Raw genomic sequence first — 143,747 nt, forward strand, 5'->3', positions numbered from 1 at the left:
ATTGTCACACACAGTGCCCTTCCAAGAGGCAGGCACAGCCCACCTTTGTGAAGATGGACTGGGCACTTCAGACTGGGGCCCTCCTTTGCCTTTTTAATAGCCTTCCATCTGAGGCCCTGTTCTTGCACGGGAAGGATGTGGGCTGTGCCCTGACCCTGCAGGGCTGGCTCCCCAAATACGAGCTGGGCCCTGGAGGAGCCACCTCTCCTCCCACTGGGCTGGTGCTCTCGCCTTCTGCTGGGGGGACTCCAGACCCACTCCTCTTCTGCCCCCAGCAGGCCCTTGTTCTGCGTTTCTCCAGGCTGCTCCTCCAGGAGCTCTTGAGACCCAGGCCCAGCCCCCGCCCCACCTGTCTGCTGCTGGGTCAGACTGGGGGCTGCAGATGAGGACACGTGGCTCCCACTGGCTTTGCAGAAAGGAGAACTCCCAGACACCTCAGGGGCTGGAGAAGACAGGCTGGGGGGTGGGGACAAGGGCTTGGAATCAGCATTGCCAAGACCGCAGGGACTTTCTCTGCATCAACTCTCTGGCTCTCTCTGAGGGTCAGCTGGGTTCTCTTAGACCTGAGAGAACCGTGAACTTGGCAGTTCCCACACATCCCCCTTCCGGCTCTATCATCAGAAAGGACTGGGGGCTGGGGGACACTCTGGAAAGAAAAATCCCAAGGATGGACCCCAGTTGCCCTAGCTGGCGTCAAGGACCCACACTGAGCCAACTGACTGTGGCCAGAGTCCAGGCGGCTTGTGTTAGGCACCCCCTCCCCATGAGGACCACTTGCACTTGGTTGGCTGGGAGCAGGACTCACCCTCCCAAAGGGAGCTGGGCAGAAAGTGCTGCGTGGGAATGGGACACCATTCCCCTGGCTCCTAGGGGTTGGAGCTTGAATCCAGTCCCAAGGCAATGCCCACGGTGGCCCAGGTTCCCTCTGTGGTCGGCTCTCCCTTGTGCTGTGGCTGACATAACCCATCTGGGCTCTGCACATGGCTGCGCTGCCCCTTCCTGGACAGGTAGGGGCGCTAGAGAACAGGGATGCCTCCTGTTCAGAGCTCCCCACCCCTGACCAGAGCAGAGTGCCCCTCCCCCTGCAGGTGCTGGCAGGGTGGACTCTCCTCTTGGAGGACAGGGCTCCTGGAGGGCCTCAGGTGGCCAAAAGGTGAAACCGTCTCCCATCCCTACCCCTTCCTCACCGGAGGCCACAGACACCTTCCCACCTCTGCTGAGACTGGGGAGGTGAGGGAACCCCTGCTCTGGCTGATGCCAGGAGGTGGGCCTCCTGCCCATGAGGGCTGGGCCCTGACTGGAGGCATCTCTGGGCCTGCCGGTGACTAGTTCACAAAGGTGCATGCACCTGCTGGGGGCCCTGCCCAGGCTGCACGCAGCCCCAGACTGACACCCTATTCTGAGTCTCAGCCCCCAGCTTTCTCTCTCGGATGCTTGGTGGTTCCGGCCTCCTCCCCAGACAGAAGTGGTCGTGAAGGTGGAGCACTGTGCATCTTTGCCAAGCAGCCCAGCCCACAAGGCCCAGCCCGCAACCCAGCCCAAGACCTCCCCATGCACATGGTTCTTGCCCATAGATACTTTGCTGGGCCCCAGTGACCCACAAGCCAACCCCCCAGCTCACTGGAGAGCAGATCGAGAGGCAGGCACTGGCCTTGCCCACTACCCACAGCCCCCCAGTGGCTCCCGGAAAACCCCCGCTCTCCCTTTGAGCCCAGGCTGGGCCACGACTAGGTCTGGCCCTGCCTGCACGCTGGGCCCTGGACAGCTACACGGGCTGCTTGGAAGAACTCTGGCCTCTGGAAGCTGAGGAGCGGCCACACTAAGTGCAATTAATCACGGGCCCTCCCCAAGATCTGGGTCCCAAATGCAACTGACTGTTTTTGGAGATGGGTGGAGTGGCTGTAGACAGCTCCAGACTCTCCCATCGTTTCCAGATTTTCTCAGCAGCCCAACCATGTATGGGAGGCAGAATAACGATCTCCCAAAGAGGTCCACATCCTAATCCTGGAACCTGTGAATGTGTCACCTTACATAGCAAAAGAGACTTTGCAGGTGTAGTCACACCTCAAGGGGCCAGACCTTGAGATGGGGAAATGACCCTGGATTATCTGGTGGGCCCAATGTGATCACAGGGGTCCTTAAAAGGGGAGGAGGGAGGCAGATGAGTCCGTCGGGGGAGAGGTGGCTATGAAGGAAGGCACAGAGATGCAGTGTTGCTGGCTTTGAAGATGGAAGAAGCGGCCGTGGGAGGAAAAGTGGGTGGACTCCAGAAGCTGGAAAAGTCAAGGACACAGATTTTCCCCAAGAACCTCCAGAAAGGAACACAGCCCTGCCAACACCTTGATTCGAGCCCAGTGTGACCCAGGCTGGACTTCTAACCTGCCGAACCGTAAGATAAATGTGTGTGGTTTTAAGCCACTAAGTGTTGGTAACTTGTTACAGCAGCCGTAGGAATTGAATATGCTGTGACAGCCTGGAAAGTTTCTGAGCTGCCACAGAATTTAAAAACTTTTTCTAACAGTTTTACTGGGTTATCATACAATTCACCATTTAAAGTATACAAATCACTGTAAATTTTAAGGATGGGTTTACAACCTCTGGAAATGGTCTCCATTTAACCTCTTTTTAACCTCTGAAACATTCTTCATTAACAAACTCCAAATACATTTCCAGAGGCTTCTATAAAGTATGATTGCATCTTATCAGTGGTTATTAAATAAACGGCTGAAATCAAACAGCTCACCCTTGTCCAGTCGCGCGTCCTGAGGCCGAGGGTCAAGTCGAGCGAGAGGAAGCGAACTTGTTCTCAGCTTAACAGCCGGCAGCAGACACCATCTGGGGAGAGGAGCTGTCTTTCTATAGGAAAGCACCTGGACCAGTCGGGGGAGATTGAGAACATGGAAGCTGACGGGCATCCGGTCAGCAGAGCTGGCTGAGTGGTTCTGTCTGAGACAAGGAGGGGACTTGCTTTGCTCCAGAGATGGGGAGAGAGTGAGGACAGAGGGGACAGAAGCTGAGGGGAGGAGACGGCAGGATGGCCAGAGCCGGAGGATCACCTGGGCCAGCAAAGGAGGAGGTGGGACATCAACACAAAGGGGCAGCTCAGGGTCAGTTTGAAGCCGTGCTTGCTGAGACGTCAATCCTCCTCCCTTGTGGGTGGGCTCTTTGGAGGGAGGGGGACTCAGGGGAGGCCTGAGCCTTCCACTTTGACCCCTGCTTGCAGCGCAGCGTCCACACTCAGGAGTGACCTGGGGAAAGCAGGCCCACTGGATGCTGTGGGAACCTGCTGCAAGACTCCTTGGAAACTCCTCAGGGCATGAAATGGGCCCCGGGCTGAGCTTTTATTAAGTCCAAGGGGCCAAGAGACACGCCCACCCGACAGACAGACACACACATAAACACACACACACACACCCCCGAAGCTTACATGTACTTGTATACAGGTGGGAAAAGGTCTATAACATTCTAGGTGTGTCACACAGGTTTTTGCCATACTTGAGCCAATAATTAATGTCCACTTCAAAAAAATACAGTGTTTTAAATCACCAAGTAACCAGTGTCCTCGCTGCTCCCTTCCATGTCCCGGTTCAGCGGACAGATGTGGGGTCCCCGCCCCCGACCATGGACTCCCCCATGTGATCTCTGAGACTCTCAGGGCTGGGCCATGGTTGGGGTTGAGCACCGCTGCCTGGGGAAGGTTCCACTTGGATGGAATCCCGGAACAGGCGAAACTCACCTACAGTGACGGACAGCAGATTAGCGGTTCCCTGAGTCAGACCTGGTGCTGGGAGGAGGGGATTCGGGGAAAGGTCGACCATAAAGGGGCAGAAGGAACCTTCTGGCGAGATGGAAAATTCTACATTTTGACTGGGTTGATGGTTACAAGAGTGTATACATTTACTAAAACTCATCTAATTATACACTTAAAATGCATTAATTATATTGTATGTAAATTATACTTCAATTAAAAAATCTGATAAAGCAAGTCTCCTCCTTATTTCATTGCTGTTTCCAAAAATTGCTTTTCTATACTTATATAACTACTCTTCCAGGTGAATTTTAGAATATCCTTATAAAATGTTAAAAAATTTTGTTGGGCTCTTGATAGGAATTGTGTTAAATTTATTTATTAATTTGCGGTAGAACTGACACTTTCATATCATTAAGACTTTTCATCCACAAAGAGGATGTATCTCTTTATTTATTTAAGCCTTCTCTGGTAAATTTTTATCATTTTGGTAAAAGTTTGTCATGCACAGGATATGTGTGCCATATACATTTCTTATGAAGTTATCTTAGGATGTATTTTATATATGGTTGCTATTGTTAAAGGATTCTTTTAAAAATTGTATTTCCTAACTCATTTCAGATATATGAAAAAGCTCTTGATTTTTGTTTATTTGCCTTGTATCTGGCCATATTACATAAGTTTCTTAGTGTTTAGAGTTAGTACTCTATTAAGCTGATTTTATTTTTTAGGCGGATAATCATATTATCTGGACATCGTCATGGTTTGTCTTTTATTTTCCAATTTATACCTTGACTTCCTTTTTCTTATCTGATTTCATCATCTGAAACATCTAGAGCTTTTGAATAGTTGCAATGATAGTGGGCCTTTCTGTTTTGTTCTCAGGTTAATGAGGTTGCCTCTGTTTTTCCTTTGTGAAGTACAATGTTTGCTGTTGGTTTCTGATAAATATTTTTAACCACGCTAACGAATTACCCTCCTGTTTTTAGGGTTTTTAGCTTTTTGGTCAGAAATGGATGTTGAATTACATCCGATGTCTTTTTAGCATCTACCTTGGTCTGTGGCTCTCAATACCGGCTTCACATTAGAATCACCCAAAATCTTTAAAAAATACTGTTGCTTGTGTACCCTGTCACCTGGCTTCTGATTTAACGGGTCCAGAGTGGCGCCTAGGCATCACCACTTTTGGATGCTCTCCTGGTCACTTTACCATCCACCCAGGGTAAGAACCATTGAGCTAGAGCTTCCCTTCTAGACTTCAAGGTGCCTGTGAATCACCTGGGGATCCTGCTAACATGCAGCTTGTGATTCAGGAGGTCTGGGGCTTGAGAGTCTGCATTTCTTGTTACTACAAGTGGGGTCCTTAGGCCATCAGCATTGGCAGCACCCAAGAGCTTGTTAGAAATGCACACACTCAGCCCCAGCCCAGACGTACTGTCAGAATCTGCATTTTCACAGGAGCCCCAGATGATTCTTGTATGCATGAAAGTTTGGAAGCACTGAAGATAATTACGTATAAGGTTTTTTGACTTTTATCCTATTAATGTGATAAATTACAAGACCAAATTTCCCAAATTTTCAACAACTCTTGCACTCCAATAATAAGACGGAGGCTACATATACTCATGAATCACATTCGCTAATATTGTCTTTAGGATTTTTACGTCAATATTCAGAAGTAAGGAAGATTGATCCACATTGTCTTTTCGTGCAGATCTGTCAGGTTTTGGTATCAGGGGTGATTTCTCTATCTTCAGACCTAATTATGTGTACTTTTTCTTTGTAAAACTTGCCAGAAAGTTTCATCATTTGTTGATGTTTTCAAGGAATGACCTCTATTTTTCCTCTTTATTCTATGTTGACTCCCTATGTATCCCTGAAAAAACTAATGCGTTAGAACTGTCTCTTTTTTGACCATTTCACACTGTTTTAATTATTATAGCTCTGTGAAGCATTTTAATATCTCTTACCCAGAGATTTTGGTAAATCCATTGAGTCTCTAAAACTTCCCTTTTCTCTCTGACTTCCTTGCTCCCTCCAGGCTCCTGGTAGAACGTCAGGAGATAATGACATCACTTCGGAAAGGTTTCACTCAGTGCCATCACTTAGTGGCTGGCAGCTGCTTGCTGTGTAGGTATGTGGGCCTCCAATCTGTCAGGCCTGAAATGCATTTACCTTAATAAATGTCTTTACCACATGCTGAGAAATCCTGAAAAGGAGCCTGGGACTCTGGGACCGACCCAGCCAAGAACACTCTGTTCCATCTTCCATCTTAATAATGAAATGCTGACTGCCTGCTAAAAGATGCACAATTTATTTTAAATATATGAATAGGATGATTGTTTAAAAAGAGCTCCAGCTGGTTAAATTTAGGTTCCTGCTATAAAACTCTCCTCCGGCACATTCTCTGGCTTTGGGCCCCGGAGGGCTGCAGGTTCTCCCGACGGAAGGGAGGCTGTGGCTGGCGTCTTCAGCTTTTCCGGTGGTGGTTTTGATGTCCTGAGTCAGGGCGTCAGGAACTGCACTGGCCTCAAGAGGATTCCTCCACGGTTTGAGCGGTCCACGTCTAGACAGCTCTTGCCAGTTAGGAGAAGTTTTATTCGGTAAAATATTTTCAGTGAACCACTGGCCAAAAAAATGGGTGGCTAGTTTCCTCTGTCGTGATCAGGCAGGTCCTCTCTCCCTCTCTCCTTTGAATGCGTTGACTTCTTGATGTCCACCTGCCAGGAGCAAAAGGGCCTTCAAGTGCTCTAGGCCACCAGCAGGTGTCCCGTCAGGGCTTTACCAGGCCTCCTTCGCAGGCTCTCAGGTTCAGTGAGCAAACTGGGCCTGACATCCAGGTCAGCCTTCTCAAAGCCCCGAGGCTGCCTGGCCTCTTCCCTTTGTCTCTCTTGCCCCTTTGAGGGCTTTTCCTCAGCTTCCATCATCCCCTCCGCTGTGCCTGGAGTCACCCAGGTCCTGTTAACATAAGGATGGGCCAGGGAGAGTGCCCAGAGGTGGCTGGGGGATGACGCAGGGCAGCTAGGCCTGCACGTCAGAGGGATCTGTTAGGAGCAGGTAGGGCTGTGCCAGACACTTATTCTAACACAGAAGGATGGAGGGGCAGGGCCCCAGGGTGAGGGGGAGTGTGAGAGTGAGGAAGCATCGCTGGGCCTCTGCTCTCTCTGACAGTCTGTCTTCAGACAAAGGAGGGATGAGTGGAACTGGGTTGGTTGTCTTCAAGATGTTTGGGGCTCAATTAGGTGAAGTAGAGGGGATGGGGTAGGAACACACATATGGTTTAAGTGTGGCTAGAATGGAAGGTAGGTAAAGAGAGGAAGAGGGAGATGATATTGGAGAACTGGTTGCCGTTCAGGTGAGAAGAGCCTTCACTGCAGGGCCAAGGAGAGTGGACTTAGTCCTCCAGGCCCTGGGGAACAGGAGGGATTTAAGAAGTCTCTCCAGGCAGCAGCTTGCGGGATGTCTGGAGCCACAGGCTCTGCAGTTCACACTGTGCTCATCCTTTGAGTTTGAGCACATTGTGTTCAGTAGGTTCCTGCTGAGTCGTGCTGGGTAACAAACGCTCAGAAATCTCAGTGGCTTAGAGCAGCAATCACCTATTTCACATTCACAGGACTGCAGGCCGTCCGGAGCAGCCCTACTGCAGGCTCTGGGTTGCATTCCGTTCTTTTCCACGTCTCTCATTCTGGCACCAGTGGCCACCTGGGGCACGTTCTTCCTATGGTGAGTAGCAGAAAGTGCAAGGGGGGCGGGTAGCAATACAGATGCTCTTTGGAACTGGTACACTGTCACTTCTGCCCATATTCCAGTGGTCAAAGCAAGTCACACAGCAAACCCAACATCCACAGAGCTGAGAATTACACTCTGCCTGCTCTGCTGGGAGGCAAGTCAGCATCTCACCAAAAAGGGTGTGGATATAAGACTGGAAACAAAGATTTGATTACCGCCGTCACCAACCTACCTTCTTCAACAGCTTTAGCTCCTGGCTCATGAGTGGCCATGTGGTATAACAAAAGGAGTGCTGAAGAAGATCTGGAGTCCTGGGTTCTGACTCCAAGTCTGCGAGTCATTTCATCTTCAAGACCCTCAATTTCCCTCTTCCTCCACATAAGACGGTTGTTTTGGCTGGTTCCCAAGGGCTCCTCCAGCTCTAGCCATCACAAGTCTTCATGTCTGATGGCTTTGGAAGGGATAGCGACCAGAGGCAGGAGACCGGTGAGATGAGCATACAGGAGAGCAGGCAGGGAATGGAAAGAGGGAAGTGAGTTTGCAAAGAATAAAGCTGGGTGGTGAGGAGATTCTGGTGTTAAGCAGAGGTTATATATTTGATTCCTTTTCCATGGGCCACTTTGCCATATTCTGCCTGACAGATCTGGTGATTCCTTATTGGGATTATGGGTCACGTGGAAGGTTTTTAGGGAGACAGCAGGCCTAAGTGATCCCTTTTAAGCATTCTAATCAGACGAACAAGAATCAGAATACAAACACAAGTTCTGTGACCTTGTCATTCTTCTTCAGCCTTCCATCTGGGTTCCAACTCGTGGGTCAGGAGCTGTTTTGAAACAAGTAGTGGTCTTCATACCCTTTAATCTGTCAGAGCTGTGCAACTAAACAGCTCTCAGTGGAATTCAACAAATGACTGTCAGTCAGAGGTCTCTGGTTGCAAGCAAGAGAGTCTGTGACTCTGGCAGCTGGAAATATAGGAAGGCTATTGGGTAACTCAGTAGGCTCATCAGAAGGTGGAAGAAATGAGCTCAGAACCAGGGCAAGGACCAGGCTGCTGCTGCAACTTCAGTGAGCCAACATTCACCCTTTTCTTCTCTGTCCTGTGTTTCTCTACTTGCCCTGGTATCTCAGAATCCCAGGGGAGTCTGATGGAGCATTGGTTCTGTGCCCCCAGGACTCATGGGCAGTCTGAGTTCTGTGATGGGCTCTGAAGACCTGTTTGGTTTCTTCAGCAACGAGGTTAGGAATTTCCTGATCTGCTGCTCCCCAGTGACTGCAGCCAGTGGGATAGGGGCAAATCCCCCAAAAGAGATCAGAGGATGTTCAAAAGGGCAATGAACATCTGATGGCCATAAAACAAGAGCCCAAGACAAATGAGGGGAAGATCACTGAACTCTGTAATTGCAGTGGTGGAAGATGACAGTTTACAGAATCACTCTGAGCCATGATGTTCAGAGAGGACTAAGACCCACAGGGAGATGCCAGGGGGATGTTTGCATGTCCCAGACCAGGCAGCCTCATGGCATTCCTTTCTGGGCCTTTCTCTGGAATGGCCCAAATGGCTAAGGCTGTTATCCAACAAAACATCAAGCAACTCCTTTCTTGTCTTCTACTTCACAATAAAAACAGCTGGTATTTATTAAGCAGTTACTATGTGCCAGGCACTGTGCCAATAATTAACATAAATCATCTCATTTAATCCTCACAAGGATCCTATGAGGTTATTACTGTACTAATTTCCATTTTACAGATGAGAACACCAAGGCATAGGCCCGAGCTCACAGCTAGTGAGAAGTAGAATGGGGATTCAAACCCGGACCGTCTTGGATGGAATCATCTAGCCCTTCCATGAACAGTCCTTCTTCAAAGAGGGTGCCATGGTTACAGGGCTCGCTGTAGGAACTTAGGACAAATAATCAGGGCTCTTAATCAGGGGAAACTGGGACTGTTTCGCAGATGTCTGGAACAGGAAGTAACCACGACACCGAAGGAGGAAAAAGAGATTGGGAGAAGGCAGTTTTTAAAATTCATAAAATAAAACAAAAAGGTGGGAAGCTTTAAAACCCTTGCAGATTTCTCTAAGTGTTGACCTTTGGAGAGCTGAAAGGGCTGCTAATCTCATTGCATTCCTGCTGCAGCTCCTACCTGGCCAGGGACTTGCGTTTCCTGTGGGTTCCCGGGATGGTTTCTATTCCATTCCTGACTCGTCTCTCACGCGGACTGGCCCGTGTGTGGAGCCAGGTGTGAGACTGAGCACAGCTGGCTCTAATTTGAGATGACCATTTTAAGATGACCTCACCCCATTCCCTTGACTTTTTAAATATGCAATTCACGCCACTTTTCTAAAATTTAGGTAATGATTTATTGGCTTTTTTTCCTTGCATTATCCTGCAGTGTGAGGTTTTTTGTTTCTTTAGGGGCTTGATAACTCTTCCTGGTAGAGGGTTTGTAAATGTATCTACTAAAGGAGTGATCAAAAAATAACACTTTTGCACAACCAGAAGGACCTACAACTAGAATATACAACTATGTTCTCCCCAAATATAAGATTGGGGAGAAGAGAAAACAAAAGAAGATTGGCAACAGATGTTAATTCAGGTGCCGATCTTTAAAAAATATATATAAATAAAAAAATAACACTTTATTTACACCATTCTGGCCATATTTTAGTCTTGGCCAAAGGACTTCCCACCCTCCTGTGTCTCCCACATCTACCTTTGGTAGGCCGGTGCAGAATAAGGGGCTGAGGGTTAAGCGGCTTTGGCATGAGCAGACCTGGGTTTGAAACTTGCCTCCAACACTTAACAGGGGATGGGACCACATGGTCAGTCCCAGGAGCAGAGGGAGCCCCATTCTCAGGGGAGTCCCACTCCCTTGGTCCTTTCTGAATGAGGCAGTTCCTAGTCAGGGTGGCCATGTTCTGGACTACCCTGGCCACAGCTGGTTGGTCAGGGTGGGCATCTGACCTAAGTGTGCCTGGCATGAAAGGAGAGTGGAAGTTAACTAGGCCAATCGAATTCCCTTTCAGAACTCTGAACTGGGAAAATTAAGGAGCAAATCACACAGTTGAAGAGGGGTGGGCTGGGGAGGCACTGGGGAGAAGCTGGGTCTCAGTAGACAGCGATGAAGCCTGGTGGAGAAGCCCCGGGTTGTCTTATGAACAGACCACAGAATACCTGGTCCTGGTGCCGCCTTGAATCCACAACAGCTCATCTCCACGGGGCAGGCACACTGTGGTACTTGTGCTTGGACTGCTGCAGGACCCCTCTCCGTCCTGTCATAAAAGCAAACAGGTGACTTTGGCCACGTTTGCCTGGGGTTGGGGAGGGGAATGAAGGAGGCTGCCCAATTCCTATCAGTGGGGAAGGAAATCTTTACACAGCTCTCCTCCCATTGTGGGGGCCTGTGGGGCAGGGAAAAGGAAAAGCAGGAAGGGTAATGCTCTCTGGCAGTCCTTCAGCGCTTCCGAATGGTGGGATGAGAGCCTTCTGTGAAGCAGAGAATATGATTGGGGTTGGGGGTGCCCAGGGAGGCCCAGCACCCAGTGTGGAGGGGAGTTAAACTGCTCGGCGTAATGAGGAGCTGAGTTTGAAGGAGGCAAAGGGAGGACCCCCAAATGGAATCAGGGCATGTTGGGGGTTGGTGGGGGGGCGCCCTCCTGATGGTCAAGAGAGGTAGGTATAGGGGAAGTTCCTGGTGGTGGAGACCCAGAGGATTTTTAAGACTTTAAAAATATTCACAATGAAACAATTTGCGTCACTGTGAGGTACAAACAACTTCTTCTTCTTCCCAGGACTTCATTTCCCAGCCTCCTTTGCAGCTGGGTAAGGCCATAAGACTGAATTCCAGTCAATAGAACGTGGGCAGAAGTGACATGTGCCACTTCCAGCCCTGGCCCATGAAAAAAGCTCCTGTGTGTCATCCTCAAGCTCTTTGCCCCTCGGTCAGCTTGATGTGGATGAGCATGGTGACCCTAGAAGTGACATGCTAAAGGTAGCAGAGCTGTAAGATGGCAAGATACTGGGTCCAAGATCCAGTGCTTACAAGAAAGCCAGCCTGCAAGCGCAACACCCACTTTGGACTTTCCATCGTGATTGAGCCCTATATATTTGACTTTATTTGTTACAGCAGCTAGCATTACCTTAAGTAAAGCCAGTTGGAAGATATATTTGACCATTAGAGAAAATGTCATTCTGTTCCAAAACTTCTAAACTTAGATGTGTTTGTGGTAAATATCTGTTTCCTTTCTTAAAGCTTCCCAAATGAAACTGATTTTGCAAAATGCTGAAAATTAATATATGCTGCTAAGTGCATGGAGAGGAATAGCATGACCAGCTTCACCAGCTTAGCATACAAAGGGAGTCACATCTCTTTGAATTTCTAATTACATCTCCAGACGCTTCTATTAGCAGGAAGTTCAGTGTTTCCATTTGAGGCCTCCCTGACGCACACCCCATACCAGGCAAAGAGAATCAGCTGCCATCTTTGCCTCTGATGCTGCCACCCAGTGTCACTGCTGAAAATGGGTCCTAAAGTCTGCCAGAGGCTGTGGACCACTTCAGGGATGTCCTGACCCCAGGTACCCCTCTTTTGGGCTCCAAGGCCTCAGTTTCCTTGGGTCATCTTCACGAGCTTTGGTTTCTCCCCAAACCTCCATGCCAGCTGGGGGACTGAGCCTGGGGACTCCCAGCCTCAGGCCACATTTGCCAGGAGCAGCACAGCCCTTTCAGCCAGGACACCTTGTCCAGAGCCCACTAGATGACCCCACAGGCCTCCCTAACTTCAGATCTCAGGGAGAAGGGGCTGGGGTCTCGGTTCTCACCTCCTAGGAGGCTTGTGCCAGAACTCTGCACCCCAGAGAGGTCGGCGCCTGCTAAGCCTGCTCTTCACTGACCCCCACCTGGAAAATGGGAGCCCACTCTCCTTCCAGTGTACAACAAAGGGGCCACAAGTGACTCTCAGCAGACCCAGATCTACTCCAAGATGTCCTTCAGTCTTGGCTTGTTCAAAAAAGCAGCTGGGAGCTTTCTCTTCTCTGTTAAAAAAATTGTTCCATATTACATTGAGTTGAGAGGAATAGAGGATGAGCCCCTGAGAAGATATTAATTTCCATTTTGTTACAAAAACATACCAGCAGACTGCTGAGAATCTGATCCCCTCATTTTGCTTGTAAAACATGTTTTCATTCTTTTTCCCAGAGTATATTAATTTGCATTTGCTCCTTTTTAGAATTTGGCTAATGGCTTATTAATTATTTTAAGACTGACTGTAAGGGAACTTTCCCTTCAAATAAACATAATGTTAAATCCTCTAAAAAGTCAGCCCAGGGGCTGGCCCTGTGGCCAAGTGGTTAAGTTCTCATGCTCTGCTCCAGCGGCCCGAGGTTTGCTGGTTTGGATTCTGGGCGTGGACCTAGTGCTGCTGATCTGGCCATGCTGTGGCAGCATCCCACAGAGAAGAACTAGAATGACCTACAACTAGCACATACAACTATGTACTGGGGCTTTGCAGAGAAAAAAAGGAAGATTGGCAAGAAATGTTAGCTCAGGGCCAATCTTCCTCATCAAAAAGCATACCAAAAAATAAAGGAAAAAAAAAGTCAGCCCAAAAGGAACTTGTGAGCCCAGCATAGCCAGTCTGCCCTCCCTGTGCCCACACTGGTCACCTGTGGCCCCACGACACCCAGCCTGAGGTGTCTGATCTCCAGATGCTCTGGCCCAAGGGCAGGCAAAACCAAGGACTTGACCTTTTCTCCATCAGGGTGAAATGTAAAAAATAATGTTCTTTTGTATTAAAAACAAACAAGACAGAGGGAAAGGAGGATGCTATAAGCAGTGTAGGACCAGATGGATTTACACAGTACAGGTGTGGGCCCCAGGAGAGGGTGCGTTCACTGCTTGCCTTAAGCTTTGCACCCTCCTCTCCATGGATTTGGGGTCTGCTGGGTGCTTCCTGATTTGGAGCATTCTCTATCCCATCCCAAGTACTTCCTGGGTTCTGGTTTTGGCAAGAACTCCAGTCAGGAGTCCATGGCCAGTAGGTGACCATGGGTCCCAAGCCCACTTGCCTCAAGGTACCTGATGGGAAGGAAGAGCCTGGCTGTTTGGCAGGACCTGGGCCCCTTCCTCCATCCTGTCCCTCTTTGCCCTGCTCTGCAGAAGGGCCATTTCTTCCCACGAGCTATTGATTAAGTTTATCAATTCTCTTTCTTCTTCCTCCATTTTCTTTAAATTTATTACTTCCTTTTTCTCCTTTCTCTTGGTTTGTAACTTAAAGGGAACAAAGTTCGTCAGGTACTGACTTGATTTATTGTTTCTCTCTTTTTTCCTCCCTAATATAAGCGCTGGGAGCAATAAATCTCCTCTAAGTACTGCATTGGCAGCATCCCAGAAATCGAGATATGTTACTTTCATGTTTTTGTCCTTTAAATATTCTGTGGAGTCCTAAATGTCTTCCGTAACAAAAGGCTTATTTAAGAAAGGATCTGCTCTGCCAAACGCAATAAAAAACAGCTGAAAAAGAGATTCAACTAGAGGAAGGAAAAGGAAGGAGATAAAATTATCACTTGTCGATAATGTGATTTTATTCCTAAGATAATTAAATGAAAAATTTTTAGGGCTAATGAGAGTTTAGTTAAAGTGAATGGATACAAAGTCAACATTCACAAATCACTTCCTTTCCTCTATACCAAGAATTAGAAAATAAAAGGATGGAGGAAGACCCCCATAGCAACTGTGAAAATAAAGTATCCTAGAAATTAGTTTAACAGTAAATATGCAGAAACTATACGAAAACTGAGTTACAAAAGAAAACAGGAAAGTAAAGACACATGTCATGCTCATGGTAAGACTCAAGGTTGTAACGATGTCACTTCTTTTCAAATCAATGTATACTTTTAAAGTGATGTCAATCAGAATCTTAACGGAAATTTTTGGGAACTGTGCCCAAATGATTCTGAAGCACAGGAAAAATAAAGAGACAAAGAGACATAATTTTGCTGGGGAGGTGGAGGTCTGGGCTGGATGAGGGGGCATAGATGGCGGGGGACAGTGGGCTGGCCACCACCGGGGCCTTGTGGTCCCTGAGCTTTTGAAGTAATCCCAGGGCAACTCCCAAACAAGACTTCTGGCATTTCCCACCGAGGACGATGTGAGTTCATTTCAGTCGTTCAACAAATAGTCACTAAGCATCAGGCAGGATTGTAGGAATCAGGGATGGAGCACTGGACAAGACAAAGTCCCTGCCCCAGGGAACTGATGTTAGGGAGGCAGACAATAGACAAGGAAACCTGTTATCACAGCAAGGTGCTGGGAGGACTGACGCAGAGCAGGCTTTCAGCCAGAGCCAGGAGGCAGGGGAGCCCTCGCAGGAGACGTGATGGTTGCTGTGCGATCCTGCGGGGTGAGGGCATGCATCTCCAGAACTAGATCCCCGGGAAGAAGGGGGAGGTGCCAGGCAGGGAGAGGCCGAGCTGAACCCCAGATGCCATCACTTCCTCGCGCCTGCACTCCCTTTTTTGGTGAAGCCTTCCTGCTCCAGAGGGTGTAGCTCCGCGTGGCCCCGCCTGGTTAGCGAGAGACACTTGAGACAGTCGGGAAGTTTCTCTCTCCAGGAGTTTGAAATCCGGACACACAGCAGAGTTCTTGAGTAAAGGGGCACTGAGCGGTGGGGGCGGGAGGGCCAAGGAATGAGGCTGGGGGGTCACTGGGCAGGTTGAACCCACCTGCCAACTGGACTGGAGAGTTGAGTGCAGGAGCCCAGTTACAGAGAGGAGCCGGGGCAAGAGGGGAGAGAGAGGCAGGGATTTGACTGTCCCCGGGGGGCAGAGACACAGAGAGACAGAGACAGAGAAGGATAGAGACAGAGAGACAGGGGGACAGAGAGACACAGAGAAGGGCAGAGACACAGATAGAGACAAAGACAGACAGAGATGGAGTCTGACACAGAGAGACAAGAGAGAGAAACTGCCCACGACTTTCCAGGCCCCTGACACCCAGCTGTGGTTCTCACAATAGATTCCATGAGAATCCATTATCTTTTATCTTTTGGTCCCCAAAAGGCCAATTCAACAAACTTAGCTACTACACTGATTTTCCAAGCACCATTTTAGGGAATATGCTTTTTAAATATTTAATATTCTTCTAAAATATCTTACCAGCATTTTACTAGAAGGTCAATTTAGCCTTTTTAACTGCACTCTTTATATGATGACATTCCCAATTTACATTTCATATAAGAATTCTCAGTTTATACTGATTTTTCTTGAATTCTTTTAAAAGTCATTTTCTGTTTTGCCAACATTTAGCATTTTTAGGATTCTTTTACCAGTTTCTCTGAATGACCAATCTGATGAATTTAGCAAATGTACAAATGTACCAGACTCATTGCTTCTCACTGTTTATAAACTGACACAAGCAATCTGTATTTTCTGGAATGGTTTTAAAAGAATTCGAAAGCAGTTTAGATCTCGTTTTCAGATGGCGTTTTTAGGAATATTCAGTTTGCCTCTGTCTCGGAGCTACAGAGAGAAGCGGAGAAAACAGAAAGGAGAATCGGCACCCAGCACAGCCCAATTCCAAGAAGGGAGGCTGGGGAAGGAGCCGGGGAGAAGAGCAGTTAGCAAGGAAGAAAGGGGCGATGGATATTAGGTGCTACGTGAAGGCTGTCAGGAGCCAGCGGAGGTTAGAGCAGATACACAAAGCAAGCGGAGCGGCCGTCAGGGAGACCTGCAGGAAGCCCAGGGAGGAAGGGCAGAGGCTGGGTCTGGGCCCGCTTCCTGTCCCAGGCTTCGGTCCCCTTGCAACAAACTCCACGTGAGTCTTTCTTCCTTGCAATTGGGAAAACCAAAGTAGGGCACCAGTAAATGAAGTATTTACCTAACGCCCCACACATGTATAATTAGGTTGTTTTTGCTTTTTTTCCTAGTATAATCATACTATATTAAATATAATTGGGCTTTTACCATGTTTAGAATTATCTTCCTAGGATAGAATGCCTAGAACTAGTGGGTCAGAAAGGTAAAACACCAAGGTTCCTGCCGAAGGACTTCCCCATGTGGGGGAGAGGGATTTTACGAGTTTATAGCAGCAAGGTCTGAGAGAGCCTGTTGGCCTCTACCGTCAGTGCCCAGTGAGTCTTCGCTCTTTAAAATAGCCTATGGTTTAATGATCTACAGCTGCAAACCATGGGAGACTAGTTTCAATTTTGCTCTTGAAACATATATCAAGGCCTAGTGCCAACGCATAGCCCTTCCTGTCACTCAGTCACTGATTCTAAATGAGTGAAGGAGCTGTCTTCCAGCAGCACTGCTGCTGCAAATTCTGAACCTGGAGATCTGCATCCAAAAAAAGGCAGTGACTGTGGTAACTGTGTGCCATCAACATTCTCAAGCAGCAGACTGACCGGAAGAGGACCTCCTATCGTGGAGGGAGAAGATGTAGTGGGAGAACCCCACAGTATATTTTCAAAACTGGAAAGTCTGGGCGGGGAACAAAATCCTTATGAACATTTATTTTGAAAGTGAACAGAGTGGATGGAAGACCTTCAGGTTAGCTTTCCTCTGTTGATTCTACTGTTCTCTTTTCTGTGCTGAAGAGGAGCAGGTCTGTGCAGGTGGTGGTGGCCTGAGTAGGGTTGACAGGTGGGCTGGGCGGGCGCCTCCGTGTGGACTCTGATGTCTTAGTACGAATGAAGCAAATGATGGACAAGTTCAGAAGCCATGTTAACTCAATTTAAAAGTTGACAGTTTTCTGCTTTGAAATACTCTTAATTTAGTGATCCTATATAAAGATGTAAATTCTTTCAGAAAACAGTTTTTGTCTGAAGCAAGTACTAAAATTGTAGGTTTTTAATGGTTGCTAGGAGAATTGCTACCTCCAAATCCTGGATTTCACACTCACCACCCCCTCTCAGTAGTTGAAGAAAATGCTCGAGGAAAAGCTTTTGACTTCATGCTGGCCCAAAGTGAGAAACCGTTGTCAACATCTGGGCAGAGAATCCCAATATCCCGCAGGTCCAAACCCCTGGTCCCAAGGTCCCTGTTGGGATCCTTGGGCTGAATGACACGGGCTTTGTTCCTGGGTCTGGGCAGACTGCCCACACACTGACAGTCGACTGTTTAGAAATCCCTAGGCATCAGGGCAGACTCTGTGTGAAAGTAAGGGGCTTCGGAGGACGAGATTCCCAGAGGGGGCAACAAGGTCTCTCTGCTGGGCCCAGACCTGAGCCCCCAGGGTTCTACCAGGGCCCCCAAACCTCTGGAGAGGCCTTGTCCACCAACCCAGGCTCGCCCTCCCAGAGGCTCTGTCCCTCCTGGTCCCACCTGTCCTCTGAGACAGCAGAGTCCTGGAGGAAAGACCAGGAACAGGAGGTGAGGAGGCCAGAGCTCGGAGGCTGGGGGATCACAGTGCCCTAGGGAGGAGCTGGCACTTTGTTCCTTGAACCCTGACAGGGAATTTTTGCTCTGCAGAAGGAAGGGATTCACTCATTCACTCAGTCATTCATTCATGCAGCACGTACTACGCGTCAGAAGCTCTGTTAGGTTGTCGTATAGGGTAAATACGAATCTAACTTAAAAATTAATTTTAGATTTCCCTGATGCCAAAGGCAAAGAGAACTTCCCTCCTCTTTTGCATTCACTTTAGAAAACGTGAAATTGGAATACTTTTTCTGTCTTTTGAGATGCATGTAAATCTTTTTAAAAGCCAGATGAGCCTCTAGCTAGTTTTGCAGTCCCAGGAATTCCTTTTTGGGGGCCCTGAAGCCATCTCTTTGAGATGTGAACATCGAGAATGGTGGCCCCTTCTCTCTGTCTCTGTGGGAGTCGTAGCCTAGGTGTGCGGCTCCAGATGTGACTTCCTGCTTGTGTAAGAGACTCAGGGTGTTTCATCCTCCCTCTGGATACAGATGGTGAACATGTATGTAATGGGTTGCATCTGCCTGGCCACACAGACGGGTGAGATTTCTGCCTGTCTTTGCAGTCTCTTTGGCGGATTGCCTGTAATGTGCACGACAGCCTGGTTCAATGTTCATTCAGTAATAAAACTGTTTTCTTTCTCTTGTACCTTTGTGGAGAGGTTTTCTGGGTTGCAAGATGTCTTGTTATATCGGGCTGCTATAACAAAATACCACAGACGGGGGGCTTAAACCACAGAAACTTATTTCTTACAGTTCTCGGGGCTGGAAGTCCGAGATCAGGGGCAGCAGGGCGGGCTCTAGGGAGGGCCCTCTTCCAGTTTGCAGACTTCTCACTGTGTCTTCACCTGGTAGAAGGGTCGAGCTAGCGCTCCCGGGTCTCTTTTGTGAGGGCTCTGCCCTCGTGACATAATCACCGCCTAAAACCGTCACCTTGGGGGTTAGGTTTCAACGTATGAATTTTGGGAGGTCACAAACACTCAGACCATAGCAGCAGGAGAGTTTATTTTTAATTACTTCTCCAACAATTGGGCTGTAGCAGTGAACGAGGCAAAAATGGTCCATGCGCTTAGAAGGGTACAATCTGTCAGTTAGAGGCAAGATGCAGGCAATGACTAACACAAAGTGAATATAGAGTCAGGGATGGGGATAACCCTGAACAGTAGGGGGTTCTCTCTCTCCAGGCGATCTGGGCCCCTTTTCCTAGGGGAGAAGGACAGGGAGGCCTGTTCCGCCCGAGGCTTCTCCTGGGTTATTAGCAGATCGGCATTGGAAGTGTTACCCAGAACACAGGTAGACTGGAGGCAGAAAGACCCAAAGAAAACTTAATTGACTGTAAACCCTGCTAACAGAAGGAATATACCAAGAAGCACAGGAAGAAATCACAAAGGAAAACATGAACAGATGTGATTATACAGGAATTTACAAGTTCTACAGGTTTTTCTTTTACCCTACCACAATAATAAGGCTTATCCAAGTATGGAAAATATTCACATTAATGTTCTATAAAGGGTTCCTAAATGTTGATAAAAACACTAAGGCCTTAAAGATAAATGGGCAAGGGGTAAAAATGGGCCCTTCTCAGAGAAAACACAATTATAGGGAATATAGTCCACTTAGAAATAAAAGCATCTGCAACTTAAACCAACAATGAGGGACCATTGCTTGCCTCTTATCAAATTGAGCACCTACGAAGGGCAGTGGGTAGAGGTAATACAGAGTCTCTAGGAGCCTAGAATCCAGAGCGGGGTGAACAAGGGCTCCAAGAAGTGCTGTCTAACATTTTAGGTAAGTGAGAGGCCCCTGGAATGGGAGTAGGGGTGAGGTAGGGAAGGAGAGAGGCATTGGGTGGAGGTTAGGTTCTGAGGAGAAGTCTCATGGAGCACTTGGCTTTGAAGGAAGGTGAGCCTGGACAGGGAAGTCTGGCAGCAGGAGGGAGAACCAGAGGACAGGAGAATATTCACTTGAGCTAAAGTGTTGTGAGAGATGCTGCTGGGGGCAGGGGTGCTGGGGGGAGGGAGTTGGCCATACTGCAGGGCACACATTTACACTGGGGGTGGGACAGAGGGTAAGAGGGGTCAAGCTCACACCCTGGCCCCAGTTCCCAATGAAACAACCCTGCCCTGTTACACAAAGGTGCTTCAGACCTCAGACATGCCACATGCCACTCCCCAAAAGTAAGTCCTGCCCTATGTAGGCCTCCACTTGGTAGCCTGAACACCAGCACCCCCCCCCCCCCCCCAGGAGACAGTTGAACAGAAGAATCATTGTTTTAGAAACATATTATTTCTAAAGGAATTTAGCTAAGAAAGGAGTGCATTCTTGGTGAAAGTTAGGCTAGTTTGTTTTTGTAGCAGTGTTTGATTCTCCTGTTTGTATTGGAGGGCCATACATCTTATAAGAACCATGAAAAGAAAGCTTGACTGCCAGATGATAAACTTTTGTTGTGTCATTAGGTGACAAAGATAAGGAAGTTTTTCCATGACAGTGTTACAGTATAAGTGGGGTATAATATACGCACATAAATTATGGCTGAGGCCAGGTTAATTTTTTTCTAGGGTTATGTATGGATGAGAAAAAGGGTGTTAGCACTTTTATGAGGTCACAAAATGTCAGGGCTGACTCATGTCTCTGAATAAGTATCTCATGCATGGAACTGAATCCTCTCCCAGTTGCCTCTTAAAGGAAAGCCCAGCTGGGTGGACAGCCACCCATAGTCTGCCATTCTTGTGTTAGAATACTTTTGGAAAAGTTTACTTTCCAATGTGGAGGCCCTTGGACTCACTCCTCATGGCACAGAATGACTGATAATCACCCTCCTGTCCCTGTGAGATGCTTGACCAAATAGTCAGAAGTGCACACACTTGTGAGCACATCCACTGATTTTGTAGGATTATACAGCCATGTGCTGTATAATGGCATTTTGGTCAATGACAGACCACATATACAACAGTGGTCCCATAAGATTAGTACCATAGAGCCCAGGTGTGTAGTAGGCTGTACCATCTAGGTTTGTCTAAGTACCCTCTGTGATGTTGGCACAACAATGAAATGGCCCAATGACACATCTCCCAGAACGTACCACTATTATTAAATGATACATGACTTTAGGCACATTTCAGGTCCCATACCCAGAGGCCCTGCTATAGTCCTAGATTAGTTATAGATTAGTGTTTTATGGCACTCCTTGGGGCTTACAATAAGGCTTTTCCCAACTACCCAAGAATGTGGAAGATGGGGGAAAAAAGATTGCCCTCCAAGAGTTATCAAAAAGAGCCTGGAGAGGAGTGATGTCAGCATGAGGGCAGAGTGAGCTCCCCCCTCAAACTCTCCCCTCTAAGATACAAAAAAAAAAAAAAATTCATATACCAATAGAAGACATCCACACAACAAAACAGATGTCTGAGAGACCCATGCAGCCATACGTCTGAAGGTAGAGGTGCTGGAACCACCAGAAGAAGTGGAAGGAGGTAAGGAAATCTCCTCTACATCCCAAGTGGCAGCGACCCTGGGACTGTGTGCAGCTTGAAGAGGAAATGGGGGAGGGGCAGCCCTCCATGGGAACACCATCCCTCTCTGAGGTCCCTCACAGCCAGAGGGGAAGCCCCAATCAGAGGTGACTACCTATCATGGGGGTGTCTTCAGCAAGCTTGCACCCCAGATAGAGAGCAGATAGCAAGGGCAGAGTGAGAAGCCCCCAGCATCATGCAGGTGAAAGAAAGTGCCCCTCCCCCTGCCTGGCATCCAAGTTCAGCCAATCCAGAAAAGCCATGGCTGTGAGCTGAGCTGCGGATCATGGAGAGAGAAGAATACACAACTCTTGACCCCCACCCAGTGGTGGTAGGTGGAAGCTGTGACCACATATTACCACTATGTGGAGACACAAATGCATGCTGTAAAGCAATATGAAAAAATATATTAAATCTCCAGACCAGAAGGAAAATGACAAGTACCCAGAAATCAATCCTGAAGGCACAGAAATCTATCATCTAAATGATGGAGAATTCAAAATAGCTAACATTAAAAAATGGAACAAGTTACAAGAAAATACAGATAGACAGTTCAATGAAATCAGAAACTTCTTCACAAAAGAGATTGAAACTATAAAGAACAACCAATCAGAAATATTGGAGATGAAAAACACAATAGATGAGATTAAGAAAAATATGGATTCCCTGAACAATAGAGCTGATATTATGGAGGAATGCATCAGCAATCTTGAGGACAGAAATATAGAAATGTTTCAGATGGAGGAGGAGAGAGAACTAAGAATAAAAAGAAATGAAGAAATTCTCTGAGAAATATCCAACTTAATTAGGAAACACAACATAAGGATTATAGGTATTCCAGAGGGAGAAGAGGAGAATGGAACAGAAACCTTGTTCAAAGAAATAACAGCTGAGAACTTCCCAAAACCTGGGGATGGAGCTGGAAATACAAGTGACAGAAGCCAATAGATCTCCTAACTATATCAATGTAAAAAGACCTCAAAGGCATATAGTAGTAAAGCTGGCAAAAGTCAATGACAAAGAAAAAGTATTAAGGGCAAGAAGAAGGCAAAAGAAAATAACTTACAAAGGAACCCTTATCAGGTTTTCAGCGGATTTCTCAGCAGAAACCTTACAGGATAGGAGAGAGTGGAATGATACATTCAAAATCCTGAAAGACAAAAACTTACAGTCAAGATATATGCTATCCAGTGAAAATATCCTTCATATATGATGGAGATATAAAAACTTTCCCAGGTAAACAAAAGCTAAGGGAGTTCATTGCCACAAGACCCCCTCACCCAAGAAATCCTCAAGCAGGCCCTCATATCTCAAAAAGAAAGAAAGAAAGAAAGGGGTTACAAAGTCCTGTAAAGGAGATAAATAAGTAGACAAAATCAGAAAATTGCAGCTCTCCATCAGAACAGGTTAGCAAACACTTTATTATAACATTAAAGATAAAGGGAAGGAAAACACCAAAAATAAATATAATCTTGTCATTTTAACCACAAACTCACAACACATGATGGAATAAGATGTGACACTAACAACTTAGAAGGGGTAGAGGAAAGGGATGGAGTTGGCTTAGTCTAAGGAAATAAGAGGCTATCAGAAAATGGACTATCTCATCTACGAGATTTTTTTATACAAACCTTATGGTAACCACTAAACAAATTATTAGAACAGAGACACAAATGATAAATAAGAAGACTAAGAAAACTATCATAGAAAACTACCTAACTGAATTGGTTGTTTGAAATACACAGGACGAGAAACAAAGGAAATGCAGAAGAACCAGAAAACAAGTGATAAAATGGCAGCATTAAGCCCTCATATATCAATAATCACTCTAAATGTAAATAGATTGATTCTCCAATCAAAAGATACAAAGTGGTGGGATGGATTACAATACAAGATCCAACAATATGCTGCCTCCAGGAAACACATCTCAGCTCCAAAGAAAAATGCAGGCTCAGAGTGAAGGGATGGAAGATGGTACTCGAAGCTAATGGCAAACAAAAGAAAGCAGGTGTTGCTATACTTATAGCAAAAAAAGTAGAATTCAAGATAAAACAGGTAAAGAGAGACAAAGAAGGGCAGTATATAATGATAAAAGGGACACTGCACCAAGAAGACATAACACTTATAAATATTTATGAACTCAACACAGGAGCACCAAAGTACATAAAGTAACCATTAATTGACCTAAAAGGAGGTATTAACAACAACACAATAATAGTAGGGGACCTCAACACCCCACTTACATCAATGGATAGATCATCCAGACAGAAAGTTGACAAGAAAATAGTGGAATTAAACAAAAAACTAGACCAGGTGGACTTAATAGATATATTAAGATATATGTATATATATATTAAGATATATATAGAACACTGCATCCAAAAACAGCAGAATACAAATCCTTCTCAAGAATGCATGGAATATCCTCAAGGATAGACTATATATTGGGAAACAAGGCAAGCCTCAATAAATTCAAGAAGATTGAAATAATATCAAGCATCTTTTCTGACCATAATGCAATGACACCAGAAATCAACTACAAGAAAAAAGCTAGGAAAGGGACAAAGAAGTGGAGACTAAACAATACGCTACTGAACAACCAATGGATCATTGAAGAAATTAAAGGAGAAATCAAAAAATATTTGGAGACAAATGAAAATGAAAACACACCATACCAACTCATACGGGATGCAGCAAAAGTAGTCCTAAGAAGGAAATTCATTGTAATATAGGCTCACCTTAACAAACAAGAGAAAGTTCAAATAAGCAATCTCAAAGTACACCTAACAGAATTAGAAAAAGAACAAACAAGGCCCAAAGTCAGCAGAAGGAGGGAAATAATAAAAATTAGAGCAGAAATAGATGAAATTGAAACAACAAAAAACAGTAGAAAGGATCAATGAAACAAAGAGCTGGTTCTTTGAGAAGATAAATAAAATTGACAAACCCTTTGCCAGACTCACTAAGAAAAAAAAGAGAAAAAGCTCAAATAAATAAAATTAGAAATGAAAGAGGAGAAATTACAACAGATACCACAGATATACAAAAGATTATAAGAGAATACTATGAAAAACCACATGGCAACAAATTGGACAATCTAGAGAAACGGGTAAATCATTAGACTCTTACAACCTCCTAGAAATGAATCAAGAAGAAATAGAGAATCTGAATAGAGCAATCACAAATAAAGAGATTGAAACAGTAATCAAAAACCTCCCCCCAAATAAAAGACCAGGAGCAGATGGCTTCTCTTGAGAATTGTACCAAACATTCATAGAATACTTATTACCTATCCTTCTCAAACTATTCCAAAAAATTGAGGAAGACAGAACACTTCCTAACACGTATTCTATGAGGCCAACATCACCCTGATATGAAAGCCAGACAAGGACAACACAAAGAAGGAAAATTACAGGCCAATATCACTGATGAGCATAGATGCAAAGATACTCAACAAAATATTGGCAAACCGAATACAGCAATACATTAAAAAGATCATACACCATGATCAAGTGGGATTCATACCAGGGACATAGGGAGGGTTCAACATCCACAAATCAATCAATGTGATATACCACATTAACAAAATGAAGACTAAAAACCACATGATCATCTCGATAGATGCAGAGAAAGCATTTGACAAGATCCAACATCCATTTGTGATAGAATCTCTCAAAACGGGTATAGAAGGAAAGTACCTCAACATAATAAAGGGCCATATATGACAAATCCACAGCCAACAATTATACTCAGTGAGAACAGGAACAAGACAAGGGTGCCCACTCTCACCACTCTTATTCAACATAGCACTGGAAGTTTCTGCCAGAGCAATTAGGCTAGAAAAAGAAATAAAAGGAATCCAAATAGGCAATGAAGAAGTGAAACTCTTGCTGTTTGCAGATGACATGATCTTACATACAGAAAACCCTAAAGAGTTCATCAGAAAACTATTAGAAATAATCAACAACTACAGCAAAGTTGCAGGGTACAAAATCAACTTTCAAAAATCAGTTGCATTTCTATACTCTAATAATGAACTAACAGAAAGAGAACTGAAGAATACATCCCATTTACAATTGCAACAAAAAGAATAAAATATCTAAGAATAATTTTAACCAAGGAGGTGAAAGACCTATACAATGAAAACTATAAGACATTACTGAAAGAAATCAAAGATGGCATAAAGAAATTGAAACATATTCCATGCACATGGATTGGAAGAATAAACATAGTTAAAATGTCCATGCTACCTAAAGCAATCTACAGATTCAATGCAATCCCAATCAGAATCCCAATAACTTTCTTCACGGAAATAGAACAAAGAATCCTAAAATTCATGCAGGGTAGCAAAAGATCTCAAATAGCTAAAGCAATACTGAGAATAAAGAACAAAGCTGGAGGCATCACAATCCCTGAATTCAAAATGTACTACAAAGCTATGGTAATCAAAGCAGCATGGTACAAGTACAAAAACAGACACAAAGATCAACGGACCAGAATTGAAAGCCCAAAAATAAAACCACACATCTACAGATGGCTAATCTTTGGCAAAGGTGTTAAGAACATATAGTGGAGAAAGGAAAGTCTCTCCAATAAATGGTGTTGGGAAAACTGGACAGCCACATGCGAAAGAATGAAAGTAGACCATTGTCTTTCCCCATACACAAAAATAAACTCAAAATGGATCAAAGACTTGAAGGTAATACCTGAAACCATAAAACTTCTAGAAGAACATATAGGCAGTATACTCTTTGACATCAGTCTTAAAAGGATCTTTTTGAATACCATGTCTACTGGGACAAGGGAAACAAAAGAAAAAATAAACAAGTGCGACTTCATCAGACTAAAGAGCTTCAGAAAGGCAAAGGAAACCAGGATCAAAACAAGAAGAAAACCCACCAATTGGGAGAAAATGTTTGCAAATCATATATCTGACAAGGGGTTAATCTCCATAATATAAAAGAACTCATACAACTGAATAACAAAAAACCAAACAACTCGATCAAAAAATGGGCAGAGGATATGAACAGACAGTTTTCCAAAGAAGATATACAGATGGCCAATAAGCACATGAAAAGATGTTCAACATCACTAATCATCAGGGCAATACAAATCAAAACTATACTAAGGTACCACCTTACACCAGTCAAAATGGCTATAATCACTAGGACAAAAAACAACAAATGTTGGAGAAGTTGTGGAGAAAAGGGAACACTCATATGCTGCTGGTGGGAATGCAAACTGGTGCAGCCACTATGGAAAACAGTATAGAGATTTCTAAAAAAAAATTAAAAATAGAAATACTATATGACCCAGCTCTCCCACTACTGAATATTTATCCAAAGAACTTGAAAGCAACAATACAAAGAGACTTAGCACCCCTGTGTTTATTGCAGCATTATTTACAATAGCCAAGACATGGAAGCAACCCAAGTGCCATCAACTGATAATTGGATAAAGATGTAGGATACACATACAATGGAATACTACTCAGTCATAAAAAAGACAAAATCATCCCATTCACAACCCTATGGATGGACTTTGAGGGTATTATGTTAAGCGAAATAAGCCAGACAGAGAAAGATAAACACCATATGATTTCATTCACATGTGGAAGATAAACAAACACACAGACAAAGAGAACAGTTCAGTGGTTACCAGATGGAAGGAGGTTGGGGAGTGGGCACAAAGGGTGAAGGGGAGCACTTACATGGTGACGGACAAATAATAATGTACAACTGAAATTCACAATTTTGTAAACTATTATGACCTCAACAAAAAAAAAAGAGCCTGGAAAGGATACGGCAGAGCTATTCAAGCCCATCTGAAAGATCTAGAATGGCTTTCTGGCCTCTAAGACTCTGCTAGGAGCTTCCCGGATGGATGAACATATCTCAAAAGAGACCATGTCCTCCAGAAGGACACAGACCACACAAAAGGAGCCACAGTGGGGTCTGTCCCACCAAAGTCTTGATGGGTAGTGGCTCTGCCTATGGCCTCTAGAGTTCTTGACCCATGAACAACACCGCCTATTCAAGAGATGGATGTGTCTGGCTACGACGCCATTAGTTGTTGACTTCATCAAGTTTCCCTGTCCTGATTCCATCTTCCCAAAACAATCTTCTGTTTGTGGTTTGCTTTTCCAAATGTGGGTCAGCAAGAGAGAAAGCAGTTTATGGATTGTAGGACCAAGAGTTTTCCAATTCCTTTGGCAGTAACATTTCTCAAAAAAAATGAACTAAATTGGAATTCTTGGATTGACACATCTCATAAGTTTGACTAATGTGAGTCTGTCCTAGAGAGCAGATGGCCTGGTGTATGGACCCAATCAGGACTCTGCCTGACCCTGAGTGACCACCACCATCCTCAACAGAAATAATGACTAATGTTTGTGTACAGGTTTCTGTGTGGACATAGCTTTTCCATTCTCTTGGGTATATACCCAGGAGTGGAATTGCTGGGTCAACTGATGGTTATATTTAACTTTTTGAATGCCCGACTATTTTCCAGTGGCTGCACCAATTTGTATTACCACCAGCAGTGTATGAGGGTTCAACTTTCTCCACATTCTTATCGTTATTTTTTTTTTACTGATAATTGTTTTTTTATTGAGCTATAATTGACATATATATAAACTGTCTTTTTGATTATAGCCACTCTAGTGGGTGTAGTGTGGTATCTCATTGTGGTTTTGATTTGACTTTCCCTGATAAAAGATGTGAGCATATTTTCATGTGCTTATTGACCATTTGTAGATCTTCTCTCAAGAAATGTTAATTCAGACCCTTTGCCCATTTTTAAATTGGTGAGAGGTTTTTCCTCCTAACATCAAATACATGGTGTCTTTTCCAACCTCACTTCTCCAACTCCCCAACACCAACTGGGTGTCATAAAATTCAGTCCTATTCTGACAGTAAGCACCTGGAGTTAGCATCAGACTCCACAGCTTTAAGGGCTCAGTCCCGCAAGACTGTCCTCACTTCAAATGCCAGCCACAAGTATCAGGGCCCCAGTTTACCTATATTTCTCTTCAAGTTGGCTACAAAGTTGGGTGTTCCCACCCCCCACCACCAGTTTCAATAATTTGCTAAAATGACTCAAAGAACTCAGAAAAATGACTAAAGAGTCACGAGCACAAAAGCCTCTGTTCTTGTGGGGTTGGGGTGTGCCACCCTCCTGGCACATGGATGTGTTCCCCAATTCAGAAGCTCTCTGATCCCTGTCATTGAGGGGTTTTTTGGATTTTTATGGATGTATGGTTTTATGTATGCATGATTGTGCCATTGGTAATTAATTCAATCTCTAGCCCATCTCCCCTGCCTGGAGGTTTAGGGGGTGGGGCTGAAAATGTCAAGCTTCTAATTAAGGCTTCGAGGAACCAGCCCCCATTCCAAAGCTACCTAGAGGCGCACCAAGGGTCACTTCTCAGAATAAAAGACGCTCCTATCACCTTTCCACTCAAGAAATTCCAAGGGTTTTAGGAATTCTGTGCCAGGAATTGAAGACGAGGACCAAATATCTTTCTTATTATACCACTGTTGGCTTGTCTTTTTATTATCAAGTTGTAAGAGTTCTTTATATATTCTAGATACCAGTCCCTTATCAGATATATAATTTGTAAACCTTTTCTCCCATTTAGTGGGTTGTCTTTTAACTTTCTTGTTGGTGTCTTTTGAAGGACAAGTTTTCAGTTTTGAAGAAGTTCAATTTACCTATTTTTTTCTTGGTTTCTTGTGTTTTTTGGGTCATATCTAAGAAGCCATTACTAAACCCAAGATGTCAAAGATTTATTCCTGTTTTTTTCTAAGAATTTTATAGTTTTAGCTCTTATATTTAGATCTATGATTCATTTGGGGTTAATTTTGTATCTGGTATGAGATAGGTATACAATTTGAAATTTTTTGCTTGTGGATATCCAGTTGCCTCGGCATCATTTGTTGAAAACACTATTCTTTCCCTCATTGATTGTCTTGGAACCTGTGTCAAAGTCAATTAACTGCAAACGTGAGGTTTATTTATGGATCTGAATTCTACTCCAGTGATCTATATGTCTATCCTTATGCCACCACCACTGTCTTAATTACTGTGGCTTTTTAGTAAGTTTTGAAATCGGGAAGTCTTCCAACTTTATTCTTTTTCAAGACTGTTTTGGCTGTTCCAGGCCTCTTCAGTTTCCATATGAATTTTAGGATCAATTTGTCAGTTTTTGCAAAGAAGCCAGTAAGAATTCTGAGAAGGATTACATTGAGTCTGCAGATCAGTTTCGGGACTATTACCATTTTAATAATATTAAGTCTTTTGATCCATGAACATAACATATCTTTCCATTTATTTGGAATTTTTAAATTTCCTTAAAAAATATTTTGTAGTTTTAAGAGTATAAGTCTTATAACTTCTGTTGTCAAATTTATTCCTAAGCATTTAATTCTTTTTGATGTTATTGCGAATGAAACTGTTTACTTAATTTCATTTTCAGATTGTTCATTGCAAGTTTATAGAAATACAATTGATTTTTGTATATTGATCTTGTATCCTGCAACCTTGCTGAACCTGTATATTACAGTAGTCCCCCCTTATCCATGGTTTTGCTTTCTTCAGTTTCAGTTATCCGTGGTCAACTGTGGTCTGAAAATACTAAATAGAAAATTCCAGAAGTAAACAATTCATAAGTTTTAAAGTGCACACCATTCTGAGCAGCATGATGAAATCTCCCACCGTTCTGCTCCATCCCACCTGGGACCTGACTCCTTCCTTTGTCCATCGTATCCAGGCTGTATACACTGCCCGCCGGTTAGTCACTTAGTAGCCATCTCTGTTATTAGATCAACTGTTAGGGTATCACAGTGCTTGTGTTCAAGTAACCCTTATTTTCCTTAATAATGGCCCCAAAGCACAAGAAGAGTGATGGGGCAATTTGAATGTGCGAAAGGGAGCCATAAACTGCTTCAGATGAAAAGGTGAAAGCTCTCGACTTAATAAGGAAAGAAAAAAAAATCATATGCTGAGGTTGCTAAGATCTACTCTAAGAATGAATCTTCTATCTGTGAAATTGTGAAGAAGGAAAAAGAAATTTGTGCTAGTTTTGCTGTTGCACCTCAAATATGTATGTATAGGAAAAAACACAGGATATATAGGGTTCTATCTGCGGTTTCAGGCATCCACTGAGGGTTTTGGAACATATCCCCCAGGGATAAGGGGGTGACTATGTAGTTCCAATAGTTTGCCATATATTTTTCTTTACACTAGATGAAAACAACAGGAGAAGTTAGGAAAGTTTTCTCAACTCCCTTCATTCTGAAAGTTCAAGGGAACTAGTGTTGCATGTAAGTATCAAAATTGAACTAAAGTATCAATGTCAAATCCCATTCAAAGTGTCTGTAAGAAAAAAAAGAGAATGAGAAGCAGAATAACATCCACACAGACAACGAGCAAAACTATACCAACTATTCCAGCCAAGAAAAAGATATTAGAAACGTCAGGATTAGAAAAATTCAGAAATAAGATGACAGCCCTTAGGACAGATTTAGAAATAAAAGAAAAGGGGCTGACCCGTGGCCAAGTGGTTATGTTCCCACGCTCCGCTTCAGCAGCCGGGGATTTCACTGGTTCAGATCCTGGGCACAGACATGGCACCGCTCATCAAGCCATGCTGAGGTGGCGTCCCATGTGCCACAACCAGAAGGACCCACAACTATAATATACAACTATGTACTGTGGGGCTTTGGGGAGAAGAGGAAAAAGAAGAGGGAGGGAGAAGACGAAGAAGAGGAAGAAGAAGAAGAAGAAGAAAGACTGGCAACAGATGTTAGCTCAGGTGCCAATCTTTAAAAAAACAAAAAAAAAAAGAAAAGAAAAAATAATTTCAGGTACAAAGATTAAACTGGAAGAAACAAGAGCAAGTGAGATGATGCCTCATGAAAAATAGAATGTGAAAAGCAGGAAAAATTTTAAATCAAAAAGAAAAGAATGCATTAAAAGGGTTCAAGAGAAAATGACAAGTATTGGAAATAGACAAAGTCTCTGAAAATGAAATTTGTAGCAAGGGAACAGAACAAATACTAAAACTAAAATTTGAGGAAGTTTTCCTGAAATTAAAAAAAGGAAAAAAAAAGATTTGATACATTGCACTAGTCAGGATCCATTTAGAAGGGAGAAACCACAAAGTAATTTGAAGAGTGAACGTTTCACATAAAGAATTACTAACCACAACGTGGGGTTTGGGTAATGGGTGGGAGGAACGCCCAGTAAGGAGTAAAAGGAACTCTAAAGAACACAGTAAGGCAGAAGCCTCCACACCTACCGCTGAGACAGAGGAACCAAGAAAAGGACCCCCACCCCCAGGGCTGAGATGAAGATGTTGTCAGAGAGGCCACAGCTGTGACTCACTGGAAAGTGGAGAAGTTTGCTGATGCTGTGGGGCCACCTAAGGTGGGCACAAGGGACACTCTCCAAGGGGAAGGGCCCTGTGCTGCTGACCACCAGGTGCTGCTGGAACGAAGCACTGCAGAGGCCGCATGCACGGCATGAGCCTGGTGCGTGAGGCCCGCTGGAATCAAGAAGGGAAACTCCCTCCTCCTCCGGCGCCCCTACAGCGCCCTCTATAGACAACAGCGTTGCCTTGTGCCAGAAGAAAGCGCTGTGACCTATTGAAAGGGGCAAAAGGGTGAGCCAAGGATTTTACATCCAGGAAAACTGACGTCAAGTATAAAAGGTACAAACTGTTATCAGTGTACAAGAACTCAGGGAATATTGTTCTCATGAGCACTTCCTGAAGAATTTACTAGAAAACAAGCCTCAGACTGCTAAAATCTCTAGACATCAGCATAAGAACTAGCAGAGAGCCTTAAATACACAGTTCCTTGTAGAACCAAAACTATATGAGGCTTAAAAGGAGGAGAACATGGTGTCGGAGGGCTATACGCTCTATCGATGTAGATATAGAACAGCTATAAAAGGTGGGGTGAGAACTTCTCAACTATCTGAGTTATCATGCTGGTGGCAGCAGCATTAGCACTGTGATTCCCTGTTGTGTGTGTAATGTTGCCTGAAATAAATGAGTAATTATGGGATATATTAACTATCATCCCCTGTGTCCTAAAAAATCAGGATTCTCAGTGTGGAAGAAAGGAGGTACAGCTGTAATTTTTTTAAAGATTAAATAAAAAATCTGTAGCCCTGATATTTAATTGGAAATAACAGTATGAACTTATGAGGTATTTATCTATCCTTCTACCTATATCTATTAACTCTTTCCACTGAAAAGGCTCATAAAAAATGACCAACCCAGTAAGAGCGAACATCTCTGGAGTCCACATTGTGGTCACGAGATGCCATTTCCCACTAAAAGTCAGGGCTGTGTCGAGAGATGACTGAGAGCAGGTCTGAGGAGGAAAAGTACAAAAGGAGTCTGGAACGTCTTGACATAAACGACAGCATGGACTCCATCACTGATAGGCTATGCGTAGGTGGGATAGTGTCAAAAGAACACACGAGCCAACCCACAGAGGTTGCCAGTGGGCAAAGACAGCACAATTTGAGCTTTGATCCTAGTCAGAATTGCAACAAATTGAAACTCACCAAATTTATGTAAATCCACAAATTCATAATATATTGTAAAAATGAATTGGTCACTTCCAGAGGATAATAAAAAACTAGTTTGTTATTTTGCAAACTGGTACATATAGGGGAGGAAGGACACATTTATCCTGCCTCTCCCATATGAGCTATATCACTGGGTAGCTTCGTGGTAGATGAAAGGAAGCATCTGTTTATAGAGAATTCCAGCAAGTAAATGAAAAAGAAATGATGGAATTAAAATATCATTTTGTAGCGGTGGCAGCTGTGGTTCTTTTCATTATCTTATGTAAAACACTGGAACAGTCTCATCAATGTTGCCATCATCTGTTTAACACTCTCAGTATATTTTCTCAAAGCCTATTTACTTATAAATTGTGTGGAATGACAAAATTAATAAGCAATAAAATTTGAATCACAGCACAATGAAAACAATATATGTCACCATTTTGGACCCCCAGTGAGTTAACGGATCTAGGGACCGAGCATCCATGGCTATGAACACCACAGAAGGAGAGGCAGCCCAACATTATGTGGCCCCTGATGAAGGAAAACATCACCACCATGAGTCCTGTGTAAAGAGACAGAAGCTGAGTCTGATCAAGCTTCTAGATCCAGCTGACCATGAGCAGCGGAGCCCATCAAACTGTCCCATGAGTGGGCAGCAAGCAAACTCCAGACTGTGGGAAACCCACAGTCAAAGAGCCTGGATTCTTCAACACATGAAATGAAAAAAAAGGGATGAAGTGAGAAGCTATAGATTAAAAGAGAGGTAAAAGATACAGTTTTAAGGTGGGCAAGACTGAGCTGTAGTTTCTAGGGATGCACACTTGGATGATAAACTATAAAGAAATGCCAGGACGTGATTACTGTAGAAGCCAGGTAGTGGTTACTCTTGCGGGGGGTGAGGGGGGGGATGCGATTGGGACAGGGAACAGGAAGGAGCTGCTGGGGTGGCTGCAACATCCTATCTCTTGGGTTACAAGAGCTTTTGGGTGTTTGCCTTACACTACTTCATTAAATTCTGTTTGTTTTGTGTATTTTTCTGTATCTCTATTTTATTTTACTGTAAAAAAGATTTTTTAAAAAGGAATGCTTAAAAACTGATGCAGGGGCCGGCCCTGTGGCTGAGTGGTTAAGTTTGCGTGCTCCACTTTGGCGGCCCAGGGTTTCGCCAGTTCGGATCCTGGGCGCAGACATGGCACCACTCATCAAGCCGTGCTGAGGCGGCATCCCACATGCCACAACTAGAAGGACCCACAACTAAAAATATACAACTATATACCAGGGGGCTTTGGGGAAAAAAAGGAAAAACAAAATCTTTGAAAAAAAATGATGCATATCTATTAAAATAAGTCACATACTGCATATTCATATTCATATTCATATAGCACGTGTGTGCTATTCATATGTGACTAGCATATATTCATATTGACTAGCATATATTCATATAGCACATATGAATAGCACACTTTGGGAAACATTGACCTTTGCCATAAACCTGAGTATCACTGGGAACCAGAAGCCACCTTGCCCCAGGAAAGTCTCTCTCTAAAGCCCTCTGTGCCCACTTGGAGTGGATGGACTTCAAGGTCGGGGGTGGGGAGGAGTACAGCAGGAAACTAGTGTCTGTATTGGACAGCTTGAGGATACAAGAGACAGCCAGTGGGCATGGTGTGGGTGGAGGAGCTCCTATCTAAATACATCCCAAGTCCTACCCAACATATGCGGCTGAAACCCGGGACCCTGTTTCAACCATAGCATCTCCTCGGCAGCCCACTTTGGCCCCTGCAGAACTGCGCGAGGCCAGTGGGGATGGCCAGAGATGCCACAGCTAGATTAACTTCCTGAGGTACACAGAAACCTGCAGCAGAAGTGTCTTGGAGGCAAGAGCCATGACTGTGGTAGAGACCTCGGGGGGTACCTGTCCAGCTGTCACCTCTCCACATCAAGAACTGTACCCACAACCCAGTAGACATGCCTGTACTATGTGATCCTGTCCTCCTGGTCCTAGCTGATTTGACCAGGGAGGGACACAAAACCCCTGCTGGAGATAGTGGACACCTGTGCTTTACTGCCCAGCATCTATTTCCCCTCCCTCTGCTAAGAGCACCTCAAATTTCTTTTCAGACACCTCCCTTCTCCCATGTGGTCAGGGTGGGATAACCCCATCTGCAGTTTGAGACTGGATTAAGCCAACAAATTAAGCCTATTGCCAGGTGTTCATGGAGGGGTTAGGAGTCCAGGCACGTGCCACTGTATCTTGTTCCCTTGGCCCGTGATTGGTTGAGGGATGAGCACTTGACTCAGGCTGGTCCAATCAGAATGAACCTTACAACTCCTATAGGGAATGAGACACTCCATTCCCCTGCCCCGCCCCCCCCCCCAACTCCCTATCTTCTGCATGGTGTGGGGTGAAGATGAAAGGTCCGGAACTACCACAGCCACTATTGGGAACTTGAGGGAAGGTGCCCTGAGAATAAAGCTGGAACTCAGAGGTGTGCAGAGCGATGGACATTGCAGAGAAATGGAGCAAGTTCTCTGAAGACATTCTGAACCTCTGGGGCCAGTTTAGTCATTCCTTTGGGTTTCATTACATGAACCAATATTCCTCCTCTTCCTTTTTTTTTCTTTTAATTGAACCAGTTTGCATCAAGTTTTCTGCACCTTGCAACTGGACATGTTAGGAACCATGTGGCTGCAGGTAACAGAAATCTCTACTAACAATGACTTAATCAAATATAGGTATACTTTTTACACAAAATATGAAGTTGGAAAGGTGATGGTCCAGAACTGCTCACGTAGCTCAGTGGTGTCACGCACACACATGAATGCATGTATGAACGAATGTCATGGCATCCAAATAAGGCCTGGATTGTACCAATGTCAATTTCCTGGTTAAGATACTGTACTAAAGTTACAGGAGATGTTACCATTGGGGAAAACTAGGTAAAAAGTACACGGGGCCTATTATTTTTGCAACAATTTCTGAATCTATAATTATTTCAAAATTAAACATTTTAAAAAAGAAGATATGTAAATGCATAGACAATTCTGCACATGATTTCAGGGACTTCACAACTTCCTGGGGCTCATCTAGCTTGCTAGGATGAAAGGAGGCCAGGGCAGTATTCACAGGTCCTCCCACACACAACCCCACACCCCACCATCACCACCCAGGCCCTCCCTATTAAGCTGCTTCAATTTCCCAGTGAGACTGAGAACAAGGCAGCTCAAAGAGAGAGGTGAGCATACGTGAAAGCTTTTCAGCTACTTTTCTTGAGGGCGGGGTGGGCATTTGCACATGCACACACACCCACCCCCGTACTCTGCAACAACCTGAGACTCATGCAGTGCCACAATACGAAAAGTGCCCTCCATCTAAGGGCTCCCAGAGGTCTCCTATCAGAATTCAGTTACCACTCTGGGACCTACACTCTCGACCTTTCAAAGTCATCTTCTTGTTCCTAGCCCACACATAGACTTTCAGACAAATAACTCAGTTGGGAGAGGAAATTATGCACCTTCTCGGCTCTAAGTTCCCCTGAGTCCACTGGTGCCAACGCCCCAGGGCCCCGGCTCTGCTTTCGTCCAAAACGTCTTGTTGAGATTCAGGTTCCAGCACAGCCCCTCAGCACCCTGATGCTCTGCTGCCCTCTGCTGCTGGCTTCTCAGCAGTACTTGGAAACCCGAAGAAAAAAGCCGGAGCCCCAGTGGAAAAATGAGTACAGGACAAGAACAAGAAAGACAGAAAAGAAGAAATGCAATGGGATAATAAGCTCATGAAAAAGATTTACTCTCACCGCTAATTAAAGACGTGCACACTATAACAGCAAGGAGGTACTAGCCCCCCTCAATCAGATTCATGATAAGGGAAAAGAATGACGTCTCGGGCTGGGGACTTGGCTTGTCACAACAAGGCATGCACAGAAAGTGATCACCTCAGCCGGGCACCCCCTGTAACACACCCGGGCTCTGGCGCCCCGGCACCCCATTGGGATTGCACAGCTGGAGTGAGGGTAAGTCGGCAAGGTCTTTTGGGGGAGCAGTTTGGTTCCATGTACCAATGACCTTAAAAATTCCAACCACTCTGAATCTCAAACATTCCACTTCTAGGAATTTTTCCTAAAGAAGTTATTAGACAATTGAGTGAAGAAGTTATAAGCAGAAGAGCCAATCTTCATACTGCCACGTTCTCAGACGAGATGCCCCCATCCTTCTCCCAGAAGCCAACCAAGCAGCCATTTCAAAATTTAGAACCAGGCTGGTGGTTCCTTTGAAGCTGACCGCCAAGAGGCCCTTTGTTACCCGAAACCTTTCCCCCACCCCCCTCCACACTCACAGTAATGGGGCCAGTCTCCACCTGTTTTACTCTTTCCTTTATTGTCTATCTCCTCACTAGAACAAAAGCTGAATGAAGGCAGAGATGCCGTCCAGGAGTTCCAAGGGGTGGCCAGCAGCGGGGGAGTAAACAGGAGCGTGAGTAGCCCAATGAGCACTGAGGAGCTGCAGTTTAGAACTGGCCCAGGTGGATGTGGGACAATAGCCTGCCCTCCCAAACATGCTGGAGGAAGGTGACAACCTTCAAAAACAGGAGGCTGACATCTGTGTTACATCTGTGTAAACCTCTACATCAACATGGATATTTTTCACAGGGTTACTTACGATAAGAGAAAACATTGGATGACCAGCTGTAGGAGAATGGCTATACAAATTGATACATCCACATGATGGAACTCAAAGGGAGGGAGTGGCACTATTCCTACTGACATCTGTTCCAGTCTGCTAAAGCTCAGTAACAAGCCACTCCCAACCTTAGAGCTTAAATAAGAGCACCATTGATTTTCCTCACCAATCTGCAGTCTGGGAGGGCTGGCAGACAGAGCTTGTCTCTGCTCCATTTGGCACCTTGAAGGCCAGCCGCTGGAATCTCCTGAAGGCTCACTCACTCCCAGGTGGCACCTGGACTGTGAAGACTCCTTGGGCATCCCTCTCTCTCCCTTCTTCCCTCCCTTGTCCTGCCCCTGCCCCTCCACGTGATCTCTCCAGCAGGGCAGCTTCAGCCAAGCTGAGGGATCCCATGGCATGCATGCCAAGAAAGACAGAGCTGGGTGGAGGCTGTATTGCCTTCTCTGATCTAGACTCAGAGGTCATTCAGCATCACTTCTGCCACGTTCTCTTCAATAGAAGTGTGTCACTTAGACCAGCTCATATTCAAGGGGAGGGGATTCAGGCTCTGTCTTTTGTGAGAGGAGTGTCAAAGAATTTGTAGACATAGAGTAAAACCACCACGTAGAAAGATGTTCACAATATATTAAGAGAAAAAAGCAAATTACAGAACAGTATGAACAGGCTGGCCAAGCTAGCAGCCCCTTTGCTATCCACCCACCCCCAGTACTGGGACCGGAAGGAACCTGGCCACCCCAGCCTCCCAGCGGTACAGCCATGCCTAATCTCCAGGCGTAGGCTGAGTCACATCCGGATATAATCTCTGTTCCCCCAGACAGTAACTCAGAGTTGTTCCCTTAGTAGTAAAACCACAGTTCTAATAGTACCCACCTTAGAGCTGTTGTGAGGATCCAGTGAGCTACCCAAGTGTTAACCCAGCACCTGGTACACAGTAAGCGCTCAGCTGCTAGCGGCTCCACCTGGACAAGCCTAGACTGGCACAGGCCTACACACTGGGAGCTAAGACCCCGGTGAATGTTTTTGGCAGTGACTGGATGCTGTTCCACTAGTGTGAGTCCCACCACAGTGGAGTGTGACTCCAAATTCTGGAGCTCCGGGTAACCACAGCAGCCACCCTCTACCACACCTGGACCAGACTGTGCCTCTGCCAATTCCCACAGGACAGGCCTCCTGGGCTGGGCAAGGCCTTCCACATGCTGAGCGCCATGCAAGGCGCTGCAGACATGAGGAGAGGAGAGGACAGCCTCTGCTCTCAGGAACTCACACGCTAGTGGGAGGATAGAAGAATTAACAAGGACTGTAATGCAGGGAACAGGCAGGAACACAGAAAAAGGTGTGGGGTACCAAACAGTGCAGAGCGGGGGATTATCCCTCAGTGGGAGATCAGAAAAGGGTTTCATGGATGAGCGTTTGCCAGGTGGACAAGGGGGAGGGAAGGGAGGAAACGCAGGCAGAGCAAACAGCAGTCAAAGGCAGAGGTCAGCTGGCGCAGATGGGCATAGCACTTTCTGAAGCACAGCAGTTCAGGGAGACTGAAGTGAATGGGTGAGGAGGGGCACATGCGACAAGGTCTGGGTCCAGCATGAGGGGCTTCTCAAGCCCTGACAGACTTGGACTTTATGGAGGGGACACTGCTGGAGAGTCTGCAGTGGAGACTAATACTTAAAAGATAACACAGGCGGCAGTGGGAGGTTACACTGATGGCGGGAGAGGCTGCTGCCATAGAGCAGGGAAGGCTGGAGGGCTGCAGTGAAGCGACGAGGGCACAGGGGGAGGAACAAGCAGCATGGGGACAGAACACTGGGGTGTGGCAGATTTGGGCTTGCAGAGCTGTCAGCCTAATTCCTGGGGCCCACCTTGCTGACTCCACTCTATCCTGAAATGATCAAGCTAGAGGGTTCTGAAACAAAGTGTGCTGTGATCCTGACCACCAGTGGAATCCAAACATCTACAACAAAAATATGAACACCAGTAACAATTGCTGCAACTTATGCTCACAGCGAGTCTGGCTTTGCCTCCTGTAATCCTCACAACCCCTCTGGGAAGAGGGTGTTACTATTCTGCTCTCTTTCCAGAAGTGGAAGAGGCAAGAGGGGCGGGTCGCACTCCCTGCTGCAGGCCTCTCGCCCCTAACCATCAGGCAATACTGCCTCTCACTGGCCCTGCCTCACCCAAGACCCCAGCTGTTCAAGAAACTTGTCCATGGCTGGAGGTGCTCTCCTTGCCAGAACCATCAGTCCCTGCTCAAATTTACAACTCATTCTGAAAGGTCAGCAGCATAGCAAGATAAGTGCAATAAAAGCAAGACAAAAGATCAAGGAGTTCTTTAGTGGGAATACCTTGGTGTTTTTACTGAAATGTCAATGTGGTCACTGCATTTAAATACATATGACACTTCATCATGTTAAGGGAGCATCCTTTTCTTAGCTTCCTAAAAGATTTTATTAGGATTGTATGTCTAATTTTATAGAATTCTTTTCATCTACATTCATAAACAAGGTTACTTTAAAAGGGAAAAAAAATCTTTGTTGCATTTTAGTAATAGGGCTCAACCAGAAACATTTTTTAAAACTGAGTTTTCCATTCCTTTTCTAAAACCTGGTCAGCTTATGATGAAAGGGAATCACTGAATCTTTTAATAACAAGAATCTACCAGGCGAACAAGATGAGAGAGCCTTTTTAGAGGTACACCTTCAGTAGCTTCCAAACTTCATTTCTTGATTTTTAGCCATTTCCATCATTTTATTTCTAATGAGTAAATTATGGTCATTCATATTTTTCCTGAAAATTGTCTATATCATTAACAGTTTCAAATTGATAGTAGGTAACACCTTATATTTTTAAAATCATTAACTATTCTCTGTTATCTTTTATTAATTAGATTGCTAGGTATATTTTTTTCATTATTTAAAAAAAAACCCTCTTAGACTTATGATTTTGATTTTGCCAGTTAATTTCTGCATTTATCTTTACCATTTCCTTCTATATACTTTTTTTTTCCTTTTTCTTTTTCCTAGGGAGATTAGCCCTGAGCTAACATCTGCCAATCCTCCTCTTTTTGCTGAGGAGGACTGGCCCTGAGCTAACATCCATGCCCATCTTCCTCTACTTTATATGTAGGATGCCTACCACAGCATGGCTTGCCACACTGTCCCATGCCCGCACCTGGGACCCGAACTGGCGAACCCCAGGTCGCCGAAGCAGAACGTGCGCACTTAACCGCTGCGCCACTGGACCAGCCCCCTCTATCTACTTTTCTCAATCTTGTATTTTTTAACCTTCTTTGGCTGCATTCCAGCATATAATGGGTATCCAAAGCGTGTACTGGATGAATGAATGAATCCTGAAATGCTTGAAGTGGCTGAGGAAAGAAAAAGGATGAGTTCAAAAATAACAGAAGTAGAAGAGTCAGGATGTGCTGAATCAGATGCGGGGGAGGGAAGAGTTAAGGATGAACCCCAGCTTCTGGCTCAGGTAATTAAGTTTTATGGACTGAATTATGTCCTCCTAAAATTCCTATGTTGAAGCCCTAACCCCAGTGTGACTGTATTTGGGGATAGGGTCTTTCAAGAGGTGATTAAGGTTAAATGAAGTCATAAAGGCGGGGCCCTAATCCAATATGACTACTGTCCTTATAAGAAGAGGAAGAGGGGGCCGGCCCCATGGCTGACTGGTTAAGTTCACGCGCTCTGCTCCAGTGGCCCAGGGTTTCACCGGTTCGCATCCTGGGTGAGGACCTGGCACTGTTCATCAAGCCATGCTGAGGCAGTGTCCCACGTAGCACAACCAGAAGGGCCTACAACTAGAATACACCACTATGTACTGAGGGGCTTTAGGGAGAAGGAAAAAAAAAAAAAAGAGGAAGAGACACCAGGAATGCACACGCAGAGAAAAGGCCATGTGAGGACACAGCAAGAAGGTGGGTATCTGTAAGCCAAGGAGAGGGCTTAGGAGATACCAAATCTGTGAACACCTTCATCTTGGACTCTCGATCCCCAGAATTCTGAGGAAATACATTTCTGTGTTTAAGCCTCCTAGTCTGTGGTACTTTGTTATGGCAGCCCTACAAAATAATACACTAGGTGAATGGTGGGCACCATTTACTGACTAGATGAGTAGATCTGGGAGATGGTAAGCAGAGATGCCCAATTGGCTGTTGACTCTACATATTGGCAGAATGAACCAGAGATCGAGATTTGGGTGTTATAAATGGAAGTGGAACCATGGGAGTGAATCATATACCTATGGAGAATACATAGACATAAAATAAAAAGCTCACAATGGAACCCGAGCAAACACCTCCAACTGGACTTTAAAGGAAGAGATGCCCCTGAAGAAATTTTAGGAGAGGCAGGGAAACACAAGGTAAATTGACAGATTGGGACCATGAGAACTAAGAGAACAACACTTGAAGTGGACTCAACAGTGCCAGTTGTAACATAAAGATCGAGCCAGATAAAGACTGAAAAGGTTAGCACGTTGGAGATCAATGGTCTCCTTGACAGGAAAACCATCAGATGGCTGGCAGTAGAAGCTGTGTGGCAAAGAATTTAGGTGCGAACAGGGAGAAAGTAGGGTGGATAACTCAAGAAGCTTGTTTGTTGAAGAAAAAAAGGTGGTGGCTGGAGAGACACCGGTTTCAGGGAGAGTCTCCTTAATGTGTGAAATTCATCTCATACAGCCATTAGAGGAGGCTAAAGATGCAGAAGTGAAAACTCCTGGGAGAGAAGCTGAGGTGGATGGATACCACACAGGTGGACAAATTACACTCACATGGAAGGAGGGATGCCTTTTCCACCCTGATAAGAAGAAAGGAGGTAAGGATGGATGTAGATGACTCTGTAGGTGGAAAACAAGAAACTGAGGGTTTTCCCATCTAATGTTCTCTATTTTCACTATGAAGTAGGAAAATACAGTCATCCACTGAGAGTGAGAGGGGTGTGATGGGGTAAACTATTCTAAGAGAATGATGAAGTTCTCTAAGAGCTGTAGGGGATGAGTGAAAACTAAGGACATGTGACAGATGGCCCAACAACTCCGAGGACCCAGTTAAGGTTAGTGACAACAAGTATGTAGTAGCACCACCATGTAGGAGCTGTATGAGGAGGAAAGGTAAGTAATGAGATGAATGCCCCCTAGTGGGGTTTTTGCTAGGGAAAAGCAATGTAAGAATGGGCATAAATGAGTTGAGCTGCCTCCCATCTTTGCTTTCCCCTTCACTTACTTCCTTGTGTGATTCACCCTTAACCAAGGACAACAGTTCTCATCCTTAATAGTCCCAACATTCCCTTTTTATAACGGACACTTTGTTAACACCACCTTTACTGTCCTGAGGTCCAGTCATATATAACCTACCCAGAAGACGTAAGTTTAAAAAATCTATATAATGCCCTCAGGGTAATGCAAAGGAGATGTAAAGTGAAATTTATAATAAAATATGTGTTTCAATATGTAAATCTCAAGCATAACTACAAGGAAAGATTTAACGAAGCAGTCAGATGCTCATGTCTTACAAAGAATCCCCAGGAAGACTTGGGGACAGTCACAGACTGGCCAAAGTGTGCTACGCTTGAAACTCAATTACATGAGTAGTGTGACAGTGTTCCAGTAAAAGTTGACCAATTGCTGCATTTTTAAAAAATTGTTTGAAGTCTCAGGCTGTTAGCATAATGACTCCATTTACAAGAATGGGGATGTGATTTGGTTTCAGGAAACCCAGCCTATCAGAGAGAGAGAAAACAGCAAATATGTAAAATATCACGAGCAGTTGATCATATTAGCTTCTTTGCTCACTACCCCATTTTCTAAGACTCAAAAGTTTGGGGGGTAATCCTACTCTTTATGGTGGTCACCCCAGATTTGGAACACAAGAATGGCCTGTCCTGGGGACTTCTGACTATCTCCCTAATGTCACCCAAGTAGAAACCATAATGCTTCCATCTGGACAGACAGTAAAGACCAAAGAGGACCTCAGGAGGCAGACAGCTCAGAGTTCACGAAGGTGGCAGAGCCAGCCCACAGGCACTAGTACCAAGCTAAGTCTGTTTAATCCTGCAGCGTCTCCTTCCTGACCTAAGATGTTTCACTGTTGATGAGGACTCCTCTTCTGAATGTTCTATTTATATGCAAAATATCTACATACATTTAAAATCCGAGCCTAGTCACAGCACACCAGATGGGAAACTGCAGACCTCAGAGGCCAGGTCTCCTACCAGAGTCCCAACAGAGCAGTGAACATTCCAGCTATTCCCGCAATTCCTGGGGTCCCACCCCCATACTCTCTGCTTCCTTATAAAGTAGCTGGGTGGGTTTGAGAAGCAGAGGCTGGGGTGTATTTGGTATCAGTTTTAAAAGCAAGAGGAGCCCTCAGAGGAACAAGCAGGTAGAGTGATATCAAGGGTCAGTTTGGAGAGCAGACTCTAAATGAGAATGTAACACAGATAAGATGGCAGGACACACAAGTCAGGAGATTCAGGAGTCTTCCTTTTGCCACTTACCACGGGGTCCTTTGAATCTCCAAGTTTCCATTTTCTCATATGCACAGTGAGAATGACTGTAAATAACACTTACCCTCACCGACCTCAGCGGACTGTTTGGGTGGAAGGGATTCAATGACTCACCATACGTGAAGACTTTGCAGAGCACTTTACAAATGCGTCACTATTGTCATTCCAATTTTAGGGAAACAGCAGAACCACTGAGAAGGTGACCCTAGAGATCCTGAGGGCTGTGGGCAAACAAGTGGTCACACAGGGTAGGTCAGGCCAGCTTCCTGGTCTACTCACCAGTGGGAAGGATAAGGATGAAGGATCACTTGCTGAGAGTGAGTGCCTGCCTTGGGTCTGGAAAGAATAGGTGGAAAACACCTATAAGGCTGGGAGGTGTTTTTGAGAAAGACAATGTTTCCAAAAATTTCCCCCAAATGTGTTCCACTAGATATTACCAAAAAGAATTTGATAGTGACATTCATGTGGGAACAGGCTTCCTCACCCAGGCCTTCTCTGAGACCATAATAATGAATTTCCAATGAGAATATGGGATGCAGGATGTGCCAAATTTATTTAACAACAGAACCCCTTTTCCACAGAGCATCTGTCAATGAGACTCTCCAGTTGGGCATAATATTATATGGGCATATGGACCAGCTGCAAAGGGAAATGAGAATACTTTGTTAACACTTGATCGACGGTAGGCAGCTACTGGACAATTTGGAAGAAGGAGAAATCCACTTTTTAACTACGGAAGTGAAACAGCATCACATTTCCCTGAACCGCCCTAATCCCAGCCCCTCAAGATCCCCCAGCTAGGCAACCCCGCACTCCAAAGTCAGATACAGTAAATCTACACTTTTATTTTTTGTTCTAAAATGTGCTTTTTCCCTCAACGAACTTTAATATCAGTCCAGGACCTCCACCTCCCCTTTAAAAAGACATAACACACACACACATACACACACGCCACCCTCCAACCAGGATAAAAATCCCCGGCGATTAGTCTATAACAAATATTGACACAAAGGGGAAAAAAAGCATGTTGAAATGTATTAATCAGAACCTGTACAAAAAAAAAATTAAAATATAACCTGAAACTGTTCAAGTTCAGAAAGGCTAGTCAAGTCCTTTTCTCTTGCCAGGAGAATGCCATCATCAGAGGGCTCTGGGTCATCAGCCAGGAAGGGGTGGAAAGAGACAGAAGCAGCAACAGGTCCTTCACCAGATAGGGGGGCCTTGGCACCACCATCCCCACCACGAATGCAGCCAGGAGGAATTAAAGATCTTGGGAGAGCAAACGTTGGCAGACAGCCCCAGTGTGCAGCTGGGGACTTCACACTGAAAACCAGTCTGAGTAGTCAGTCAGAGGCAGCAGGAAGCATGGCCAGCAGAGAAGACCAAGCTGGAAGAAACTTCTGCCACCAGGCAGACCCACAGCACCCTTCACTGGTGCCAGGATACCAGATGTTAGCCAACCCAGTGCTCCCAACTGAGAGATCAGAGCTGGGCTTAAGAGGCTGAAAACCCGCAGGTTTAGTAAACATAGCCCAGCATCACATCCCTCCATGGCCTGATCGGAGCTGCCAACAAGGAACAAGGCAGGAGAGGGACAAGCATTTGATACCTGGCTAGAGATCGCCTGCACCCTTGTGGGTACTGTGGTACACGGGGCTGGAGGAGGAATACCCCCTCCTCATCAGAGAGGGGCCTCCTTCGCAGTCATCCCGGTGGGCCGGTTAAAGATGCCTCCGGCTTATGACCAGCCTGACACAATGACATGGAGCAAAAGAAAACTGGGAAGGAGACAAGCCCTTAAACAGAGACGAGATCCTCCTGGAGGGAAGCTGGGCAGTGTCTGACCCTGTTGGGATGGCATCAGTGGAGCCCCTGAGTCTGAAGGGAACAACAGGGAAGGAGGGAGTGGGCGAGGGAAAAAGAGTTAACGGTTCTTCTGGAACAGTTCCAACAGGGTGGGGAGGTGCTGGTGAGGGGACGGGCAGGTCTGGAACTCACTGAAGGTAGAGAGGGGAGGAAATAGGCCCTTGGTGTCCCCTCCCCACCTGACCCAGGCCTGGTGAGTGCCAGCTGCCCCAGCCGGCCCTAGTGGCGGCTGGAGACCAGACCTTTCACTTTGGACATCTTCTTGGTGGGCTGCCTCTGCTCAGCATGAGGGGGACATTCCCGTTCGGCCAACTGTTGCTCCATCTCCTGTGCTGAGGAGGACGCGGTGGCTTTTAGTGTCTTCTTGATGTTGGTAACCTGGAGAGAGAGACAGAATTGGTGTGCTCAGCCTGTAAGCATGAGAAACTCACTGAGACTTGTTCTTACTATAAAGGGAGCCACCCAGGGAAGGAGCCAGAATACTCTGCAAGAAAATCTGAGATTATCTTCAGAAACCCAGATGAGGAGAAACAAGCAGGGGCTACTCCTGGAAGATACGTGGAAATAGGTCAAGCAAAAAAGTAAAACTAATGCCTCAGGGACCAGCCTAGTCACGTAGTGGTTAAGTTTGGTGTGCTCTGCTTTGGCGGCCTGGGGTTCACAGGTTCGGATCCCAGGCGCAGACCTACACACTGCTTATCAAGTCATGCTGTGGTGGCATCCCACATACAAAATAGAGGAAGATGGGCATAGATATTAGCTCAGTGACAACCTTCCTCAAGCAAAAAGAGGGAGATTAGCAACAGATGTTAGCTCAGGGCCAATCTTCCTCAGCAAGTTAATTACTTACTTTAAAAATCTGAAAAACTAATGCTCTATTGGTTGAAAAGAGAGAACAACCCAAGTGGAAGTGGACCATTTTGCAAAGAGGTACAACACAGAACATGAAAGAAACACCGGTTAAAGCTGCCTTGGAAAAAGAAAGGGTGACCAAGAATGCTATGCTCAACTATCGTTGTTCATATATGAAACCACAGATTTTCACAACTTTGGGAATACAGCTCCATGAGCCCTTCTTGAATAAACTAGAGAAGGGACTTCAGCCAACTAAGTGACAAAGGACAAAAATGCAGTAAAAGAACTGGCAAAATTCAATCCCTCTACCGTTTCCAGTAGACCCTTCTTCACTTAACAAAGGAGGGGCTCAGAAATACTTAAGCATCTCCAGAATATTCTTCCATGTCCGAAGGCACATCCTCTGTAGCATCTGTACAATCCCATTAGGGATCTTCGACAATTTTTACATGGGTTGCCACCTGCTTTTCACTTACACACAGTGCTCCTAGGAACAGCCTTCTGTGCTTACCTTGTGTACTTTTGTGAACATCTGTGCAGGACATATTCCTAGAAGTGAGCTTTCCAGATCAAAGGGTTTGCACATTCCTTTTTAATAACTATGGCTCTACTGCCTTCTGAAAAGTGCTGGACCAACTCGTACTTCTACCAACTGTGTACTCTTGTGCCTGTTTATATATACATTCCCCAACCCAGTTCTAATGGGTCTTCTATGCCTTTGCCCATCAGCTAGCTGAGAGGAAGAAAAAAGGGATGAAAAAAACAGAAGAGAAAATATTAGCCTTTTTTTTTCTTTAATCATTAAAAGGAAGAAAGAAGATATGGCTGGTGCCGAGTAAGGTACATGTTTGTTGGTGAGAAAGGAAGGTGCTTCCATGTTTCCTGGGAAGCAGGTCTGGTTTTCTATAGAAACGAGAAGGGAGTCATCAGGGTCAAAAGTTCTCAGCAGTCAGAGCATCAGGAGCTGGAGCAGAAGAGAGTACAACTGCAGAGATGAAACACCGTGAGAGTGAGACACACGTAGCTTGCTGGAGAGGATCTAACATCTGCAGAAGGAGTCTCAACTGGATTGTAGGTTATTTTTATCCTGATTTTTGCTGTTTTGAGATACAGAACCACCATGCCCCACCCTGCTGTCACTTCAATCAACACTATAACCTTTCTTAAAGGAGCACTGACAGAGTTGTGTGGGCACTAGTAGAGTAGACAGGGCAGCCTGTCTGGTCAGGGTTTATCCAGTGTCCTGCCAGACGATGTGGCGCCGGCTTGGAACCCGGCGACCTCCTCCCGGTGGCTCAGTGATGCTTGTCTCTCTTGTTCGGTAGTTACTTGGTGAGACAGGGCATGAAGAATCTGGAGCAGTGGAGGGCTCGCCACGCTTTCTCTTATAAAAGAGATTTGTTATTGTTTGTTTTATTTCAAGGCATATTTTGATGGCCTTGGAGGAGATAAGAAATGTGATTTCTCAGTTTTCACTGCTGTATCAAATAACATTCCAAGGTTTCTCCAGTTTGACACGCTTTCTAGGTATTCTGAGAAAGATTAATTAAAATCTTAATAGGCGGTAACAGCATCACTTAAGTTTATTTCTTTGTATATCAATTACTTCTGACTCCCAATGTGTTAAAAGATCCTACAACTTAAAAACATATTAAGAAAATGAAAAAGACAAAGATCCATGCCTCATATTTTCAGTACCTGAGATGCACTGTCTAAGGAAATTTGTTTTAAGGCTTCCCTGAAAGCTGATAAAATTTTATTTTTAAGTAAAACATTAGAAAACTAATAAGTTTTTGTTACCAGGCCTGTATTTCCAAAAATGGCATTTTTTTTTTTACTAAGGAAGATTCACCCTGAGCTAACAACTGTTGCGAATCTTCCTCTTTTTTTGCTTGAGGAAGATCTGCCCTGAGCTAACATCTGTGCCAATCTTCCTCTATTTTGTATGTGGGTCGCTGCCACAGTGTGGCTGACAAGTGGTGTAGGTCCAAGCCCGGGATCTGAACCCACGAACCTGGCCCACCAAAGTGGAGCGCACTGAACCCAACCACCACATCATGGGGCTGGCACCCCAAAAATGGTATCTTTCCAAGCAAATGATTACCTTTCCCATTTAGCAAAACAGCTTTATTAAAAATAAATTAAAAAGTATAGTTTCCTTAATTTTATCTTGACTGATAAATACCATTTAACCTTATTTCCTCAAGTTCTTTGTGCAGTAATTTTTACTAATCAGCTTATACCACAAATGGTTTTCTATATCAATTCTTCCACTTAATATATCTTAGGTTTACTCAGTCTCATAATCCCTACATGAATAAGGAAAAAGTATTTAATCAATCCTCAAATAATGGTTCTAGTTTCAATCTCTTGCACCTAAGTTTCTGTAGAATAAGTCATTCAAGCCTAGCAGAAATTAGCTGGCATTTCTCTTTCTATCGTGGCCTCAGGTGACTTGGGCTAGCTTTGGAGTCGAGTATCTGTGGCTGAGCTGAGAAGCCAGTTCCCGACCTGCCAGCCCAAGGAGCAGACTAGAACCCCATGCACCCCATTCAGCCCACTCACTAAGGCAGAGCTCCCCTGTTGGCCTCTCAACAGCTGACCAGCTTACCTGACCCCAGTGCTTTGCTGTTTGACTCTTTTGCTGTGTATATTCTTTTTTTTCCCCTCAAAAAGTTCTGAAACTTCCTGCTCATCACCCTTCTCCATTCGCAGAAGGGCCTGTTCACACTCACGCTTGGTCTATACCATCACTCCCCACCATGGTAATGCAGCCTCCCATCTCAGGGAGGCTCGATTCTATTTAAACACCTTTGATTCAGGATCCTGTCAAAAGCATTTGACCGAATAAATAGAAGCACGGACACCACCCCCTCATCATTCAAATGCTATGTATCTCAAGCAGTTTTCTCTTACAGAAACCACACTCCTAACAAGCTATCACTGTAGGTGCCCAGTGACCCTGCTGCACAAGGAAAAGAGGAATGAGATTTACCCCAAGGGAAAACTCGGTTCTTTCTCCAGTTCGGAAACGTCACTCAAGATCCTGTACCTCCCTCACTCCTCCTTAGCACACGCCCTCCACTTGAGCCCTGCTAGTCTGCTGCACCATGCTCCGAGGGAGGCATTCCACTTCCGCCTTTTTGCCTTCCCTGCACCCTGTTACTCTAGCCTGGGTGAGCCTCCTCCTCAGCTAGCCACCCCCGACCCTTCCTGCAGACTCGAGCACCTCTGCCACAAACCTGTCCTGACCCTCCTAGGCCAAGCCCAGCTGCCTCCCCTCAACCTAGGCCTGCCTGGCAGTACCTCTCACTCTTAGACAGACGGCCTCATGTGCCACTTCACATCCAGCTTCCAGTCAGACTACTGACAAATGGAAGGCCTCCATAGTCGTGTAAACACCCCAGAGAGGAAAACAGGCCTTCCTGGGCAAGTGTCTCTTAGCCTAAGAAATGAGGCCCTTTATGCTCAACAAAGTCTCGGCCTGCACAGGAGTGACGTGGCCCTTACACTGGGTTCCACTACAGATGTGCCTTGCTCAAGTCAGCTTGATCACCAGCATTTTAAACACACAGAACTCACAGAGGAGACTGCTGGACCAATGGCAGACTCTCATAGTTGAGGGGGAGTTAAGAGAGAACTAGCATCTTGCAGTCTAACTGTAGATGGCTCCTTCTGGGACCCAAGAGTGGCTGCCCCAAGAGGTCCACCAATTAAACCTGTTTCGGCTTTGTGGAATATTCTTGAGAAGTCTAATTCCTCATTCACAGAGCCGCCCTTCAAATGATGACAAAAATCCCCACAAAATTGTCTTCTTTGGCCTAAATGTCCCTGGTTCTTTCCACTTTTCTTCCTTGAGTGGCCTGGCTTGCAGGCCATCTCTTTCCCACCTACTCCAGATAACCTAGAGTTTGTCAAGCCCTTCAAAACACGGGCCTTGGGGATTTTCAGACAGGAATGCACCAGCTGACAAAACTGCAGCCTAGCTCTATCAGAGACCTTAAATATTCAGGCAAAAGGACAAAGAGGAGCCTCCTGGGGAAGGAAAACTTCCAGTTGTGAGGCAAGGCAAAGGTAAACAACAGGAAGTAGAGTCCACAGTTGGAGAAGTGCAACACAGACACGGAGAGCTGGGAGATGGAGAACAGCTCTCCGGGAGGAACCAGGAGGCACACGTTTTGCACTCTAACAGCCAACAAGCATCAAGATCTGTCACTTACTTAACTCCTGTGGGATTTACTACATAATGGAAAACAGAGCTTACTTTGTCCAATTATGCTTTCTTACCTACATCACCGGAACACAGCCTATTTTGTGAATGTAGCAAGAGCTGTACATTGACATTGCACAGAACATCAGACATAAGCACACTCAAATACAAAGAAAAACACACTCCAAAATCAAATATAAATGAGGTGCTTTGCAATGCTTTGACTAATCACTGTCCCCCTCCAGAGTGACTGCTCAGAGATAATGAAACAGCTCATAATGTTATTGTTCTATCTCCCCCAGGTATGCTGGAATTCTAACTAATATGTGTTCTTTCTGTGAAAGAGAGCATGTGATAGGGTGACTTCATTAAGAGGGAAGGCTCTTGAAGCTAATACTCACCAGAAAAAAGCTGCTGTTACAAGATTTTGGGGGAAAACATCATGGTTTTCCCTCTGAGAACAATCCAATTTAAGGACAATTAAAGAAAAGGTCAACTTAGTTGAGAAAATGGCTAGAAAATTTAGGTCAGGGGTAACAGAAGCATAAATACAAGCAAAAGAAGACAGAATTACACCTTTGTTCTGTGTAGATTTGTTTTCAAGTCAACAGATACCTGACGAGCCTTCTACTGCCTTAAGCTGGGCTGAGGATCAGCATCCTACACATAGTAGCCAGATCATACATTCACAGAATGGAAAAACTGACAAGGCTCTAGGCTTTGACCACATGCCTTCTCTTCTCATACGGGTCTGTTTCAGATTTCTAGAAGATTATTAAGTCAGGAGAGTGCTTTAACTGGTGGCAGAGGTAGCCTTGGTCTTTTCCTCAAATTTCTTTCTCTCAACCTTATTCAAATCCTTACTGCCACCTGGTGGCAGCATCAGGCTCTGCCAGCAGGGGAAGCCATGGCTGTGTTTGCAAACAGTGGGCCATAGTAACAAACCCACGAGGGCTGGCTCTCTCTTGTCTTTAATAACCATAATCTGAAGAGCCTACACTATTGTCTAAGGATTGGTCATGCCTCAACAGCAGTCAGTGCCTTCTTTTTTCAGATGCCATTTGTCACGGAAATACACTTAAACCATTCAAATTCCAAAAACTAGTATCATCCATCTTTGCTAACGACCACAAGCCAAGCCTATCACCTACCACACAGTGAGTGACAGTCCAGGTACCATGGGGCAGCCAGCAGGGATCAGGGTCCTCCTGGGCTACCCATCAGGTTAAAGACAGTTTGTTTCACGCAGGCCACCGCAGGTCAGGTGGGCATGTTTCGTCTCCAAACCTCAGTTGTTTCCAGGGTTTGATTTACAGGGAAGAATCAATGGAGAGGAGAGAGTGGTTAGCCGTTCCTACTTTGCTCAGACCTCAACCCCAGGTCAGAGAAGAGGCCACAATACTGAAGAGGGGGGTGACACAGCTTATTAGAGGAGCAGCAGGCTCACTTTCCTCACTGTATTTGTCTCTGGCTAACACTAAATGAAATGCCGGTCGTAATCCTTTGGCTAGAAGTAGGGTTAGAAATTAACAACAGACTGAAAATTCACAGTGTAGGTATGTATATGTACACAGGAGTGGGGGGGGGTGTATATCCAAAATAAACCTGCTCTAGTCCACAAAAAGCAGAGTTCAGTAGTCCACTGACACACTTACAGGGTGTGCCAGAAACAGTACATCAAACACTCGAGGACCTACTACGGGTAGGATGGGACAAGGAACTGGTCTAACAAAGACAAATACAACACAGGTTTTATTTTCAAGGAGTACATATAACAGAGGAGAAGAAATCTTCAAAGTTCACAAATCCCCCTTTGAAAGGCACAGCTACTTATTTCTTACGTTCCTTAGCTGTAATCCTGGGCCCCACTCTGCCACACTCTAGGACACTTGATTTATAAAACTCATTAAATACCATTAACACGTCAAGCCCCATCATGCTAGAAAAGGACTTCCAATGCTAACATCTTGATCTTAAGGGCTCCAAACAAATTCTGAGGCCACTCCACACGTGTCCAGGCTACAGGCACACAAACAAACCCCCATGCACTCAAGGCTGGGGCTGTGTCCCTCCAAGAGGCTAAAAGTGTCCTGAACACCCAGGTGCTCCTAAACCACAATCACACACATCATTTGCATTTTATCCATTGAATTTTTTCCCTTTCTTCTTTTTCAGTACGAGATACATCATACATTTTGAAAGGCTGTAACATATACGTACGGTTTAGAAAAGAAGAATAAAATGAACACTGTGCACCTACCACATGGCTTTAGAAGCAGAGCCGTACCAGGGCCCTGAAGCCCCACATGCCCCTGCCCAACTGCACCCCTCTCCACCGCGCCTGTGATCACCATCCTTCCATCTGTCTTTAACATCCATCCCCAAACTCATTTCTCTTGCTCTATAGATGCAGAGTGCGCATGTGCTGAGGAATTACAACATTCTCTGCTCTCCAAGCCTGCTCCCCTGCTCCCGACCAGAATCAGAAACGAGACAGGGAGCACCAAGAGCAGGGAGCATGTCCCAGTCATCTCTGGCCCAGCACCTAGCCCACTGCCTATCTGTTGGTGACTGTTTGCTTCATCGACACCAAGACTCACACAGTGAAGGAACAGACAGGGATACCCTGGAGTGGGGAACAAACACTCCCTTCCTTACCTCTGCCTCTACCTGCTGCTGAGTTCGGCTGTGGTTCTCCTTGTACTGATTGGCTCGCAGAACTTGCTGCTCGATGCCTAGCAGAACTGCTTCGCAGCCATCACACCTACAAAGGAGATAACCAGCCCTGAGCCACAGAAAGGCCTGGAAGCTCTCCTCCAGCCTCCGAAATCTCCCTCCCCGAGTCCTCCCAGGACTTCCTGAAACACCCCCTTGGCCAGGGTTCTTGCCCCTCCATTCCTTCCAAAAGACAAGTGTTTCTGAATACATAACACAGGGCACGTGGAGACAAACATGGAGGTTGTAGGGTATTCTTAGAATATAGCTTTAATTTCCAAACTTCGTATCCCATGGGAAAGTTTTACAGAATGTGAGATGAAATGAATTAGGAAACTTTACGGGGGGGGCTGATTCACCACTTTTCCCAAGAGAAAACATTATTTTCTAAAAGCATCCTATTTTGGAGATCGCCCCTTCTCTCAGACACTTACGTTACTTCCTAATTGCCATCCCCCTCTTCATTATTTTATTTTCTCTTTTTACTTTGAAAATTTTAAAACCTAAGAAAAATCTGAAAGAACAGTACAATGGACACCTCCCTACCCTCCACTTAAGATCCAACAGTTGTGAACATTTTGCCATATTTACGGTACCACTCTACACACCAATTCTGTTTCAAATCTAACTCCCGCACCTAAACACAAGTTTTAAGAATCTGCACTAGTAAGCATCCTGGGATGGCACCTCTGGGTAGAAAGATGTTGGGGGCTAAAAAGTGGGAAGCCAGACTATGGACACAGTAAAAACTGTGTCAGCATCTCAAAAACAGAGTAAGAGAGCCCACTTTAGTAGAAGTGGAAGCCTAGATTCTACGCCAGACAATTTTCATGTCGGGGGTATTTTCTAAGTTTATTTCTCATTTATTCTGATTTAACAGTTTTATGATCTTTTGAAAGCTCCTGTTTGTGTTGGACATAAAGCGAAGGTGTTTGGGGCCAGACTTGGGAGAGAACTTGGGGAAAGGGGTGAACAGTACATGTCCTTGGGACCAATAGTAGCTGAAGTGAGGGAAACTCAGGGGCGTTGGACCCCAGGGGATCAACACTGGGCCATACACCTCTGGATCTACTCCTCTTGGGGACAGGCCAGAGGTTCCGTCTGTTTTAAAGAAAACAATTTCCCCAGCCCTCTGCACAAAGCTTGCCTGCTCTGCCTCATGACCCCCGACACACCATGTGTCTGCCTGGAAACATACTCTCCTCACCTGCAATCATACTCTAACCCTGGACCTCCTTCAAAACTCACCTAAAACCTCTTTTACCCCTAAGCCCAGGTGGCTTCATAAGCCCCAAATCATTTAAGTAACTCCATAACGAATCTTTGCAGAACATGCGACAGCTCTTGCAAACATCAAATTCTATTAAAATAGAGTACATGCAAACATTTCACTTCCTTTTATATACCAGAATGTGGTTATCAAATATTCTGCGTTTGAGTCTGTGTTCCAACTGAGAATAACCCATCCTTAACTTCAATATCCCTCACACTGTTTTACAAACACGAGTCCAACATGCTACTGACACTGAACACGGGTTCTCTTATCCAAGGAATCTTACCAACACTAACTTCCTGAGCTGGTTCAGACTCTGTGGCTGAGTTTGGAAAGCTTGGGATCAGCGACACACAGCTGGGCTTCAGAGGCTTCATGTGCCAACCCTGGGCATTTCACGGCCCACTATTAAGTAGCCCCCAGCTGGACTAGGACAAGAACTGTTTTACAACCAGGGCACTGGGAGACCTGAAATGATTCCTGTTGCCACACAGCTGTAGTCACAAATGCAGCGCCCATCTCTGGCTTCCTGTCGCAAGGCCCCAGCTCCCAGGCAGCACCAGCTGATACCTGGAGACCACATTTCCCTAGGCAGATACACGAAGGGCATGCTAGATATCCCCCTCCCTAGAGAGAAGGGATCCCTCCTTCCTTCAGCCTCACCATTCATGCAAGGTCTTGACAATATTATTGATGTCCTTCTTTCGGATGTCACGGCCAATGCAGAAATCCACTTCCAGCAGCTGGTTTCGCTGGTCCAGCTTGCCTTGAATAATGTCAGTGTAGACAGCCTCGATGATGAGGTCTTCCAATTCCCGGAGATTCCGCATCTCCAGGTCCTTCAGCAGCACGGAGTAGGGGATACACTGTAGATAAGGCCATGTGGTATTTACAAAAACCACTGACAAACATTCAAGAAAATGCAGGCATTACCCACATAGCCAACAGCTGCCTCAGGGCTTTGAGAAATGCAGTTTAGTGGTAATTATCAACCTCTACGGCAACAAGAGATGGACAAATGAGCTGTGAGACCTGTGGGATCCAAACAAGACCACAGCACCTAGGAATGCATTCTCCTAGATTCTCTGCCTCCTGGACTTCACCCAGCCTTCAGCTTTCATGCTATGAAGCATACTCTTAGAGATCCTAAAGAATCCTTCCAGAGGAAAAAGGGAAATACTTGGTATATGCCACTCTACTGCCTTCTGAAAGCTTGCAGACTTTGCATAAAATGTTGGATCATCACAAAACACCAAACAATCTCAGACACTGGAGAGGCGAACTGCCTGCGGGCCCAGCAGAGCAAGCGAAACAACTTGCAGGATAACATGTCACCCTACAGATGGCCAGTGGGAACTGCCAGCTCAGAGGTCATCCTCAAGTTTACACGGGTTTTCTCAGACTTGCAACCAACGCCAGTTCCCCGACAATAGTCCTTTATCGGGCTGTACCAACATTCTGCATGACTCCAAGACCACTGGATACCTAAACATCCAGTTCTCTGCAAATCCTCTGACACATCACTATTAGTTTGGAAATTAACAGAGCAATCAAATCTGCAGAGACAGGAGGAAGAGGTATACAGAGAAGAGAGTAACAGCAAATGTTCCTAGAGGGGTTTTTGATGACTAAACATCTTAAATCCCAGGGCAGTAAGTGCGCTGACAATGACAGGTTGCAGAAATGAGGAAAAAAACTTACTCCTATTCTTTGCTACACTTGAGAAGTCCATGATCTGAAAAAAGATCAGGTCCTCATTTCCTAACAAAATAAGCCTTCCACCTGAAATGCCAGGCTGAGAATGAGAAATCTGTAATTCAAGCAGGTACAATGATTTCAGCAACTGAAAGCCCAATCCAAGAATAAATATATCTCTCTCAAGTTCAATCACAGAGGGAAAGTGCAAATAGCCCCACAAAAACTTTTAGACACTTAGGCTGGGATTGGGCAGAGAGCCAAAATCAATTAAAAATCAACTGAACCTGGATCTTCTTTGTTAATGGCTATGAGCAGCTGGTCGCAAGGCTTCTAAATCAAGTGAGGCAGAGAACTCAGAGAGATGTAGTGGAGTGGTATCCTACAGAAGTTAAGGTCTAAATTTAGCATATAAAGCAAAAATTCCGATCAGTATAATTAACCTTGAAAATCCCCAGAGGAAGGCAGCATATTAAAGATCTACCTCTCAGTAAGTCTGATCTAGCAAGTTTTCTTCCAGCACTGGCACAGTTCACTGTGCACTGAGCAACAGATGAAGTGGTTAACTTGCCTTGAGACGCCCTGCTGTTAGGAAAACATGTATCTTTAAACATGTGTCTTTAAGCAGTCTCCCTTTAGGGTGGCAAAATGCTCACACCAAGTGAGGCACCACGGCATGCCAGAACTGAGACCTGCTGATTCACAATCCCTCCTGGGCATACTTTTCCTGAATGGAATGGTGAGTAATTGTCTACACTAATTTAATTATCGTTTTCTCTTTTGTCCTTTGCCAAGCAAATTTTACGCATTTGTGATGTGACTGCACTGTGTGTAGCTGGGAGCTCCCACACTGATGCAATGAGACACCTGCCTCTGGGTGAGGAGGTAGACAGGAAGGGGTTTGGGACTGACCTTCATTCTCGATGCCAAGCTCACGATGGTAAGGTGCTTCAGCTTGTTCTGCTGAGCTGTGCTCAGTTCTGGCAGGCTCTCCTTGCTGGCTGCTCAGTCCCACCCACCACAAAAATCAAGACACAAAATAAAATTAGGATTTCTTTATGGAATAAGCTAACTCCCCACACAAAACCTACTACCCCTGAATCACTGTCATGACTCTGAATAAGTGACTCACTTATTCATTATGCAAATGCTCCACGAGAAGCCCATGGTCTTCCAAAGAAGAATAGACTCAAGGAGCTTAGTCTCCTGAAGAGTCAGGCATGAATGCACAAAACGATTCGACAATTTTCTTAATAGAATACTATCTGTGCCCTTTGTGACATTCAATCAAGTTCAACACGTCTTTACTGAGCATCTGCTATGTGCAATGCACTGTCTTAAGTGATTCAGGGGAATCAGAGATAAATCAGATTGGCCTTGTCTAGGCTGCTATGCTACACAGCTCAAGGGGCAGCAACCACCCAGAGTTGTGCAACTCAATGGCCCTGGACTTGTCCTCAGTTTTACAATCAGATGTTTCAACAGTTACAAATGCAGGACAGAACTATCAGAAGAAAGGTACAAACTACCAGAAGAGAACAAAAGGGTGAGAAGGAAGGGGAGAGACAGAACGGGAGAAAGGGGGAAAGGGAGAAAAAGAAAAAGGGGGAAAAAGAGAGAGCAAGTGAGTGCAATCACACTGGGGAAGTACAAGAGAGGAAAAGGAAGAATGATGGAGTTTGTGATAAGCCTTGAAGGATGGGAAAATTTTAGTAGTAACAATAACGATGATAGAAGCAATGGCAGCAGCCATGGGTAACATACACAACAAGCTTTACTTAGTGCAAATGCACACACAGATCCATGAGTACGCACTCATCCAGCCAGCCCTCACAACAATCCCATGAGATAGATTCCCAATGTCTTCAAATCCTTATTCATAATCCTGGATTCCAAAAAGGGGAATCCAAACTAATGTTTTTCTCTTGAGCATGGTGCTGAAATTCACCTGGTGGCAACTCCTGACCTGATTTGAGGCAGGCTTTTCATCTCACTTGTGAATATTCACTTGTTTTGCTGCAAAATTATGAATGTGTTTAACAACAGGTGCTGCCCATATCCCTCGAGGGTGTTACATAAAAAGGTATATGCATGATATTACCTTTTTAAAGTCCCAAAATTCTAAATTCCAAAACTTCTAACCCAAAGAGTGCAGGTAAGGGACTGTGGACCTGTATTATTACTCCCATTTTACAGATAAGGAAACTGAGGTACAGAAGATTATTTAATTTGCCAAAGGACCCACAACTAGTGGAAGTGGAGGTGGAATATAATACAGGCAGTCTGGTTCCACAGTCTGTGCAATGTTGCTTCTTTAGTGAGGAGAGAAACAGAAGACACACTCGTTGGAACAAAGAGAAGGTCAGAAAGATTGGCAAGTGGCAAATTACTGAGTGTGAGAGCAGCGCAGAGTAAGTAGAAGTGACCAGTGAGAAAGAAAGTGAGGCAGAAGGGGAAGTCAGGGATGTAGCAGGGGAGGCCTTGAGTCATATCACTAAAATAAACTACCAGGCTTTTGTCAGACCACTAAAATAAACAAGGGAAGCCAGACAAAAACGGCTTGGGTGGAAGGTAAGTTAGCATTTGGACATGCATGCACCTCATTCCTGATATTTAAGATTCTAATTTAAAATAACTCAAATGACCTACAAAATAGAATGGGTGAAATAGATTATGGAGTATTAGATTATGGACTAGTAAAAATGACTAAAAAGACTAAAAACATGGATAAATGCCAATGAAATAAGAGGAAAAAGCAAGATACAAAATTGTAGACATAATCTCATTACGCCTACATAATAGAAAGTGCAAGGGGAAAAGTCCAGCACCACAATCCTAACAGTGTTTAATGGTGGTACAACCATGAGTGACTTTTTATTTTCCAAATTTTCAATATAGTCATATTATTTAGATAATATTTTAAATGCCTTAATACTTTACAGGTGGGTATTCTGACATTTCACGGCACTCCAAGCATTCTACAAATACCAGTCCTCAAGAATCTCATCTAAAAAATATACAGGGGCTACATTTACGGATGAGCACAAACACAGTACCCATTTTACCCAGAGGGAATAAAAGGTGAAAAGGGAAAGTCTTCCTGTGGGGTCACCTACAGCGCACAGTAAAATGGGAAGCAGCCAGGTCAAGAAGTGCCCACACTGTACTTTATGTCCCAGACCTTCGTGATCCTCATGGAGGGAACACATCAAAACAAGCAACATAATTAAGACAAATCTTTGGAGGATCTTAACCAACTCACCTATGTAATCTGGGTATGTTCCATAGGCAAACAGGTTCAGCAACTGCAAATAAGCAGCATTAGCTCCTTCTGCAAGCTGAGGAGGAAAAGAAAACAGTTCACAGGGGCTGGCCCCACAGCTGAGTGGTTAAGTCTGCGCACTCCGCTTGAGTGGCCCAGGGTTTCACGGGTTCGAATCCCGGGTGTGGACATGGCACCGCTCACCAGGCCATGCTGAGATGGCATCCCACATGCCACAACTAGAAAGACCCATAACTAAAAATACACAACTATGTACCGGGGGGCTTTGGGGACAAAAAGGAAAAATAAAATCTTAAAAAAAAAAGGAAAGAAAACAGTTCACAGACCAAGCTGCTACCAAGCCCCACAGGGTTCAAGCAGAGGGTTGGGGGTGCCATGCCTCTGTACAGCTTTATTAGTTGGTCCCTGAGGTCCCTTCTGATTCTTTGATTCTTTGGGAAAAAAATAAATATGATTATTATGGCCCCAAAATTAATTTTTCTCTCTCAGGAATACATATTTTACACTCCACATAGCACAACCAAGTAACTGCTTTTGTCACACTTGTGTGCACACAAAGCAGTAAGTATTGGAAGCAGTTTGTGTTTTCTCAGGATTCCCTGGCCATTAAAACAAAGACTGGAGCAGCCTTGTCTACACACCAGCCTGGCAGGTACAGCACAGCCACTGTCAATCCAAACAGAACAAAGCAGGGGTTGTTCCAAGTCTCAGGACTACGTGGGGACCACAAACGCTGGGAGAGATTAGCACAGCTTAAGGTGCAACAGAAGAGCCTGGTGGGGACAGGAACACAGGATATCAGGCTGCCCCAAATAAAAATTTTCGTTAAAATTACTTATTCTTCATTATTATTCCTTATTACTTACTCTTTGCTGATGGCAAAGAGCCATCTGTAGAAGAAAAACAAAAGAGATACTGTTTTCCCTTGAACTGCTCTGCTCTGCTGTCAGTTACCTTAACTGGTGTTTCTTTTACTCACAATTTACCAAACTTCATAGAGTCTAAATAGGAATATCCAAGTGTATTCTGTGGACATCAATAGTAATACTACTCAATTCTAAACATGTTTTTAAAAAAAGGTTCCAAGAACTACATCCATAATTTCAGACCACTGAAAGGCCACTAGCTTATTCCCAGCTCACAAGTGGAAAAAAAAAAAACTGTGTGGAGATAAAGGTGATTTGCTAAGCACCCCAGTGAGAACTCTGGCATCCGAATACGCAGTCTACCTTCTCAGGTTATCAAGAACCTCCTGAGGTCCTGAACCAGAGGTGGAAAGACATCAAATCTAGCCCCTACTTTTCAAACAGACAATGACAAAACTAGCCATATTGAGAATATCTTTTCGAGAGCAGATACTCCAAAATGTCTCCCACTGGCCTAAATCAATAAGGTCTTTCAGGCTTTAATTTTCATCCATCTCCTCTTAGCCAATCTTCCATCGTTAAAAAACAACTGCTTGGGAAATTCATTCAGGCTTTCATGAACCTGAAGGAACATATTACTCCTTGGTCATCTCTTCTGTTGAAAAATAACGAGCTATCAAGCCATGAAAAGATGTGAAGGAAATTTAAATGCATATTACTAAGTGAAAGGAGCCAATCTGAAAAGGCTACATACTGTATGATTCCAACTACATAAATGACATTCTGGAAAAGCCAAAATTACAAAACAATGAAAAGATCAGTGGTTGCCAAGGATTAGAGGGGAAACAGGGATGAACAAGCAGAATACAGGGGATTTTTAGGGCAGTGAAACCACTCTGTATGATACTGTAATGGAGGATATATGTCACTATACATTTGTCCAAACCCACAGAACGTACAACCCCAGGCGTGAACCCTAACATAACTATGGTCTTTGGGTGATACTGATGTGTCAGTGTAGGTTCCACTCTGGTGAAGGATGTTGATAATGGGGGAGGCTATAAATGTGTGAGGACAGAGGACATATAGGAAATCTCTGTTCCTTCCTCCAATTTTGCTGTGAATCTAAAACTGCTCTAAAAAATACAGTTTTTTTTTTTTAATGAACTCAGTTTTCTTATATTTTCCTCACAAGATTCCTTTTCCACCTGATATATCAAATTTTTACTGAAAGCCTACTGTGTGTCAGGCTACATGTTAAGCTCATGTAAAGAAACAATGGGGAGCACAGTAGATCTCACCCTCACAGAGCTTACAGTCTGGCAAGCAAGACTCACAATAAATAAAAATTCACAATTAAAAAATAAAAGTGGCTCTTTCTGTCTCCAGCTGTGGCAGGCAAAGGAGATGACGCCATGTCCACACATCTGCAACAGATAGTCATGGGGACCCAATCCAGTTTCCGGATCAAGAGGAATAAGCACACATACAACAGCAAGTCCAGTAACCTGAAGGCCCACAACTCCTGCTACAATGGGCTGATTCACCACCAAGCTGTGGGCATGGAGCCAGTAGCCAACAGCAAAGGTGTCCTAGTGGTCATGACGTGAAGAACCGGCCAGCAAAAGCCAGCCACCTCCCAGGGCCTGCCCAGTGGTACAGCAGTTAAGTTTGCACACTCTGCTCCAGCGGCCCAGGGCTCGCCAGTTCAAATCCTGGGTGCGGATCTATGCACTGCTTGTTAAGCCATGCCGTGGGAGGCGTCCCACATATAAAGTAGAGGAAGATGGGCACAGATGTTAGCTCAGGGCCAGTCTTCCTCAGCAAAAAGAGGAGAATTAGTGGCAGATGTTAGTTCAGGGCTAATCTTCCTCAAAAAAAAAAAAAAAAAAAAAAAGCCAGCCACCTCCTAGGTGTGGATTACCATAAACAGGAACGCCCTGGCAGCCCTCAGCAGCATCATGCACGTGATCCACAAGAACAAGTACCGCCTAGATCTGCAAATGGCAGCCATCTGCAGAGCCGGCACCCACCCACAGAGCCAGCACCATCCTGGACAGTCAGAAAGAAGCTGTGATGATGAAGAGGAAACCAACCTACCCCACCAAGAACCCCTGAGCACAACCACCAAAGTAATAAGATGTCACCAGACTTTTCAATCAATCAATATAGAAGTATCAATCAATACAAAAGTATCCAAAGTGGGAAGGAGGGGTTGCAAAAGTCTAGGTTTCTTTACATCTCTTTTTCCCACCTGGTCATTCTTCACCAGATCTCATTTTTAAGGCACAACAAACATAATCAGATACCTAAGGCTTTAACAACAACAAGCAAACAAAACAAAAAGGATTGCTTCCCAGCTAGTCACATCATATCTTTTCCACACATCTACTTTAGCACATCACCCTTTTCCACAGGAATAACATATCCCCTACTCATACCCACTGCATGTCCAGGAGCAATCACTTTCTGCTATGCATGTACCTAACCAATCTTCCTTGTCTATATTTGCAATGGAGGTATTTTGTCCCTAAGAATGCCTGAAACTACCCATTCAACATCAGTCCATGCTTATACTCTAATTTATCAGGTTCAATTAGATTTTTCTTTATTTTTCAAATTAGCAACCCAACCTAGTTTTACCCCAAGTTCAGATGAAAATATTGACTAGAAGGAACCTAGGACATCATCCTTGCTCTCCTCCCCTGCCCCACCAATCCCCAGCCCTCCCTCAACAGGGCACCTCACAGGTCCATAATGCTTCAGCCCTGGAACTCCTTGGAAACCTGGAGAATCAAAGGAAGGCTTAGAACAAAGAAGACAAACTGTTTGGAAAATGCTCTTACCTCCTGCACATTGGCCAGCTCCAGCAGTTCTCCAAAGACATACACTCCAGGAGCCTCCAAGACTTGGCTTATGAGAGCAGTGAGGGCTGAGCCACTGGTACCTTTGGCTAGTAAAATAAACTGTTCCAGGAGGTTACTTGAGGGTTTCTGTTCACCTGCCATTCTCCGGCCTTGAGATCTGTCCAAAAGAAAGCTTCAGTCATTCCTCCTTCTCCTCTACAAAGTCTATGCTTATTTAATGCTGGGTCAGACATCAGAATACTTTAACTTTATAGAACTCAAAAAGGAAAAACAGCTCCTGAGTCCGGATGCTACAACCACTTTGTGAGATGGGTAGGGTTCAACCTGGAGTTAAACAGATTTTGTCCTTATTCTGAGGTCTGAAACACACTTAGTAAAAGCCACTTCATCCCCATCTAGCCCTCTCCCAGAGGCAGCACCTTCTAAGCCCTTAAACCTAACCAGGAGCTAAAGAAACCACAGGAGTTTCTCAGTAGCCGTTTTATATCCACCTCATTTATAGACTCTAGTTAAGAAACAGAGAATCTCACCCATACACAGAGGCAGCAGGTGTGAGCAAAAGCAATCAGTTATAGCTTCCAGTGTGTCATTAGAATCTCACCTACAGCCAAGTACGGATAAGAAAAAGACACAAAAAGCAGACAAGAAAGACGTGAATTTAATCAAAGAACTTATTGAAGCATAGAAAAAGCGGAAAAATCATCTTGAAAGATAAGCAATAACATATTCAAACTAAGAAAATACATGCTGTCCACGAGGAAAATCCCTCTATTTGGCCTTCTACTGATATGCAACATTTTACCAAACATGACTTCAGAACTTGTAGAAAACCTCCAGAAGACAATAAAAAGACTTGAGAAAACAAGGAAGATACTCTTTTGCCATCCCGAAGACATTAGGTACATGAGGGTCCCTCCACTGTACCATCTAATTACATGCTGAGTGTATGCGAACACACACTGCCTACCTACTCTACAGGGATCCTGCATAAGAAAAGATTATTCCTCTAAAAATGATACATATTGGGGCAGCGTGACAAAATGAAGGAAAAGAGGTATAAGAGAGTAAAACCGAGAACCATTCAAAGAAGGATAGTTGGGTGCAAGAGAAACTAAGTTTTCCTGTGGAGGCAGGCACACAGAGCGGCAGCCCTTTCACAGTATTAGAGAAACAAGTATGCCGCCTCACTTAGGGTTACCTAAGCTCTTATCAGAAACAGCAAAGCGAAGTGCTAGGGAACAAAAGGTTGCTGAGGAGGAGAAGGGGAAGGAGGAGAGAGAAGGAAGAGGGGGAGAGGGAGAAGGGGAGGAGGTGATGGTTAGGAGAGGAGGACCGAAAACCTCCCTTCCAAGTGGACACGTGTGAAGAGACTGAAGGGAAGGGCCTGGGGGTGGGGAGAGGGTACAGAAATGGACAGAAACTTCGGTCCCTCAAGATAATCTCGGCCTAAGGAGCAAAGTCCGTGGAGGCAAAGAGGTAAGGAGGCGCTGCTGGTCGCTTTCTTCTGGAGTGGGAGGGCCCGAGGAGAAGGCTAGGGACACAGGGAGATGGATTCCCATCGTGGGGAGCGCTATTTTGATAACGGCAGAGGGGCAAAGAGGCAGCCTTCGGCGGTGCGGAAGGGAGAGCAGCCGCGGGGCGGGAGCTGAGGGTCGCTAGCCGTGGTGGACTCCAGGCAGGGAGCGTGCTCCCGGCAGGGCCGCGGACGCGGAGGGAGGCACCGCGGGGCGCGCTCCCCGGGGCGGGGGCGGGGCTGTGGGGCCGCGGGCTTTCCCGTCGGCGAGCGCGAAGTCGGACGGCTAGAACTAGGCTGGCGCGCCGGGCCCTGCCCTCTCGCCAGCCCCTACCTGTCCTCGCCGCCTCTCCGTCCTCTGGGTCGCTGGCTCAGCCTCCCGGCGCCTGCCCGCAGGTTGTCAAGCGTCCATGATCGGCCCGGCGTCCGACGCTTTTCTGCCTCCGCCGACCCGTTGCCCTTGCGGCTCCCCCGGAAGCCTCCCGCCGCTGCACTCGAGTTCCGCCCACACTAGGTTCCCCCGGGCGCTTTCGCAGTCTCAGACCTCCCATGAGGCCCGGGCCGGGGACAGAGGGTCCAAGCCCGGGGTATAATCCAGGAGCAGGGTGGGGAGGGACCTGAGCAGAGCAATCCAACCTGGGCAGTACCGGGGCCCAAACCATCGCCATCACCATCCTGGGCCTGAAATCCACCCGTCTGGCGGAGCCTTACCCCTCAGAAGCTCCCTATGGCGACTGCCGCTGCCCTGGGGTCCAGAGACATATTAAGCCTATTAAAAATACCGTTTATTGAGCGTTTTCCTATGCGACATGTACTATACATTGCCTCGTCGAATTCTCCTAACTCCTCTATGGCCTGTAATATTATTCCCATTTTTCAGGTGACTTAACTAAACCTAAAAATCCAAAAGCCACTAAGTGGCAAAGTCCGATTGGAACCCAGACTATCTGAAGCCAAAGACCACGTTCTCGCACTCTATTCAAAAAGCGTTTTAAAATAAACAAGAGGTGGGTTGAGCCAACTATGGTTCTGTGACCGAAATGACATTCGTGGGGTTGCATTTGGTACTTACCGACTCCCTTGGAAGACGGCTAAGGAATGCTACATAAACTGAATGCCTAAGTTGATTCCTTTAAAGTATGCACCACAGACTTTCAGGTCTTGGTGCGTTTTGCGCCTTAGAGTGCATATTTGCCTTTTGCCCATTAGAGTGCAGAAATCAGACAGATGCACAGGAGCCTGGCACCAACCTATTCATTTATTCAAAAAATCTCTTTAGCACCTGTTATGTTCTAGAAGTTTATATGAAGATAAGGTTCTTGCCCTCAGAAAGCTTCAGTGTATTAAGTGCTAGGAGAGAGAGATGACAACACTTTGGAAGCACAGAAGAGAATACCGGAGAAGAGAAAAAAGGCATCTTCCAGGCAAAAAGGGGAAGAGAAGGGGGCAGTAACTATAATCACAGAGGCTTGCAGTGTGCAGCATATACTGATGTCGGAAAGAAACCCAGAGTGGCTGGAATCCTGTGTTCAGGGGTGAGAAACGAGGGCTACAGAGCTGGAATCGGGTCATCAAGGGTCTTGGAGACCACATGCAAGTCACTATATCCAGTAAAAACCTAAATACAGCAAAGTTCCCACCTGGGAGAGCTCATAGCCCCCTGGGAGAGACAGGCCTGTCTGGCTACCACACACGCTAGGGGTACAGATAAGGCTCTCCTGACTGTGCCCTGGGGAGAGGTGATTTAAGGCAGACTTCTGGAGACGAGTCTCGAGTTGAGCCTGGAAGAATGAGCAAGCAGATCATAAAGGGCGTAAGCCACGTAAAGGAGTTTTTATTTCATTTTAAGAGCACTGGGGAGCTATGTAGGGTTTTTAAGGTTTGGAGAGGTATGAATAATTGCCATTTTAGAATGATCACATTAACTGCTCTAGGAATGGATTGGATGTGGAGAGTAGTGGAAGCAGGGACCTCTGGAGGTGACTGATATACTCCAGATAAGAGATTGAGAGGTCTTGAGCAAAGGTAGTGGCAGTTGTGCATGAAAAAGAAGGGACACTTTGGAGACATTTAGACCATAGAATCTGTCAGACTTGGTGACCAGTTGAATGCAGGACTAGGGAAGGAAGATGTCACCCGGGATTCTGGCTGGGGAGGCCAGAGCTGTCTGGAGGTGGTGTGAACAGGGCTGTGGAGGAGAAGAGGCAAATTTGGTGGCGGAAGGAAGACAACTAAGTTCTATTTGAATTCATAAATATTCTGGCAGAGCCTCCACTTCCTCCAGAATAATGTCCAGGCTCAAGACTGCAGTTAAAGCCCTTCTCAGTATGTCTCCCTCTTGCCCTTCCAGCTTTGTTTCACCCTAGCTTGTTTACAGCCGGAACTCCACGCCTTCCCATGCCCAACACGATTTACACCCTCCCTCTCTGATCCCAGGGTCTATGCTCAAGCTTGCTCTCTCTTCTTTTTTGCAATGCTCTTCTCTCATATTTGCCTGTTAAAATCCTACTAACCCTGTAGGCAAAGGTTTCTTAAACTCGATGCAAAAAGCACTGATCAAAAAAGAAAACACCGAACTATTGGACTACATTAAAATTAAGAGTTTATGTATATCAAAAGACACCAGGAGGAGACTGAAGAGATAAGCCACACACTCGGAAAAGATATTTGCAAATCATGTATCAGACAAAGAATTCTATATCCAGACTATATAAAGAACTACAAATCAGTAAGAAGACCAACAGCCCAATTTAAAAAGTGGGCAAAAGACTTAACAAGCACTTCACAAAAAGAGGACATTCAAATAGCCAGTAAGCATATGAAAAAGTGCTCAACACCAGAGACAATGTAAATAAACTATAATGAAATACCACATCTAGCCAAAATGGCTAAAATTAAAAGGCTGACAATACCCTCTATTGACAAGGATAAGAGTCAACTAGAACTCTCTTACATTGCCGATGAAGGCGAAGATTGGTACAAACACTTTGGAAAACTGGCAATATCTACTATTGCTGATCATATGCACACCATACAAGCCAGCAACTCCTCTCCTAGAAATGAGTCCACGAGTCCACAAGAAGCAACATATAAGAATTCATTGCAGCTTTGTTAATGAAAGCCAAAAATTGATAACTGATAACCTAAATGCCCATCAACAATAGAATAGATAAACAGTGCTATGTGCATACAATGGAATACTACTCAGCAATTAAAAAAAATAAGCTACTGCTACATACCACATGGATGAATTTCACAAAAATATTGATGAATGAAAAAAGCCAGACATACTGTACATATTGTATGATTACATTTAAATGAAATTCAAGAACAGACAAAACTGAGCTGTGGTAATAGAAGTCGGAAGAGTGTTACTGGGTGGGAGGATGCAGTACTGATTGGAAAGAAGCACAAGGGGTGCTGGAAAGGTTCTGTATCTTGATTGGGGGGTGGTGACACAGGTGTATACATATGCAAATATTGTGCCCTTACTGTATGTTATACCTCATTAACAAAAAAATGTAAAGATAAAATTTTTAACAGAGAAAAAAATCCTACCCATCCTTCAAGTTCAAATGCCACCTCCTCCATCAATATGTGGAATAAATCTCTCCATCAGAGCCTCTGTAGCATTCTGATGGCCTTTTTTAAAATGACATTTATCACAGTCCATCTTGAATCTCAGTTGAGTCTCCTTATTTCCCTAAATAGATGGTTATCTTCCTGGTGGCAATGACCATGACTTTCATCTTTTACCCAGAGAGAGCCTGGCAAATAACGACAGCTGAAAAAGCTGTTTGTTGAATTACACGGAAGGAAACATTGGGTGGGTGCCCAGAGAGGTGAAAGGGGGACAGGAAGAGGAAGGCAGGCCTAGGAAAAGAGATAGAACATCTCCCAGGAAACCTTAGCTTACACTACAATATTACCTAGTTCCTGAAATCACATGAAATGTCACCTTGAGCAACAAACAAAGAACAAACCCAAACACCAAGTCCTACCTAGACTGAAGATAAACATCACACTCCTTCACTTGGAGGAAATCCACCAAATAAATGCTTACCTAACCTCTGGGTGTTTCAACCTGGTTGGGGAAACTTTACCAGGAAGAATAAAAATCACGTAGCCATGCTGCTAAAAATATCGCCACCCTAGTGTGGTGCAAAGAGTCCAGACTGCGGGTCAGCAGACTGAGGGCTGAATTCTAACTTCATGGACAATCTCTTCGCCTCTCGGGGCCTCAGTTTCCTCATATGTAAAACAACAGGAGTTTGATTAGCAAATTCTCTAAAGTCCCTTCCTGTACTGATATTCTGAGTACACTATCGATATCTCTCCCAGCCCAACGCAGAAGCACACCAAAAACCCCTGCAAAACACTAAAAGACGCCCCACACGAACAAACAACCACGACTTGAAGGAGTCATTTTTTTTATATTATCTTTCATGGTTTAATTAGTGTTTTTGTTTGTTGTTTGCAGGCTTACCATGATTTGCAGGAGACTTCTGAGTTCCATGTAAACAGAAGTTACCTCTCTGTGGGCTGTCATCTTCTTTTGAGGGTGAAGAGGGTCTTCCCGCCTGGTTTCAAGTCCCGGGATTCACAAACTACCAAACCTGAGGTAAGGTTTACGAATTTGCGCACACTGCGCGGCACACTGGAGTCTAAGTTACAGAGGACTAGGTTGCAGGGAATGCTGGGATTTGTAGTCCCTGGGCCTTTTTGTTGCGTTCTGGGATCTGTGGTCCCCCGAGCAATCCCCTAGAATGCTGGGAAATGTAGTTTTCACCACATCGCACGGTGCAACCCGCTGTCATCTCAGAGCCCTTGTGTGCCCAGCAGCAGAATCGGGCCCCTCGAGCCTCTGCAGATCCGAAGCCAACCCTCCGCTGGGGCAAACTCTAGGCAACAACACCGAATGAAAAATTTGTCCTACGGGACTTCCAGGGGAGGGCCCTTCCCATTGACGCTCCTCGTCTCCCTTCGAAGCCGCTGAGTGTTTCTATTGGCTGGCCAGGATGCCAATCGCAAAGACGGGCTTTCCATTGGCTTCAGGGCGGGCGCTCTGAGGCTACAGGGAAGGAGAAGGGATCAGGAGCGGGAGCTGAGGGGAGAGAGAGGCCAGTCCGGGTCTGGCCGCTACCGCTGCTCGCCCGAGGTCTTCAGGCCGGGTTGCAGCTCTATCCACGACTCCTGGGCACCGTTTACGAGGCTCCTCCGGGCCAGCGTGGGAGAGCCGCAGGCGGCGGCCGCCGCATCATGTCAGCCAAGGACGAGCGGGCCAGGGAGATCCTGAGGGGCTTCAAACTGTATCCGCCCGGGAGCGGGGCGGGGCCGGGAGGACTTGGGAGGTGGCCGCTCGTGGAGTACACGGGCCAGGGACGGGGGCCGCGCCAGGTGGGTGCCGAGGAGAGGGCGGGCGGAGGAGAAGGAAGGAGCGGCGTCCCGGGCCCCTGGCGGGACCGGGTTCTGACGGCGGGGAAAGGGGCGTCCTGAGGCATGAAGGGGTCGTTGACGGGAGCGCCGGGGGTGCAAGCGGCGGAGCCCCGGAATCGGTCAGGGAGAGGCGCCGGGCGTGGGAAACGGGTGGCAGGGAGGCCAGCGTGGGTCCGAGCTCCGGCCCGCACGCAGAAGCCGGGAAGGGGCTGCGGCCCGCGGGGAAGGGCCGAGGGGGCGCGGTGGGCTGGCTTTGAAGCCCAGCAGCCTCTTGGGCGGGAAGCCCTCCGCTGGAGCAGGGAAAAGTGGCTTGGAGCGAGTGACCTTGTGTGGGACAAACGCAAATGCTTGTGTTAAACTCTCTCGGGTGCCCGCATCTCATCCCATCCCACCCCACCCCCGTCTTGTTTCTGCAACTTCTCTTCCTCACTTGTGGCTCCTTCCAGGGCTGGAGCAGAGCAAGGTGGGGAGAGGGAAGTCCCAGATCGAACTCTCTTGGCCTTTTGAGGCATTGGACGGTCGCTGCTTCTCCCTCCAGTTTTCTTTCCAGAGAAAATGAGGACCCCAAACTTTTGCGTGAGATGCCTTGAGGGGTTTTGGTCTTGTCCTGGAACTCTTGGCAAAGGGGTCTTTGCGTGCTCGCGTGTGTGGTTAACGCGTAGACATGGTGGAGCTGTCCAGCAATTATTTGATTACATTGGGGGCACGATAGGATATAGAAATCATTGCCTTAGGCCTGTGTGGTGCCTCTTGTGCAAGCCTCTTAATGTAGTGAGGAAGTTTTGTGTTTTATTGGAGTGTTAATCTCTAACCATATGATGCGGATGAAAAAAATGCAATCTTGTGCATTCCAATTTTACATTTTCCTGCTGACCTTAATCTCTTCTTACATCCTCTGCGTACAATATGGAACATTCTTAAATTCCTCTCTCAGTGAAAATGTAGTCGTCCCTTTAGGGCTCCTCCCCTGGAGGTTTAGTAAAGCGCTGTTCTCCAAGCTGCCTGTGTGTGTTCACAATGCCATTTCACCCCTGCACATTTTAATTGCTTTGTCATAATAAGACACCAAGTTGGCAGTCAGTTTTAGAACACAAAAGGCAAAAAAGTTCCAAGAAGTTTCGATGTACAAATGAGATTTTTCAAATGGAAGATGACCTGCTGTGTATTTTTTTTTTAATGGACAGCATTATTGCCTTTGCATACTGCCATTCATGATATACTTTCAGTACTTTTATGCAGTGAAGTTTCGTGATAGGCTCTTTTATAGCTCCCTGTACCTTTCCGTGTTGCTCTTCATAATGGTGCCTATAAGTAGATAGGGATGGCTGAAGTGTTTCAACAGCTGTGACATGGATTTTATTTTTCCCTTAAGTAATTTGTATTGTTACTTAGCATGTATGCTATAGACAGTAAACTGGAGACTATGGAGAATGGAGAGATTTCAGAAGTTTTTTGTCTGCTTGGAATTAACATGTTGCTGAAAACAAGAAGGGGTCCTTTTAATGGCTTTTGAACAAAGCAGAAAGGGAAAGTTCGAGCTTCACACTTTTGGCTCTTGAACCTGTTGAGAAAGAGGCTAAGGGACAAATCTGGGAAAGAATAGAAAGCAGAGCCTGTGTCAGCCCACTAGAAGGGAAGGTAAATGAACCAATTCAGTGATGACGTTAATGCATCAAGAAACGGGCTTTCAGTGAAAGTTTAACCTTAGCTGATTAAATCGCAGGGGAAGCTGCCACATAAAAGGTTAGCGTGGGAGCGATGGAATGCTTATCCTCTGATAGCCTTTATTGGCATCTGAGGATTATGACGGAAATGGAAGGGAGTTCTAGGATTTGCTGCTACCTTCAGGAAAAAAATAAAATTAATGTTTTAGGAAGAAATTACCTATTGTCTACCTTTTATTGGGTAAATTCTTTTTGTAAACTCTCAGAGTGTCTGTTTTAAGAAGTTTTTACTACAAAAGGAAAGCACTGTTATATTCCCTTATCAACAGTGTTGACAATACTGTTTCCATATTGACTATATCGATCTTTTTTATTTTTGCCAATTTGGACAACAAATGATGTCTTGTTTTACTTTGTATTTCCCTGGATCTCTAGATTGCAGGAGAGGTAATATAGCATAGTGGTTACGGGCTATACTGGACTGTAGAGCTCTACTGCCTGCGTGGGAATCCCAGCCCTGCCTTCCTGGTTGTGTGTCCCTGAGCAACTTCTTTAACCTCTGCCTCAATTTCCTCGGTTGTAAATGGGGATAAAAACAGTACCTGTCTCATAGGGTTGTTGTGAAAATTAAATGAGTTGATATCTAAAGCATTTCGAAAAGCACCTGATGCCTAGTAAGCATTGTGTATTAACCTTTATTATTCTTGTTGTAAGAGAAGTTGCAAAATGTTCTTTTTGACCATTTCTTCTTGTTAATTTTGTTTTTAGTCACTTCACTATTGAATTGTTTATTTTTCTTATCGCTTCGTAGGTGTTCTTTATTTTAATATCTATCCTTTGCCTGTTAAGTATCTTGCAAATATTTTCCCTCAGTGTATTGCTTGTGTTCTTTTTTTGTCGAAAAGGAATTTTACATTATCATTTCAAATTCATCAGTATTTTCACTGTGGCTTCTGCATTTTGTGTCTTGTTTAAGAAAACCTTCCTTATCCCAAGATTAATTAAATATCCTCCTATGTTTTCTTCTCTTTTTAATGTTTAGCTCTCTAATCCTCCTGGAATGTGTTTACACATATGGTATGTGGTAGAAATCCAACTTCTTTTGCTGTTTGGATAGCCACTTGTCCCAGTACTATTTACTAAGTAGTTAGTCCATCCTTTCCCCACTGTTTGGAAATGCTATCTTTGTCGTATACATACTTTACATAAAACATAAGTTTATTTTTGGAATATTTCTGTTTCATTGATCCATTTGTCTCTTCCCGTGCCTGTACACATTGGTTTAATTATTATTGTTTTATGGTATGATTTAGCATAGTTAACAGTAGGATTGATATGTCATGAATAGAGTGTATATGTTTAAAGTCATGTTATAAGGTCCTTATAAATATTTGTATCCCTTTTATACACATAGAACCTTGCCCATATGCCCATAATAGATACTCAATAAGTATGAGTAACATACTTCATAAATCAGGGATAGTTTTTGTCTGAGAGAATTCAGTAAAAGCTTTTGTATTTCCCATAAGTTATTTCAAAAAAGAAATATTTGTAAGATTTCTTTCTCATATCACCTCCATTCTATCCCCTTTCAGCTCATACACATTGTCTTGCATTTTTTTTCTTCTTTGTTAAAAACATAACATTTCCTAATCGTAAATTAAAGTTATGAATGAAATATTACTTGGGAAACAAATGTGATTCTCCTTCAAAGTTTTTGAATTTGAATATTTTAAGTAGCTCATATAGATATTGTGTTTGTGAATCCCATGGTCCCCATTTCATTCATTCAACAAAGGTCTGTTGAGTGACTTTTTTTTTTTGAGGAAGATTAGCCCTGAGCTAATATCTGCTGCCAATCCTCCTCTTTTTTTTTGCTGAGGAAGATTGGCCCTGAGCTAACATCCGTGCCCATCTTCCTCTACTTTATATGTGGAATGCCTGCCACAGCATGCCTTGATAAGCGGTGCACCTGGGTATGTGCACCCCCAGGCCACCGAAGCAGTGCGTGCAAACTTAACTGCTGCACCACCAGGCTGGCCCCTCTTGGGTGCCTTCTATACAGGGCACTGTGCACTTGAAGGATACAAAAATGAAGGAGTCACAGTCCCTTCTTTCCAGAAGCTTAACCATCTTTATGTCTGTTTGGAAGAGGTATCTTCAAAGGCAATGATTTTTTTTAAATAGTATTTAATCTTTCTACTACAAACTCCAGCCACCCAGAAATGATGTTTGTTAATATTTAATATAGCTAATGTTTAATGTATTTGCTTTTATAAAATGGAAGCATATGTATTATTTTGTAACTTGCTTTTTTCACTTCACAAATCTACCATGTTCATAATTTCCAAAGATACTTTCAGTTGCTTTCAGTGACATAGATTTGTCACAGTCCTCTTATACTAGTTTTCTAGTATAGTCTGTAATGCACTGTTCTGCCTATTCGAATTACTTTTTCTTCAACATAAATATAGAACTTTATTAAACTGATATCAATGAAAAATGACAGACTGCCATAAGAAAGAATTATGCTTTTATGATTTCATTATTTTTAATCCATCCAGAATTTGCTTTAGTATGAAATAGTGATTTAATTTTTTTAAGATCAGCTAATTGTCCACATTTATTTATTTATCTATACTCCAGATGTTAATAAAAATGACTGCCCACAAATCAATAAGGTAAATATTTTAACTCAAAATGGACAAAGGAAGAAAGATACAGAAGAAAAACACAAATGACCAACACAAATTAAGAGATGGTCAACCTTATTAAAACAACAAACTAACTCTTTTTTCCCCAATTAACTGACAAAAATTAAAAAGATTGATAATGTTCAATGTTGGTAGCTATTGGGGAAAAGGTACACTTCATTTCCTCTGTGTGTGTGTGTGTGTGTGTGTGTGTGTAGCCTTTGTGGAGAGTCATTGGTGGCTATTAGAATTTACATGTAACTGCAGTAGAGCCTAGAGCAGAGGTTAAGAGTGTGGACTGTGGGTTCAGGCTTCCTGCCTCCACTGTGACCCTAGGCAGAGCACTCAGAGTCTGAATCTCCATGTCTGTATCATTTCCTCAGAGGGTGGTTATGAGGACTAAATGAGACTGCGTGTAAAATGCTTAGTACAGTGCCTGGCACATCATAAGTAACAAACATTAACTGCTGTTAGTATTTGTTTTATTAATAATTATTAAAGTTGTTAATAAGAGTAATGTTAATATTATTTAAAGCCACTTATTTTTCTGAGATGTAACCAATGCCTTCATGCTGTTATTCTCTTTTCTTACTGCAAAGCTATAATATTTCTATTTTGCCTCTTTGAAGGAATATTCAGTTAATAAGCATTGATGTAGACTTAGTGTTTGTCTTGTTTTCTAGGAACAAATCACATTCCACTTTATGGCAGGTTAGCAAAAAAAAAAAAAGAACTAATTTGGCTCAGAAGGTTTCTGAAAGCACCTCTCACTTGTGTTCTTGCTTTTCCTCTCCCATAATTTGCTCCTGGATCCCCCATATCCTCTTTCTCATAGCACCTTCATCTTTGACTTGACTTCCAGTCAAAAATAGTTGGCTTTAAATCTTCTATTCACTTAGATTTTCTTATTAAGAGTAGTAGACTGTTGAACTTCTCTTAAATGTCAGTATTGCCTAATAGATGCCTTGGCTAAATGTTAAAAATGAGTTTGAGGTTTGTGATTTTCTAAAATGATAAGTTTTGTCTGTCCACCAAAGTTCTGGGAAAGCAACCAAAGCATTCCACCCATACAGCCAGTGAGCACTGTTGGTCACAAATTGTCTAGTGATGGACTTCGTGTAGACTGTGATTGGCAGTTTGTTTTCCAAGAGCCTCATGCATAGACTCTGAGACATTGTTATTGTTATCCTGAATGGATTAAATAAATATAATGTCCTATTGACCGTGTTGTTGAGGATTTTTAAACCAGCTTTCCTGCTTTCACATTTTTGGGAGGAATTTGTAGTATGATTAAATACTTACAGACTTGTTCAGACCTTCTAAATTTCTTTCCAGGATTGTGTATGTGGTTTATAGTGAAACATGATAGTAACTTCTGGAGAAATGGAACATAACTCAGTAAGACTTTCATGGAAAATTCAGTTGTATCATCACAGTATTTGACAGAGGGCTGGCAGTGGTGCTGAGGTTTGGCAGCTCTAGGTTCTTGTTAGGATTGACCTCACTCTTGCCTCACAGGCCTCACTGTCAGCACTCTCCATGATAGAGGAGGACTTGACTTCTGAATATATGGACCTCTCCTTGTTCCTGAGCTTTAGCATCATAGGAGGGTATTTTAAAGACCATCTTGTCTAGTAATCTCACTGTTCAAACCATTGCTTGAATGCTTAAAACTCAAATTGTCAACATTTTAGGAGAAGCATTCTTTTCTTGCTTTTGACCCGGTGATAATTTTGAAGGTGAAAGGAAAAGCAAATATATTTTCTTACAGTCCACCATCCATAAAGATCTGAGTGGATTGAACTAAAGAAGCACACTGTTTGTAGCAAAGAAGGTGATAATCCCACTATAAGAACACATGAGGAATTATTTAGTCTACAGTGAATTGGGGCACGGCAAAGTGGAGCTGGTCTAGAGGAGAAGCGCTTGAAACATGCCATACATACAATAACTGCAGAACTGAAGATGAAAAGAGTTGAGCAAGGGATGTGAGTGTTCCAACGTTTAAAAAACTGTTCTTAAGAGGAAGAATTAAATGTGTGCTGTGTGGCTATCAGAGTGAGTACAAAACTCAAGGGTAGAAGTTACAGGGGACAGAGTTTAGCCCAATTTCTAACAATTAGAGTTACCTGGAAAAAAAAAAACATTTTCCAGAAAGTATTTTAAGCAGCAGATAGATGGTTGTCCATCAAGTGTATTGCAGAGGGAAATTACGTATGCGTCAGATAAGACATTAGAGGAGGTGATCTCCAGAAGGACTCAAATCCAGTTTCTAACACCGCAGTTCTTGATTTGGTCACAACCTTCCTTAGTTAATCTTAGGATTCTTGTCAGCAAATATTTCTAATAAGATATGTGTTACACCTAAAATAGGCAAAACATTTTTTGTGATTTGATGTAATTAAAGTAAGATATCACTTTCTTTTTGTTTTTCAGACGACTCTTTTCTTAGATACTCAGTATTGGTGAAGTAATTTGTTTAATGCATTGTGGATCCACTGATTCAGAGTCACACAGAGCAGTTATTGCCTCTGAATTTAGATAAAGTCTAGAGAACTAAACATAAATAACTCTAATATAAATAACACTATAAATATAGCCACCAGGATAAAAGGGGTGGCCTAATAATATCCGACATTCTTGTAGTCTTTTTCAGGTTTTCAAAGCACTTAGATACATTATTACATTATCGCAACAATTCTGTACATTATTATCTCCACTTTATAGAAGTGGAATTAAGGATTGATGAGAATGTCGCTCAGATAAATGCAGAACCTTAATTTAAACCTTGGCTTGTCCTTCTATAAACTGCTGTTTTCTTCAGTAAACCATAATGCCCATCTGGAGAATTTATTTTTTTGCTGTATCGCTGATTTTGAGTTTAAAATTTTTCCTCAGTGTTTAAGTCACGATTTCTTGTTCACTTGAAAATTATTCTCTTCCATTGTGGTCATATCCCCTATATTCTTCTTTGTTTTTCCTTAACTCTTGGATACAGAGGGCAAGGTTCAGACTGGGCTAAGGAAGAATTTCCTAACAATCAGAGTTACCTAAAAAATGGACATTTTCCAGAAAGTCTTAGTCTGCTAGAGCTGCTATAATAGAATACCCTAGACTGGGTGGCTTGAACAACAGACGTTTATTTCTCAACAGTTCTGGAGGGTGGGGAGTCCAAGATCCAGGGGCCAGCTGATTTGGTTCCTGGTGAGAGCTCAGTTCCTGGCTTGCAGATGGCCACCTTCTCCCTGTGTCCTCACATGGTGGAGAGAGAGTGGATGGGCAAATGGTAGGGGAGTCATAACTATACCATGTGTGGCACTGCTGCCTGGGTGACAGTTCTGTTGGGAACGGATGGTTCGTGGACAGGTCACTACTATCTTGAAAGATGAGTAGGTGTTGAGCAGTTTAATTTTTAAGATACTGGAGAGTAACAGTAAGGAAAGTGATGACATGAAAAATGAGGGAAGAGAGTGTTTCAGAGGGGAGTTGGCGTCAAGAATAAGGAAGAATGAGGATCAAAAACCACGTCCTTGGAATTTCTGGAAATTTCATTCATTCAACGAATATTTGAGACTACTGAGAGCCCCATGATACGTTTTAGATCAGAGGTGATCTTTTTGAGAAGAGAGGCTATTTGAGGAAACAAATTAACTATAATCTGCCAAGATTAGAAAATGGAATATAGATGAGAAAATAAAGTCACCAAGAATATATTACTCTTTCAAGAAACCTGGTGTTCTAGAGAAGCAGACATTAGGGGAGTAGCTTGAGCAGGTAGAGAGATTTTATTAAAGAATAGAAATCACTTGTTTAAGCCGTCTAGCTTTGTGCAAGTTGCTTAACATCTATAAAACAAGGATAATGCTTTCTCTGTCAGCCTTACAGAGATCTTATGAAACATGAAAGAAATAATATATGCCAACTCACTTTAAAAACCATAGCTCTACAGAGCCATTATGTTTACTATGGCATTGTTACAATTATTTGTTTATCTTTACTTTAAAGTTCAGGTTGCTTTCTATTTTGCAAATTTATAGGTTTCGTGTTTCAGGGTGTTGATAAAGCCAGAGTGTAAGTGATTCTTTTTTACTCCAGCTTAGATATCTGAAGCCTTTTTTCACACTTCTGGGAAGTAATGGTGGCTGTTGAGTGATAGCAAAGAAAGCCCTCTATATGACACATATGTCCCGTTTGAAAGCCAAATCATCTTTGGCTTTGCTTTTTATTTTTTAAAAATTTTTTAGAAGATTGGCCCTGAGCTAACATCTGTTGCCAGTCTTCCTCTCTTTTTTTTTTCCTCCCCAAAGCCCCAGTACATAGTTGTACATCCTTGTTGCAAGTCAATCTACTTCCTCCATGTGGGATGCCACCACAGCATGGCTTGATGAGCAGTCCTAGGTCCTCGCCCAGCATCGGAATCTGCAAACCCCAGGCTACTGAAGCAGAGTCCGTGAACTTAACCTCTCAACCACAGAGGCGGCCCCACCTTTTATTTTTGTAAGAGGGTTGTAACTTGAGGAAGTTGATTTCCCTCTTAATACTGTAGCATTTTTTTTAAAACTAGGTTAAATTCAGGGATCTCTGAATGTAGATTTTGATAGGATTCAAAGCAATATTTCTATGCGTGCGAATAACATATGTGAAACAGTGGCTGATCCTTTTGGGAATGTCCCCTTGGGAGAGGGCCTTGTATTATCTCTTCTTCAATCAGGAGGTTCTGGGAAGCAAATAAAAATGCAAAAGGAGTCTTTAAGACTCTCTTTGGCTATGTCTATTTTAGCTCGTTTCTGACCGGTTTCAGGCACATAACTGCACATACCAGTGGAATAATAGACTTAGTAGAGAAAGAAAAGTTTGTTTCATTGTTTGATTTTGCTAGTTAGAAGACTGTGTTATGTTTCAAATAGCGATCTTTTTCTCATTACTAAATTACTTGCCTCCACTGTTTCCCAGGCCAGTTTGAATTTGGATTGTGTGCTTTCCAAGCACAGTAGCTTTGCCAGCGCCAGAGTATTATTTTACAGGGATATCACCACTGATTACACTGCTGCATATTGTGTTTCAAGGATACTGAAGCCTGGTTTCTCAGGGCTCCATCTATATTTCCTCACCATGTTCCCCATAAATAGGAAAAATACCACAGGGAAAGTCACCGGGAAATTATTGGGCAGAGTAAGATGTTTAAATGTCCCTGAATTGGAATTGGTTCTTAAGGATGTACTAAAAGACAAGATGCTCTGTATAACCAATGCTGGTGCAGAAGAAGCCTAGAAGGAGGGTTTTGACAGAAGTGATATTTAAGAAGTAATGAAGGTGGGAGTAAAAGAAGGAAGTGAGTTCAGAAAGTGAGTAAGGAGGAGAGAGTTTGAGAGGGGAGAGATCATAAAGGCAGAGTGTTAAAAGACAGAGAACAAGAAGAAAAAGAAAAAGTCACAACCAAAAACTAGGAAAGCAGAGCAAAGAAAGGCCTTGCTATGATGAAAATGCTCAGGATACCACTAAATACAAACTCCCTTTGTTTCCTGCTGGTCGCTGCAGCTCTTCCACCCCAGAGGAATGAGAAGGGAGAGGTTTTTCTCATGCCCGTGACCTTGGTGTTGAAGCTTTGCCTCCCGTTGCTGTGGTCTGCCATGGTAGATATTAGCATACATCATTATGTGCTTAGTCAGCCATTTTGCCTGAAAATTTGACTTACCTTGAAATTCCTCAGACTACAGGTAATGAGCTGCATGTCCGTATATAATTTACAGGTACTCTGCCAAGTCATGAATTCAACTTATGCAGGATGGGCTTTTAAATTCTACTATGTTTTCCCCTGCAATTTCGCTGACTGACTGAGCCGTTCTCCTTAGGGAGAATGGAGGTTTTTTTTGGTTTGTTTGCTTTTTGTTTTTTGCTGAGCTCCAGCTCTAAATTGCCCTTTCCATGGCCCGCTGAACCCTGAATGCGTAGCTCTCCTGCTTTGGTTCCTAGACGCTCTTCAATGAGCCTTGCTTTCTAGTTGCTCAGCCTGAAAGAAAATTCTAATAATCCCTCTGACTTGCTGTCATGCTCAGTGCAGTTCAGCACATATTTGAGTATCGATTGTGTGCTGAGCACTGAGAAGAGAAGGGCAAATAATATAGTGCCAATGGAAGCTGACTTGTAAGCTTATATGCACAGTACATTCTGTGATGCAGGTGTAAACAAGTGTACAAGAGCACTGAGGAGGGATCCAATAGCTTTGCCTCGGGTGTATCAGGGGCCACGCTTAGAGGGGAGGTTGACAGCACTAGGTCTTTAAGGAGAGTACTGGGGGGGGGGGATGCACATTCTAGGCAGAGTGGAGCGGCTGTGCTAAGGCACTGAAGCACAGGCATATAATGTCTGGGAAGTGCAGCAGCTAGGCACGGCCGGAGGATAGTGTGCATCTAGGGGCTGGCGTAGGAGGTGACCCTGGAGAGTGGAATGGATGCAGACACTAGACTCAGTGTCTTCCTCCCTCCAGTAGTTGCCTTCTTGACTTCTTCACCCCAGGCTTATAGCAGTTTATTATACCTGCTGCCTCCTGGTTGATTTCTTCAACCTTCCTACTGCCTGTTGATTTCCTGTTCTTTATCAAATTGTCCTTTCTACTTGACACTACCTTCCTATCTCACCCTTCTCTATTGCTTTTTTTAACTTACAACCCTTTTTTTAAAAAAGTCAGTATTCCCCAAACCTCTTTACAAAACCTGAACTTTATATGTTCCTTGGAAATGTGTATGTCTGAGGATGGAAGGACTTTTTTTATTGGACACACACATAGGATTAAACTGAGACGGAGTCCAAAGCAGAGAGCTTGTCTTTCTCTAGAACTGCGCTTCTTCAACTATCACTGGTAAAGAACCAGGTCTTTACTTCTAATTTTTCAGACCAATGTTTTTATAAAATAAATAAAAACGAATTATTAGACAAATGACATATAAAATAAAAGTGAAAAAAATTTATTATTAGAATCAACAAACAGATTACTCTGCTAAACTGCTATTAAAAAATTGGAATGTTTATCTTGTCACAGACTGGTAAAAAATGGATTCACAAACCAGCGCCATTCTGTGGACACATTTTGAGTAACCCCAGTACAACTTGTGCCTGATACACAGTAGAACTTCAGTGCATATTTGGGGAAAAAATATGTGAATTAGATGGTTAGCATGATTATAGTAGTAGGAAGGAAGAAATGATAGTAGCAGCTGTCTTTGGAGAATTGGGAGGAAATAATTAAGTGAGAAAGTAAATTGCACTACAATAATGTTACCCTCCATGTAAGACAAACTTTTTCACGTCACTCTCTCTGAACATCGTTCCTTTGGCTCTCTAGTGAGGCAAATATATATTAGTAAATCACTTGTGTGAATTTCTGAGAAATACTAGTTTTGATCTTGCTGTATTTGTAAAACTTACTTAAATGTTGGCAGAAAGATATCAACCTGCTTATCTGAACTAGCTCTTATGAGCAAATGTACAGTTGGCTAGGATTGATTTCAAATACTAACCCCGCTGTTTGAATCAAAGTGTTTCTCCATGTCGTGATAAGGACCATACTGCCAAATGCTCTCCTGGCCTGAGATTTTGTTTCCTTCTGTGTCTTCTCAGAAGATTAGCTGAATAGGGTAATAAGTCTTCTTATCAAAAACTTTGTAACAAACAAATAAGGCTTCCATGTCAATTAAGATAATTTCAGATTGCTTACAACACTGCAGATTTTCAGTTCTTAAAAGCAAATTGTAAGGTCTTGAATCCCCTTCAAATGAGAGGAATTCACAGAATCATTCAGGGGATAGGAAAACAGGAGTTCTGCTTTTCAACTTTCAAACACATAGCTGCATTTGAAGGAGAACATTATTTTGAAATATTTAAACTAAATAATATTTGAATGCAACTTATAATATAGAAGTTTTATTACCATAAATAGAATTTTGTTTCCATCATGGATCAGTACAGCATCAGTAACTCAATACATCATCTCATTCTCTACTAAGCATATCCCAAGAGAACATTGTTCAGAAGGGCAAAAGGACCATTTCCATGGTATATTTGGGGGTCTGCCTGCCTTGCTCTCCCTCTCTTCAGTTCCCTCAGCTCTTGTAGCTCTGGAGGGCTGCAAAGATACCCAGGACCCTGCAGATGACTGAAGCCACTCTCTTTCCAAGAGTATGTAGGTTGGACAAACTCTGTCTGAATGCTATGTAATTTACTAGCTATGAGCTCCTGAGAAATGTATTTCACTTCTGAGAACACCGCTATTTCATGTGGGCGCCAGTATTAGGACTCAAAAATAAAAAAGAGAGGGGCTCTTAGTACAGCACTTGGCATGTGTATTGAATGTAGGTACTCAGATGTTAATTCTTTTACCCTGCCTCCTCTGTCTTTGAGGACTAGGTTTAAGCGATGAATGTACCAGATGCCAGAGAAACCGGGAAATATTGTTCACCTTTTCCCTGGCCTTATACTGTCTGCAATTATCAAGTTAAACAAGACTGTTAGGAAGCTAGCTCTGAAAAAGGCAAGAGTGAGGGCTTTATCTGTCTGCATTGATAATAAACCATAGATTAAGAATTATCCACCCTTACAGGCATTGTTAGGCTAATGCAATGAATGGGGTTTCCTTTAGCCTTTGGAGATTTTATAGAAACTCAGAAGAGACACCCGAACCTCAGACTGCGTCTATTCTCCTAATCCTGACTGGACTGGATTGTCTGGCCACATCCCTTGTCATTTAAAGGTGGAAGAGACCAACGCCTCAACTAGTACTAGATCTGCTACCCGGACGTGGTCATAGGACTTGACTTGACCATCCCAGAAGATGCTGCACACCAGGGAATTCTTAACCATGTTTGGATTGCAACCTATGTGTCCTATTGGAGGGAATTATTTTTCTAAACTTCCTCTTCAAATCCTTTCTCGATTTTATCTATTTTGATGTGATTCAGTAATTTCTGGAAAGTTTGCCTAAGCTAGAAAATAGTTTCTCTAGTCACGCAACACGTCCTCTTTGTAAGTATGTCTATCACACATCAAGGATATATAAAAGATCAAGAATTAGGGGGCCGGCCCCGTGGCTGAGTGGTTAAGTTCACGCACTCTGCTTCGGCAGCCCAGGGTTTCCCCAGTTCGGATCCTGGAGGCGGACATGGCACCGCTCATCAAGCCGTGCTGAGGCAGCATCCCCATGCCCCAACTAGAAGGACCCACAACTAAAAATATACAACTGTGTACCAGGGGGCTTTGGGGAGAAGAAGGCAAAATAAAATCTTTAAAAAGTAATAGTAATAGTGCTAATTTAAAAAAAAAAGAAAAGAATCAGGGACCCCCAAAGTGAGTGAGTTCTAACCTGTGGAACACACTAGCATCATAATCTGAACCGGTGTTCCATGACACCAAAGGCATCCTATGTCCTGCAGTATTTGGAGGTGCCTTTCTAGCCTCATGTCTTGGAAGGATTGCTTGTCCTGTACCCTGAGCTTAGGAATCATGACTCATTCATCTATCCCCTAGTCTTGAGGATAGCCTCTCCCTGGTACAAACTGGGTGTGTAGGATAGCTGATCATATCATATAAATGTTAAGAGCCTGGATGTTGAAATCAGGCAGTCAAAAACCAACTTTACCGCTTAATTGGCTTCCTAAGCAAGGTACTTGCCATCCCTAAACCAGAGATTCCTCATCCATGTAAGGGCTCTAATAATAATGTCTATTTCATAGGCTTGTGAGGATTAATTTAGATATAGATAAAGCAGTTAGCTCATTATCTGGCACTCAGTACACGTTAGCCATCGTCATTATGCAGTAAAGAGGTGCTGGATGTAAAGATCAGTGGTGCTGTTATGATTGCGTATGTTTCTGCCAAAGATTCTTACACCTGAGAGATGTGTAACATGAATCATCTGACGACAGAATTCTTCCCATTTCTTGGTAAAATCTTCCCTTTAAGTTTTTTCTGTTCATTTATACAGAAATTTACTGGGGCTGGCCCCATGGCCAAATGGTTAAGTTCGCGCGCTCTGCTTCGGCAGCCCAGGGTTTTACCAGTTTGAATCCTGGGCGCGGACATGGCGCCACTCATCAGGCCATGCTGAGGCAGCATCCCACATGCCACTACTAGAAGGACCCACAACTAAAAGTACACAACTAGGTACTGGGGGGCTTTGGGAGAAAAAGGAAAAATAAAATCTTTTTAAAAAAAAGAAATTTACTTAGATATGGCCCATTTGATAAGGAATGTCAGATAAAGTGTGCCAGCTGATTCATATAATTGCTCCAGATAATTTTATTTGAAAGTTTTCCTATTTTACTGTCTTTAGAAATTATTTTGGAGGAATAACGATCTGGTAGTACTTAGAAATATTTTTATATTAAATATTGAGTTTATCATTCTAAAAAATATACTAAACGTTTCCAACTTCTATGGAAAAGCCCTCAGGAAAAAAATGTTTTTCCCTTCTCTTTTTTGTTACAGCTCTAGTGAAGTTTAGAAATTTGAAGAAGGCTATTGTCAAGAAGCTACAAAGGGAACCCAAGCTTGAGCTTCTTGACGTTCTTTCTGCGCACAAAGGGAAGCATTTGGGCATACAGTTCACTGTTTGTTGTTGGTTCCTAAAGCACTGCCAGGGGAGACTTAGACTCCTGGGGTCTCTTCTTAAGTCCCCAGCGGGGAGTTGATGGAAGATGGTTATTAATCTACACCAACTTCAGTTTATTAGCTGTGCTGGTTCTCAAACATGGTTTTGGCAGAGAAATGAATTCTTCAGATCCCCTTTCGGTGTTTCTCTATCCCTTTCCAGTACTGCAGCCAAGGGTTTCTTTTCTTCCTTAACAATTTTTAGACATTTGATCTTTTTCTCTCACTGCCCACCTCTCTTCTCCCCCATGCTAGCTTGCCCTTCTTTATGCACACAACATATATAAGCTCTAATGACTATTTTTCCCCTGAAAAATGTGTTGTTCCAGACTTTCAGTTCCCTAAAATCTTATTTCCTAGAAATAACTTTTAACTCCCAGTATCAGTTCTTTGTTCATCCACTGTAGACACCCTATCTCTGATTGGTGGTATAGAACATGGGCTTCAGTGGCTATAATTTTTTCTTTCTGTTCTTTAAAAGTTTTCATTCCCAGAACCCTAAAGATACTCAAAGTATGGTCCCCAAGACCGTAGCCTTGGCATCACCCAGGAACTGGTTAGAAATGCAGAATCTCGGGTCCTACCCCAGACCTACTGAACCCGAATCTATATTTTAACAAGATCCCTGGGTGATTTGTATGCACATGAAAGTTGAAGAAAGCATTGCTGTAAATTATGTTTTGCTCAAAACGGGGAAAACTCTGTCAAGTAATGGTTCTCAGCTCTGCTGTTCAGTGGAATCACCTGGGAAACTTTGAAAAATCCTGATGCTTGGGTTCTATCTGGAGATTCTGGTGTAATTGGTCTGAGGGGTGGTCCAGGCATTGGGAGTTTTAAACACTCCCTAGGTGATGCTAATATGCAGCCAAGGCTGAGAACCACTGTTGCACATAAATCTTTAATTTGTCCTATTTCTTAGAATATCATGTGTATTCTAATCAATGCAAGACTAATGACTAAAAACACTATATTTTTTACAATTCCATTTAATGAGAGAGGAAGTATATATGCATAGAAAAAATTGGAAATATATACACCAAAATATTAAATGGTAATTATGGATTACAACTATTTGTTGTTTTTTGTCCTCTATTTTTCCAATCTTTCTATAATAGCCATGAATTCTTTTGGTAAAGAATCTTCATATGTGTATATATACTTTTTAATAAATGTGGTCACATCATCCATGCTTTGTAAACTGCTTTTTAAATTTTAAAAATTTTTATCCTTTTTCACCTATCAGTATATTAGAAATATTTTCTCCTACCATTAAATATCACTTACATAGGCCTTTTTATTGTTTAAAGTGAATCCTTACCCAAGATGACTGGATTTTTACCTTAAAAATTACGTTTGCATACTGACTGGGGTCTTTGAGAGACCGACTGTTTGACTCCTGGACACCTTTCGTGTTCGGAAGCTTTCCTTGTCCACGGAAGGGGAGGTGTTTAAATGGAGCTGCTGAAACTGCAGTGAGTGAGGTCAGAGCAGACCTTCCCAGAGGCTTTTGCAACTGTCATCAGTTGAGTGCCAGCATTTTTTTGAGCTCTTAAACACATAGGAGTTGCCTTTACCGTCCTGGAAGAGGCTGCACCCCAGGGAATTCCTTACCACGTTTGGATTGCAACCTATGTGTCCTGGTGGAGGGAATTATCTTTCTAAACTTCCTCTTCAAATCCTTTTGGTTTGGTTGGAATTGTGCTTCAGGACAACTAATATCTCTTACATTTTGAGTTTCCTCTGCATTAATACGTACATTATGATATGGAAAGCTGGAAAATCCTTAGAGCAACATCTTGAAAACCTCAGTGGTGTGTGGTTGGCCAAGCTCTGTTGTAATCAAAGAAAGTCAAGTAATCCTCTTTCCCAAACCTTGGGAGTAAATACCAGTCCTACAACTTCAAAAAAAATGATTCGCCTATAAAATTGTTCTGTTCTTGACCTGGTCCAGTTGCATTGTATGGAAAAAGAATAATTTTACTAATGGTTTCTTTACAATCAGGAGAAGGGAGACATGTTTTGGAGTTGGAGAACCTCTCTAAAGACGCACAGTAGGTTACTCTGCAGGAGAACAGCTCTGTTTCTCAACTTTTTACCTCGTTTAACCTTTTCTCTACCAGAACTTGTATATAAAAGTTTCAGAAATGGGTGGTTTTTAGTTTCAGAGAAGTAGCCTTGGTATTTTACTCACAGAATTGAAGTTCTGACTAAAAGAGCTTTTAAACTTAGCGTTTCTTCTCAGGAGAAGCATTCCAAGGCACTTCACAACCTAAAGACTTCAGGAGCTGTTCCTATTGACTAAGGTCATGACAGGGTGGAGTTTGATCTGAGTTTGTGCCTTAACCTGAGATGGTAGCGCTATCGACCTTGGCTATCTTGTCTGCATATGCAAATCAGGAAGAGATGAGACCTCTGGGTGCGGCATGGTATTGAAAGGTGATACAGGTTAGTGAGTGGATATTCAGCTCTGGAGGCATGTTCTAGACACTGATACTTATCTTATCTCGTGAGACCTGATCACAAGCAAGCCAAAGATGGTACTTTGTACAAGCCTCCATTTATAGATTGTCCTTCTCACATTGTGTTGTAATTATTCTTTTACCTGGTGTTTTCCCTACGTGGAGGAGAACTATGGGAATCATGTCTTATTAATCATAGTCTATCCTAGCCCTGAGCCTAAGACTCACAAATGTTCGGTAAATGCTGGACGACTGAAATGTCCAATTTAGCCTTGTTATAATCCAAAACCCTTTGGTCATATTCAAATCTGGGTTAACGTGATATTTTTTAACCAATTGTAAGTTGATTGTTACTTAACACCAGTGTTTAACAACTGTAAAGCAGATGACTTCTGGACCTTCTGGAGGGAAAATAATTATGAAGACTTTTATCTAAAATTATAGCACAATTTGGGGATTCGATTTTTAGACCACATTTGTTTATGTTCAGAATGATACTGTGTTTTAGAGGATGTGTCTATACTGTACTGTCTGTTATCATAATGCCTTAACTCTTAAATAAGATATGATAATTCAAATTAAGGAAAGAATATTGCTCTGACCACTGGTGTTAATGTATTAGGGAAATTAAACGGATGAGACACATGTTTGATTTTGGGATACCTAGCAAAGCTATTGCTCTGAAGCATTGTTTTGACTTCTTAACCCTTAGTCAAAAACTATTTGTAGTAGTCAGCTTGGAATCTGTTTATCCTGAGTAATAGTTTTTTGATTTTTAAAAATTGAAATATATGATTGAGATTAGTGTAAAATATATATTGTATATTAAACTGTGTTTCAGTATGTACCAAATGACTATTTTAAATGAGTTCCAAACACTATATATAAGAGAACATTCATCAAGAAAAAATTGTAATAAAATAAAGGAATATTCTATGCAAAAGAGCCATTTCTTTGTAAGCTTAAAAAGTGGCTTAGTAGAAGAAAGATCTAGGTTCTGTTCCATCTCACCAGCTGTGAGGCTTTAAGTAAGTCTGCTAATGTCTCTGAGGCGGTTTCTTCATCTTTAAATGGGGATAATACCTGCTTCAAGAGGGTCAGCTGAGATAATGTGTGCAAAAGTGATTTATAAACTTAAGGTGCTGTGCAAATGAATGATGGATTTTCACTGATGGCCTTAGTGGGGTTGATAGCCCAGTTCTGTATTTTTTGTTATTATTAGAGCAATGGTTTAGAAAACATGAGGGTGGAAGGTTTATTTGGGCCTGAGAAATAACTAGTATTGAGCTTTTCATATAAATGCAGAGGTCATGTGCAGACCAGACTCTTTTTTTTTTTTATTATTTACACACTAAGACTGCAAACAAAGATGGAACAGGTTGTGCTAGATTCTCCTTAGTGTTATTTTTTCCAAGTTTTATTGAGATGTAATTGACTTATAATGTGACTTTGTTTTTCATATGTTTGTTTTTCAGAATAGATCCAGACGAAAAAAATATTTCATCTTTGTGCTGGATCCTTTCCATTCCTACAGACCCCTTTTTCACATGATTACCAAGTGTCTCTGATTCTTTTCTGGATTTTTGCTTTTGAAACATTTTGTGACCCTTTTGTTCATTTTGAAGGCCTGTTCTTGATATCTGTATAATTGTTATATATATATATATATAAAAACATGGGCCAGCCCCCGTTGCCTAGTGGTTGAGTTTGGTGCACTCTGCTTTGGCAGCCTGAGGTTTGTTCCCAGGTGCAGACCTACACCACTCGTCTGTCAGTGTCCATGCTATGGCAGTGGCTCACATGCAAAGTAGAGGAAGATGGCAACAGATGTTAGCTCAGGTGAATCTTCCTCAGTGAAAAAGATGAAGAATGACAACAGATGTTAGCTCAGAGCTAATCTTCCTCAGCAAAAAAGAGGAAGATTGGCACAGATGTTAGCTCAGGGCTAATCTTCCTCAGCAAAACAAACAGCTTTATTGGGATATAATTCACCATAACATACAATTCACCCATTTAAAATATACTATTCAATGGTTATTGGTGTATTCACAATGTTGTGCAACCATCAGCACAATCACTTTTAGGACATTTCATCACCCCAAAAAGAAGCCCTGTACCCATCAGTAATCATTCTCTATTTCCCCTACCCTTCCACCCCAGCCCTAGGAAACCATTAATCTACTTTCTGTCTCTATAGATTTGCCTAGTCTTGATATTTCATATAAATGGAATCATAGAGTATGTTATGTGGTCTTTTGTGACTGATGCCTTTCACTTAAGATAATGTTTTCAGGGTTCATCTGTGTTGTAGCATGCATCAGAACTTAATTCCTTTTTATGGCCAAATAATAGTCCATCGTGTGGATATGCCAGTTTTTATTTATCCATTCATGAGTTGATGAACATTTGGGCTATTTCCACTTTTTTGGCTATTATGAATAATGCTGCTATGAACATTCATGCATAAGTTTTTGTGTGAACATATGTTTTCATTTCTCTTGGGCATATACCTAGCAGTAGAATAGCTGGGCCATATGGTGACTCTATGTTTAACCTTTTGAGGAACTGCCAGACTCTTTTCCAAAGTGGCTGCACCATTTTACATTTCCAACAGCAGTGTATGGGAGTTCTAATTTCTATACCTCCTCATCAACACTTATTATGTCTTTTTGGTAATAGCCATTCTAGAGGGTATAAAGTGATACCTCGTTGTGGCTTTAATTTGTATTTCTTGATGACTAATGATATTGAGCATCTTTTCACATGCTTATTGGCCATTTGTGTATCTTCTTTGGAGAAACGTCTGTTCAGATTCTTGCCCATTTTTTAATTAGGTTATTTGTCTTATAATGGAGTTGTAAGAGTTCTTTATATATTCTGGATCCAATTCCCTTATCAGATCTATGATTTGCAAATATTTTCTCCCATTTTGTAGGGTTTTTCACTTTCTTGATAGTGTCCTTTGAAGCATAAGAGGTTTTAATTTTGATGAAGTCCAATTTGTTTTTTCTTTTCTCACTGTGTTTTTGTTGCATATCTAAGAAGGCTTTGTCTAACTCAAGGTCACAAAGATTACTCCTATATTTTTTTCTAAGAGTTTTATAATTTTAGCTCTTACATTGGGGGCTATGATCCATTTTGAGTTAATTTTTAAGTATTGTGTGAGAGTTGGGTGTCCGACTTTATTTTTTTGCATGTAGATATCTTGTTGTCCTAGCACCATTTTTTTGAAAAGACTATTCTTTCTCCCATTGAATTGTCTTGGCACCCTTGTCAAAAATCAATTGACCATAAATGTGAGATTTATTTATTGATTCTCAATTGATCTGTATGTCTGTCTTTATGCCAGTACCACACTGTCTTGATTACTGTAGCTTTGTAGTAAGTTTTGAAATCAGCAAGTGTGAGTTGTCCATCTTTGTTCTCCTAAGATTGTTCGGCTGCTCTGAGTTCCTTGATTTCCAGATGAATTTTAGGATCACTTTGTCAATTTCCACAGAAAAGCCAGCTGGGATTTTGATAAAGATTAAGTTGAATCTGTAGATCAACTTGGGGAATATAGCCATCTTAACAGTATTAATTTGTTCAATCCATGTAATTCTTTTTTGACCTGTTTGAAAGAATAACAAAAAGCATTGTAAAGAAAGAAGTTCTTTGCTCTCTCTCCACAAGTAAAGAGCCTCTAGGGAGAGTTTGACAAGGGGATGAACAAAGGGGGAAACCTCAGACCGGCTGTTAGTCATCCATGAATCCCAGTCTCCCAGCTCAGGGAGTTGAATCTACAGAGCCTTCGAGAATCCACGCCCAGGGTTTCCAGAGGCTGGCAGCGCACTGGTCCCCTACTGATGGGGATGTATATTCCACTCCTAGTATCCTAGGTTGTTAGAGACAGTAGAGCCAGGGGTGGGGCCTGGGGCATACTTATTTCCGAAGTAGATGAACCTGTTGTTTTTGTAGCCTTTAAACCTTTAACTTTCCTGACATGAGAAGTTTGCTTTTTGTTGCTGTTGTTTTATGGCTGTTGGTTTCTTCTTCTTTTTTTTCTTAAAGATTGGCACCTGAGCTAACAACTGTTGCCAATCTTTTTTTTTTTTTTCTGCTTTATCTCCCCAAATCCCCTCCAGTACATAGTTGTATATCTTAGTGGCAGGTTGTTGGTTTCTTTTGTTTGGCTATTTTGGAGTTCTTTTTTTTTCTCCTCTTCTTCTTCTCCCCAAGCCCCCCAGTACATAGTTGTAGATCCTTCTGGCTGTGTTATGTGGGACACCGCCTCAGCATGGCCTGATGAGCGGTGCCATGTGTGCGCCCAGGATCTGAACCAGTGAAACCTGGGCCACCAACGCAGAGTGCGCGAACTTAACCACTCGGCCATGGGGCGGCCCCTTGGAGGAGTTCTTTAAACTTCATCAGCCAAAATAGTTTGAGAGTTAGCAAGGTAAAATTTCCAGGTTTAGCTCAGAGACCATGCTTTTTCACATCTGGAAACTATAGGCTCCTGAAGAGGCCTAATGTGTGATGATGCCACTGGAAATCAGTTTGTAAACATAATTATAATATCAGTTAATGGTTCATTTTTTTTTCATTTAATTCTTACCCCCAAAAAAATTCTACTTGTATGTGGTTGCACTCTCATGTAATAGATCAGAGTAAAGGATAAATACTAGTGGGGTCCATCCTTCCCATGCCTTTTAGGGTTTTGTCTTTCTGACTCTTAAGACTCACACTCTTTGGAATGTTACCTTTGGGAAAAGTTGGCCTCTTCTATACTCAGAAGACTTGGCTCCTTCCATTAAGAGCCTCCCCCTCCCCCCCACCCCCCAGAAAACTAAAGGAGGATAAAGGATGCTTTTTGCTAATGGAAACTTGGTTTTTGTTCTTGATGTCTGATGGCTTGATTTCTGACTGGAAATGATCTTCCTCTCTTAAAACAAAACATGGGGCCTCTAGTATGCTTTCTTTCTGAAAGTCAAAGGGTAACAGCAGTCCCTGGAGGAAAACACAGGTTCTGGCTGTTTGGGGAGTGATGTTGAAGCCACATCTAGTGACAGTGCTCAGTCCTCCCTGGGGGAAATCTCCAGGTAAGGGAAGAGCAGCAGAACTGGCTCATTAGGACTGCCTAGTGATCGTTTGTAGAAATCCTCGGCAACTTTCAATTTTAAAAATAGTAAATCAGTCAAAAAAACCACCTGCATCCTCATCCCACTAGTTACTAGCTGTTTAATATTAGGTAGAGCTTTTAATATCTCCAAACCTTAGTTTTCCCATCCCCAAAGTGAAGTAACAGAGATAACGAGACCTAACTCATGGGGTTTGTGTCTGTAAAGCACCTAATACAGGGCTCGGCTCACCAGTGTTACTGAAATGAAGTATATAAAGTATGAGGAAACAAGATCTAAGTATAAAAAGTTTAAATGTAAGAGATAAAATAACAGGGCACACAAACTATTACATGCTAGTAAGACTTTATACTCAGAGAAAAGAGTGTATTTGGACAATAATATTAATACTAATCTAGTGAGTACTTACTGTGTTCCAGGCACTGTATAATTTTACAGTCATTAATTTTCATTGAAACTTCACAAAAATCATCTGAGATAAGTAGTTATTACATTATGGAGATGAAGCAAACTAAGCCGTAAGAAGCTAAGCCCGAGTTCCCGAAACTGAAATGGCAGAGCCATGATCCGCACCAGGGCCATGAGACTCGGCGCTGTGTGTTACCCACACGGTCCACTGATGGGAGGAGAGGGCGCGCAACTGCGTGTGAAGGAATGCCCGCATATGGAGAGGCAGAAGGGAAAGAAAAGGGTGTTTCGGGGGGAAATCAGGCTTGGGAAAAGCAGGGAAATGATTTCGGGGGATGGTGTCACAGGTACAGGCAGGTCGGAGGGGTTGAACCACTTTCCCTGGAGCAGATGTTTTCTGAGGTGAACTGGAGACACCTCAGTTAACTCTGGATGTTGGACAAGGGTGTGTGTCTACGCTTGATCCAGTGACAGTGGAAGGCACTGAAAGATTTTTGAGCTGGGAGGTGACACAATCCAAGTGATATTTTAGAAACAATAGTCTGGCAGTAGTGTACAGATTGGATTGAAAAAACCGTGAAGATGGAAGAAATAGCAGGCTTGGTGACTGACTGGAAAGGAAGGTCAGGGAAGGTCATGAAGGTCGATGCCCAAAGAGACAAAGCCCTCAGGCAATTTTGGCACCAAAATAAATGTGTTGAAGTTGGAAACCTTGAGAATAGGCTATAAATGAGTCCATGACTCTGTTCCTGTGAACTTCCTGTACCTCCCAAAGTACAGGCTCCTCCAGGCACTGGTCCCTTCTGGGGGTCTCATCCCCTTGCTCCCCAACACCCTCTGTCAGAAAGCCCTTTCCAGTCTGCACAAAGTCCCCTCCCTCTCACTGCTGTCTCACTGGAACCTGACCCTCCCCAGGGAGGTGGCTCCCTGGGGACCCTGGGGAGGACAGCTCTCTCCCTCAGCTACTCTAAGGGACCAGTTGAACAGGTGAATATTTGCATTTCTCCTGTGTTTTGCCTAGTGTTCTTTTGAAAGCGGATTATCTTTTTCTTATATAAGTGCTCCTCATAAAGACCTTGTCCCCTTGCTTGTCATAAATCTTCTTCTAGTTTTTCAATTTGACTTTATCATGATTTTGCGATGTTGAAGATGTTCTGTTTTTACTTTCTGAAATACTTTTAAAATTAAATTTAATTAACTCAAATAATACACAAATACATTCTCCTTGTAAAAACTTAAAACAATTCGACTACGTGATCTCTGTCCTCACCCCTAGTCCCCTCCCCCTCCTGCTGAAACCACTCAGGTCCTGAACTTTTCCTACGGAATTGTATATACTTTAGTCTTTTTATGACTTCTCTTTTGCTTTTCTGCTTAGAGGCCTTCCTCATCCTTGGGTCATATAAATATTATTTTATTGATATCTAACTCTCGAGACCAGTTGGCGTATATTATAGTAACAGTGTGAGATATCCACTTTTCTTCACTGATTTGGAATTTGGCGTATACAGAAGCCTTAATCTCTGCAGGGGTCATGGTTAGGTTTTCTGGTGTATCAATTTGCCTATCTTTGTGCTAGTAGCACACTAACTGCAGCTTGAAGTAACTTCAGTGTACTTTCCACCACTACCACCTACATGTTCTACATTAGCTTTTTTTTTAATTTCATCCTTGAGGGTTTTGAAGGGCCTCCCTTGTTGGCATCCTCCTCCATCAGACTATTACCAACTCTTTTCCCCTCCTCTCTAAAATAAAATCAATTTTCTCTCTTGAATTCCTTAATTTTTATAAAGTACCATTATTTTTCTAGTGACTGGGTTCAGAACCACCGCCAGCTGTTTATAACTCAGCAGCTCTCTCCACGGCTATTAACTCCTCTGCATCCTTCCCTTCCCCCGAAGCCTGTAATTCTCAGGGTGAGAAATAAAACTCCAGTCAAAGGAGGACAGGAAACTCCTCCTGGTCCTTTCCAAAGTTTCTCTTGGATAGCCTCCCGGCCTCTCTTTGCCTTATTTCCCTATTGAAAATTTTTGTTATATTACTGAGGAAAAAAATGAAGTGATAAGGTTTAAACACAAGAAAACAACAATGGGATATTGAAGGCCATAAAGAAAAGCACAGCCTTAGAGTCTTAAATGTCTGAGAAACTAGTAGTGTGGATGTGCATATGGGTGTCTAGTTCTTTATTTTTAAACTTCATTTTAAAATAATTTTAGCTCACAAGTTGCAAAAATAGTACAGTGACCTTTTCTATCCAGTGCCCCTCAATGATAACATCTTACATAGCCAAGTATGTTATCAAAACCAGGAAATGGACATTGGTGCAATACCATTAACTACCGTTTTACCTGGATAACATACATTCTAGAATTGCCCTGAGAGTTCATCTTGTGAATAACTGTGCAAAAGAGTCGGGGACCCGGCTGCTTTCAGCTGTCTTATTTACAGTCACACTCAGCAATGTATATTAAAAGAAGTGAGAAGTTGAGCAAAGAAACAAAGGGTCACCAGGAACCTAGTGGACTTTCTGGTCAAAGCCACCTCTCCAGAGTTTCCTTTCGTTCCTTCCTCTGACAGACGTTTCCATGTTCCCCAAGTAGCCAACCTAGCAGATTACTCGTCCTGTTTGGTATGTTCTGTCTCCAGTTGCACCCTGTTTCCAGGGGAGGAGCCAGGAGCCAGGAGCCAGGTTAGGCAGGGGAGGGAATCCATAGCCTCTGCTGTTGTTACAAGTCAAAAGCAAACCCTGTAGCCCTCCCCTGTGGCTTCTGAGACAAAGGAAAATAATATGACAGGGGCACATTGACAGTGGCCACCTCTGCCGGCAATTCCTAACACAGCATAGAGTTTCAGGTTCTCCAGGTGGAGCAAAGCTAGTGCTGCCTTGGAAGTTGTTTCCCATACAAATCATTGGGGCTTGGCCCTTGCTTGAGGCAACATTGAAAGTGTATGGTTATTATAAGGTGGCATTAATATGACAGTGATGCATTTCAGGTTCTTTGGCTTTAAAAAAAGGAAAAAAAATGTAGCTTTATGAAGACATCAAAGGAATTTTCTTTTTTTAAAGAGAGGTCTTGTGCAGTAGGGAAAGATATATTACAATGGTGTGACAAATTAAGTTCTGGCTTTTTAGGGGGTTCAGTATCTGAAATATGAATGTATCTAAATGAGGTATAATCTTTAGAAATTGTTATCATCTAACATGACTGGAATTCTTCCCTATCACATGAAGACTTACCATAGACACACCCTGCCTTAAGAAATCACAGTAAACAGAAATTCACTTACAGCTCTCAGATTGGGGCTTTAAAGGTTAATAGGACAGAAAATTTGTTCCATTTATAAGATAACTCATTTGGAGCCTTTAAAAACAGTAAATTCCTACAGAGCTTTTAAAATTGTTTAATTTACAAAAAAAAAATCTTCATTTTCACACAACTGTTTTAAATTGCTAAAATTAAATTCACCTGTATAAAAAGTGTTTTCTCTGTGCTCATACATTAAGGCATCTCACAGGATTTTTGATATGGTACCTTTTTCTAGTTAAATGTGTACATTCAACTGACCAGCAAGCAGACATACTCATTTATTTTCAAAAGCTAGCAAATCTCTAAAAATGGTATGAAAATATAAAGGAGACTCGTCATATTTTCTAAATTATTGTATTATTTATAATAATAATATCCCATTTAAAAGTAATTCTTTGCACTTGGTCGTTTCATGCTAATAGAGCTAATGATCTTTGTTTCTCTGGCACAGCTTTAGGAACGTGCCCCTGTTTTGACTTTGGTAGCATCTTTAAAAGATTCCATTTTCCAAAGTTTATAATTCTAAAATGTTCTTAAACTGGCAGGAAAGCATTATTTCTAAAATTTGATTATTTTTGAAATAGATTGAAAATAAGAACCGAGTCCTAGATAAGTAAGAACTGTACAATAACTCTAAGATACTTGTTAATAAGTGCCATGAAAAAGAGAGAAATTTATTTGGACTTTACAAAGTAGAATAAAAATAAAATACTGATTAAGAAATTAGTGCTCTTTTTGCCTTAATTCAAACATAATTCTAAAATATTCTTCCTTAGAAAATGTACCCTATAAAAAATTAATATTGACTATGCTTATATAGAGTACCCCAAACCTAATAATCTGTAAGCAGCTTCTCCATTGTTCATTCTTCTTAGCCATATTACCCAAAAGAAAAATAAAATCTTTGCTAAGTACTTTTGGTACACTGGAAAGTTACTGATTGACGTAACCAAATGCCAGGAACTCACAGCCAAAGATTTCCGTTGTTTTGCTATCAACTCAACAAGAGGAAACACCTCTGCCCTCAAGAAGCCCATAATCAAATTAGGGGAACAGTAACTAGTAGACAAAACACCCACTAAAAGCACAAGGAGAGTTCAGAATAAAAGGAAGTGTAATTGGGAGCAAGTAGTGCTAGAAAATCAGACAGAGGAAGACAAGAGACAGGCATTGAGGAGGGGCCATCTGGCAAGTGGAAGCTGATTTTTAAATGTTGGTTCAGAGATGTAGGACTCTAGTGTCTGTTTTAGCCAGGAGGTACAAATGTGTGGCCTGGCATTTCTGCCCCTCTAAAGAAGCCACACACCTCTGCCTTTGGTGAGGGGAAATCAGCGAGACCAGAGTCGACATGGCAGAAGCTGCTGCAAAGATTGTCTCATCAAATTCAACAGATGCTGCTGGAATCCTCTCCTTCCACAGGAGGTTCCTGTATATGAGAGTAATGAGGAACCCAGGTCCGAATCATCACTAAAGAGAAAAGCTTCCAGTGAAAGAAGGAAATTCAGGTGACCTGGGGTATGAAAAACTAAGCCTGTCCTTTGGTTAATAATTAAGAGTTGATTGTTATCAAAGTTATTTATGCTTTTATTTTTAACTAATATACAGATTTAAAATTTCTCAAACAGTATGAAAGGTTATACAGTGAACACTAAGTCTCCCCTAAGCAAAAATGTTTTTTCAGTTTAAAAGATGGACTATGTTTTTAAAAACATCAGGTGGAGGAATAAATTATATATTAAAGAAACAGGGAGCCTTTACAGGCTTTAAGTGGGAGGAATAAGACAATGACAGTGGCACTGAAGTAAGAGTCCTGGCAGTTGGCAGGTTTGGTCAGAGAAGGAAGAGACTGCCTACAAAGGCTTCTGGATTTTTTCCCATCGTAGACCTTTCCCACTGCTAGATTATAAAAAAGATTCCCACATTTTCCCTTAGTATTTTTCTGGTTTCTTTCTTTTTTTAATCTTTGATCTGCCTGAAATACATTTTAATGGAAAGAGTAAGGGAGAGATTTAATTTAATTTTTCTAGATGGCTACCCTTTTGTCCCAACACTATTTATTCAGTAGTCCATCTTTTTTGTCACTGATTTAAAATGTCGCTATTGGGACCCACCTGGTGGCGCAGTGGTTAAGTGCCCACATTCCACTTTGACGGCCCAAGGTTCGCCGGTTCGGATCCCAGGTGCAGACATGGCACTGCTTGGCAAGCTATGCTATGGTAGGCGTCCCACGTATAAATTAGAGGAAGATGGGCACGGATGTTAGCTCAGGGCCAGTCTTCCTCAGCAAAAAGAGATAGATCAAGGCTAATCTTCCTCAGAAAAAAAAAAAGTGTCGCTATTAACATATACTAAATTCTGTACGATTTTGTTTTCTTGGTGAACTTTCTATTCTGTTCCATTGAACTGTCTAGTCATATCCAGCACTACACACTATTTTAATTACTGTAGCTTTGTAAGTTTTAATATCTGGAGGATATGTTTCTTGTTGTTTGTTTCTTGTTACTCTTCAGAATTTTCACGGTGATTCTCATACTTTCCATACGAATTTTAGAATCAGTTCATCTGGTTTTAGAAAAATACTTGGATTGCATTAAACTTACAGATGAATTTATGGAGTATTACATCTTTATGACATCAGGTTTTTTTTCTATCCAAAATTAGGGTATTCTTTTCCATTTATTTAAGATTTCTTTTGTGTCCCTCAGTAGTATGTAAAATTTTTTTCTTATAGAGCTTACAAGTTTTATGATATATTTCCTCCTAAATATTTTAACTTTTTGTTGTTTCTGCTAATATTTTTTGTTCCATTACATTTTCTGATTTTTGTTAATATACAAGACATTTATTACTTTTTGTATATTAATTTTGAGCCACACAGCCTTACTTATTTATTATTTACAATAGGTTTTCATTTGATTCTTTGGGGTTTTCTAGATATATAATCATATCACTTTCAAAGAATGATAATTTTACTTTGTCTTTTCCAATTTTTATATTTCTTTCTCTTATATTATATTGTCTAGTACCTCCAGAATAATGTTAAATAATAGTGGTGCTGGGCGGTATCTCTGTCCTATTTCTGACTTTAAAGGGAGTGCTTCTGGTGTTCCCCCAGTAAGCGTGAATCATGGCTTACTTTATACATCGCATCTTTATTTCTCCTTACTCAACATTTCTTGACTCATTCTCTTCCCTGAATGCAAATATTTCTTTTCACTCATTATTAAAACTTACATTCCTCTTCCATCACCTAATATTCATGTTCAACTCTATGTCATCCAAAGACCATAAAACTCAAGATATACAAGAATGAGCAAACTAAAGGAGACCTCAACTGCTACTGGTTGAAAGGATTAAAAGCGTATTTTACCTGTGAATCACTTTCATGAGCAATCAGCTTTGCCTAGAGTGGGAGCCTATGACTAAAATTAGAATTGCCATTGGTTTGAGCAGTTTGGTGTTTATAGAGACACTTAAGACTTAGTTTTCCTGAGTCTTTTTACAAATAAATTGTTTTTATCTCATTAAGAGAAAAACACGGTAATTTAAAAAGTTGTAATAGAACCAAGGGTGAATTTGGGAGTGGGAAGGGCGGGGGGTGGGGGTGGGGGGTTTGTGAGCAAGATTGGCCCTGAGCCAACATCTGTGCCAGTCTTCCTCTATTTTGTATGTAAGACACCACCACGGTGTGGAGTGATGAACGGTAGGTATGTAGATCCACACCTGGGATCGAAACCTGAAGACCCCGTGCTGCCAAAGCGGAGCGTGCGAACTTAAGCACTACGCCACCAGGCTGGCCTCCCAAAGGTGAATTTTAATCTTTGGAGAAAAGGATAAGAAAGATGATGGCAGAGCACGAAGAATAAGATCTTTGTTTTGTCATTGCTTCATTGTTGTGGGGAGGCAGCAGGGGATAGTGAAAGAAGCTTGAGCTTCAAAGTATGACCACCCTTCCAAATCCTGGGCTGCTACTGCCAGCTGTGTAACTTTGGTTACGGTCCTTAACAGCTCTGCTTCATTGCCTTTCTCTTAGTCTCATCACACAATGAAAATCTCTGCCATTCTTTGGAACAGATTTTGGTGCACAGTGTTTATGGCATTACACAAAAAAGACAAAGGGCATTTCCTTCTCTCAGCAGTGGAAGTGAAGACTGGTCACACTTGATGTATTGTAGAGAGATTTTCTTGGGGCTGTATGAATGGTACATCTGGGGCATTTATAGCTGACCTCTGCCAGTGATAATTACTGTGTCTTTGTTACTCCCATTTCTCTGCCCGATTGCCTCCACAGGGGTCCTCTAAACTAAAGAAAGGTTTCTTCCCACCTCCTTTTATCAGTTTGTCTGGTGTGGCCTTGTGCTGGTCATAACACTTGACTAGGTCTCCAAAAGGCAACTCAACCCTTGATTTTGCTGGCTCCTCTTGTGAGATACTTCAGACAAGTGTCCGAGCCGACCAGAGAGCATGGCGTGTGTGAGGGCAGAGTTTATTCCCTGTACCTGGATGAGTGGGATGTAGGAAGGGAGATGTTTGGGCCACAATGTAAAGAACTTTAAATGCTAAGCTAAGAAGTTAGGAAATTTTCTGTGAACACTGAAAATCTTTTGAAGGTTTTTGAAGAAGTAATGACACAATCCAGCTTGTATTTTAGGAATGTAACTCTAATCACAGTGTATTAATTGTAAAGGCTAGACAAGAGGTACTTCAACTTCATTGCACATAAGAATTGCTTTTTAAAAGGAGCATTCCCAGGCCTCGCCTGGAGAGATTCTGATTAAGTAGGTCTGAAATGAGGCCTTGGAAATGGCATTTCTAACAAGATTATCAGACCACACTTTGAGAAACAATGCAATAGAGATTGGAGGAGAGAAATTAGTTGAGAGGCTATTTATCAACAATATAAAAGAGAAAAAATACCTTAAGAGAACCAGCTTAACAGCAAGTACCAAGAGTAGAAAAAAATCATTGTTTTCTAGTGATTTTTCTCAAAAAAATTCTACCTACCTCTTATTTTAGTTAATCTATATCAGTCATGAGGTCTGTGTCAAATGTGGGTAAAGTAGAAAACCATAAGGAATTAAAGTTAGGTTTTATTTGAAGTTCTGAAACTAAGGGAGCCATCCCATCCTTTAATTTGTTTTCAGTTTAAGATACTCAAACCCCTCAAATACAGTTTCTACTCTCTTTATACCTAGTATTGAGGATATAAGTGTTTACAAGTGTAAAAGTGGAATTAGATCTTATCTGTACTCTTAGATGAAGATGGGAGAAGGGACACTGATTAACATAGGAGCAACACAGGGACTACAGCAGATTTTCTAAGAATTTTAAGGTTTTAAGTGAATAAAACCAAAGTCAAACATTAATTAATACAACTAAGCTTTCAGTGAATTTTCTCTTAGTGAAGATTATTGAGGGTTTAAGATAATATGTGCTTTTATTAGAGAATTTGAAATAACTCATAAGAAGTTATTTCTGTAATTTTTTTTTGCTTTTTTCCAATCCTGAATAATTAGAATGTAATAATGTCCTACAGTTGTATTATGTTTTATGATTTATAAACCATTTCTGTAGCCATTTCATATAACCCTGTGATAACCTTACAGCTTTGGTATTATCTGTAGTTTACAAACTAAAACATTTAACCTCAGGCAGGTGAAATGACTTATCTAAGATCACACAGCTATTATGTGGTAGAGACTGGACTCCAATCCAGGTGTGCTGCTCTAAACCAATTTTATTTTCCCCTCTCTCAGCTTTTTCTTTATTTTTATTTTTTTTTCCTTTTTCTCCCCAAAGCCCCTCGGTATATAGTTGTATATTCTTCGTTGTGGGTCCTTCTAGTTGTGGCATGTGGGACGCTGCCTCGGCGTGGTTTGATGATCAGTGCCATGTCCACGCCCAGGATTCAAACCAGCGAAACACTGGGCCGCCTGCAGCGGAGCGCACAAACTTAACCACTGGGCCATGGGGCCAGCCCTCAGCTTTTTCTTGTGACTATACACTAATACACCCTGTGGTCTCTATCTGCTCCCCACAGCCCAGATGAATCCCTGAGACTTAGAGATGAGCATCTTAAATAAATATTTTTTTTAAAGATTTTTTTTTCCTTTTTCTCCCCAAAGCCCCCCAGTACATAGTTGTATATTTTTAGTCGTGGGTCCTTCTAGTTGTGGCATGTGGGATGCCACCTCAGCATGGCTTCATGAGTGGTGCTATGTCTGCACCCACGATCCGAACCGGTGAAACCCTGGGCTGCTGCAGCGGAGCATGCGAACTTAACCACTCGGCCACAGGGCCGGGCCCTAAATAAATATTCTTAAGCAGACTGGTTAATGTTGAAATATTTTCATATTGGAAATAAAAATTTAGGTATTGGAGCACAGTCATTTGATAAGAAAACAACTGGATTGATATAAATAAATAATTGAATTAAAAATAAATGGGAGAAGAGACAAATCTCCACCACATAATTCCAAATAATTCACATAGTTATTCTTCCCTCAAGGTGGTGGAACCTGACTCCCCATCCCTTAATTTGGGCTGCATATAGTGACTTCCTTCCAAGAGTACAATGTGGAAAGGAGGGAGAAAGTGACAGTGGAGGAGCCTGACAGGCACTACCTCAGCCAAGTCATCGAGGTCAACATAACAGTGCAAAGTCATGTTAATAGTATGTACCCTTGACGTGATATAATCAAAACGACTGCCTCTGTGGTCTTCCTCCCAAAAACCCACACCCCCAGTCTAATCATGAGAATATCATCAGACAAACCCCAATTCACCGACACCCAGAAAATCCCTGACCAGTACTCCTCGACTGTCAAGGTCATTAAATCAAGGAAAGTCTGAGAAACTCACAGGCAAGAAGAACTTCAGGAGACATGACAACTAAATGTAATGTAGGATCCTGGTGACTTTAGTTAATGATAATGTATCAATATTGGTTCATTAGTTGTAACAAATGTAACATGTTTATAAATAGGGGAAACTGGTGTGGGGTATATGAGAACTCTACTATTTTACAACTTTTCTGTAAATCTAAAACTATTCTAAAATTTAAAGTTTATTTTTTAAAAAAGATTAGAATAACACCTGATAAACCAATTCCCTTCTTGATGAATTGTTATGAATTGAAATGTTGTAAATTTTCCAGCCCTAGATTAGTAATCAGGATTTGGGTTAATATCATTAGAGAATTATCTCAGTATCCTTGAGAATTATCCAGCTTGAGTATAAATTGTTTTGAAGGAGATGAGTAAATAAGTTACTTGGTTTTAAGCAGAGGAAACCCACAAAATTATCAGAAAAATGCCCAAATACTGTATAAGTTGACCCTGAATATAAGGTAATATCTTATCTTTCCAGTGAAAAAATATTTTTAAAAGAGATGTGGATAGAATAGACAAATATATATTTTCACATATATATTTAAGACCATAAATTTTATAAAATAATGTATGAATTTAGAAATACTGTCCCCCTTCACCTGTCACTTTTTCTGAAACAATATTGCCCAAATTTTTTACATGCAACTTTGATGTCAATACCTGACTCGTAGTAGGTTGTCAATAAGCACTTAGTGAATAAATGGTAGTTTGAGATCAAATAGATAGAGAGCCCTAGATCAGTCTGTGAGGATCCATTGAAGGTCTTTGGCCGGAAAGTAACACACTAAATTGGAGTGTATTTAGGCTCTTCTCGGGGGAGATGGAGATATCACGAATTGCCTGCTTAGGGGAGGCCAGGGTGTGGCCAGTTGTTGGTGTGGGGGCACAATCGGAACCCTGACTTGGGAGTCAGGCAGATCTGGATCCAGAGACTGAAGTAGACTGAGTGGTCCCAAGAGCCTCTCTGAAGAGAAACCACTGAGGCCAGGAGCTGAGGGTATGGAGAGTAAGGGCCAGAACACTCGGCGGGCATCACAGGCGGAAGAGACTGGAGTGTGTTGGAGAGAGAGAAAGGCGTCCATGTGGCTAGAGCATAGTGACGGGGCCGGGTTGACCATGCAGAGGACTCAGAAAGGAAAACAGGGAGTGACACCTGACTTACAGTTTTAAGAAACCACTTCCTTTTGTGAGGAGAATGGATTGGAGGGAGAGTCAAGAAAGGAAGCAAGGAAAACCATCAGGAGGCTAAATAGGAGATGATAATGAATTAATAATAATAGTAATAGCCAACACTGCTTACTGAAAATGCCCAGGTGCTGTTGTAAGCAAGCACTAGACATGAACCAGCTCATTTAAGTGTGCTATGCAGTTAGCATCCGCTTTCATTCTCAGCAGTGCCACAGCTTGGATGACAAATTACAGAAAGCTATCAACCAACCAATTAACATTTTCAGAGGGACTTAACGGTTGGAGTGCTTGGTCTTCGTCCTCTGCCGTCCATTTCAAGTCATTCTGTGACAGCCACTATCTAAGACAACCCTATAATCCAGTATTAAAGTAGGAAAAACTGTGGAATGTCATCTCCAGACGTCCGGAGCCTCTTCCTTTTTGCTCCCTTCTATCTTGACCCTGTCTCTTGGTTTTGAGTTATATGTGGGCATTTCTGTTTGTCTCTTTTTCTCAGTTTCATTTTTTCTTTCCCTCCCTCCCTTGGGTCTTTCTCTCTCTCCCTCTGTTTTTGTGTGTTTCTTTCCTCTTTCCACTCTTTGCCTTCCCCATTCCCTCTCTCTCTGCTCTTCCCTTCCCCTGATGTGCCGCATTCCTCCTTCCTCAACTGGCCAGGGAAGCACTGGCATGTACAGTGGATCTGTTCTGTTTAATATATAAAAATTGATGTTGACCATTTCCATTTAAAACTCATTAAGACTCTAAGAGCCAGTGTACTCATTCCAAAATGCTTCTATAGATGATTGTTACAAAAAGTTTTAAATCCTTTTATCCCAGTTCCTGCATTCACGTCTCAAGGAAGTTTACCCAGTACCCCATTCATCTGACTGGTTTCTTCCAGTCCCCAAGCCTTCCCCTGCCACGCCCCCACCACCTCCCTGACCACCTTCTCCGTCTCAGGTCTGCCCCCGGCACCTGCAATGGCCTGCCCCCTAAATCCTTCCAGACCACATCACTTCTTTAAAGCATGAGGACCATGCATCCTTCCATGTTGAGCCAAGTGTCTCTCATTTTTCCACAATGTTTATCTCAGTTGATTTCCTTTGTTACCTTTCCTAAGGCTTGACACTTTACAAACTGTTGATTTGGCTCTGAAGCTTATTTTTAAGATGCTCCTACTTTTAAATATAAGAGTGCTTCGTTTGTCTGCCTGGTTCCAAGAAGAGGCTCCCAGGGACAGCTCTCCTCTGAGCAGAGGCTTCCCAGGGTACAGGAGCATTCCTTTGTGCTCATCCTGGTATAGATCGCAAGGGAGCTTTTAACTGAGAAAAGACCTGGCTGACCCAGAAGGTGTGGTATTTATAAATAGTCCTCCAGCCCCCTCCTTAAAGCCTGTCCACCTAATCCTCTCCTCTCTCAAGATTGGAAGTGACTTAACCTTTGAGTCTTAAAACTCAGGCTCTTTTTCTCTGAAAACTCTGGTTAACAAAAAGCTGTTAAAACAAAAATATTTTCAGCCAGATGATGATCAGCCATCAAAACTTGCCTTTCATTTCCAACATTTTTAGCTAAACATGCTTCCTCTTTTGAGGACCAGCTTTTCTCACTGTTACTATTTTAAGACACCTACCTCAATAATTTTTATTTCTTTTTACTAATAGGCTATCATAGATTTGTATTTTTATAATTTGTAAAGCTGTTCCCAAATGTCTGCATCTCTACCATGAACTAGGAACTTTCCTTTTCACCCCTAAAATTGCAGAACATGGAGGGGCTCTAGTAGCCTCCATCCCAGCCTCGTTGGATGGAGCTCTGTCTGTACGTCTCTAATTGTGTATCATTTATTGAGGACAGGATCTTACAGGTCTTGTTAGGATTATAAAATGAAGCATGTGATATAGACACTGATGGACAGTTTTCTAGATTAGAAGACTTGCAGGAAATGCCTAATCGTTGAACTGGCTAAAGATATTTTGAAAAAATATATTTTCCTAAAAGATAATTAAGTCCTTAACCTGATTATTTATAAAGACAAGAGACGCTTATGGGGGCCAGCCGGTGGCGCAGCAGTTAAGCTCACACATTCCTCTTCGCTGGCCCAGGGTTCACCAGTTTGGATCCCGGGTGCGGACATGGCACCACTTGGCAAACCATGCTGTGGTAGGCGTCCCACATATAAAGTAGAGGAGGATTGGCAGCAGATGTTAGCTCAGGGCTAATCTTCCTCAAGGAAAAAAAAAAGAGATGCTTATGTTAGGGAGATAAACCATGTATTTTTAGCAGGTTCTCTCCCTTGCTATAAAATGGAAGGATCTTAAATCCACTACCCGCTAACTATCACAAGGAACCCTCTAATTTAAGGCTTTTTTTCTTATTATCCCCCAACAGAATGAAGAGTAAGTCCTGGTCCCAGGCTTGTCTTTGCTGACCTGGGCCCGCGGCAGTAATGCTTTTTCTGGAAGCTGCTGGGTGTCATCCAGCTGTTGCTCTGTGAGGGGAGTCCCTTCTCCAATGCTTTTCTTGCAGTAGTTTTGCTAAAATGCCCCATTTGCTTGTGAGCTTAGAACTTTAGAAGTAATTTTAGTTTTGTTTGGTTTTGTTGTTTAGCTTAAGAAGTCTGGTGTCCAATGTGGCTGTATCGGTACATAAGAGACTATGTGTAGAGAAGGAATGAAAAGTATGTACAGAGCAGATTGAATGAGTACTGTGTCTTTGGAAACCTTGGGTTTCAATGTCTAAGGCAGTTCTGTGTGGATCTGAGCTCAGGGTGGACTTGCTGGAGCACTAGTATGTGTTGCTGTATTTCTCCAGCTGGGGAAGCGTTCTTTTAATATGTGGAGACCCGGGGCTGGCCCCATGGCCAAGTGGCTAAGTTCACGCGCTCCGCTGCAGGCGGCCCAGTGTTTCGTTGGTTCGAATCCTGGGCGCGGACATGGCACTGCTCATCAAACTACGCTGAGGCAGCATCCCACATACCACAACTAGAAGGACCCACAACGAAGAATATACAACTATGTACCGGGGGGCTTTGGGGAGAAAAAGGAAAAAATAAAATAAAATGTTTAATATGTGGAGACCCCCAGAATGGGTAAGGATATTTGTAGTAATTAGAATTTAAGACATGACCTAAGCAAGTATGTATACTTTTGACTTGCTTTTGAATTTAGTTATTAAAAAAAAAAAGTGGTGAGGCTGGCCCCATGGCCTAGTGGTTGGGTTTGTGCACTCCACTTTGGCGGCCCAGGGTTTCACCAGTTCAAATCCTGGGCGTGGACATGGCACCACTCGTCAAACCATGCTGGGGCAGCGTCCCACATGCCATAACTGGAGGGACCCACAATTAAAAATGTACACAACTCTGTGCTGGGGGACTTTGGGGAGAAAAAGGAAAAATTAAGAAAGCTTGAGGAAAAAAAACAAGTAGAGTTTGGAAATATGAAGCAGAGGAGAGAGAACCACCTAATCAGTATCTGCCAATATACAGCCATGCGCCACATAGCAACGTTTCAGTTAATGACAGACTGAGCATACAACAGTGGTCCCATAAGATTAGCACCATATAGATGAGGTGTGTAGTAGGCTGTACCGTCTAGATTTGCATAAGTTCAGTCTGCTGTTTGTACACAATGAAATCACCCAACGACGCGTTTCTCAGAACGTATCGCTAAGTAACGCATGACTGTAATGAGCATTCCAGGAGAGTTTATTAGGATTGCATACACAGAGGGGAGAGTAGCACAACCAACACAGCTTCAAAGCAGTGACAGGTCCATGCGTGGGGGAGGCAGTGCACAGGTTGAGGGCACAGGAAGCTAGGGTCCACATCACATCACAGGCCTCCACTGGAGAACCCTTGGGTATCTTTTGTGACTTCTTTTATGTAGCAGCAATCTCTCCAGAGGCTTAAATGTAGTACCATTGCACACACAACGATGTGAATCACCTGTGTTGCTCACGGTTCCCCACTGCAGGCTGCCCAACAGTGGGAGGGGTTCGCAGGCTCTCTGGGCCTTTCAGAACTGACTGGCAGTTGGAGGACCAGAGCCACTGACATGAAAGGAAAGGTCAGGTTGGCACTACCCACTGCCCTACCCTGAAGAACTGCTGACTTTTCCTCAAGGCGTTGTGTGACTACAGCTTCAGGGCCCCAGAATGAGGTACCCAGATGTCAAAGCCCAGGTCACATGCTTGCCCCCAGCTGTACCAGAATCAGGAGAGAAGGATCTGGATCATCTAGTTGCTATAGTGCAAAGCAGTCACTGCCTCCCATGGGGAAGCGAGGCTGCAGGGTGCTGTTGGGAAGAGGGTTTGGTTGCTAGACAGCAAAAAAAAAAAAAAAAAAGACGCTTGTAAACTGTATCACCTGTATTTATATGAAGCTCAGTCTCTTTACAAATATTAACCATCTTTCTCAGACTTAGCCTCCATGCATGGATAATATTCACTTTCTTTTCCTTTAATGATTCATCCATTGTTTTAAATTTTTTTAGAACTTGGAACTATCTTTTTAAATTTTGTCTTTATTTTTATCACAGTTGTATGTGTACGTTGTTTGGAACCATAGTTCTACCGGTTTCTAATGAGGAGCAGCATTCCATGTCCTCCCACTCCTGTTTTCGCCCCAGAGAAAACTATTTTCAATTCTTTCTCGCTGATTTATTCAGTATTTATCTTGATGTTTCTAAATGGTACACTGTGGCTATGTCTTCATATTGCCATTTTAGGCATTATTTATCGACTTCCTACTATGGAAAATGAATTTTGTTTTTCTCAACACTTTAGGCCTAACCGCACCTACGTGCTCTTCTCCTTCCCCCATCGCAGGATAATTGCATCGGCCCGTATTGTTATGACTATGTCAGCTCTGCTTGCGGTGAAGCCCGTGGTATACTGTGACTATTGCCTTCTTCCGTACCACCTTTGATTCTTCCCTGATGTTAATTGTCTTGGTTTTTTATTCATTTGCTTAGATTTTCTGTGCTTCTCACTAATTTAACCCCCAAATCTTCCCTAATTGTATAAATCTTCTTTCCATATAAACACATTAGATATTCTATGAATTTCACCTTTTTAAAGGAAATCTGTCCCTGAGCGTCTGACCTGCTCTTGTCTGGACCCCGGACCAGTTGCCCTCCAGGCCTACTAAAGAGCTGTTGTTCTGGAGTCTCCTTCTCTGTCACTCCCAGGACCCCTATCAGCTGTCTCTTGTTTTGGATCCCTTGCTTCCTGGATCCCATGTCATCCTCTTCCTTCGTCTTCCCTGCCATTCTGAAAGAGCATATTATCATTAGTTTTGGAGATCATTTCCCTGAGAGTTTAAAGGCACTGCTCCATTTTTTTCTATCCTCCAGCGCCCCTATTGAAAAGTCTGATTCACTCTGATTTTTTTTCCCCATTCTACTTCTGACCTTTTATGTGAGAACTTGTTTTCCCTCTGGAAGCTTCTCTTTATCCTTAACATTCTGCAAGTTCACAATGATGTGGCGTGGGCGCTTGCTGTAGCCCTTCAATCGGGGACGTTTTCTTGAGTTAATTCACTGATGGCGTCCTCTCCCTGGTTTTTTCTGCTCTTTCTCGAACTCCTGTTAGCGAGATGTCGGACCTCTTGGACTAATGTCCAGTTTTCGTATCTTTCCTCTCCTATTTTCTATCATTGTTATCTTTTTATTTTTCTTTCTGAAAGAGTTCAACTTTGTCTTCCAACCCTTGGATTGAGTTATTTGGTTCTGCCATCAAAATGTGTGTTTTCTGGAGTTCTTCTTTGTTCTCTGTTCTTTTTTTAAATTCGTATTATTGCCTCACATCTTGTATGATGAACAATACAGGACCTAGAAAGTAAAAATACTTAAGTTAGAGGTATTTTCTGACTGAAAGAGATTATCGACTCACCAGCCTCAAAAGTTTTAACCTTGAGCCAGAGAAAATCACCTAAAATACACAAAATTCAATTATATATAATTTTTACTGTCTGTAAGGGTTATGTTGTCTCTGATTGTTTGTTTGTTTGTTTATAATGCTCCTTTTTAAAAGTGTGTCTTCCTCAGTAGTCTCTTTTTTCCTCTCAGTTGCTTTTTTCTCTTTGTCTTGGTCTGTCTTTCATGGTAAATGCTTTCTTGGGTTTCTGGCCATGCTTGGCTATCTTCTCACATTCAAGAGCAGACCACTAACAAGCTACAGGAGAGCTCTGGGCTTGTGGGTGAAGCTCCTGGACTGTGATCTTCACTGTAGGGCGATCTGCCTGAGTCGTTTCCTGGGATACCTCTCAAGTCTGTTTCTTTAGGTCTTTTATCTTGGCTGGTCAGATTCTGTTGGAAATTTTTAAATTTTGCACTGTTCATTTTCTCCCTCTTTCTTACCATTTCTAGATGTGTACAGTCTTTGGGTTCTTATGTCGTAGACAAAAATATCTCCTCTGGGTCTCTGCTTCTTCCTCTAGCTGCCTTTTGGACTCTCCTACACATTCTTATTCACTTTCATGGCGCTTAGCAGTTAGACTGACTTACTGAAAAGTAAACAAGAGTTGGTAGGAGCAAATCTGAGACACCTAGAGTACAAAGTAGGAGTCACTTTGAGTGCCTTGTTTTTCCTTAATATATTTGATCAGAAATTGGATGAACCTTCGGGATGCTGAGACAGGGAAGATACTCTGGCAAGGAACAGAAGACCTGTCCATCCCTGGAGTGGAGCATGAAGGTACTCCCCACCCCTTTGTCTGTCTGCACTGGGCAGTCGGAGCAGGACCTAGGCGTCAGGGAGCTGAGTTAATGCAGACCTCACAGGGGGCAAGCTCCTGGAGGCACAACATGTTGGTCCACATGGTGTTGAGATTTCCGGTTCCTTTCTTTGTTTCTTTCTCCCACTTCCCAAAACCCACTTTGTGCTGAAATTTTAGCATTAGAACATACCCAAATATATAAACTAAGATCTCAACTTTCTTTTCCAAAAGAAAATTTGCATTTTTATCTCCCTGCAATAAAAGAAAAACTAAGGAGTTAAAACCAACAGAGCAGAGTAAAGAGAAGGTGCCCATTCAGCCCCCTTCCTGATGAGAGTAGGTAGGTAGGGCTCTTAGATGCACTAAATTGGGTAGACCTCGAACACTGCGGTCAAATGCACTCGACCACTTGGGGACCTCTGCCTTTAACTAAAAATTCTGTAATTCTATTACCAGGGCATTCTCTGAAATTTAACGTAGATAACGTGCTCTCTAAATCAGCTCTCAGAAGCTCCCAGAAACTTGAAGCACCACGGGCATGGGGTTTTCATTTAGAATGACTTCGATATTTCTTTTTCTTTACCAGCCCGTGTTCCCAAGAAAATCCTCAAGTGTAAGGCAGTGTCTCGAGAATTGAACTTCTCTTCAGCAGAGCAAATGGAAAAATTCCGCTTGGAACAAAAAGTTTACTTCAAAGGGCAATGCCTAGAAGGTATTCTGCTGCCTGCGTGCCTGAAATCTGGGCTTAGGTCACAGGGACAAAAGGCACGTCCCAAGGGACCAAAGCACTGCTTCGGTAACATTCATTTTGCAACTCAGTTTGTGATAGGATTCCTATACCCTGTGACATTGGGACCCCCAGCGAAAACAAACAGAAACAACGCTGACAGCTACAAGGGGCTTTGAGCCCAACAAAAGGGTTTCTGACACTGGTGGGCCTGGGGTTGGTACCTCCTTTGTCAGTGACATGTTATTGTAACATGGTCACAGGGCAGCTGCTGACTAGGGCCTGGTACGGTGCTCTCCATACGGTCTCCTACAGATTGACCAACAAGGCCACTCTGCACTGAGTTTTCAGCACAAGTGTAAGAGTGCACATGTGTGTCTCAGAGCTGAAATTCCAAGTCAGAGGGCCTATTCTGCACTTCTCTTTATACTTTACATCCAGCCACTTCTAAGAAAGTGTTGCTTGTACTGTATCCTCCTGCTGGCTCTTGTCCTTTAGACCCCAGTGCATAGGGAGCAGGCCCCTCATGTGGTTCAAAGGACAGCCTGAAGGGGGCTTCCGTGTCCTTTCTTATGCCTCTGGCCTGGGAGGTTTCTGATGGGTTCTTTGCGGGTTCTCCAGGTAGGAAGAGGTTCCCTCTAAATAAGGGGGACAAGGAGCCCTGAAACTCTGGGGTGCCCTCTCACCTGCTTTTCCTTCTTCCTTCAGAATGGTTCTTCGAGTTTGGCTTTGTGATCCCTAATTCCACAAACACCTGGCAGTCCCTGATAGAGGCAGCACCCGAGTCCCAGATGATGCCAGCCAGCATGCTAACGTGAGTGACAGGCCACGGGAATTGTGGAGTATGTCTAGAAGCAGGCATTCCAGGCAGGTGGGACTCGTGGTCCCGTTTAGCAGGAAGGCAACCTAGGCTGAACATAAGAATAAAAGAGTATCCAGGGGAATCCGGGTTACCGGTTACTGACATTGTCATGTGAAGAAGACAGTGTGATGGAATGGAGAGAGTGAAAAGATTTAGATTAGACTTTTAGACTAAATTCCTGATTAACCCTCACTAGCTGTATAATCTGGGACAATGTACTTTACCTCTCTGGGCCTTATTCTTCTCCTTTCTAAACAGAGAATTAATAATTCTCTTTCACCAAGGTGTAGTGAGGATAAAATGAGATGATACGGAAAGAAACTGGTATATAATATATATTAAATCTATGCTAATTTGCTCCCTTTCCTGACTACCAAACTTTTGGTACTCTATACTTTGTTTGGATGGCCTTTAATGGAATTTGGCAAAGTCCTAATTCTGTTTCAGAGGACAATGTTTGGTTGCAGTTTTTCAGAGACTAGCATAGCTTAGCTATGCTTCCTGCTCAAAGAATAGTTTGTCCATTGTCCAAAAATAGTCAATAACTGCCCACCTACCATTTTTTCTTGGGAAAAGATATCAGTCTTTCAAAGGTTTTGGTCATAGTGCCTAGTAATAAGTTATTCACACAGATAATTGTGTAGTATTGGCCCATCTCTTTAAACAGGTCCTTTAGGAAAACCACATTGAAATTTATACACAGAGGTTATTTACTTTATAAGTCTTTAATAGATTTTTAATTACAATAGTGGGTATTTTTATATTCTATCAATCAGTCAGATCTTGAGTTCCTTATCTATTTTATAACTAATTACTAAAAAAAGTATCTGCTGGCTATTAATTACCCTGGGAAAGTACAGTGTAGTATGTAGAAGGGCATTTTTTAGGTTTCATTAAACTTCGTTTGACTTCTTCTTGGCCAGGCCTGATTTCTTTCAGGTACTAAAACCGGTAAGTCTGATAACATACTTAGGTTAAGTCCTGTCTTGCTTTTTAGAACCCAAAACAGTGCCTCTCTTGCCCTTATCATGATTCAAGTGTGGTTTGGTTTGGAAACCCTGAGATACCCACCAAGAAAAATGAAATCCCACTCTGCACAATACAGCTGTGCCGTTTAGTTTCTTTGGTTGAAGCCACAGAAACTGACTCTGGCTAACGTGACAGAGTTGAAAGGGTAGCGCTAAGACCTGGGCAACTAGAAAGATGCAGCAACCTGGGGGTGGTCTCCTCCTCAAGGAGCAACCATAGGAAGGATCCTGCTCAGGGGAGAGAGTCTGATTGGCCCAAATTCCATCCTGTGCCCACCCCTTTGCCAGGTGAGGGAGGGACCACTTGATTGACCCAAGGACTGGCGATGGGGTGGTTCCCCAAAAGAAGAGCAAGTGAGGAGAGCAGATGCAGGACAGGCCGACCCACAGCTGTCGACTGACATGGGCGTTGGAGGGACAGCTACCCTCTGAGTTCTGCAGGCTTCCATGTGTATCAGGAGGCCAGCCGTATCCTAAGCACCTCTGTGTGCAGAGCACCCTGCTAAGGGCCATAAGTGTACCAAGGATTAAGACGTGCTCTCTCTTCTGATTTCTGAACTCGAGGAGGACACACCTAGTCACGTAAGTTAAATGTCATGTTAGACTTCTAACCCCATATGGACACAGATTTAATGTCCTCGAGCCAAGGTTCTAGGTGGGTGCACGTCCGTGGGCCCAGCAGACCCAGATTGAAACCACTTTGCGCCAATGAAATCGGTTGCCTAACATGCTCGCTCTTTCACCCTCTCTCCTTCCTTATAGTGGGAATGTTATCATAGAGACAAAGTTTTTTGACGACGACCTTCTTGTAAGCACATCCAGAGTGAGACTTTTCTACGTTTGAGAGAAGAATGTGTGTGCATTTCAAGAATTTGGGGTTTTTTGGGGGAAGGAGGAAATGGTTTACTTTTTTCCTCCACACTTTTGATTTTTGACACTTCTACCCCTAATTCCCTCTATGGCAAAACCCACCTGCGGCCACCAGGGGACCAGCTCTGTGTAGGTAGCCAGATGGCTTTTTTCTCTCAAGCTGCCATCTTCCACCCACCAGACTAAATTCCCAACCCCAGACCGGGGCAGAGGACGTGCCTCAACTCCTCCCAGAGTAAACCTGGGGACGAACACATACCACGAGCTGATGCTGTTCCTGTCACCCTCCCTACCTCTTCCTTGGGCCCGGTAGGCAACATGTCTTCCTTTGGCCCCCCGTTTTGGAAAACTTCTAGTTCGTGACCCATGTTTAGTTTTTTCGTACCATTTCTATTTCATACATTCTCATACATTTAACTTGTAAAATAGACTGTGATATTATTATGTACTGAATTAAAACATGAATTAAAACATTCCTACAGTCTTTAGCATGGCACTGCTTTCATCTCTCCTTTTTCTGGAACGTGAACCTCGCTCCATGACGAGAAGGAAGATTTATCAGACCGTCGGATCACAACTATATTGTACTCCGGAGATCAACTGATAGATCTTGCGATTCCTGAGCGCTTCAGTTGCTGCTTTCCAAGAATGTACAACGAACCCGAACAAGACCCATGACCTTAACATTTGTCTTCAGGCAGCATAGTCAGTGGTTCTCTTCCACAACATACATGCACCCTTGTGTTTGTTCATTGTCATTGTTTTTAACTTTTTCCATTCCTTTATAATGTGCATTTGTTCAAGAGGTTTCCAGAAAGTGTAGAAGTGCTAAGCTGGTAGAGTAGGGACTAAGTGAGAGAATAGAAGTTACAAAATGAAGAAAAGATCTCCTGAACTTAACTGGAGGACGATGGGCAAGCATTGGGATGGGGCGGAATGCTGGGAGGCCTTACAAACCGTGGTCAGAGGAAGCCAGTGTGGGGGAGCAGTGATTACATCTGCAGTGCTCTCAAGTCTGGCATAAGAGAGAAAAATAAAAAGCGTTCTGTTTTAGGAACTTACCTCTGAGCTACCAGGAGCCTTCACTGTCCTTTATAAAATACCAACAATTAAAAGTTTTCTGGTTCCCAAAGTAGTAAGATCTGAGCCAGAGGAGAGCAGAATACACCAAGAGATGGGCCTTCTTTGGTGTGCCCCTGCTCTGGTTCCTGCTCTCCTCTGTTGTTCCTGAAGCGTCTGTTTGCATCTGTGCGGGGGGAGGAGAAGCAGTATATTTAAGCATCCTCTCGCCACCTTTCCCTGATGATTCTGTTCCTCACGTTAGATCTCTTGTCTTCAAAAACTGATTTTTTTTCCTTTTTTTTCTGCTTTATCTCCCCAAACCCCCCCCGTACACAGTTGTATATCTTAGTTGCATGTCCTTCTAGTTGTGGGATATGGGGCACCGCCTCAACGTGGCCTGACGAGCGGTGCCATGTCCGCGCCCAGGATCCGAACCCTGGGCCGCCGCAGCGGAGCGCGCGAACTTAACCACTCGGCCACGGAGCCGGCCCAAAAGCTGATTTTTAAATACCAAAGATTGGATTTAAAAAAACAAGGTAAAAATGAGTCAAGGATTCCTTTTGCGTTCTAAAAATGCCATCAATATTCTCAGAGTGAACCCGTCTCCTTCCCATTTCCTGAACCATATCTGCTCCCCAGAATTCCATCAGGGAAGGCTCTCAGAGCACGGGACACATTCTCATGGAGAAAGGGCTTCCCAGCGAATTCTCCACCTGCTTAGAGCCTCCTTCACTGTCTTCTCCACTTGCTCACCCAGCCCGGACGGTCAGGGACACACTGCTTTGCTAGCTGCTCTGAGAACACAGAATTAGAGGCCAATTGTAGTTAGAAGCTTACCATCTCTCTGGGTAACAATACATATGCTCAGGAAATATTTATCATTTTATTATAAAATAAGCAAGGCAAAAAGTGTGTGCTCCAGGGACAGCACTGATCAAGGGGTTCTGTAAGCTGTGCAGGTGGGATCTGAGCTGGCAGAGGGGACGGCTGAACGCTACGGTGGGAGCACAAGGGAAGTGGTACAGGCCGGGGTGAACGCAAGCAAGAGGAGAGGACACAGGAGCTGCGGGGACGAAGACCCTTGGTAGGTCCAGGGTGGCCCCTGTAGGGTGGGTGCAAGTGCAGATGCCTGCGTCTGGGGTTTTTGTGGATACATCGAAGGCCACAGAATGTTATTGGAAGCAGCAGCATGCAGACCGGGCCTGGCACGGTGTACAGCCACTGGTTCTCAAACATTGATGGGCACCTGCCACACCCCAGCAATTCTGATTCAGTAGATATGGGGCCCAGAAATCTGCCTGTGAAAGCACCCAGGTTTTGATGCAGGTGGCCTGTGGACCATACTTGGAGAAACACTGGTCGAGGCACTTAGTGAATGTTAGAGACGTACGTACAAGCGCGATGGCTGTAAAATAAACAGGTCTCCGAGCAGCATGCTCAAGGAACAAAGTGTGGGCCCAGTCCTGCCCTGTGAGGCTGAGGGGAAGCGTTCAGCCGCTCAGGGCAACAAGAAGACGTTTAGAGTCTGTGTAGGGGAGGAGAGGACAGAAGAATCAGGAAGCACAGCCCTGAAGAGGGATTTGGGAGAACTTAGAGACTCTTTCAAACATAGATTTCTATTTCAAGAATCGTGGTTAACCTCTGCCATGTGCATCCATCTCCCCATCTGTGTTACTTGGCAGTATTTTGAGAGTTGGACTTGTGTGGTGGGGCGTGTGGTGAAGCACTGAGTCTGACCCTCTTTGGGCATGAGGGGGTAGCAGGAAGCAAAGTCTACCAAAGGGGATCTAGCCACACTCCGGCCACACTCACAGGCCTATTGTCTGTATCAACAAGATGTCGTGCCAGGCACAGGGCTGCCTTGACGGAGCTTCCTCTCCAGCAGAGGGATATGACAAGTAATTAGAAATGCCTGCCAGCAGGGAAGTACAAGGTGGGAGTTTAAAGGAAAAAGAGATTACACACAATTCAGAAAAATCAGGAAAGCCCTCTCTTCTCTGGATCCTTCAACTCTGAGCCTACAAAACATGTTCAAGTTACCCTAAAAAATAAATTTTTAAAAATAAGGCTTTCCTTCAATCCTGCACCGCCTCCAGCCCCTGCTCCATCCTCTTTCTCTACAGATCCAAACTTCTTGGGATTGTCTCCACTCCCTACCTCTCATTTGCTCCTCAAGCCCGTGCTGTCTGGCTCTGGCCAGTGTTCTCCTCCACTGGGGTGCATCGACGAACTCCACTGATCTACCCCTTCCAGTCCTCCTTGCTTAATCTGCTGCATTCCGTTCTTGCGCCGTCTCCTGGAAATTCTCTTCTTGGATTCTGGGAGCCCCTTTCCTGGGTGTTCTCCTTGCTCCTTTGCAGGCTCTTTATTTTCTTCCAGCTGCCTTGTCCCTAAAATATTTGTTGGTGGATTTTGGATTTTTTTTCTAGCTGTTGTATATTGAGAACGTGCTATGTACAAATTCTTGAAGCATTATACATTCCCTCCATGCATATTTATTGAGCACTTTTTATGTACCAGACATTGTTCTAAATGATGGAGATACTTGCTGGACAAGATGAGTGAAGTCCCTACCGTTAGATTCTAACGAGACGAGACAGAAAGCAAACCATTTCAGGTGGTAATCAACGCTCTGAAGAAACAGCACAGCACAATGGCAGCGTCAGTCTGGAGTGAGGAGGTGAAAAAACAGAGAGAAGTCAGGATTCAGCTTTTGACCACCAAAACAGGAGGGACAGTCCCCAGCATGTCAGTAGTCTGGAAAGCCACGTTTTACTTGAAAGAAAAGATTTTTTAAATCCCTTAAACCATCATCAACAATGCAAGAATCAGGCGTGCCACCCGCCTTTGTCTCCTTTACTACAAAGAACCCAGGATGTGACAGGACAGGCCTGCCCTGCGGGAGGAGTGAAGGTTGCCCCTCCAGCCTGGTGCAGGTTAGAGAGGAGAAATGAGGAAGACGAGGGGCAAAGAGGCCAGGTGCTGATGGCCTGCTTCCTTCACCCCCCAGGCTTGGCCGGGAGGGGTAGATAGAAACAACCACCCAGGTGTGGGAGAAAGATGAGAACTTCCTGCAGGTTAGAGGGGAGAATGGGCTGCCCCACAATCCAGTAGACGGAGGCCTATTGACTGAGCTTCAGGAACATCTCCCCCATTGTGTCCTTCATCCCCACTGCCCCGGCGCACTTCCTATAACCATCTGGGGCCAGTCCAGCCAATGAATGGCACTGCCTCCCCTTCTGATTTATCCTTCACATCACAAGAGAGAGCCCCAAGATGTGCATCTGGTCACCAATCCCTTGGTACTGTCAAGTTTATTTTTAGAACTTGATAGTGCCCTGGTAATTGTTTTGCAGCATTCAAAATGCACTGTTACAATGGCCCTCAAAGTGAAGACATAATCTGCTTTAGCAGTTCTTTTGGTGCTTTTATTTGGTCTGAAACAGTGGCTTCGACTGTAGCTTTGAATAAACTGAGGCGCAGAGTGCAATGGAGTAAGAAGCAGAGATTTGGTGGATACATTTGGTTCTCAAACTGTACATCAAGGCACCCCAGGGCACTGCAGCAAAGTCACAGGGGTGCCTCAGGATCTTTTAATTTTCAAAGGAAACACAGCAATACGAGACATCTGTCGCACGCTGCTCAAACCATTAGCTTGAGATAGTTCGGTTTCAACATTAGACCACAGTACATTCTTTTTGATGAACTATCTTTGGGAAACCTGATTTTTGAAGGTTTTGGTGATAAAAAGCAAGTACCCTTCAAAAGTCACTGTGAACAAGAAGTGAGGATGGTGGTGTCCAATCTGATTCCAAGGTCTGAGAAGCTGTGCAGTGCCCAACAGGCACACTCACTCCATTAGTAAGTCATTGTGATTATAAATGAAATAAAAGTATTTTTCCTCTCAATTGATGTGGCTTTTCTTTCTCCAAAATAATACAACAGCTACTAAGATATAAGTACTTAATAAAGAGAATTGTTATTTATTTTGGTCAACTTGCACTGTGAAAAAGTTACTAAGACACTAAGTATGCTGGAACAGAGAAAGTTTGGAGAACTCTGGTAAGCCCTTAGTTTTAAAATATGCCTTTCAGAGGGTTAGAAATGTTACTGCACAAAATTGGGGTTCTCCTACCCAATGCACATAAAAAAGCCAGCTAATTATGGCAACAGCTTTTGGGAAAAGAAATCAGCTTATTTTGCGAGGTTGATCTGCAAGGAGATAGAGGGTGTGTCCCCCCAGATCTCTCTCCTTGATCCTGGGTATGGGGCAATTTATGGGATGAAGGGCAGGGTGGTCTGAAGTGTGGAGATAGATGATGGGAGGTGAGGAGAGGTGAGGTAATTGATGATCTGTGCAAGCACAGTCAAGCTTCATGCCTCTTCTAGGATGCATGGTTACAAAATGGCAGTGTTACCATGACAGAGGGTGGAGTTTAGCTCCTTGTTGTCAATAATATTGAGCATTTGCACAGGCCCAGTTGATGGCTTGGTGGCCTCAACTGGCCTGAACTGGACAAGGGGTCTCAGTTCCTGAGAAACCACTCTGAATTTCTCTGTTGACAAGATGGGGTCAGTTGAACTGGTTGTGGAGGGCCCGCACTTATAGAAACATACATCACTGACAGCAGCAACAACAAGTGGGTATTGACCACTGTGGAGGATCAGAACTAGCCACCCCAAAATGTGTCTCTTTAGCTTGATTATTTTGAGAGACAAAAGACTCTGAAAGAAACGTTGACCTTCCCCCTAATTGCCTAAAAGAATTTAAGATAGAAGGCCTGTTCCAGGAAGTAGCTAATACAATAAGATAGCCCTAACATAATATAAACTAGGTGTGGTGCAGGAGGAGACTCGCAAGCCCATTTTTATCAAAGTTCTCTGCTCTCATTGTCTATAGAGGCCCAGCAAACTTTTGTTTACCAAACATTTGCTTTTCCATCTCCATATAAATTGCCTTCCTCCCCTTTGAAGTCCCAAACCACTACCCCCAACATCCTCCTTTGTCTTTAGCTAAAGATGGTATTTAAGGTGGTGGCTTTGGCTGTTTTGGAGAGTTACTCAAGTTTTCCTGGGTTTCACCCATGTATACGTGTTATTAAACTTTTATTTCCTCCTGTTATTCTGCCTCATGTCGATTTAAGTCTCAGACCAGCCAGAAGGACCCAGAGGGCACAGGAATAGTTCCTCCTCCCCTGCAGCACCTGCTTCTGAACTCTGAGACAGCTCTTGGTTCCAGGGAATGCTTTTGAATTCTTGTACTTATTAAAGAAATGCATTCAAAGAAAGAGAATGCATTTACTCAAATTTCCTAGAATGACTTTTTAAGTGACTTGATTTATTCAAATCATCCCCCACATAGCTCTTCTCAATTATTAGAGGATAAGCAAAATTATTGTCACTTGGATGTTTCATTTATATTATAATCATTACTTTGATTTTGGGCTAAAGTGTGTGCATGAGAGCTAAACATTATGGCATCTGAATATTTGTGGTACACAGGGCACCCCTATGTAGTAGAGCTATACATGGTTGGTGTACCTATTTACAGAACTTAGAATTGCATTTTACTGTTCTATGTTATCACAGAGGTTGATAATGGTCATTTCTCTTCTTTCATGGGAGATTGTTGGTCATACATACTGTGTACTGGGGGCCCAGCCCTTGGTCAGGATTGGAATCCAAACCATCTCTTCTGGCAGATGGTCTACTAATCGTTACTCTCTTTTAATTGGCTTAGATTCAGCAACAGTCTACAATGCATTTGCCACAATCAGGCTAAGGTTCTTCTTGGAGGGTTCACACTTACTTAAAAGTAGATATTTTATGATATTGAAATGCTTGTATGACAATATTGATCCTCAGACACTTCCTGGCCCCAATGGTATTGTTATGGCAGGAGTTCTGGGACCTCAGTTGTGGATCTGGCGGTGTTCTGGAGGAGGTGCACAATCATTTGATGAGGAAAACCTTGCCCCTGCCCACAGGCACCTCCTTAGCCTCCCTGGGGAGGCAAGTAACCATTGGAAGTGCCACAGCTAAAAAATGGCATTGCATAACAAGAGAATAAGCATTTAAAAGTGAAGTCGCTGTTTGTGATTTTGGCAGGCCCCAGAGCTGAGCAGAAAAATAACAGAAAGCCCACCTACCTAGTAATGGGACCCATTTGATGCCAAGGTCAGGAAATGTTCTCTCTTTAAAATGGATTCAGGGGCTGGCCCCATGGCCGAGTGGTTAAGTCCATGCGCTCCACTTCAGCAGCCCAGGGTTTCACCAGTTCGAATCCTGAGTGCAGACATGGCACCGCTCATCAGGCCATGCTGAGGCAGCATCCCACATGCCACAACTAGAAGGACCCACAACTAAAAATACACAACTATGTACCAGGGGGCTTTGGGGAGAAAAAAGAAAAATAAAAAAACCTTTAAAATGGATTCAGACTACATTGTCTCCAAGGACAGGAATGAGCATCTCCTGGGGAGAGATGCTTACTGAGAGGTTGACTGGTAGAGAAGCTAGCAGGCCCTCAAAGCTCACCAGGGACACTGTTGCCCAAGGGTTCAGAATTGTAGAATCCACTGCCACCTCTCCTATGGGACTGGAACCTGTCCTTCCTCAGCACCTTCTAGGTGACGGCCCAGCATCACTGTCCAGCAGGCCACGGCCCCAGGCTCCAGTGGAAGCCACAGGAGTCAGAGTTGGGACATTGTGGGGAGGCTGGCCAGAAGGATCCAGAGAATAACTAACTGTGGGAAGCGGTAGATGTTTTCCTAGGATACAGAATGGGACTGCAGATGAATTTCTAGGTCAAAAAAAAATGTGTACATTTTTTGGATCTTGATATATAGGGTTAAATGCTTTCCAGAAAGGTTTGTACCAGTTTCCACCCTTTACTGTCCCCCGACCTACTGACATCAGTCACCTCCTGGGCTGTGTTGACAAGGGACACCACTGTGAGCACAGGGCCCCGAACTCCTGCAGCCAAGGGAGCCTGCATGAGGCCCACGCAGGGTTCTAAGAGCCAGACTGTGGAACTGGTTCCCAAAAGGAATCCTTTTCCATCATCTGTTTAGTTCAGCAAATATTCCTGAGCCCTGGTGAGGGTCCTTGTTGTGCAAGATCAGCTTTTTCTGGACACTAATGTCCTTCACTATGTTAATAGGCTTTTGGTGAAAAAACTCCAGGTCAAATAAATTTGAGATGAGCTGCATGTTAAACCTTCCTCTTGGAGACTCCTCGGTTTATTAAAGACCCAATGAGTTCTGCAGAAAGAAAACCCTTTTAACACTGCTTACCCCAGCACTTTGCCAAACGGGATGGATCTCATCTCTCAGGCAGACCTTGGGGCCGAGAGACAGGTAGGAGGCGCCGGGCTGCATGAAGATGGGGGTCTCACCCCTTATCCAGGAGCCTCACAGAGCAATCGACTCAGTTCAATGAGACTGTGTTTGGCTGTGAGGCACGGGTGGGAACAGTGTAGGTTCAGAGGGTCCCTGGGAGGTCAGAGGACCCAAGAGCACCGCCAGCTGGAGAGGAGGGAAAAGTGGACTCCAGGCAGGGGACACAAGGTGGGCAGCTCAGATGACCCTGGGCCACCCCCCGCACCACCACCACCTGGCTGGGAATGAGTCAAGCAGTACTCTGCGATTCCATTGAGAGTTGGACCATGGGCATCACAGCCTCTTCTGAGGCCCATTCATCTCCTTCTGTTCCCTATCAACCTGAGACCACACCAGGGAAGCAATCCCCCACAACTCTGAGCTCCTCTCTCCTCTAGCTGTCTGTGTTCATGGAGGCCTGGTTGGTCTTGGAGACTGGAGCTGGGAGCCCCATAGTCTCCTGTTTACTGGTATCACTCAGTTAGAGATGACAGAACACCCAACCTGAACCTTCCTAAGCCAGGAAGAAACTGATTGATATATAACTGAAAAGTCCAGAGATTGATCTAGCTTCTGGCATGGCTGGACCCAGGGGCTCAAGGAATGTTGTCAGAACTTAGAGTTCCTCTTCCTCTTGGCTCAACTCTGCTTCTATCTGCATGGGCTACAGCCTCTGCCTCTCATTCAGCTGCCTAAGTTCAAGGCGCAAGGCCCAGGCCCAAGTTTCTTCCCTTCCCAGCAACTGAATCTAAAATCCCAGGGCTCACTCTGATTCAGTCACCAGCTTGGGTCATATGCCAGCTCTGAGCCAATCAGTATGGCCAGGGAGAGCAGGCTCAGAGCACTGACTGGCCAGGACGGAGTCACGTGTTCTGCCCATTCGGCTTGATTGAGAGCAGGAGAGAAGAAGTTCTCCAGGTGGCAAACTGGACCCTGTTTCAGGAGATTACTGCCGAGAGAAGGGTGAAGGGATGGCTGCTGGTGGCAAAAACAACAGGTGTCCCCTGGTACCTTCTGGAATCCTCACCAGCAGCTCCTTCCTGCAAGGGATCTGCTCCCTGCCAAGAGCCTCGCAGCTGGGCCCCAGCACGGGTGCATGTGAAATGAGATTGTCTCAAGTGACCACCTGGCACTTCCTGTTGCTATGGGCAGCAGCCTTGACAGACAGCTTGTGAAGGCATCTACCCTCCAAACTGGGTCCCTTGGCTGTGCTCAGGACTTCACAGAATCTACACCAGCCACTGGCTGCTAGGCCTTTTTCCATAAATAATGCACATATCCTTCACCCGGTATACAAGGTGAGTGTCCCAGGCAGCCTTAGAATGTTTCAGCTGTGTTTCCTGATTTGAGCTTTCATCACCACCAGTCGGAGCTCAGACCAGACCCTGTGAATGTAGGCTGAGGTCTCTGGAGAGATGGTCCTGGGGAGAGCCCTGCCCCCTTCCCTGGCTGGCCCTGACCTTGCCTTCAAAGGCTTGAGATTCAGGGTGGGGACAAGCAGCCACACTGCAAAATTAGACTACTTCAAGTAAAGCTGAGACCAGGGTTTCCACCCCCATTAAGCAGCTTCCACCAGGAGGGCACCAGGGAGTGGCCAGGGGCCTGAGGGAGGCAGAGCTGGCCTGCATCCAGGACACAGGAGGCCACAGAGGAGACCTGGTAGGAGGATGCCAGCCGTCGGGGCCCTGGAAGGACTCAGATCCAGGAGGCCTTTGGACCCTGGGCCAGTGATGGCAGTAGAGGAGAGGTGGCACCAGATCCTGACCCTCAGGCCTGGGGTAGAGAGTGCCAGGGAGTGCAGCTGGGAGCCCCCACCCCCAGTCCCCAATTCCAAGCAGCTGAAGGCCCTGCGGCTGCACTCAGGGCAGCGGCCAGTGTGAAGAGTCCTACAATAGGGCCCAGAGATGACCTAGAGCTGGCCTGCCCTGGGAGGGCACTGTGCACACCGAGCATTTGAACAGAGCTAAGCAAGAGGGAGCCTAGGAACCCAGAACCCAGAGATGGCCCGTGACTCCGGAGGAGCTGACTCGGCCTCAGCTCTGACTCTGGGGAGGCCTGGGGTCTCCCTCCAGGAACAGAAGGACCAGATTCCTGGGATGGGCCATCAGCTGCTCAGAGGTAAGACTTGGGAAATGCCACTGACTCGCACATCTAACTGGGGTTCCAGCCACAGAGACAGAGGAAGGTCTTGTTGCGGGGAGGGGGTGGCCATGTCCTCTGGGGCCAGGGCCCATTCAAGGACTCTTTCCTGGTCTGAGCAAAACCCAGGGGAGCCCCCTGCAGTTCCTCTGTGTCCACCAGAGGGCGCCCGTCCCCTGCAAATCTTCCAACTTTGGCTCCTTGGGTGGCCCAGTCCTTGCCCCTGGAGGCAAATTTGGGAGTCCCATCCGGGTGACCCTTGACCCCGAAGACAGGTCGCCAGGCAGTGATAAATCAGGACTAGAGGAAAGGGGGTTCTGCTGAAAAGCCCTTCAGCAAGGGCTGTTCCAGGCCAAAGCTTTGGTGGGGCAAGGCCATGCCAGTGGGACAGAGGGTACAACGAGCTCAGCACCGACGTGGGACCCTAAGACAGGCAGCTCTGGCCCTTGGCTCAGGCCTCATGCCATTGCTCCCACTGTGCAGAGGAGGAGATGGAGGCCCAGCAAAATCCAGTTACTCGCCCCATATTAACATGGCTGCCACGTCTGCATCTGGACATGGCTAAGATCCTCGCCTCCTTTCTGGGGCTTTCGGGAGGTAGTAGTTCTGAGTGGGCCTCAGCCTGAGGGAGCTGCATTAGACCTGGTCCCAGCCCCGGGCGTTGCCTGCTGTGTGGTCTTCCTCGCCCCTTCTCCTGCCTTGGAGACCCCGTGGCACTGGGCCTTGGGAACATCCACAGGACGGAGCTGCCCTTGGCAGTGGGACAGAGAGCAGCCGGCCAGTCCGGCCTTGAGAGACCAACAGCCAGCCTGCGCAGGGCCATGGGGTGGGCACACAGGGTCACAGGGTCGCTCCTACCAAAGCCTGGGTCTGACCCTGACCCTGGCCGCGGTTTGGAGACAGCTCCGTGGGAGACGGGCCTGGGGCCTGAGTGGCCAGGGAGGGCACCCCACACTGTGTCTCCCTCCATAGCTCCAGCACCTGGGAGCCCCCAGAACGTGGCGCCTGGCGGAAACCACAGATGTGGGGGAGTCAAGGTGTGGAATGGTGTCCCGCCACCCGGAGGTGTCCTGCTGTGTCAGGAGGGGCCTCGTCTCTCTTGCTCCTTTCTCTGTCTCTGGAGCCTAGAACCATGGCTGGCACAGAAAGAACACTCGGTACATACACGAATGAATGAATGAATGAATGAATGAACAAATTAAGGGAATGGACAGAATACTGACCGTCTGAAGGGAAATGTGGTGAATAAGAAGTGGCCCCTGACTTCAGTGGGGCCAAAAAACACACAAACAGGTAAATAAATATACAAACTCACCTTTTTTGTGAGAATTGCTATGTGGCCAAGGGAAAGAATTGGGGAGGGCCTTCTTTAGATTAGGGACCAGAGAAGGGCTCCCTACAGAGATAACATTGGCTTTGAGACGTAACATGGAGCCAGACATGAGAAGTCTGGGAGCCAGGTATTTCTGTGGCAGAAGTAGCATATGCAAAGGCCCTGAGGGAGGACCACGCTTGCCATAGACATGAGGAGGCTGATGTGGCTGATGAGTAAGGAAGGTGGGGCAGAGGGACAGCGCCCAGCTCGGTGTGCTCCCTGGTGTGCCCTGAGCTTTGTCTCTTCTTGCTGTGCCCTCACCCTGGCCTGCCTTGTTCACACCCTGGCCTCTGTTACTCTGGCCCAGCCCAGCCTCCCTCCCGCCCTCCAGACCTGGGCCCCCAACATCGTTTGACAGTTCACCTCAATGCAGTGAGGCTGCCAGGCGGCTCCAGACCTCCATCTCCTGCCCCTTCTCTGTGGTAAACAGCCCCTCCCTGTGCTGGAGGGCTCAAGCCTGAGCTCAGGGCATTCTTGGTGGGCCCTGCCTCCAACATCCAACCCATCCCTCAGTGCTGACACCCTACCCCGTGTGGTCTTCCATGCACCCGTCTCTCTGCCTCCCAGCACCTCCTCTTAATCCAGGCCCCCACCTCTGCAGATACCTCTTCAGTGCTTTCCAGAGTTTTCCTGCTTAAAATTCCTCCAGAGCTTCCTCAAATCCTACCTTGGTACCTGGCCTGCCCCTTCACCCCTGCACCCTCACCACCCTCCTGCATCGGGGCCTGTCCACACACTGCTCCTGCCCCCTAAACTTTCCCTGCACCTCCTTTTTCATCCTCCTGGCCCTTCCAGCCTCAGCTTCAGTGTCACCTCCCCAGGGAAGCCCTCCCTGCTATGTCAGTCCCTTGTCCTTGTGCTCATCCCTTGTTAACCTTTGTGCCCCCAAGCCCCTCCCCACTGCAAGCGTTTTGATGACAGACGACTCCTTAATGCAAATAGTGGTGGCCTGAGAGGGAGGAAGGGAGGGAGAGAGGAAGGCAGGGGAGGGGGGTGGATGAAACCCCACAAATGTGTGTTGTCCCCCACCCCCTCCCCCGGCCCCGCCCCAGAAGGGTCTGGGGTCCCAGGGGCTCTTTCTTATTTTAAAGCAGTGTGTGCCCCACCCCAGTCAGCTCAAAGGTGAGGGAAGGAACGTCCACATGGCCAGAGGGTTGGCGGCGGGGAGCGGGGGTGGGGGGGGGGGGATGGCTTCTCGGCCCCCCACCCCCTCCTCTGCCCACAGCTCCCCCTGCCTGTGGGACAGACTCAGGGGCACTGGAGGCTGGGGAAAGTGCCCCCGGATTCTGACCCTGCTTTCCTCACGCCCATGAGTACCTCACTTGGATCCCGTGACATCAGAGAGAGGCGTCTTTAAGACCGCGTTCAGGAGGGAGAAGGAGGCCCAGGGTCACCCAGCTGGTGGCAGAGGTGGCAGCAGGCCCACACCTCTGCATTCTCAGGGCCAACACAGCTTCTCCCTCAGGGTGGGTCCTGCAGCCTCTCCACCTCGAAGTCAGAAGCCAGAAGCCGACTCCCGGCCCCTCCACGCCTGGGGTCTCCAGCCTCCTTGAGCCCCTAGAGAACCGGCACAAACACCCCCATTCAAGGACGCACACTACGGATGCCCGCGGGGGTCTTCGGCCTGTGAAGCTCATCATGGAGCCCAGAAGGTTCTGAGTGGGCTGTCACCTCTCTCCCTGAGGACTGGAGCTCGAGGTCACACTTCCTTCAGTTAGCTCTCCTGACTCTGCTCACAACCTGCCTGAGAATTAAACGGCCTACTCGCCGTCTCCGGCCGGTCCCGAGGCCGGGTGGCCGGCCTCCCGACCGCCCAAGCAGTCGGCCCTCCGTGTCCACCGGCACTGCACCGATGCTGCACCGTACTGAACGTGTAGGATAATGAACTTGGTCATTATTCCCCACAGTACAACTATGTATATGGCATTATTATAATCTAGAAATGATTTAAAGTGTAGGGGAGGACGTGCGTACATTATGTGCAAATACGCCATTTTATGTAAGGGACTTAAATATGCGCTTATTTTGGTAACCGAGGGGGTCCTGGAGCCGACTCCTGGCGGATACCGAGGGACCCCTCTACTTGTTTCTCCTGGAGGTCAGAGCTGGGGGAATGAGGCCGAGACCGCACCGGTGCCCTGGAAAATACGTCTTAAGGGCCCACAAAATGCCACATGCCACCACCAGGGGGAGCCACTCCGCAGCCGAGCTAATCGGGTGAGGCCCCTGTAGGGAAGGCCGCAACCGCCAGTCCTCCCACTGGCAGGCGGAGTCTCTGGCACCTTCCCCCTGGGTGTACGCTCGGCCCAACACCCACCCCAGGCCCCACAGAACGGCAGCCCCACCCGCACCGTTCCGCCAGGGTGCCCGGGGCCGTGCACACCTCCTTCCAGAGCACCTGGCACCAACGTGGTCCCACATGGGTAAAGGTTCTTGGTACGACCAGGGGGCGACCGAACTTGTTAACAGCTCCTTCGGTCCTAACTCCAGCGCCCCCCACCGTGTCCGGCCTGGCAGCAGCAGCTCGGTCACCCTTGGCCACCCACCACACCCAGTCGCCCGAAGGCACGCCTACCCCTCCCAAACTGGCGTCTCCAGCACACTGTCCCCGCGATCAGCTGGGCCAGTTCAAGATCCACCCCTCCTCATCCTCGCCCCCTCCCCAGGCCTAAAGAAACCCAAACACAGAAAAACCAGGCTCGAGACAGCTTTGTTAGAACAACTCAGCAAAATAAAATTCCGGTTTATTGTTGGACAACATTGTTTCACACATACATCAAACAGGCCAAAAAAAATAAACAGCAACTTCATAGACAAAAAAGGAAAAAAAGAAACCTTTTATCTTTGGCCTTTTTAACCATCTCATACAAACCAACTACTTATAGTACAGCTAAGTACATACACAAAAAAGTTACTGGAATGCTCGGAATAAGATTGTTTTTTTGTTGTTGTTTTTGCTTTTTTTACAAGGTTTTTTTTCTCCTTTGAGATTATAATGAACATGGTCACACCACAAGTAAAGTCAGAAGTAGGACAGAGGACGCTCCGAAGGCTGGTTTGGTCATCCGAGATCATTAAAAATGGCTGACCCCTAACAATATGTACAAAAATATAAAATGTAAATAAAAAATACAAACAAATTTTCCTTTTTAAAGTACTTTTAAGAAAAAAAGCAGGGCCTTAGAAGTTTTGGTTCTTTTTTCCTCCCCTGTTGCAAATTCACGTTGTGGTTGTGGTTGGGTGGTGAAGAGCGTGTGTCATCTGCGGGTGGCACTGCCTGCGGTGGGCAGGCGGGCGGACTCTCTACTCGAAGGTGACCACGTTTAGATTCTGAGACCGGAAGTGGAGGGTGAATAGGTCACGGAGGCCTTTTTTTTTAAGTTTAACTTTTCCTTTTTTGCTGTCTAGTCATCCTCGTCGGTCTTCTGCTTCTTGGTGTCAACATCGTCGTCCTGGGCAGGGAAAGACTGTCAAGGTCCCCTCCAACCCACTGGGCCCACCCACCAACTGCCTCAGCTCCTGCTGGCAGAGCCAGGACAGACAAGGACCAGACCCCGGCAGCTAGAGGCCTGCGGAAGCCAGGCCCCATGCTCCTCGGTCCTCCTCATGAGGGTCCACTCAGGACCACAGACAACCCCAAGTACAAACAGTAGGTCCCACTCAGCCCCTCCAGCTTTATTTAGGGCCTCCCGCCCCAGCCCTCTCCCCTCAAACCAGAACTCACCTCGTCATCTTCAGCTGCCCGTTTGCCCGTAGCTGCCTCAGCCTCCTCATCTTCATCTCCATCCTCTTCCTCACCTAGAGAGAAACCAAATCCCAGGTAAACCACACTGCCTTCCTCAGCCTGCATCCGCTCACACCCAGTGGCAGCCAGAATGGGGGGCGGCTGCTCCTTGCAGAACCTCCCAGGAAGACATCTGCCAGGGTCGAGTGTCCCTGATCTGGCTCTGCGGCCTGACAAACGGGGCAGTCAGGGCACCCACGCCACCCATACAGGCACTTGGCCTCACAGGGGAGAAGAGCCCAAGCCGCTGCACCCAGAGACCAGAGCAACAGCACACGGAAGGCAGTTCCGTGGGAGCAAACATGCATGTGTGGGGCACGGCTCCACATCACCAACAAAAAATTAGAAAGTTCCGACTCCATAGGAGCAAGCCAGTTCTAAGTGGTCCTCCCGCCCCCATCCCCAGGATCCCCCAATACCTCCCCATTTGCCAGACAAGGCCAGAGAAAGGTACCCAAAAAGGAGGAGACGGACAAGGCTACTCACCATCGCCTTCCTCCTCCTCCTCCTCCTCCTCCCCACCTTCTTCCTCTTCTTCATCTACCTCGTTGTCAGCCTCCTGCTCCCCATTTTCCTCATTCTGCTCGACAAAAAACATGCCAGGTTATTAAAGAGGACAGAGCATGACCCCTTCCCCCAGACCCTGCCCCAGGCTTCCACAGCCTCAGCCCACCCGAGGCCCTCATCAGCTGATCCCCTGGAAGCTCTATCAGGACAGCTGCACACAGGAACTGCCCCAGAGCTCAGCCGCCGCCTCCACCTGGACTAAACCCAACACCAGACTATGACAAGTTCTCGGCCAGGAGCTGCTAAACGTCAAAAGCAAGGACACTCACAGCATTCCCGTTAGCAGGAGCGTCTCTGCCGTTCTCCACCTCCTCCACAACTTCCTTCTTCTCCTTTAAGTCCTTCAAAAAGGAAAAGGGAGCCAATGAGTCTTCTCAGCAACCCAGGGCTGGCAAAGGGGCCCGGGACTACAGGTATGTGCGTCGTGCTGAGCCGGATACCCAGTTAAAAGGGCCCCAGGATCCCAGTGTGACTGTGGTCAGGATTTCGTGCCATTTCTCAACCCCTGAAGAAACACACTAAAGATGGCGCACTACAGCTGTTCCCACTGCCCCCTTAACTTAGGTTTCTTAGGAAAAGAGCCATGTGCCCAGGCCCAAACCCGTCTGGCCGGGCGGACGAGCCCGGGAACACTTCACTCACATACACCTATCACAGACTTGTTTCGAAGCAGGAGCTCCGCCTCCCACAAATCCCTCTTGGAAGGCTGCAGATATGCGCCATAAATAAACCTAGTAATACAGGAAGGACCCTGAAACTGCGGGAGAACTCCCGTGGGTGGACCAGCCTGGGAAAGGACTGGGCGGGAACTAACAAGCAGAGCTGGAGAGGCCGCCTCACCATTCAGGCCTCTTCGCTGAGCCCGAGCGCCAAGCCCACAGGAGCCCAGGACCCCAGAACGCGGCAAGCGCATGTCTTTGAGAAACCCAAATCCCACCAATCCCCTGCATCCGCCAGCTGTCCCAGCAGGTCACAGACCGCTGCCTGGAAACGGGGAGCAGGCGCCGCGCACCCAGGCCCAAGGCCTTCCCTCGCTCAGAGGCGCGCCGCCTGGAGCGCCCCATCTCCCTCCCAGCCCCTCGCCCGTCCCCGCCGTGGCTCTCGGTGTCCGTCGGACCGCACCTCTCGGGGCGCACACAGCCCGCATGCCAAAGAGCAGAACCACGCGGCCACCCCGAAGCCCCATAACTTTTTCTACCCGGCGAGGCCGAACCGGCCGCCAACACAAACAGGCGTCGAACGGCCCGAGCTCGGGGACCGCTCGGCACGGTCCGGCGAGAAGCCCCGGGGCACCTGCTGGCCCCGCTCGCCCCAGACTGCCCGCTGCGGACCCCGGCGCCGCCCGCTCCCGCCCCCTGGCGGCCGAAGCCCCGGGGAGCGGGTGGGGGCGGGGAGGTCGCGGCGCGCAGGCGCGCAACCCCCGCCCGGCGGGCTTTGCGCGCGGGCCTCGGCACGCACCGCGCGCGCGGAGCACGTGGCCCAGAGCTGCCGAGTGCTCCCCTGACCCTGGAGACCCGGAGCCCACGGGCTGCGATAGCCCCGCCGAGCGCGCGAGTTGCGCGCCAGTCCTTCCGGACATCCCACCGGCTCCCCCCCCAGAGGGCCTACATGCATCCGCCGCGTCTCTGCATTTGGCGGGCAAAGTCCCGCGGGAGGCCGCCCCGAAGTCCGCGGGGTTTTTGCAGTCCCGCAGCCGGAGGCCGTCGGGGACGCGCTCCACGGGGCGATTTATTGCCCCTAGCGAGAAATTACCTCGGAAAAAAACGAGCGCGGATGCCCGCGCAGGGGAAGGCCGGCCGTCTTCCCCAAACTACTTCCCGGGCTGGGCCCAGAGGCGGCCGGCGGGAGCCCCTGCGGAGATGCGGGTCGCAAACTCCGCTCCGCTGGGGGAGTCGCCCATGGGACAGAGCCAGAAGTGACGCCAGGGGCACCGGGGTTAAGGAGACGCCAAGGTGACTCGCGCCCATCCCCGAAGGAAAACGAAAAGAGTACGGACAGGGACCAAAGAGTAAAAAAGCCGGTCCTTCTCCAAGGCCCGCGCTCCCGCCGAGGGCGGAGACGCTCGCCCCGGCGCGAGCAGCAGGACCGACGCGGCGCGCAGGAGCGGAGCTGCGCCAAACGCGCAGAACCTCTAAACCGAAGGCAACGAGCCCACAGCACCGAGCCCGACAACACTCAGCGCCCGGCTCGACCTCGCCACGGGCCAGCCGCGGCCACAGCTTTTGTTCGCCCGCGGCGCCCCCGGCGCGCTGCGCACCCGGGGCTCCCGGGCAGCCGCGGGGGGCGCCCATCGGCACCCCGGCGCGCCGCTCCTTCACTTTCCGTTTCCTCCCCTCCGGCGCGTGGGCTCGCCTCCTGAGCCAAGCCCGGCACCGCTGGTGATTTACTGAAGCTGGGCGGCTGCTCCCAGGGAACACCCCCGCAGGACGCCCACCCCCGCCTCCCCGAGAGCACCCCGGGAGATGAAAACCTTCGCATCTCCGCGGAGACAATCGACGTCGCGGCCGGCCGGCCCGCCGCCCCACTCCGCCTTATCGGAGCTTAGTCCAGATAAGCCTCCTCGGACCCACAGCAAGGCGCGAAACCGGGCGGCCCGGCACCGAACAAAGAGCAGCGCCGCCGGCGGGCGCTTGCCGCGGAGCCGCCACTTCCCGCAGCCGGCCCGCGCCCGCACGCGCGCCCCCCCCAACACTTCCGATTGCAACCGCGCTCGAGTTTCAAAGTTATTTCCGTGCGCCCGGCGGGCCGACGACCCCAGCCCGGCCCCACTCCTCCCGCTGCTGCTCAGGCCATTCACAAACAAGTTTCAGGAACCGTGGAACAACCTCCCCACCAGCCCCGCAGCCTCCGCGTCCGCACCCCCGGCGTCCCCGAGGGCGCCCGGCCCACTCCCCGACGGGCATCACGTCTGCCCGCGGCGTTTCCCGCCCCCCCCACCCCCGCGCACACAAAGAGTGGGCTGCCTGGGGGCCTAGGCCGGGACGGCTGGCCTCCCCGCGGAAAGGAACCGCAGCGGGCTCGGGGCAACCCAGCCACCGCGCGCCAAACACCGCTCCAGCGGCAGCGGCGCGCAGAGCCCGAAGGGGCGGGCGGCGTCCAGCCTCACCTTGGTGGTGATCTCGGAGCTGGTGTCCACGGCCGCGTCTGACATGGTGGGGCACGCCGGTGATCCGATGCAGCGGATTAAAAAGGAAGCGAGAGTTCGAGGACTCTGGCGACAAAGCTGCCGGAGTCGGCGGCGGCTGAGGCGCGCGGCGGAGGTGGCTGCGGCGAGCGGGTGCCGGTACGGGAACAATGCAAAGATGGCTTTTCAGAGCAGCCAGTGGGGAACTCACGCGGCGCCAGAACCTTTAATATAGATTAGTGGGCGGCGCTCGGCCTCCCCTGCCCGAAGGCTATTGGCTGAGCGCAGGGAGCGGGCGCTCGCTCATTGGCTCGATTCCGAACAATGGGCAAGCGTGCTTAAAGCGGCAGTGCCTTGGTGCGTCCCGCGCTGCGCAGTCGCCGGCCGCACTGTCATTCAGGGCCTGAGTTTGCCGGGTCTCAGCGGCGCCGAGGCCGCGGGGGAGGGGCGCGCGGGCGCGCTCGGGGCGCGCGCTCCCGCCGCTGTTTTGCTGGGGCTGCTGACGCAGAAAGCCAAAGCGCGGCAAAGCTGCCCGCCCAGTCCCCCGTCCTCCCCCTCCCCGCGACTGCTGGGAAGGAGGGGGAGGGAAGAGGGGGCGGCGGTCGGCCTTCGCGACGGCTGCCAGCGATGGGGGAGGGGAAGGCCCGGTGCTGGGCTGCGCTCGCCCCGGGCGGTGCCCAGCGCAGTGCCCGCGGAGATGCCCGCCCACCGCGCCTGGGCACCTTCGACCGAGAATTGTCCCAGCGCATGTGGGCGGAAACCCCAAAGACGAGCGATGAGGGCGCGAGGCCGAGATCCGCGCACCTGGTCCGCCCCGTCTCTATCACGTCCACCTCCCCTTCCCAGCCCCGGACGTCCCGAGCCCTTGGGGAGGTGACCCCGTCGCCCACCGCTAGCCCGGGCGTCCGCCGCCCGAGTCAGCCGACGAGCGGGCTCCCTGCCAAGCACACACAGTCGGAGACTCATGCATCGAGGGGGCGCTAGGGCCGGTGCGGGCTCCTGCCCTCGAGCAGGACAGCCCGCGGGGGTCGCGCCACACAGCGGTCCCGAACGCCAGGGTTCCGGACGGCGCCTGTCACGAGCGGTTGGTCACTGCCGTCGCGACAGCCTCAGGGAGCCTCTTTCCAGGGCCCGGCCATCGAATCTGCCCCGCTCCCACTCCACTTACGGGGCTGCGAGGGGCACATGAACTTATACATTGCAGGGTTATTGGAGAGAAATAATCATCTAGACCAGTTGGGTTAGTCCTTGGGGGCTCCTTGAAGTTTAGGGCGCCATTTGGGGAACCACGCGGAGCCCCGAGAAGGGAACCATCAAGACGCCACACTCAAGATGGCGTTGGGCTCGGCAAGCGTGGCGTGACGCGGCGATCCAACCTGCGCAGATGACCCGAAAACCATAGCTTACACTTTCCTTATTGCCAGCGCACTCGGCTGTCTAACTGAGAAACCAGCTGCGTGGAAGGAAAGCTTGGAATAGGTGGAAAGATGGTCCAGAAAAATATCCGTGCCACACACAAGATGGCGACAGATACTGTTCATCCCTATGTTACCAGCAGGGGGCGCCCGACACGGAAGGCGGGACTCCGGAGAAACGAGCACACATTGGCTGAGAGTGGCGGGCGAACACAAAGTTGACGCTTTGCGTCCTGCCATTGGCTGGTTCCGCTGCCTGTCTCTTGGGGCCGCCGATGAGGGAACGAAGAAAACCCGGAGTCCGGGATCATGGAGGAGGGACGGATGTCAAGTCCATTAGAGCTTGAAGTCAGAGGCGAGAGGGGAGACTGAGTCGCCCTTCTTAGTTTTCTTAGGTCAGGGGCCAACTCGCCCCATTACCACCGCGAGACCCCCCCTTTGCTGAGGGTACCACGCACTCGCCCGGCTGCCTCTCCGCGCCCCGGGCTCCGCTGCCCGGCCGGGAGGAGGCACAAGTGCCGGGGCGCCTCCCGGGTCTGGGCCCCTTCCTACTCTCCCTCTCCTGTACGCCTCATGCCCGCATCCCCCTTCACATCTGACAGTCTGGCCGCTGGCCTGTGGGGCTTTCCCGAGCGAGTTGTCCTTAGGGGAGAGAGAAGCTCGGGATCCCTGTCCTTTCGCCGGGAGAAACATGGGGCAGGTGCTGGACAGGGCGGGGGCACCGCGCCACCTCCCGCTGCCCAGCGGTCGCCATCCCGTCCCAGGTACACAGCCGCGGCGGAGGCGTCCGGCGGGTCTCCGCCCTGCCCCAACGCGCCCCAATGGGTGGAGGTGGGATTCTCCCCGAGGATGGGCGCGCGCCGATCCAAGAGACTCACAATGGTGTCCCCGAGGGCCACGCGTCCCAACTCTTTGTTCGGTCCCCTCCCGCCCGCCGCCGTCTGCCTTTATGGCGGCGCGGACCTGCGGCCGCCCTTCGCCCCAGAGGAGGAACGGGTTTCTATGCCCGCTGCCGCCGCGACCCCCTCCTTCGTGCCACATTCTCCGAGAGGTGGAGGGACTGTGCGGCATCGTAAATAGAGCAGGAGAGCGCCTTCTACCTGCGGCACATCCGTTAAACTCTGGTTACCCTCGAGGGGATTGTTCAGTCCACAAAACCCGGATGCAGCAGCCGCAGCGAGAGCTGGGTCTGTGCCACATCTAGGCGATGGAGTCTTCTTCCCTGTCTGGAGGATGGTCTTAGGCAGTCGTCTCTGTGTCCACAGCTGAAAACTAGACGTGACTATTTGGATTCTGGCTATTAGGGGGGATGCGGGTGGGGGTGGGGAGCAGGGGCAAACATGCGGGAGGAGCTAGGTGAATGTGAATTTCCCTCGAAGAACTGCTTTGCCTGACCCTGTCCCCATGCAACTGGCTTTGCTAGAACTGGGTAAGGGAGGGGCTCACGTCTGCTTAGCTGTGGAACCAGCATTCACTTTTACCAAGCCTCACCGAGTGCCTGCTGTGTACATGGCAGTAAGCCTCTGGCTCATGCGTCAAGAATTTTCATTTATTCTCTGCACCTTGCAAGGTAGGTTGGACAATTATAGGGTGGAATCGTATGAAATTGATGTTTTTGTAGGTCAAAACCAATTGAAAATCAGCAGATTTATAGGTTCAACCTCTAATATGGTATCACTCTCCTTTTAACAAGTCAAAAAAGCAGACTAAGGGATTATAGCAAGGGACTTGCAGTAACCAAGTAAATCAGTGACCAGGCTGGGGCTAAAATCCTAGGTTGGAGGAATCTGTGTTGTTAGATGAGCCCTGGAGCAGAAGTGGTCTCCTCGGACCTCCTCCACCGTAGAAGTGTGGCTTTGATGGCTCATGAGTGGTGGAGTTATTTAGGCTACCAAGAGCCTCATTCCCCAAGTGACAGGCAACTCCCCACCTCCTTTGCTGTTTGTGAACATTCTTCCTGTCCCCTGGCACTTCCACTCATTAAGGCATCCTTGCCCTTTGCTGCTTCTGTGGCCTTTCAAACCCCCCCAACACCAGATGGTATGCCCAGGTAGGCTGCATTTCCTGGCCCAGGTCTGTTTACAGCCCGAAGTGCACTGGGCTTAAGTTAGAGCTGCTCTAAGCCAGGGGCCCCAAATGGCCTCCAGGCAAGTTTTGTTTTTAGGGAATTTGCATAGGGTTGCCTACATGCTCTCCAGTTGGACCACAGGCCTCTCCCTGCCCGGCCTGAGTCATACGTTTATTTCACCTGCTGAGCCCTGTAGGCACTTAAGTTTGCAACCCTTACACCTAAGCCATTTCCAACGTATTCCTAATTGGTTGTCTTACAATTCTGCTTGATTCCCAAAAGATCTTTCTGATGAATGCTGGTAAAGCTGCTTGGGTTCAAGTCCCAGCCTGCCACATACTAGCTGTGTGAAATTAGGCAAGTTACTTCCTTACCTCTATAAAATGGAGACCACAATAATAGTGCCTACCTTCCAGGGTTATGGTGGGAACTGAACGAGTTAATTTTCAGAAAGTGCTTAAAATAGTGTCTGGCGCATCCAGGAAAACCATCCGTGTTCTGGGACCCCACTTTCCAGTTGCCATCTGCACCTAAGTGGGTTGGTTTCACACTGTTTGGAGGACTCTGGGCAAAGGAACAATGTCTTCAGCAAATTCATCCCATATTCGGTGGGAAATGAGGGCACCGGCCTAGCTGAGTTGCTGGAAGCCTATGATTTGGTGCCCAACATGCTTGGCAGCCCCTCTGGCCTCAGAGGAATGACAGAGTCTGGGAGGCAGCCTGAGTGGAACAGGCCTCAAAAAATCCCGCCTTCCCGCCCATCAGAAACCCAGGAGTTTCAGGCTGTGGTTTCCTGGCCCAGGCATAAGGGCCTGGGGAGCTGCCAGGGGCCTTTCAACTCTCCCGCCCTACCGACCGGACGGGATTGTGTAAGAGCCATCCCCCTGCCCCACCCCCCCACCCCCCCATGCCTGCTCCCTTGTGCAGCACGCCCAGGCCTGCCCGTGCTCCCGAGGAGCTGTGCCAGAGGCCCTGGTACCCACACAGGTCTGACCGCCCCTAGAAGCTCCTGCCTGTCAGGGAGAGGGTAGGGAACATCTCTTGACATTCAGGGCCTGCCCCCAAACTGATACCCTGATTGGAGATGAGCTCAGGAGGCTGGGGGAGGTGTATGTGCTGTGTACACAGCCATCGCTGCCTCCTGTGCACACTTGTGCTGTGATGCCAGTTCTGGACTCCCTGGGCACATGCCCCCTGCAGTGTCTCCAGGAATCTTTCTGCCTCTTGGCGCCATTTCCCAGCCCCTCTTCCCTGCATGCATTTGTCTGCACACCTATTTGCATAGCTTGAGCACCGTGGGTGTTTTGCTTAAGCTCTGGTTACCGTTTGTGAGCGTGTGGGCACAGCATCACGCTGGCAGGTGAAGGAGCCCGTGGGGGAGCACAGGTGAGGACACATAGCTGGTTGCCCTGCCTGGGAATGCCTTTGAGACCAGTGCCCCTGAGGAAAGGTTAAACACCGGTATGTGACCATGAGGAGGCATTTAACTAGGCACCTCCACACCTGCCCCTTCCTGCCACCCAGCCCCATGTAGGAACCCAGCAAGACAAGGAGCGTCAAGAGGCCCCCTAAGGGTCTGTGTGCCCCGGGCCAGGCCAGGAGTCCCAGCCCAGCTAAGCTTGGAGTTGAGAAGAGGCAGGCTCTTCAACAGCTTGGAGTGTTCTCTCCTCTTCTCAGTTAATGTCAGATGGGTCTTTTCTGCCTTCCCTTCAGCACGGACGGGGGAGAAGGTGTCAGGGATGGAGGACACACCACTAGCCAGGATCTGCTCACTCTCTCTCTCCAAAGGGGAGTACAAACAGGGTGACCAACTGCCCGGGTTGTTGCGGAACGTGGAACTCTCAGTGCTACAACCAGGGAACTTCCCAGGCACACGGGGACACGATCGCACTGGTCCAGTCCTTGTTGACATGCTGGGGAGAATGGCATTTCTGAAGGAATCTATAACCCCCGCCAGAAAGCAGAGTCCTGTGGCCCTCCATCCAAAACAGCCTCCCACTTGGATCCTCCTGCCGTTAGCCACGGAGAACCCAGGGGGACGCCGGGAGCGTTTGGTTTGCACATGGCAGAGCAGGATTGAGGGGCTTAGTGAAGATCACAGAACAAGCTGGCGGCGCTGGGATCAGGACCTCCCGCACCCTTCAGGGAGGGCTCTTGGCTGCCATGTGTGTGAAGGCTGCCGTGGGCTGTGACAGCTGTGAGCATGGGAATCCGCTCGTTTCTAGATCCAGGTAGGAGCAGGGGTCTCTAGAACTGGGGGAGGAGATTTGTCAGGCTCCTTTCAAGCACGTTCTCTCCTCCAAGAGGTTTTCTGAGACTCTCGCAGGGGGAAGAAATTGAGGCTCTCCCTTGGCCAATTCTGTAGGAAAACCTCAAAAGGGGATGAAGCACAAGCCCAGAACTCTAACCTCCCCAGGGAAGGGAAGGGAAAGGAAGGTGATGGCACTGTTTCTAGGGAAGTGCGAGCTCCACGTGCATTTCAAGCCCGAGGGGAAAGCCAGAGTACACACACCTGAACTGGGAGCTGCCCTGCGCTTTCCTCAGCTGTGCTGTCTTCTTGACTTGCTGCATTGTAGCCAGGCTTTGAATTGTGACCATTTCCTGGCACTCAGCGGCTTTCTCAGGTTAGCCCATTCTCTCTGGCCACTTAGGTGCTTTAAGAGTGTTACCTCAAAAGCATCAGCCAGACACCTCCCCATCCACTTGGCTGCTGGCAAGATCTCAGTTTTCCCACTTGCTAAACAGAGAGGAGAATATGGCCCAGCTCCCAGGGAGAGAACAGTATGTATGGCTGTTTGTCCCGTCTCTGTCCTGCGCTGTTCGCAGAGCCACAGGGCTCTGACGTGGAACGTCCTTGGCCAAGACACAGTTTTGAGACCCCCGAAGTATTTATCACTTTGGTGGGAATCAGTCTCCTCTTGGGCCACGTGTTGGAGGTTTCCTCAATTAAGATTTTCAGGATGAGACAATGTATTCCAGGATGTTCTTCAGAAGTCACCATCACTGCTAAACAAGGCCGAATTTGGATTCAGGGGCATTCAGGAAGGAAAGTAAAATGTGTTCTGAAGACCTGCACAACAGATAAAATGGAAATTAGAAATTAATGATTACCAATAATAAATGAGCCTACATGAAATGAAACAGCTCTCAGAGCAGGGAGGGACACGCGTCCAGACTCATCCTTAGCCGAGAATCCCAGCTTCTGGTTACTAAAGCTTCCAGCTTCGGGGAAGGCTGTCAGCTGGCTATGGTGGGGGTCCTCAGTGCTTCCTCTCTTTTGTCCCAGCCTCTCTCCTCACGGGGCCACCAGGAGGAGTGCAGCCTGGAGGATCCACTCCTAGGTGTGACAGACACTGGTTCTAAGCAAGGCCCTTTACCTTCCCCACCTTCTTCCTCTCATCTGGACTGAAATGGGGGGATTTCTGGCCGTGGACAGTGGACTAAGCACTCACGTCCCTGCAGGCACCTGGGCTGGGGGTGGCAGGGGCAGGTCTGGTTGTGTCCCCTCTCAGTGTGGCCCTGTGCCTTGTACAGCTGGCTATACTTCATCAAGAAATGACTGTTCCGTGGCTCTGAATCAGATGGAATTGGGCCTGACGTTTGCCTGAGCCCCCATCCTGGAGTGTTCACGCCTGCTCTGTGCCAGAGGAGAAGAGAAAAATCGAACACATTTCAAAGAGCCATGGCAGCACCCCTGCAGATGGAGAGGATGGGAAAGAGCCTCATTTTACAGATGGAGATGCTGGGACCCATAACGGGAGCCTGATTTGCCAGCAGAGTGGCCCCTGGCCAGGAATAGAGCCCCCTCGGCCCTGGCTGCCAGGGCTCTATGCCACCTACCCACCCTCTTGTGGAATGACTGAGGCCCTGGCTGACACCAGCTCTGAAAACTCAGAGACCAGGGCAGACCAGAGCGGTTGGGGCCGCTTCCTGGAGCAAGTAAGACTTGGCAAGAGCCTGAAGTCAGGGTAAGATGTGAGGGAGAGTGCACTGCTGAGTCTGGGCTGTTCCAACATGGAAACAAGCCAGGTGGGCACACCAACAAGAACACAGGGCAAGGGGTCAATGGGGAGGGGGCACTTCTGAAACCTGGCTTGCCCCAACCAGGCAGGGACATTCCAGTGTGCCGGTCCACTTGGTGAACAGCTATGAGGATAGAAACCTGCAGACCTGCCCCATCGGGACATAGCAATGACCACAGCCACAACCCCAGCAACCTTAGATGTGAGCAGTAGAAGGGGCACATGAGAATGGCACCTCCTGCTTACTGAACAAACTGGGCCAGGCATTGTTCTGAGTTCTAGACACACGTTTACTCGTTCAATCCTATGAGGCTTGTTCTTATCCCCACCTTATGAAAGGGGAAACTGAGGCACAAGTGGCCAGGTGTTGCCCAAAGTGACAGAGCTGGGATTGGAAACCAGGCAACCTGGCTCCAGGGCCCCATGCTCGCTGCAGCTGCAGGTGCAGCCCCCAGCTTTCAGAGGGAAAAGTCACTGGTCATAAGCAAGCCCATCGTCATCTGCCTCTGCCCATCCCCTCTCCTCGAACGTCCTGGACAGGATCTGGGGGTTTCCTCTGTGGATTGGTAAGTTTATTCTCACCACCTGAGTGCTTATCCCCCAGCAGATGCCTCTCAGGTTGCAGGGGGAGCGGAGAAGGAGTCCCAGATAGGTGATTTCTGGTTGTCAGGCAAGATTTTTTTTCCCCTAAAGGAAGATTAGCCCTGAGCTAAAATCCACTGTCAATCCTTCTCTTTTTGGTGAGGAAGATTGGCCCTGAGCTAACATCTCTGCACATCTTCCTCTATTTTATATATGAGGCCTGCCACAGCATAGCTTGATGAGCAGGGCTTAGGTTTGCACCCAGGATCCGAACTGGCAAACCCCAGGCTGCTGCAGCAGAGCACACGAACTTAACCAGTGCGCCTCTGGGTGGGCCCCTATGAGGCAAGATTTTTTTCCAGTGGGACCTGATGACCTGGGGGAAAGGGTATTTTGCAACTGTTTGTCACCAGGGGCTCACCAAAAAGCCAGCCTCCTAAAAACTAAGTGCTCCCGGGGTGTTCCAATGAGCTGTTTCATGGCCTCAGTAGACAATTGGTAACATCTGCCTTGAATGCTTCTCCCGCTACCATTTCCCCTGGCTTGCTCCGGGCTGTGGAAGTACAACATTGCACAACATTGTACAACCCACAGGACAAATTTCTCTCGGGCCTTAGGACCAGCAGGGCAGCGTGGCCTGGCATTTAGGAGCACAAACTTCGGTCCCCCCTCCTGTCCTCCTGTGTGAGGGGCAAGAGCCCACCAGACCAGGGCTCCATGCCTGCCTCTGTGGCTTAGAATGAGGGTCCTCGGGCAAGACTGAGCCCCCGTGACCTTCACTTTTCTCCCCGGTAAAATGGGGATCAATAACAACCTCCTAAGACTCTCCTGAATAACTCGTTTCATTTTTTCTATATAGACCCCTGTGCTTCATAACTAATCCCATTTCCCTATTTGTCTGGGCTGCCAGGAGCTCAGCACCCACCAGAGGCCCTTC

The 143,747-nt window shown here is 45.6% G+C and overlaps 3 protein-coding genes across 5 annotated transcripts; 1 reads left to right on the forward strand and 2 right to left on the reverse strand.

The window, feature by feature from the left end:
- Positions 1-44,990: 44,990 nt before the first annotated feature.
- On the reverse strand, positions 44,991-70,000 carry COPS7B (COP9 signalosome subunit 7B). 2 transcript variants are annotated; one of them, XM_046644523.1, is made up of 7 exons: positions 69,795-70,000; positions 63,775-63,952; positions 60,042-60,117; positions 57,692-57,780; positions 55,748-55,950; positions 53,755-53,860; positions 44,991-46,409 (listed from the first exon to the last, which is right to left on the reverse strand). In XM_046644523.1, the coding sequence occupies exons 2-7, from the start codon at positions 63,934-63,936 to the stop codon at positions 46,251-46,253; spliced, it is 795 nt and encodes a 264-aa protein (XP_046500479.1). In that variant the 5' UTR covers positions 63,937-63,952; positions 69,795-70,000; the 3' UTR covers positions 44,991-46,250. The 2 variants fall into 2 exon arrangements, with proteins under 2 accessions (XP_046500479.1, XP_046500478.1); XM_046644522.1 differs by lacking the exon at positions 69,795-70,000 and adding an exon at positions 65,643-66,046.
- Positions 70,001-70,374: 374 nt separating this feature from the next.
- On the forward strand, positions 70,375-116,688 carry PDE6D (phosphodiesterase 6D). 2 transcript variants are annotated; one of them, XR_006885921.1, is made up of 6 exons: positions 70,375-70,617; positions 111,696-111,784; positions 112,393-112,518; positions 113,242-113,347; positions 114,712-115,005; positions 115,186-116,688. XR_006885921.1 is itself a non-coding variant. In XM_046644994.1 (5 exons), exons 1-5 carry the CDS (start codon positions 70,568-70,570, stop codon positions 115,265-115,267), a joined length of 453 nt encoding a protein of 150 aa, XP_046500950.1. In that variant the 5' UTR covers positions 70,377-70,567; the 3' UTR covers positions 115,268-116,679. The 2 variants fall into 2 exon arrangements, 1 of the variants encoding a protein (XP_046500950.1); XM_046644994.1 differs by lacking the exon at positions 114,712-115,005 and having other exon boundaries at positions 70,377-70,617; positions 115,186-116,679.
- A 13,269-nt stretch (positions 116,689-129,957) lies between these two features.
- PTMA (prothymosin alpha) lies at positions 129,958-134,932 on the reverse strand. The gene is made up of 5 exons (XM_046644748.1): positions 134,706-134,932; positions 131,869-131,940; positions 131,519-131,612; positions 130,973-131,046; positions 129,958-130,700 (listed from the first exon to the last, which is right to left on the reverse strand). The coding sequence occupies exons 1-5, from the start codon at positions 134,748-134,750 to the stop codon at positions 130,653-130,655; spliced, it is 333 nt and encodes a 110-aa protein (XP_046500704.1). The 5' UTR covers positions 134,751-134,932; the 3' UTR covers positions 129,958-130,652.
- Between the last annotated feature and the right edge of the window lie 8,815 nt (positions 134,933-143,747).

The sequence above is a fragment of the Equus quagga genome, chromosome 17 (assembly GCF_021613505.1).
Source record: "Equus quagga isolate Etosha38 chromosome 17, UCLA_HA_Equagga_1.0, whole genome shotgun sequence".
In the NCBI taxonomy this organism is placed as follows: domain Eukaryota; kingdom Metazoa; phylum Chordata; class Mammalia; order Perissodactyla; family Equidae; genus Equus; species Equus quagga.

Bases quoted from the DNA above. Each gene is read 5' to 3' on its own strand.
- COPS7B (XM_046644523.1), bottom strand. From the start codon at position 63,936: ATGGCAGGTGAACAGAAACCCTCAAGTAACCTCCTGGAACAGTTTATT. The intron at 60,118-63,774 runs GTAAGAGCATTT...TTTCCTCCTCAG, and splicing joins AGCTGGCCAATGTGCAGGAG to CTTGCAGAAGGAGCTAATGC. The intron at 46,410-53,754 runs GTAAGGAAGGGA...CTCTCTCTCCAG, and splicing joins AGCAGCAGGTAGAGGCAGAG to GTTACCAACATCAAGAAGAC.
- PDE6D (XM_046644994.1), top strand. From the start codon at position 70,568: ATGTCAGCCAAGGACGAGCGGGCCAGGGAGATCCTGAGGGGCTTCAAA. The intron at 112,519-113,241 runs GTATTCTGCTGC...TTCTTCCTTCAG, and splicing joins CAAAGGGCAATGCCTAGAAG to AATGGTTCTTCGAGTTTGGC. The intron at 113,348-115,185 runs GTGAGTGACAGG...CCTTCCTTATAG, and splicing joins ATGCCAGCCAGCATGCTAAC to TGGGAATGTTATCATAGAGA.
- PTMA (XM_046644748.1), bottom strand. From the start codon at position 134,750: ATGTCAGACGCGGCCGTGGACACCAGCTCCGAGATCACCACCAAG. The intron at 131,941-134,705 runs GTGAGGCTGGAC...TCCTTTTTGAAG, and splicing joins GCTCCGAGATCACCACCAAG to GACTTAAAGGAGAAGAAGGA. The intron at 131,613-131,868 runs GTGAGTGTCCTT...TTTGTCGAGCAG, and splicing joins CTCCTGCTAACGGGAATGCT to AATGAGGAAAATGGGGAGCA.